We start from the raw sequence: 144179 nt of genomic DNA, 5'->3' as shown, positions 1-144179 counted from the left end.
ACCTGTCTGCTCAATGCTATTGTGAACAGTCTGAAGTAGATGGGAGGCAGGAGCACGGATGGGGTATATCCCATTTGCATGAGGAAGATAGCTCCTTTTTAAACACTGATACGGAATGGCAAGTCTAGCAATGACTTTTTCCCCCCCTAAACTCTCTCCCCTCTGACTTACACATCCTTGTAATATATACTGCTGTTTTGACTTGAGCTATGCACCCAAATAGACTATTTGTGGAGTATTTGTGATGCATAGATCTATTATGCACAGCTATCAGAGGTCAAACACAGACCAATTCTATACCTCTGATGTCAGCCTGAACAGAAGCATTGTTCTTGGCAGTGACAGGAAAAAGGCACCACATCCAAATTACTGAAAGCCTTCTCATGGCAGAAGAAAAAGCTGTCAGTTTAACAGCTGAACACAGAAGGTTCAACCAGTATATATCCTTCTCATTCAAGTAACATGAAACCCTGGAAAAAAAAAAAAAGAAAGAGAAGGGAAAAAAAAAAAAAGCTGGAACTGTGTCAGATTTTTTAAGTTGGAAAAGCTCTTGTCAATGCTGAACAAAGAAAACCAGCCATTTGTGTTGCCAAGACAGTGCTACTGAATTACAAAATAAAAGAGAAAGAAGGAGCCTCGATATAAATATATAATGTGCATGTCTGTACCGAAAGAGAAAATATTCTAAATTTACTATAGTTTCTTATTTACACTGCAAAGTAAGATGCAAACTGTGTGAATATCTGTTAACATGCACACTCATATATAGGTATATGATGATCTATAGTAAATCTATAAAATTTGTCCCCTATGTATATTTCCCTCTTCTGTGTTTCATTACTCAAAACAAAAATAGTTCCCTCTAATTACCAGCCTCATATCTTATTCATGCTTTGCGTATGTTCCTTGAATAGCATCCCCAAACTCCACAGCTGTACTTAAAGAGCGAGGAGACATCCTCCCTGCCTGGGGTGAATGACCCCTTCACGCATCTTTGACAAAACAGGCCTTAGCATGTCAACAGCTATCTAATAATGATACAAGAAAAGAATCTTACGACTCTGGTCTATATGAAATAAAGGTGTAGGCTGTGTCATACCCTGAGGCTACAATCCCCTCACCGTTCCCCTGGAACAAAGTATTGCTCAGTGTAAGGGAAAGGTGTTTGGAACTACAGCAATGATAAGTACCAAACCTTCACTTTTTTCTTTTCTCTCATAGTTTTAAAACATACACTGGGTGAACAGCAAGCATTTGTAAGAGCTAAGTATGTCATCCAGCTTACAGGCTATATTTCATTTTCTAATGCATAAGTAAGAGAGATTTAAAATGCCAGTAAATAGTTCTAATCCAGCTACATCACACAAGTGAAGCATTAGATGGGGAATTCGCGTGCATCTGTCATCTGATCTGCCACATGGTCCTTGAAGAAATATCAGCCCTGATAGGTGCTTTACTGGTTTTGTTTTCCACTACCACTGGATAAGCAGTTTAAAAAGTGATGCTAATTTTTAGCAGAAGAACCATGAGAAGTAATGTGAGGAGACAGTTGTACACAGTCACAGGATGAGTTCAGAATATTAAAACGTTACTCTCTGCCAACATTAAAGAAAGAATTGACTTTAATTTCATTCCTGTGGGTTGCTGTTGCTTTTTTGTCATTACAAAGCAAAAATAGATCATTTTTTGCTGATTAGAAGTTCCCATGCTCTTCTTATTTATCTCACACTTGAAGTCACAACACTCATGACAACATAATTGTCTCCATAGAAACTAATTGAGTTCTCACAAAATGGAGCATTTGCACAATATTTGGACCCTGTTTACTGAAAATCTACTAAATGCGTGTACTGCACAAACTGTCACCACTGGCAAATTTCATAGAAACCCACGAACCAGTTTAGTAAGAATTTATTAAAACAATATTGTTTTCCACCTCTAACCAGCCAAAAAATAAATCAATCATTACATTAGGGCCAAGTAAACTTCTCAGCTGTTCAGCATCAGGATACATCAGCCTCCGTGTTCTTTTATGCTCAGGTGTAGCTCTGTTCAACCTAAACTTTGCATTAGGACTCTGATTACTATGAATTGTCAACACCTGACACTGACTCACAAACCAAAGAAAACACTGTGAATACCATTTAAGTATAGAATGGATTCTGAGGTTAAGTTCCTATTACCTTTATTTATCATCTGCTTCTAATTTTAGGCCTTTTAATCATCACTGAGGATCTCTTTAGGCTCAACTTTCACATCAAACTAAATTCCAAAAACCTCCGCAAATACAGGATTTCTGTAAAAGCCTTTAGGAAATAGTGGACTTTTGAATTTTTCTTTTTTTGACTGCAATAAATGGTAAAATGAGGCTGTATTCCTTTGCTATATCAATGTCTGGAATTGCTTTTGTACATAACACTAAGTGGGAAATATCTTGCTGAATTTCATTCTTTAAGCTCCCTTTACAGCCTAAAGTAGGTTCTGGCAGATAATGACTCAATCCACATACTCAAAACAAGTATCAAAAAGAAAGGTGGTGTCTAGAAATGAAGTCAGTAATGAAATTCTAATTAGCTTCAAAACTGTAGCACATCCTCCTGCATGGTTGACCCACAAGGTCACCCTGACCATCCGGCTGTGCACCACATTCCAGGGTTGAAGAGGGGAGGGCTCTGCTCACCAGTGATTTAGAAAGGTAAATGCAAGGCAAACCTAGTGATACTCTTCCCAAAAACATTATCTAAATATTTCATTATCTCTAATGTCTGTTTGCTAAACCTCTCAATGTTTTTTGGGGGCAGGATGGATGTCTTTTTGTGTTGTTGTTGTTCAGACTACGCAAAAGAAGGAAAAACAGAATTCTTGAGCATCTGATGATCAGTAGAGCCTGAATACCTCAGGACCAGCCCACTTATATGTATGATACTACCATTTGATGCTGTCTTAGATACTTGCCAGAAAAGAAACAGGTGGTGCCAATAAAAGGCAAAAATGAACTTCATTCTTCCATAACAAGGCAATAAAACCCAGCATAATATTATTATTTTCCATAAGTCAGGTCTTAACACATAGGGGACAAAAGATGAAGAATTGGAAAAAAATAAACCTTTCCCTTTTGTTCCAAAGATTTGATGTCATCACTGTTGGTTTTTGGAAAAGAGCTTGCAAAACTTTAAAAATCCTTTTTAGCCTTTGGGTTGCTCTGGTTAAGAATTTAGAAAGGATGTCAATGTAGGGTTACAGACCAGATTACAATTCTCTTTGCTGCCAGGTGTCTGTGGGCTGGAGGGATAAATAAGATGCATGGAGATGAAGTTTGTAGTTATCTCTTTTCCCATATATTGCCAGAATACATTTCACTATGCACTGACTGAGGTTTTTTCTTTTTTCTTTCTCTCCCATAGCCAGGATCCCCTGGGTATGTGAATGTTTTTCTTTCTTGTTTCCCCATTCTGGCTTGCAAGTTTATCCCGCACACCTGCAAGAGCAGGAGCTTTCAGTCACAAAGAGCTGCCAGAGCTCTCATGTCAAGGAGGAGACATAATTTGGAGCATGTTTTTCAGCTTCATTAATAACAAAACACCTGTGAGCTAGGGAGTTTAAGAGATTGTGTCTTCATCATTTATGAATCTTCCTCCCTGCTGTGGCACTTAGCTCTTTGCCAGCTCAACCTGGCACAATTCCTCAGCATCCGAAATTAAAAAAAGAAAAAAAAATGCCCTTTTGTCTCCAATGAAAGCAGTGTGGATGGAGAAGGCAGAATGCTGGGAAAAAACAGGACCAGGAGCTGAAAGCCTAACCCTCCTAGAGCTGCTAAGAGTGACAAGCCTTGACATTGCTGCCTATTTAGTCTCAGTTTGACACTACTTTTTTGCTTGTTTTAAGAAAAATAATGGGCAAGGGAAACTATAATCCTAATGATTCAAGTATGATATTAAAGCTGCTCTTCTCCTCTGCAGTCCCACTCCAAATTTACCATAGTCCACTGAATTTTTATTTTTATTGATGAATAAAATAGCTGTGGCAAAGGCAGAGAACAGTTTCTAAGCCTATCTTTCCATAATAAGTTGTTAAAGGGAAGAACTGCCATTAACACATTCTTGCCATGAAAGGTTAAACCCTATCACAAAGATTTATTTTTTAAATCATTGTCTTTACTGGAAAGCTTCAAGGAACACTCTCACAAAATGTTCCATTCTGAAGCACTACCAAAGGAACAGCATTTGATTTGCAACCAAACTAACAGCAGCTATACAACACACTGTGGTTAATTTGACCTCTGAGGACACTGAAGCACTTTGCAACTATCCCAGACTCCCAGGCACTGAAATAGTCTTTTGATATCATCTGAGTTATTGCCATCCCCCATGAACCTTTTGAAATTCTCTCAATACAAGTGTTAGGACCTTGGAGTCCTTTGGTAGACAGTATAAATGCAAGCCAGAGATCATTGAATAAATCAATTATTACATCTCACAGTGTTGTTCAGTAGGATAAAATAACCTGGAGGACTGAAAGATATCCTTACCTAACTGTGGCAGACACAACAGTGACCACCATCGAAGAATTTTAACTGATGCTGTATTATTAGCATCAAAACTTGGATGAGAAACCACATCTTTAAATGTCAAACAGTCACTAAGGCACAGAATTGAATGACCAAATCTATCTTTTGTGTTTTTTAAAGAACAAACTATGTTTTCTACAATTGCTTCTGCTTTTACTTTGAGGAAGGAGTGGGGGTGCATCTCTGTCCACCATCTTTGTCCTGATGCTTAGTACTCCTGGGCTCTTGCCTTCTGTGGTACACACGAATAAAAATCTCAGATGCTTGTAATCTGAGAAATATGTTTATTTTAGGATACGCAGATTTTGCATGTAATATCTGTTTTATGTACTCCTTGCAGAAGAAATGTACTAAAAATAATGTTTTTAAATACAAAGTCTGAGCAAGAGCTGATGTACCACAGGTTTCCCCTCAGCTCTGCTAATGGACCTCCATGGAACTTACAGTCTTTCTTTCTTCTTTAGCAAGGCATTTCTGGCTGCCCTTGAGTTGGGCTACTCTGTGATATAATCACACGTTCTGCAAGCAGAAAATGAGAGCATCTGTTATTCATATTCTAGTGCTTCATCATATAAACAATGACTTGAACCTGCCCCATCAGGGCTGCCATCCTGGTTCATTAACAGATCGAGCAATGCATGTAACCCTAACGTGAGCAAGTGTCTCTATGGGATATGCCTGACTTCAAGTTCAAATTCAACCACAAAGAAATCCAGCTGAGACCTTTGTTCTTTTCTTGCATGGCAAACACCGAAAACCCCACTGGAAATTCAAAATGATAAGATGCTGTGGGTTTCTGCAGGGGGAAGCCTTAATGTTCAGTACCTGTGGTTTGTGGAAGACCAGGTTTCAATAACACCCTTCCCCCACCAGATTAGCTGGTAACTTTGGAAATGTGTATCCTAAAATCTCACCATAGAAAAAAACCCCAATATTTTTAGAAACATACTATTCAAAAATTCACACAGTTCTTATGTTCTTGAATATTCCCAAATTCAGTTTTATAGCATAACTAACTTCTGGACAGAAAACTTAAATTGTTTTAAATGGTATGACATTCCACTGCTGTACTGGTTGACAAGTATAATTCAGACAGCTCAGTGCTTGGTTCTGAGTCACTGTTTTAGTGTACTTTGTAAAGAAAACTGAAAAGTTTCTTATACATGTATTCTTTTGGGAAAAAAAAAAATCACTGTAGGATGGAAACTACAAGATCCCAGCCCAAAGGCTAAAATCAAGACATAATACTGAAGAAATAAAACAAACAAAAAACCCCAAAAAACCTGAAGAGATATCCACAGTGAAAAGAGGGTATAAGAAAACAACTGAGTAAAAAAAAGAGAACGTGAAGGAATTTTCTGCTTATTGTTGAGTCACTATTCTCTCATTCTAATTACCATACACTTTAGAAGATAATAAGACAAAATAAGCAGATGAGATCAACAAGAGCAATAAGCCTCACTCACAGATTAAAAGCAGGTGGCAGAAGGAGAGAATAACAGGAATGGGGGAGGACTTCTGATCTGACGGAGAAAGACAACGTGGACACAGCTCCCCCAGACCAGGCTCCCAGAGCAGCACTGCCCAGGGCATCCTTCTCACTCAAGTAACATGAAACCACAGAAAGAAAACTAGAACTCTCAGATGTTAAAAGTTACAAAAGCTTTTGTCAGTGCCAAACAAAGAACATGACTGAGGCAGTGCCATTGGATTAATAAATAAAAGGCAGAGTTTCAACATATATTAATCATCTAAGTGTACAGTCTGCTATGTATGCACTGCATATATCTCTCCTTACTGAAAGATACCATTGTACCTTCTAATATTTACTTAAAAATAATGTATTTAATGCATAAGTAAGCATTATATAGAAAATATATATTATAAGTAAAATATAAGTCATATATGTACAAATAATCACCCACTGAGAAGAGCATCTTTACATTACAATCTTCTCTGCTATCTTTCCTAAACACCCAGCAGATGAAGGTCTTCCTAAACCCAGTATCAGTTCTGACAGCCCTAGGGCAGGCTGACACTGGGTGCCTGTGCTCGGGCAACCCAATTGTACTGTTAACATTTAGAACCCCAATCAACCACACATATCAAGTATATTTGCATGTAATGGTGTTGAGTAGCTTCTAAATTTTAAAAACTGAGCATATTGCCCATTCAAATGGGATATTCCTTGTTAATTTGATCTTAAATGTGCTTTACAAGGCCAACAAGTTAACAGCACAACCAATAGCTAACAAATCTGTAACATATGGATGTGGCTCTGGAGATGACAAACATGCTCTGACTCACCTGCAGTTTATTTTCTAGTGTACATAGATGCCTGTACTCAGGCTTTATCTAAACTCTTTTCCAATACTCAATACAGATAAAAAAAATTGAGAGCAATTTCAGTCAAGACTTTCACAGACCAGCAATGTAAATAGTCTTACAAAACATGACAGGTCCACCTCTTTAAACATGTCATTAACTTATATAAACCTATGGTTGAAGGTGGTGGGGAAAAAAAGGAATAAGAAAAAGAAAAACCAAGTGCTACCTTGCTAATTAACCAGAATAGTGATTAAAACACAGAAGTTCCCAGCACCCTCAGCAAGGAACTGGCTGGGCAACAGATAAGACAGAAGCTTGACCAAAATACTGTCTTGAATAACCTGGAGGGTTGAAGGGAACATCTACTTACAGAAAAATCCATCAGATATCTGTCTTCTGTTGTTTATATTATTGACCTGATCACTTGGCAGGGGAGGTGAACAATGTGAAGTCAAATTCCCAAATGGTTTAATTCAGCACAGCTTAATTCAGCTTTAATTTAGCACAGTTTCATTGACTGCAGTCCAGCTGGGCTGATTTATTCCAGTTAAAGGGTTGGCCCCGTTCTAGTGTAACTGGTGAAAACTATTATCCACTGAAAGCATGATCATAAAGAAAAAGGTATTGAGAGGTATAGTATGAAATACAGGGTGTTGATATACTGAATGCTAACAGTGTTTATCGCAAAGACAGCTCACTCTCTCACTGCTGTGATTACAGTTGCCTTTTGTTACTACAGAGAGAAAGAAGAACATCTTTATTGCCTGGAAGTCCATGTGCTCCTCCTATTTATCTTGCACTTGAAATCTTTACCCTTAGTTTGTGACAACATAATTATCTCCATGGAAACTAGCTAAATTGTCATGAAACAGAGCGCTTACGTAGGCTCAGGACCCTGCTGCTCTCCCAGCGATCACGAGCACTGTACAGAACTGCCACCACGGGCACATCTCACATGGGGCCACTCTCACAGAAATGCCAAAACATACTGCTTTTCCTGTTCGTCCAGATTATACCACCTACTACACTAAGGCTGAATAAATACCTTAATTTTTCAATGCAGTGAAGACTTACTCTGGTTTGATTTTCATATATCTGTATGTCTTCCTAAGGTAGGCTTATGATGGTTTATAGAGCAGTACAACATATGGAAGGTGTCATGAAAAACAACAATGCTTTACAAAACTGAATTTCCAATTTCATAACCCGAATACACAAGTCTAGGAAGGAGAATATTTCCTAACATGAGTTAGAAGTTCATATCATGGAAGCTTAGCAACAATGAGAAGATTAAGTATGGGAGTTCTATTAAAGTGTTTTTTCCCTTAGTGCTTTTGAAAATCCCACTGCACACTATTAGTTGCAACTATGCTGGGCCAATCCTATTAGCTCTCTCCATTAAGTGTTCACAACTTCCCCTGGAAGATGTGATCTTCCATTTCAGCAGATATTTCATAAATTAATACAGGCTTTTCACAGAAAAGTTGCACTCATTTTATTTTAAATTCAGCATGCAATGATGCTTTGGATAACATTACAGAGAGACCATTGAATACTTCACCATATTTTATAAATAAATAAATGTGTACATACATACACAGATTTTTCTGCGGATAGAGGAAAGGGAACTGTGTGGTAACATACCATGCATTTGTAACATATTGCAGATATCTAAAGGCCAAATTATTTTTAGCCTGCTTTCCTGAAGAAATGAGTCTTTTGTGCTTGTGCCTCTCTCTGTTCCTTTGAATCTGCTGGCCAGTTCCCCTCGACAGACAGGCAGTATTATCAGAGAGATTGTTGCTAAAGATTTCACAAAAGCCAGAGTCAGATACTGTCCCCATTAAGGAGATACTCAGAGGACTTTGTCCCTGTACATTCTCACAGTCTTACTGCTGGCTGCTCATGCTGAGGACAGGCTTATCCCTGGACTATCAGGGATATGTAATGCCTTTTGCCCCTCTTTGCTTATTAGCTCTTGGGGAGAGATTACAAAACACTAAACTAAACAACTTCATCAGAAGACAAGGCTGGAACGTGGAAAAGACTCTGAGGTACTGCCATGGAGAAGACTTGAGGAGAAATAAAGTTGCTGAGATGGAACATGTTAAGAAATTGGACAGAAATCTGCAAGACTTCATTAGGAAAGGTTCATAGGGGAGTTGTTCCTGAAAAAACAAGTGCTCTCTTATTGTAAAGCAATTAACTGGAATCCACTGTCAAAGGTATTGCTATTTTGTAAATTATTTCAAGAGAACAGTCATCTAAATTTACTAATGCTTTTTGTTTCAGGTGAATATATAAGGCTTTCCTCCCCCAAGCTACTCATTTCTAAAGCTGTCCTGTGCTCCAACTACAGCAATTTCATCCCACATTGTATTTAGTAAATTGCACTGAAGCGCATGAAGCCTTCCCATAATCTCTGTAAACATGGCTGTATATCTAAAGGCAACTGTTACATATGGGTCATTATCTATTCTATTGCTGGATATCTCCTATTCATGACCATGTCATCTCAGTAAAAATGAAGTTGTTTTGCATTTAGATGCCAAGCAAGATGTTCTAAAATATATAAAATACCAATATTTCCACAAACATAATTTGATATTCATATAGTAGATTATATCATTTATATAATGCCTTTAAACCAAATAAAATATACATCTGGAGATTTAAAGAGCTCCACAAGTACTAGGTATTTAGTTTTGAATGCATTATTAGCTGTGTACACATTTTCTTCTCCTGGGCAACAGTAATGAGTGGATCTGAAACATTTAGAAGGTTTTGTCACCCATCTGAAGTTTAGTATAAATTGATTTAGGGAAATAAGAGGCCAGGCACAACAATTTTCCTGAAACTCAGGATGGTGAGTAACACAGCTAACACATATGGTGTGGCACCTGGTGCTTATTATGTACAAATCAAACAAGCTCATCATTCTTGTAAAGCATTTCTCCAATATGAGCCTGTTAAACTCCCTTCTCTTCTATTTCTCTCTAATTTTTAGACATCATGGTCAAAAGGTGAAAACCACTAACATGAACATACCAGTTTGCCACCAGGGAATAGACTGCAGCTGAGTTCCCTATTTCAAAAGACTTTCATTTTGTGGTCCTGCAAGATTAGGCCACATGACCCACCCACAACAGCTGAGAGCACTTAGCAGTACCCCCTCCCTTGTTTCATCCTATGAGTATGCATTTCAGATGCTCTAGACTAGACTGGAAAAACCCCACAGAACTCAGAAGTATCTAACAGGAGCAGCAGAAAGCCTGTAAAATCAATGCAAAATGCACATAAAATAGAATTGTTAACAACCCACATTTGAACCAACATGATAGAATTCTTACTGTAAGAGCGGGGTAGCCTTGGTGGTTACCCCAGTGAAATGTAAAAAATGCAGAATATTCTCCAACACTGTTTAATAAAAGTGCCCCCACAGTGTTTGCATAAGAGAGGATACATCCAGTGCAACTGCTAAAGGATTCTTAAGGTTCTCTGAGTTATCGCCTATAGTGCTTCCCATAGCCCCTTCCTTAGGTTTGCAAGATGCAGAACCCGTTTAATGACCTAATAATTAGCAGAGAAAGGCTTTAATTATATGATAATTTAATGGCTGGGTTAGAGAGGGCTTATGTTATGAAACTAGATGTCTTACAGGAGCACCTTAGGGAAGTGCACATCTCAAAATAGACCCGTTTTTATTTGCTTGTGCTTTTCGGTCCAGATTATCCACAGAGCGCTGCAAAAATGAGCAGCTGATGCTGTGGCAGCCCTGTGATTGTACCAACAGTGAAGGAAAAGGGACAGTCCTGCTTCTCTGAGCAGCTGTGTAAGCTGAGTAGCTTCATAGTACAGCATATCAATTACCCATTCCAGAATTACCCCTCATATTCCTGTTAGTTAAAAAAAAAAAAAAAAAAAAAACACCCAAAAAAAAACCCAAAAAACCAACCAACAAAAAAAAGTTTTAAAATTTTTCCATTTAGTTTCCGGACAGAAAAGGTGATGCTGGAGGAAGAGGACAGAAATAACATGGGTTATTTCTTTCTTTCTTGATAATAGAAGTCCAGATTCTGTAATATTAAGTTCTTGTATAAGAGTTTGGATTCACTGTTCTGGAACAGGTGAAAATAAAAGTTGTGGAGACAGGCAGAAAGTAGTAAAAAATTCAGAATAAAGACAATCAGAGATTATATATAAATCTCTATTAAAAAGTCAATGTCTAGCATTTTAATAAAAAACTTCATCGTGGTGCTATTTTGCGATATTTTTCCAAACTTAATTCTTTTCCTCAAAGAAGAAATTTAACATTTTTTTTGCCATAGAACACACCTCATTAAATTTAACTATGATGTGAGGGAAAGTAGTCATACATGAGTAATACATCATCAATAACAGAAAAAAAACTATTGGTAGGAAGTGGCTTTATTAAAAGATTTTGTGAGTAAGTGAACTTCTATTTAATTTCTGTTAACTTTTTCCCCTACAACTTAGAGTAGGAGTTTCTCTGTCTTTGCAACACTGAAGCATCATCTACCATAAGAGGAACAAAAGACTAAAGCACTATTCAGAGATGATAACATGAAAGGCTTTGGGAGCTTTTCGTGTTTTCAGTCACATAGTTCTGAATTTTCTCTTTCTCAATTATTTCTGTATATTACTATATAAAACCATGCATCTATCCAGTAGCAGATCTCATCTGGAGGTCAGGATTTAAAATAATACTCATACTAAACTACAAATTATTCATATGCTTTCTCAATTTCAAGCTCTTTTTTTCTAGTTTTCATAGCAGTTATACTAAACAGGTGAAAGTACCTGTCATAAACCAGTTTATCCTTAGTGTCAGAGTATTTAGGCCCAATGGCTATTTATATGTTAAATCTTTATAAGATAATACTTTTTTTCATGTCTTTAGTACTTTTTTTGGAGGACCTCAAAGCATTTCACAAACTATAATTAACAACATCCTAATCAGATTCATATTTTATTCTCATTGTACCAATACAGAAGGAGAAACAGGGGTAGTTTTTTGCAAGATTCTTTTAAAATCTTAAAATAAGCCTGTGGCAGAGTTAAGAGCAGAACTCATAATCACAGATGTCCAAATGCTTTGCACACAGAGGCATAAGTTCAGAATGTGTCTCATTCTCATTTAGAACTACCTTTTATGGTACTAATTTTGTAGACAAAATGCAGCAAAGCACTGAAGTCTTTCAGTGTTTTTTGTCTAGCCATAGGTACATGAAGTATTTATTCACATGTTGACATGAATTGTGCCTATGTAGCCTATGAGAATTCTTTCTTACTCTGTTTTCTTTCTACTACATCTTCAATTTTTCCACCTCTCATCAATCCTCCAGAAGTACAGCACATGCATTTTAATGGAGAATACATCAAAGGTCCACAATGATGCCTGGCTACTCAACAGAATGCCAAACTGGTGAATCACAGCTCACAGACAAAACAAAGACCAATCTACACACTCTACATGGGCTCAGTTTTAATCTCTGTATCCAGGAATATACTCAATGTATTTTCCTGGGCTCAACAGCATTCAGCTGTGCTTCTACCATTCTCACACAGTTTTTGCAGCCTTCTAGAAATATCAGCAAAATCTCTAACACCTAGATCTGTTAGAACCTTGTCTTTGCCAACCCTCCTGAAAATATATTTAAACACATTAAAATTCTACTTGGATAATTAAAGCAACAATTGAGGTGGAAGGATTTTTGCAGGATAGTGTTTGAGAGATTTAGATTCTTGTGCTTGAAAAAAAGAGAAGATAAGAGGGGAAAAAAAAGAGAATATAAAGAGAATTTATCAAGAGGAAATAAGCTATATCTTTGATGAAGTCAGCTCTGTAAAGCATTGTTTGTCTGCTGGAATTGGAAGCAGTGATGAATGAATGAGATGGCAAGTAAGACAGGTCCAGAATTTCATCCATATCCAATATGTTCCATCCATTCGGTAACAGCCCTGTTGTTGCATCGTGCCCCTCCCCTCTGTAGAATCATTTAATTTTTAATGGAATAAATACAGAAATTTAAAACCTGAAAGCTTGCCTGCAGCCATTAGTTGCCTATTGACATGTCCACGTATTTTCCAAAAGACACTTCCTTACATCCCTCTACACTGGCAAGTCAGAGGGCAGAGTAAAATGCTACCAAAAGTTGAAAACCAAATTTCTAATCCATGAAAATGTTGCGTTACCCCAATATTGTGTTGATTATTGTACCTTTTCACGTGATGACTACCAGCAGAGCCTCACAGTACTGAAGACAACAGCTAGCAGAAAATAAGACTCACATCTCTTGGGTGCACCAGCGTGACTCCATGGCCAGAGAACAGTTAGCACTGCAAAGCTTTTGTGATGGAGAGATGCCTCAAGTACAGAAATCCACCCTTATGGCTGATAAGAAATGCCAGAAATCTAATGAAAATGATCCATTCTGTAGCCATTTGACTTACAACCAGATGTGCTTGACCCAGGATTAATACATTAACACAACCACACCAACCCTGTGCCAACAGTGACCATAATCCTAACAGTTCTCTCCTAAGCACTGTTGGAGGTGTGGAGAAGGGACAGGTCTGTGCCCAGGACAGACAGTAGGAACAAGAATTCTCGTGGCTGAGGGACAAACTTTCTTCCTCGTGTCTCCTGAGTGGCACTTAATTCTCCCCATTGCTGACTGGGCCATCAGAGGAGGCTGCCATGATCTGATTCTGAACAAACAGGGTATCTTTTCTGGGCACCCCTTTAAGACATTGCTCAAGGATGCCAAGAGAACTCATAAGAGAAAATCTAATAAATCTTAACAGTCTAACGTCATAGCAGCTTTTGTTTTCTTTGTCCAGAGACCCAAACTTATCTACAAGTCTAGCAGAGTTCTGCAGGCTGCAGGAAGTTTGGCATCAGAGACTAAAAGATATTTCTTTATAAGGCATGTAGCTTGTTGGGAGCTGTTTGGAACTGGAGGAATGAGACTTCTACAGAAAAACTAGAACATGTTTTAAAGTGTATAAAGTCCAGACAGAGCCAGATCCACCCTCCCTTCTTGCAGAGAGCAAAGAGGGCTCACATTCATTCCCATTTTTACCCCAATACATACCTAAATTATCTGGGAAAGGAAAGGTGTAACCACAGCTGAGTAGAGGCTACAAAACCAAAGCTTTGGAGTAGGGAAGTTTGTAAGAACTTGTCCTCCTCAGAAGACATCTCTATGTATGATATTATCATGAAGACAGTGTCCAATCAAACCAGAAGTAAATAACATACTAGAAATAAGAGAGCAGGGGGAAAAAAGTTGGGGTTTTTTGTTCTATTTGTTGTGTTTTTTTTTTTTAAATTAAATACTCTTGCCTAGTTTTCCTTGGCTAATTAGCATCCCTTCTTAGCGGTTTAAGTAACTGCTCATTTAGATCAGTGAATGATTGCTCTGAGATTAGGGTGTGGGAAAAATCTTTCTGTTGGGAATAATCTACTTATGCTACTGTTTATTTGAAGCAGTGATAAACATAGAGATTTTCCTTCCATATGTGCCAAGTATAAGAGAAAGCAGAATGACTAATGAACCCTTGCATTTTACCAATAAATTACTAACTTCAGACACAAATTTATAGTTTTCATTAGTACAAGTTTCATTAGTTTCATTGCAAGCAATTCTTGTTTTTTTAAGAATGTTTATATTATTTCTGTTTGATCTGCTGGGAATGACATTTTGCGCACCATTATTTATAATCTACAAAAATTAATTATGCTTCTAATTAACAGCATGAAAATAAATTATTGCTCAAGGATTTATTTATTCAGTTGTAAAGCAGGAGCTTTAAGACTGTATATATACACACATTTCATTTGCGCTTCTAGGGGTTTTTTTCCTCTCCTTTTTACTTATTCATTTATTCCCGGATTTCTGAGGTCCATTAAAGTTTGGCCTTTGCAAAAGTTTTCAGAAGATTAAATATACTTCTTCTTCAATAAACAAGAACAAGATATACAATTCAATATACATTTCCCTTCTTATACAAAGGATAAGTCATCTAAGTAAATTAATAATGGGAAAGAAAAAGTGAAACTACATGGACTGGTTAATGTACTTCCTTCTCATGGCCATTTAATGAAATTAGCAGTTGTGGAATACGCTAAAGTTGGCTCCAGAGACTGACACCTCATTATCTAGGCAGCACATAAACAGGACAACCATGATGCAAACTACTTTCTTTTGCCCTACTATTTTATTCAGGTGCAATTAGAAGGAGTCACCTTGTGATGGAGGTAGGACACCCTGTCCCACTCCATTCTCACCTCCTTTTGTCAGGTGTCAGTTCTCACTGTAGGTTTGCAGTGGACCTTGGTGGCTTGTCCCTGACACCATCTAACTCCTCTCAGAGCCTCCAATAGCTGTTAGGTGACAGAAACTCTACCTTACAAAAGGAGCTTAGCAAGTGCAACCACACAATTACTCTGTTTGTGCCTGTTTTCCATACATTTACAAGTTAATGGTAGACACAGTCATAAAAAATATTTTGAACTGATATAGCAGAATAATAAGAGAAAATGCACCTTACATCATAAATATTCATTCACCCAAATTTAAAAAGTAACTATTGCACATAGGGTGTCAGAAAAATTGTCGGTGATGTTTTGTCCAGGCAGAAAACCTCCAGTTTTGAAATGTAAACAGCCAGAAAGTAATTTCAAAATATTTTATGAACTGCAGTGTGCTCACATAAATCCTTTCAAACAAGTGAACTCAGGCTGTCTGCTCATGGACACAGGGTAGAGAAAGAAGGCAGTTCTCAAACTCTTAATCATTAAGCCAGAGATAGCCTAAACATTTTATTTTTTTAAACTAAGATAGCAATTAACTACTGAACTAAGTTATCTAATGTTCAATGAATCCTCCATAGCCTTTAAAAAAAAAAATTAAGCCATCTAGGACAGTCTTCAGTAGTATTTCCACTGTCTATTTTAGGTCAGGGTGCACAAACACGTCTAAGAAATGAATGCTCCTTCACCATGGGCTGCCTGGATCTCTCTCCCTTTTCCCAAGCCTCTAACATCAGCTGAGGTACCTCAGCAAAGATGAACAAGCACTACCTCTGTTGTCCTGCAGACACAGTCACACCTATTTCTGCAGAGCTGCTTCATACTTTTCCAGTTCCTATCCCGCAACCAGAGGCACTACACGTCTGTCCATGACAGTTCCAGGGCTCTGTGCAGGGTCAGTAGAGCTGAAGTGACCAGCTCCATGTTCCTGGCAGCCAGGCTGCCTTAATCTTCCAGCTGTTTTCTGGAGACTTGCTCTGGCACAGTCCTCTTCAAAGGAAGCTGCAGAAGCAACTGGGGGTTTTTGGACACAGCCATGGACTAAATGAAGATGATTAAAATAAAACAGAAGGACTGGATGAGACCCTGTCCAACTGTTTTAACAGGGGGGTAACATATGGAATAGCTGAATATAAAGCACTACCAAGAATCAAATGCATACAAGAAGGGTCTTGTTGAAGCACTGAACACCATGGTACCAAGACCATATTGATCTGAAACTTTACATTAATTGTGCAGTAATTTTGCTTTAAATATACAGCACATATTGAATGGGAAACCCTCCTTTTCAATCCTGGTCCTTGATCATCCATTTTTTTTGATGCCATGTGGGTCATGTTGGAAATGTAATGAGACTATCAAAAGGTATGTTGGACAGTTTAATAGAGAAACCTAGTAAACAGATGTTACTAATGAACAGCTACCAGATAGATTAACATATCTTCTTTCTAATAAAATGTAATGTAAAGTAGATGGATTGTGATACTCAACAACCTCAGTAGTGGAGTTAAAATTGAATTATATGGAAGAAAAAACAGCTCTGTTCCAATTTCAAAGTTATGATGATCTCCTATTATGATCCATCACTAGCAGAGCAGTAGGTGAAACAATAATAAATCACTCTTATTTATAATGCAGCAAATTATAAGAAGTATCAAGCGGAGTTATAATTCATTTTCACTTCAGGTCATAATTAGACATCTACTGCATTGTATTTTTCTATAGGTATATCAGCAGCCTGGTAATTCATAATCCATCATACAGAATAAAAACAAATGGAAAATGAGCAAAAAACTGTTTCTCTCCCCAGTGTATTTAATATATGCATTAAGTAACTGGAATACGTACGGATATGCAGCATACACAAGTGACATGCAGTATATTTTTTCTATGATGCTAATATATTTCAATAATTTGTGCAAAATTCCCTAATGGCTTTTGAATTTGAGGACTTATTAAAAACAACTGCATGCTTCCAAGTATACATTTACCAGGTATTTGTCAAGCTTTTTGGATAATACAGGGGGTGATTTTCAGTCAGACAGTGGCTGCTGGTTTCCTCTTGGTTTCTGAGCATACAGTCATTCAAGGGAGATTAGTAGCAAACTGGTATGGATTTGCATTTGAGGGAGGAATTCAGTTATTTTACCTTCTCCTTTTTCTTTTTCTTCTCCCAGTGTGAGAAATTTTGCTTCATGGATCATGCAGGAAGTGCTGTGCCGCTAAAAAGCAGCAACTGTGATATACACCTGTTCAGATCAGCGGAGTTTATTATAACAAGGATTAGAGAGACTTAGTCATATTTACAAAGAATTTCTCTCCAAAGCAGAGTGAAGCTTGTGTAGCTTATTCTTCATAAATAAATACCCTTTTTTAAAAAAGCAGCACAAGACTAGTTTGGACATAGAGATATTGTATTTTTTTTTTTTTAGATATTGTGAGACCAGCCTTGCAGGAGGGAATGTGCTATGTTTCCTTGATGCCAGATCCAAGCCTGTAAAGTCCAGGACCACCATACTTGTTTTTTTACATATATCCAGGTTTGTACATGCACGGATCTCTGATGCACAGGAACTGTTCATTAAAGGTGAAAATAAGACACTGCTTTGTCCACCTCTCAGTGGCGCAGCCGAGGTGGCCCCAAGGCAAATGGATATCCTGCAAAACTCCACCAAATACAAGGCACAAGTTCAGAGACATCTGGAGAAAGTTATAGCAAGCTGCCTAAACTTCCTATGGGTTATGGTGTTACTAATGCCCTGTGTTACTCAGCTTGTCACATCTCCATCCTCTCCTGCTATGACCTTTCACTCAAGCTCTGCCCCTTCACTCAGACTCCTGACACTCTGACCTGTTCCCGGCAGGGACAAACAGCACATTTCAGTCCCAATTTACAGCTGGCCGAGGAGAGGCTTTAACCCCTTTAAGCATTATTCTACAACCCTGTTGATTATAGAGTTATTTCATGAGAACATCTGTCTTCCACTTAAAACATATCCTCACATTATTTTGTCGCTCCTAAGGCCACAGCTGGAGAAAGCAGCCACCTGATACCAAAACGAGGCAACTTTTGAAGAACGCTGTAGGAAACATGAAGGTAAGCTGTACATCAGAAGTGTTCCTTGTGCTTCACAAGCCTTTACTCAAGAGAAAGTTATTAGTCTCCTGTGGTGGACGAGGCATTCTTGGGCAGAACTCCTGCAGCCCTCGCAGCTCTCGGAGCCAGCAGGGTTAAACACGTCCCTCCCTGATGAAAATTAAGCACCAGTTCCCCGTGGCAGGGGGGGACCTGCCCCTCCGGATCTGTGTATGCCAGGTTTGGTAGAGACATCTGTCTGATAAATAGCTCATTTTGCAATCACTATCATATAATTTAGTATTTTGACAGGTGCATAAACTTAACATGAGCTTTATATAAATATTAAACAGTCTTTCTAAAAATGAAAGCTCTGAAATGAACACAGTTCCCTAGGCCTGCCTTAATAATTATTCTGAGCAAAGGTTTTGCTGAAGAATAAAGGGAAAGAGATTTCTCTTGTGAAAGAGCATCAGAGTAATTTGGTGATATTGTACCTGGGTTTGTGACTCCCAGTGCTATTGAACCAAACTTTCCTTTCCTCCCTTTGTTTTGGGATTCTTGTTTGTTTGTTTGTTTTCTGTGGTGTGGGTTTTTTTCTTTTTTTGGGGGGGGAGGGGGAGAGAGGTGTTTGCTTTTTAATTTTATTTTGTTTCTTTTACAGTTAAGGCTTCTCTCGTCTTTCACTATCCTGAAAACAGATGTTTACTATAAATTTGCAACAATATCACAGAATGGGATCAAGGATGAGTGAACATACAAGAAGATTTAAGACAGTAAACACAAGATAGAATTAATGAAGATGTCCCCTCCCGATGCTCTTCCTGTTGCCATACCCCCTTCACCCCGCGATAGACCTTCTATTGTCCACCTCCTTCCTCCTGGCCGCTGCTCCTGCCCTTGCTGGGCGCAGCTTTGTTCCTGGAGAGGCACTTAGAGGAAAAATCCCGAAGCCTTTGTGCTGCTTTTTTTGGTTTTTTATTTTTTCCCCCCTCAAAGACATTGATTTTACCGAGAATGTACTCTACTCTCAGCACTTACTGCAATCAACATGAAAATATTGTGGCACCACTTCTGAGGGTACCTTTCTTGTTTTGTCTCCTATTACAAAGGATCATTTAAAGTGAATGATACAGATGAAACCTGCTGTTTAACTCCTTGTAAAAATGTTCTCTTCTTTTTTGTCCTTAAATACTGTATTTAAAGTAACCTTTTATGAGGCCTTCCTCTTGTCACAATGAAACATCTAAAAAATAGTGGTCTAAATATACTACTGCTCTGCCCCAACCATACCAATTAAAAGTCACACAAAATACATACCTTATTTTAAAGAATTTTTTAAATGGTCATCAGATAAACAAGTTGTCCAACACAACTCAGAGAGCCACAATGGAAATCACACAGTTTCTGACATGTCCGCCTCCATTACTTTCTTGTACACCATTTTTTAAACCACCATCACATTTACCTGTTTATAACCTATTTGTTTATTCATTACATGTGTAAATTCTGTACATTCCTTGCCTCACTGGATTTTTTGATCATTTGTTATTTTTTTACTATAGGAAAACATTTTCAGAGCAAATTTAGCTCTGTGATGAGGAGTTTCTTTTTTTCCCCTATAACATCAGCTGTATTTCAGTCTTTTATGTCTCCATTGAAATCCCTTGCTGGCATGCATATACAAAGAGAAAAGAAATATTCTGGCATCACTTCTATTAAGGATTAACTTCTGCAGGGTATGACATTGAAGGTGAAGTTTTCAGAAGATAAACTTTCCCACAGGATTGAATGACATAATTCTAAAAATACTTTCATAAAATGGCAATGTATTAATAATGGCCTTATGCAAACACAATTGCTGTGGAGCTTATTTTTGTGGTGCATCAGAAGTAAAGCAAGAACATAAAATCTTTTAGTATTCAGACACTGAATATGTTGTACTGTTTTTTGTTTGTTTTTTTTTTATTTTAGACTCGTGAGTTTACCAGGTAAGTAGATTCATAATATTGGGCTATTGCAGTCATTTTTCTTTAATCCACAGGGCACTGCTTTGAGTATGGACTGGATATTTGACTCTGCAGCTCTGTGTCATCATAATGCTCACAAAGTAGAAAAGGAAAGTCAGCCTGAACTCTGCTTTCAGAGTCTAATAAAATAAACCTAGTATTTAATCAATTTAGTTTATTATTTAAAGGGAGGAGGTAGTAGCTGCTCATGTCACGTTTAGGTCTTGTGTGTGCTACTTTAATGCACAAAGAAATCTTGTCTGTGGAAAAGGGTGAATTAACTACAAATAAATTTCACTGTAATAAGTTAATATGCACATTCTAACAACAGAAAATCCAGACCAACTAAAATATAAATATAAGATACTTTGAATTAAAAATTAAGTTGATTAAATGCAAATTCCAAGAATATTTACCAGAAGTTTTCAGGAAAATCCAATTCTCGTGACTACTATATCAAATCAATTCTAATTCTTAGAAACCTCTATTTGACTATTTCTATGCCATGTTACCTTGCCTTCTTCATTACAGGAATAAAACCCCTGAAATCCCTCGTTGTTATTTTACCAGAATATCTCCAACTAAGTAGAGTATTTGCATGTGTTGAAGTGACTTTTAAGGAGAGATTTTTTCCAGTAAAATAATATGGACCTCAATTAAATAAGAGAGTTCCCAAAATATTTAGCAGTGGTTATTTTTAAGACCCATCTGAATTTCATGGACAGGTTTTATCATGTGTGATTTCCATTCCATTTTCTTCATCTCTGTTATAGCATAAAATTTCATCAAGTGTAAATGTCAGATCTTTTCTTTATTATTTGCTAATGTCATAAAAAGCTGAATTGTTTGCTTTGTTAAAGGGCTTACTGAGCATTGACTTTTCTTTATTTGTATTTTACTACCAAAAATGTTTTAAAAAATAAAATAATAATAAAAAAATCCCATCTGAAATGGGATTTAAATAACAGAGCAAGGTTTGCCATTATCATAAGTGTATAAAGTGCTTTGTGAGTAATAAAATGGATCATGGATTCTGGATAATTCAAACTGAAATGTTATGTTCAGTATCAAGATTAGATTACATTAATGTAGTTCATTTTAAATGGTTTAAAGGCCATCAGATGCATGTGAAAAGAATCTGTATCATAACTTAGAATAAATAGACTGAGACATTTGTTTATAATGTCAGTGCTAAACAAATCTATTACTACATTTCTGCATGTAACATTATGTTACCACTGTTATTAAACAGGTAGAGCATGAAGATAAATTATAGCTTTAATTATAAACATTACCTTTGCATATTTATTAATTTAAAATGAAACAATGTTCACCAACCTTGGATTATTTATATTTTCTAATATTTTAATTAACTTTGGTTTATTTATATAACTTCTTTGCTGCTGCTGGTCATAAATTGCCACTTAACTTTTGTAATCTAATTTATCATACTACATATTATCCAGGAAATCATACAATACTGTTATGGTTAGTTTTGCTATAAGATACATAGAAAATAACCAGAGTTAATGACTGATGGGAAACACCCTTTAAGCTTACTTTCGGATATAAACTCCAGCCTCGCTTTTTTCTTTTTTTTTTTTAAATGCACCCATCTAACCAGGGTGCCAACCATAATGCAAAGAAAACTCTGCTTACACTGAAACTATTCCATTTGACATTATGCCCTTGATTCAACATTGCTGGCATTCATTCTTAAAGTGATTTGGGGAGCAAAAAAAAAAAGTCCTTGAAGGACTCCATGTTTATTACAGCTCAATAATGAGCAGATAATGGGCTATATGGAGGAATTAAGGTCATAATGCAGCCTGAAAATTTTCTTTGCCTGGTTGAAGTATTTCAGAGCAAGAGAAACTGCTGAAGTTTCAAATCCCTGGATGAGTTTCAAATCCTTCTAACTTCCAGATAGAAAATAGGAAAACAAGCTTAGCAGTGAAATTCTTGCTGCTGCTTCACAATGAACATCTTTTAAACCTCCAGGTAGCCAAACTCAGCTAAAGTCAAAACAGGACTCAGCTGACTTCAACAGCAACTCTATGGGGCCCACCTGCAAATGCCCACCAGGAGTGAGGGGTGGTCAGTGTGGGCTCTGTCCAGCTCTGATCCCAATTCCCTGATACCAGCATTTGTCATAACATGGAGGTTTATGTGTGACTGGTGAAGTGACTAAGAGATGAAGACATTCTCATATAAATACTTTTAAATTTCATGTTGAACTCTGCTATTAAACACTGGCTTATGCTTATATGGGTTCTCTTTGTCCCACATTATCTGGGAGAAAATTTGTTTAATGATGACTCCAGTCTGAATATTTTTAAAAAATCATCAAAATTGATCATATTTGATATAATTAAAGTTTTATAACATAATTTTTGTCATGAAAATGAATTAGCTGTCTTTAAAATAAAAATAAATCTTTGAATAAGAAATAACAGAAATATTTTTATTGTATTCCTGCCTCCAAAGATAGAGTTGCCTTAGTAACCACAGGCCAGAGACACTAAAGGGAACCAGCTAAACAGGTCTTAGAGTGGAATGAAATACTAACACATTTTTAATACTAAATAGAAAGCTTAAAAAGGCTTTGCATTCTGTGATCCTTATATTTAGTATGGTAGAGCATCATATATTCTGAGAAACTGGGAAGCTCAATATACCCCGTTTTCTACATGTTACCCCATTTGGACCCAATTCTGCAAAATTTTACCTGCAAAAGCGTTGAAGATGACTTGAATCAGCATTAATTGTGTTGGGATTTAGCCAATATTCAAAGAGAAGCTGCAGGTGTCCGCCCCATCACAACCAGATGCACATTATTGGTAGAACAGGGGTTTTTAGGACTCTGGTCAAGAGCTATCACATCTGAAATGAAACAAAAAGAAGGAAGTCCAGATCAGTCCATCCTTTTTAATTTGGACCAGCAGAACCAAAGAGGAGTCAGGAGAGGTGAGGGAAGGGTGTATTGAAATATTTCTATGGGGCAAAAAAAAATTGGACTTTGTGGACAGTTCCCCAAATTTTCAGTTCTCCAGCCATAATATAGCTAACTGACCCTATGGCCAAGATTCTCCCATTGTTTCAAGAAATTATTTTTTTTTTTACTGTGACCCCCCCAAAAAGGCAGATTATGCTGTTTTAATTGGTGCCTTAATTACAAATGGGCCCAAATGTTGTAATTTTTCTACTTTCTGCGCCCAGAGCCAAAACTCTACTTCAGTCTTTATCCAAGACCATCTAAACTTCTCTGTCTTTTATAAATATATACCATACTGAGTTACAGTCCTAGCAATGACAAAAAATAACCTTGTTAATTATAAACCGCCCCTTTTCCAAAAGCTTATCACTAATCCAGTCTTAGAGCAGTTGAAACTCTTTAGTGAGATCACATGTTAATTTCTGATAATCATCACTAAAACTGTCTAATTATTCCAATTCATTATTCATTATGATGACTGAAACCTCCTTTATCAGCTCTTTTGACCTCTATAGTTTTATTATTCTTTAAATCATTTACAGCATGTCTCTGGACATAGCTGAAATTGTAATTAACCTTAGAGATATCATCAAACATTTTATCAAGTTCTTCATCCAAAAGTTTGGAAAAGGTTAAGAGCAGTAGGCAGAACTAAAAATAAAATGTCCTCAGTGGTGGACCTTGCTCATCCAAAACTTGTTGTGAAATAATGGTGTAAAATCAAGGTTATATATGAACGATGAAGAATCATTATTCATCATTTAGAAGAATATTGTCTTAGTTCCTGCATAGGACGACAGTATTTTTAATGATATCCAATTAAACTCAATAAACCAATTAGCATTAACTCTCAGGGTAATTACATCTCTGGGCTTGACAGAGATCATACTTCAACCAACATGTTAGCAGAGCTTGGAGACTGAATAAATGTGTGGTTTACCTCACAAGGTCATCTCCCTGATGTTATTATCCCTGACAAAGGAGTCGGCACTGCAAGAGCAGAGCAAGATGGCAAATGTGCACACTTGTCTGATTCGGCTTTTGCCCAATTTTCTTGATAGGCAAGAAACATCTCCTGGCAAAGCTTAGACAAAACTCTGCACCATTCCAGCCCTTCTTAACAAAAATGGAGGAGAAAAGCAATCTAGCCGTGCAGAAATTAAAATAGGAAGTGCCAAGATAATGCAATTTTACTTTGTATATGCTGGAAAGGCTGGCAGAGCAGAAACGAGAGCCATCCATGCGTGGTGTACCTGGGGAGAGGCTGCAACTGTGAGACTCTTGTATCTGTGTTAGGAATGGTGAGTTATGCAATTCTCTGGCTTTATTTCCCAGTAGTTCTATTCCTGGGCAAATCTCTTACAGAAGAGGAAAAAGACCAAATCAAATTTTTTTATGTTAATTCAAAAACAAATTCTGCCAAGTTTATGATACCATCTTAAAATACCTCAAAAATTGTTTAAAGATTGATTAACTATTGATTTTAACTGAGTTTAGTTCCAATTTCAAACATATGAGCTTTCTTTGGATTTCAGTTAGTTTAGATTTCACAGAATCAGTCTCCTACTAGGCAAATATGCAAAATGTTATTAGGAGAAGACAAGAAAAAAGAAAGATCGTATTTTGATTCTTTTTTTTGGGGTGGATGGAAACTGTGCAAGAAATTATTTACTACATAGCATTATAACACTTCCTGCTGTTAACAGATGTCTTAAACTGCAAAATTGAAAAAGGTGATAGACATTTATTACTGAGATGTATACAATAAATTTTCCGATTTGAAACTAAATTGATCACCAATTCACTTGCATTTTCTTAACTAGTTCACCTTTCCCTTCTCTTGATAACATCAAGAAACCTTAGGAAAAGCATTTGAGAAGAGCTAATACTAATTCTGCTGTGACATGTTTAATATTACACCAGATTTGACAGTTGGAAAAAAACCTGTTTCCAGCATGAATTTTTCCATTGACTCTTAACCACGGAATTTGATTTTAAAAGTTACATTTGAACTTCAGTGGTAAGCACTTCCTATTTGTGAAAACAGAGAAGGGATAAAGCAGTGCTCGTACTTCTGAACCCCAGAATATCCAGGGCTAAAACCTGCTCTGAAATGCATCAAGCACCAATTTCAAAGGCTGTTGCCTTTTCCCTGTCTCCAGTGGTCCCCAGGGGCACAACCTTCTGAAGAGGAAAGGGGGAATAACTGCACCTAAGTGCCTTCTCCACAGGTCTCCTGCTGTTTTCCTGTGGTGGCAGCTGATACAAATAAATACAAGAAGATGTTGATGGCCTTTGTAGGTAGGTGGGATGACTTGTAGAATTTGCTCAAACCAGACTGTCTGAAGCTTTGGGGGTTGTATCCAAAACACAGGAGGTACGTTTGTGTGGTTGAGATTCCAGAAGACTTCTTTTTCAATTTCACAGCACATGTCTGAGATGTTGTTCCACGATGTTGTGTATGTAATCTTACTAACACGCCAATTTAATCAGGTCTGTCACAGTACCTTAGCTATCATTTAATTGACTGTGATTTATATCTTACATATTTAATAGCTATGTGATTTACCCGCTTAACCAAAAAAAAAAGACAAATATTAACAAATGTTATACTGTGAACTCAAATTAGATATGATGGGTTTATTTCTCTGCATTTTATATTGTACTAAATAAAGCTCACAAGCTGAATCTATAGAGAAGAAAAAAATTGTTCCTAATTATACCTTTCTAGTTTCTTACTAGAAATCGAAGCATCATTGCTGATACAGCTAAAAAGATCTCATTATGTCCTGCTCATGCTTAGCACCAGATCTTTTTCTAGTAGCAGGTGATCCTTTATCTCCCCCTTTTTCCTCCAGGTTAACTGCATTCAGCATTGTCCAAAAGGCTGCAACATATCTCATGACATTTCATAAGCTTTATATATTCCATTTTTCCCTTTTACTTGTTTCCTCTGGTAGTTTTAAATCAGTTTATCTCTCCCACAGAGCAGAGGTCCTGACCTGACACGGACCTTTGACCGTCGCAGTGCTAACACAAGAGCTCACTTATCAGAGCTGAGTGCCTTGGAAACCCAAAGACAGCTGGCACTTACTGAGAATGGGAGCTTAGTAAAATTAATGATGTTGTACTGAGACGCACAAGGTAAATATTTTGATATGTTAGAAGAGCCTATATTCCCATAAACCTCATCCATATGGGCACCATACATGAGTGTGGGCTGAGCCGGAAAGGGAGAAGCAACATTCAGTGCCAAAAAGTGGTTGTTTCCTCTCCAAAACAAGTTTGATTTTTTATCTCCTACATCTCTATCTTCTGTAATTGAATTTTAAAATAAAAGGGAGGTGAGTCTGCTCATCCCTGGGCTTTGTAGAAAATTATTGAAAGTCAGAGATATGTGGAATGTACCACAGCCTCTTCTGTACACCACATGAAGGGGAAGCCAGGTGAAATTCTTAACTCAATTTGTTATCAAACTTATGACAAACACTTGAATTAATTAAATTATTTGTGGAATAATATCTAAAACTTTGATATCAAATGCTTAGCAGAGGCAGATATTATTTTAGCAAGACCCCACTGAGCTTTTGAGGACAAATTCAAAATATCAGTAAAAAAACCTCCACACTTGCCATAATGGGGCTTCCCACTGGGAACTGGAGCAGGTGACCACTTGAGGTTTTTCCAACATAAACTTAAACCATTCTTTATTTTAAATCTTGATATTCATTTTCTACGTATTGCATTAGAACTTGGGTCTGTGCTGGATTCATGAGCACCATAGTGTCAGCTCTGTTTCTAATACATGCCCATACCCACATTTTATCTTAAGATTTGCACTCGTCATACAGAGGCAGCATGTCTTAACCTAGGTTACTTTTAGCAAAAGTCCAATCTTCACTTTCATGAAGACTCCTAGTAACGTCAAAGGGATAAGGTATATGAGTAGGAATATGCAAACAGTTTCTTTGTTGTCAAATCTGTATTATTCTAGTGAAAACTAGCTTGGCACATAATAAAAGTTGTGCTACTAACATGTTAACTGGAATATTACTGGTGCAGTAATACTGGTATTACTCATTACTGGTATTACTGGTGCAGTTGTTAAGATTCCAAAGGTTTGAATTATGCTTTTAACAATGGATTTTTTTTTCCCACCAAAAGAATGCAATTCAACACAATCATCTGCCACTTACAAAAAAGTTGTGCATGTACTTTAGTGAGAAAAAAAGATAAGACCCTCATGTTAATAGGTAGCGCCCTGGCTTTATTAAATATAATGGCAGTCATGCCATAGGGTTCAGTAAAAAAAAAACAAAAACAAACAAACAACAAAAGAACCTAAAAACCCAAACCAATCAGGCTTTCAGTTCAGTGCTTATACGTCCATTCTGCTTTTCCTTCTTGCTAATAAGGCATGGTCTAGCTTGCTCAATAAAGTTCATATTCTTTTACCAAAAAAATCCCTCTTTGTCACTATTCTACAGAAATGGACAGTTTAGAACACAAATTATGTGTTCACTGTTTAGAACACAAATTATGGAAGCATAAATAAGAAAGCATCTCTTTTTCCCCTCCCCTCTTGTTCCATCTTCAAGTTTGACTTTGATTGGAGTGGGATTGCCTGTAGAGTTGGACAGTTTACAAGATGTCCCCAAAATCCTGAATGATGTGCTTCTTGCTGAGCCTATGCCCCACAGGATCCGCCAAGCAGACATCACACTAATCCAGCATTGAACTATTCAAGCATGTGGGAGTTCGAGCTGTCAAGAACTGTAAGAATCATACGCGAGAAACTCAGCTTTTCTCTCTTTTTCTTGCCCATTTCATATATGTAACCGCATTTATCAATATGTTATGTGTTCATCTCACCACTCACCTATTTTGATTTCTTGCTTTGAAGAAGCCACTATAATCAATCTAAACCAATCTAAACAGTCCAAGGAGTCTCATATGTTCACTTCAGAAAGAGCTTCTGTGAAGAAAAGGCTTTTACAATTCACGCACGAGATGAATGCACGGGTAGGCAGCTGAAATGGGACAACTCTCAAAGTGGTCACAGACTTTCACTGAACCCTGAACAACAACTGAGCCTCTTTTTCCCTGCATCTGCAAACATTCTTAATATGACATCAGAAAATAGTGGATAGTTTGGCAATGAAGAATTTATGCAAACCATTTAACACTTCGATTTCCCACTCTCCTCAAGTTTAAAGAGAGAAGGGAAGAAAGGTGCCCATCAAGGGCAGTAGGACTGCCCAGCTGCTCTTGCTCAGGCTCCCTCTGTGCTCAATTGTTTGCAAATGCAACAGCTTGATTTGGTTTAAATACAGGGTTTGGCATGGCTTTAAGAACACTAAATGAAATTCTGAGCGACTCCTCAGAAATGCCTTGACATAGATTTACTCCTGGGTTACACAGTCTAATTGACCCTGCACTTCTGAGAAAAGGCTTTTTTCTTCCTTCTTGAAGACCTAAGTTTTTGGCCATGCTCAGTGTGGAGATGCACTGTTGTGTACAATCAAAAAAAAAAAAAAATTAAGCAGAACAAGTAGGCAGACACTCCCTAGATGTGTTATATGACCCCATGAATGGAAAAAATCCCTGCTTGAGCTCTCTGTATCAAAGCAGGAAATCTCTATTTCAAGAAAATGTTTTTATCATTTATTATGTCATAAGCAAAAGAGTAAAATAAACTGTTTATTATCATGTATAAAATGCTTTTGACCAGCCAACTGAAAAACTAATTTCATTTTCTCATTACACTGCCTCAGGCATCCTTTAACGTCAATTTTTATTACAGACAAAGAAGGGAAATTAAAATGATCAGTTATAGTGGAAAAAAAAAAATATTTGTTTCAGATTTTTAAAAAGTAAGACTAATAAGCACTGAACCTGCTAATCACTCTTGGTAATTACCATTAATTTTGCAAGAAATGGAAGACAGATCCTAGGGATCTGTATTTTAATGCCCCAGAAGGAACTCTCCTGTGGGGAAGTATTAAGGTTTCTAAGAAAATTTGAAACAGTAAAACCAGGAGTCTCTGCAGAGACTGCTGGGTCTCACTGCACTGGAATAGGAAAGTTAGTTATATAGATGCTCCCTAAAGGAGAATTAGAGGCATTTTTCTTGCTTCTAGGTGGAATTTATTGTTCTCCTTTGGGTACGATTAAACTAGCTTCACCAGCAGAGTCACATGGCTTCACATCTTTTATACTTTCAAAGAGCATCAGATTGCAACACTTCTGTGGACTCACCAAACACAACAACCCCGTGTCCACACGGGAGGTCACTCAGAGCACATCTTCTGCCCCCACTCCAGGTGAGTCATTGCAGCCCTTTTCTTCCTCAAAGGGGTCGTGCTGGAACAATCCCAGGCTGAAAGCAGCACCCACAGGGATCCCTGAAAGAGGCACAGGAGGAAAAATAAAAAAATAAATCTGCAGATATCAGTGGCCCAGTAACTCATTTTGTGCTGTGGCTTTTCACCAGCTCTGAAGGCCTTTTGGAGATACGTGGTCAGGAAGCTGATAGGCAGCAAGACCAAACACTATTTACAATCAGTTGATATAGGTATTTACTTATATAAGTAGTATTTATTTTGTGATTTTTTTATTTTAATTAGTTTTTTTTTTCCCTTGAAAGATTCAAAGAGTGCTACAAGCTCATCACCCTGCAGTGTTTGTCAGAGCCTATTGCAAAACATTTAATCATCTGGTGCTTGCAAGACCTTCTATGTGCTGCAGCTACTGGGGGACTGGAAGCAGGGAGGACCTTCATGGGTGTAACATCCACTGTGCAATGATACCAAAAGTGCTTCTTACAAGGAGCTTTTGCCATAAATTCTAGTAAAGCAGCATGTTCCAACAAGACAATAACACAGTAAGGCATTTCACAAGAAAAGAGAATGTCACATCTTTTTGTGTAACAATTTCATAGGCATTTCCAATCCAACTCCCAAGCTACTCAGAGATGTAGAAATTCAGGTTATTCATTTGCCTGAGACATCTTTAGCAGCCATCCTGTTTCTTCTTCTTCCTTTTCCTTTTTTCCTTTTCCATAATTCCTTTTTGCTGAAATCCTGGTCTGCACTGGGAACGATGAGTTCCAAATGATGACAGAATATTACCTTAAATGATTATCACTGTCTTGCACAGAAAATACTCAAGGAAAGTATATTTATAAATATATTAAGTTTCAATTCACCTACACATTAAACAACCATCCTCAGACAGTGGAGCTGATGACAGATAGAGGAACAAAGGTAGAAGCATACAGTATGAATGTGGTCAGCTCAGTTGCTTTCTGAAGTCAAACTACAGATCCTTACCCGTCTTCAAAAATCAAACTGGCAACCCCTTAAACCCTACTAAAATGGTAATAGTTAGGGATTATTTACTTTTAAAGCATCCTCCAGGACAGTTCTTCCTGGGACCTGGGTGAGAAGAATCACTCTGGCCAGTTCAGGCCTGATCCTCAGCTTTTGGATCTTGGTGGAGTTACTCTAATTTATTCAGTAATTAGGCAGTTGATACTGGTTCAGAATTTAGTTTTTACACGCCTGTTTGCAATGAGATAAACAATGAGATAAAACAAATCATGAGACAAAAATGTCCTTGTTTAAATCTGAACCCCGGACAGCTGTTTTTCTCTTTTGTTTCATGAAATTTGTTTAAATATTTCAGGTCAGTGCTTGAACAATCACCAGTAAAAGCCAACTTACTGTCTATTTCCATTCCAAATGACACATTGATTTAGGACTGCATGGCACATCAGTTATAACATGACTAAGTCCACCTTAATTATTCTTTTATTTAAGTCTACACATTATCTGTAGGTGTTTCTCTGCCATGCTAACACTGAGGTTGTGGCAAGTACCCTTAACTTTAAAGTTCTTCTGGCTTTTACCAGGCAAAATTAATGTTATTATTAAGCTGTTGAATCCTAATGTAATTCATCTTAAAAACAGGCAGCTGCAAACAGTTAGTGCATAAGGAGGATGAGCAAAGCTTCCTCTTATTGCACTCGCAGGAACCTATCACTAGCTAACAGCACTGCAATATGGTTTGCTTGGGTCTGTAAAACAATCTAGTTTTTCTGGACATAAAAGTAATATAACATTGGATTAAAGGTATAAGAGGTACTAAAATAACATTTCCAGAAAGCAAGAAAGACAGTTAAAACAGAATGCACTCACTATACAGAAGTAAATACAGAATTTTGAGAATACCTTTTATTATCCCTGTGAATATTCTCAGGAGGATAAGGAGGCTTTATATCACAGATAATTAAATGCAGGCTCTTTACTATTATATCTGTTGTATTCCAGAGAGCAGTAGGTTATAGGGCAATAGACTGAAATTAGATTTTAGCAGAACATGTGTCCTGACCTTTCTTTAAAGCAGATCTATTTACTTTATAATGCAGTTCATCTTGTAGGAACTGATGTACTCATAGCCAGTGTAAAGGTTAAGACATATGCGACTCTTAAACCTTCTTGCTTCTAACTCTGACATAATTCTCTTTGCTTATATTGTGCAAAGAGATATTTTAAATAGCCGGTGTTGAAAATAATCTTTCTTTGTGGTGATGTTAATTTCAGCTCTGGTAACGTTTATACATGCAGTGGAGCAAATGCATTTCTAAATTGCAAATCTAATGGGCCTGATCTTCTCAGCATAAATCAGAGCAGCTCCACTGAGTCAAATACTGAAGCCAACGAAATTTCACTGATTTATATCTAGGTACCTAACTTGGAGCTTAAATGGATTAAAGTCAGATTTACATGATTGCAAGTGATAAGATCTTGGCCTCATGTACTTTGATACATTATGGGCCAGATTGTGAAACCCTTATGTCAGTGGCACAACTTGAATGAGTAAGTGCTCACCGACGTGGTTGTGGGCTGCACAATCTGGCTGTGTATTCCACAGATGTAAACAAGTAACCAGGAGAAAGTTATTAAGTGGCTTTGATGATCTCATAAATAAACACGTCATGACACTTAAGTAGCTTTAATAGTATCAGAACCACAAGAAATATGTACAGTCCTATGTTACAGATGCCCTGTGTTGTAGCCTCTAAACAAAATGGATGAGAGTTGAATCAACTATATCATGCCATGATTCTGGATACCATTTGATTTGCAGAGTAAAATCAGCATAAAATAGGAAAATGTTACACTATGCAGTGCAAACAGGTAGTTTTGCACATTCCTCTTACTATTCTTACTGCTGTTGCCTATTGATCACTCAAAATCTTTTTCCTTTCGCTTGTGATCTTGTTTTTATTTCTTGATCTTATCTGCCTTAACGTACTTTATTTTCCTAGCAAGACCTTCACATTTTGAGCACAACCTTTTTTTGCAGTAGGTAAATTTATCTATTAATACTTCTGTTAATTTAACACTAACACATATAACAGACATTACAATTGTGTGTGTATATTTCACTGACCTTAACACACATATACATATATTAACAAATTTTGATTCTATGTACATCATGCAGGCTAATTCACAAGAAACACAGTCAAATTTAAGTGGTGACAGCATCCAAAGTCTTCAGAGGTACACTGTGTAGTAACTACCTCAAAACACATGCCCACCCCGGAGACATTACTATGTCCCAGCAGAAACACACTTTGTGATGTGATGTTCTGCAGCCACTCAGGACCTGTGTAGTCACATTGGCATAATACATCACTTACTCAGCAGAAGGTGAGAGATCATTAATTAGCTCATTTAATATGTCTGTAGCTCTTAACCACTAAACAGTATGTAACACTACTACCCAAACACATGGGTCTTTCTCTACTGACAACTCTGTAAACAATAAATACAAAGGAAATGAAACAAAATAACATTTTTTTCTTTTAGATGAGTAGTGGTTCATTTTAGGCAAGTTTCCTTTGAACCCAGTCTGACCGTTTGGGGAACAATCAAAATTTGCAGCATGCAGGGACAATACTTGAACTTTCAATTGGTTGGGAGGGGGAATTGAAGAATGGTACCTCAGCAACTACTCAAACATTGCAGAAAGCAAAACAAAAGAAGACTTTCACAAAATAAGCATCTAGAAACAAAAGAGGAACTAAGAGATTTGATACCAGAGCCTCCTGGACTCATCCCACCCCACAGCTGTCTTGTCAGAGGTCAGGAATCTCTCAGTTCCCGCAGGGCAGCATTCAGCTCATGGCAGATTCACCAACACTGGCACCTCATGGGGCTGGAAATACACTTCCCAAGGAGCATTCTATCTATCTCAACAATTATTCTGAAAAATGTGTTTCCATTTAGGTCAATGGACATTTCAAAGAAAGCTAAAGTAAATGGAACAAACAAAATAGAAAGGTAGAAGTGTAACGTGTTGTGCACCAACGCAGCAACACAAAATTCTTCCTTAATATTTTTGAGAAATATAAAAAATTATGCACTAGAGAAATAATTAATTTGTTTAAAAATAATTGTCCTCATAGTTTTTATACCTAATATTGTCATTCCTCTCACTAATTGTATGGAATTCATATGAATTACAGATTCTAGTTTTATAAGCCATAGTAAAAAGCAATAAGCAGTAAAACTAGGAGGTTTCAAGGGGACAGTCTGGACCAATAGCTCTGTTCTGACATGATACGATAAATATCGATTTACCTGGCTGTTAGGCCTTTCTACTGGATTATCCCAAGTCACTTTTTATTACTGTGTGCAGAGACACACAGAGCAGTACCACAGGGCTCACCACAGTTAGCAAACAGTAGTAGCAATGTGGAGTCCGAGGCTTGCAGCAGCAACAGACCTGGGAGCCTCCTGCACAACCTGCCTCCTCTCAGCAAAGCTCAGCTTTGCTACAAAGGCTTAAGACAAGACCAGAAAATTTTCCTCCTAGAAAATGCAAGCCCAAATACATAGCACCTGAGATCATCTAATTTGTTGGCATCAAGTCACACATGTAGGTATACAAAGAGAAGGGCCAGGTACATTTGCTCACTGTATGTTTTTTTCTAACCAGGGGAAGTAAAAGATGATTTTAAAGGGTGTGAGCTGCATTATTGCCTGCTCAGCTCTATGGGCAACTGGGCTCTCAGCAGGAGCCCCAGTTCCTCTGGTACTCGTCCTTATTGTGTTTCTCTCTGTTTTATGACTACCCAAGTGAAGAAGTGTGCCTTGCTAATGGCACTCAGGAGAGAGGAAAAAAAATTCCAGGTTCCTATGTGAGAACCAGACTTCAGAGAAAACCCTTAAATATTTTGATGGAGAAGTACTTTTTATCAGCAAAAGTACCAGGAAAAAAGGTTATGATGGCTGAAAAATACAGCTGCAGCCCTACCACTATCACACCTGCTACAGAAAAGGGAATTTGGAGAGCTGCAACCGTCAATGTTTCTGTTGGTACCACGAAGAAGAGAAGAGGGGGGCCCTCACAGCAACATGGCAGCACATGGGTTTCCCTGCATCATCTTCTCTGGGTACCTAGAGACTCCAAGGCCTCTGGCATGACCTTAAACTCTGCCCCTGCTACAAGCAACGGGAGGCAAAACACCAGAAAAAACTCCCTCTCTTTTCCCTCAAAGCAGAGCTATACTGCAAAAGGGATGATTTGTCCTGGAGTGAAAAAACAGCTCTGAGAGGAGCCAGGCTGTGTGATGGTTGCTATAGGAGTCCACTTACAGGAGTGAGAAGTAGCTGAGAGGCTGTAACAGAACATATGGCAGAACGCGGTCTGTGCCTCCCCGCGCTGCTTCAGAGGCAGCCGTGAGATTTTCCCTGTGAGCACTAACAGGCACAGACTGGCTGTGGGGAAGTTCTTGCAGCCCCTGGCATGGGTGTCTCTCCCATCCTTTCTCCTTTTCTCTCATTTTTTGGCATTTCCCTTAAGTTTCTAAACTCTCACCCATTCTCCTTCCTCAGAGCAACTGCACGCAAGGGCTGCATTATGCACTGGGAGATAAGGGAAATGGGGAATCATGAAAAACAGTAATTAATGCTGAAATGCCATATGTGGTGTTTTTTTGAACCATTGCATAAGATTATTGTTTTCTTCAGATATTTTTTCCCAATAAAAGACTAGGCTTTCTCTTAAAGTTAAAATAAAAAGCTAACTTTGAAACAGCACCAAAATCATAAGCTTGGTAATCATCCTCAGCAATGCAAAATTTACTTATTCTGGCAAGCTCTAAATCTGTGGAGCAGTTACCACTGGTGTAAGGGATATCAAAAGTGATTTTAATGTGAACAAAATGGCTTCTGCAGTGTTCCTAGAGGAAAAGTAGATATATTATGGAAGAGGCCTTACATAATAACCTTTTTGTAAAGCTTGGATGGTAAGATGATTCTGTAAGACACTGAAGTCACATGTCATTAATCAGAAATGACAGTCTTTATTCATGTATATTTGACTGAAACTGCATAATTTTAGCCTCCAATAGCCCTGAATAAATGACCCTAAGTATAGCACTTTTTCAAATTGACAGTGATTGATGATGGACCAAAAAATTATGAACATTGAAAAAGTAAACATGAAAAATAGGCAAATCCTTTAGTATCTCACAGATTTCTTGTTTTCACTTTTCCAGCTCTTTCACTTATTTTTATCTCTATAACCTTGCTCATCATGCTTTAATCATTTTTATGCTGCTGCATTTGTTACATTTTGCCTGCAGTGCCCCCACGCTAAACCCTGAGCTTGCTGAAAGATTCATTCAGATAAATGGAATTGATTTCATATTTTCCCATTCATGAAAAGAGTCTTTAAAGTTAGAAAGTCTTTATGCAGTATGAAACTAAAGAAACTGATTACTTCTAGACAGCACTTATCTACATCTCTTGACAAAACTGCAGAGCACTTACTCAGGTGAGCAGCATTCCTTACAGAACGAGTGGTTAACCAGCCTCACCAGAGCTGCAGCAGCCTTGTAGCTTCCAAGCCCCTTTTATAAACATAAACCACCTGACTGACCACGGGATAAATAATGTAAATAATGTTCTCTAAGTAATTAAAACTCCACCCTATTGATCGTTTTACAAACCACTATGTGCTCATACTAATTGATGAAATAGTAAATAGAAACCAGAAGCTAATTAAATTCGTTGTGCATAAACTAGCCCTCGTCTGTAGCAGTATCCACTGCTGGAATTAATTACTGACCCCACCTCAGACCCAGCACTGTGCCTTGACACCAGCTGATCCTCTCTGCATGGAGAGGACATGAGACCGAGCCTGGAATTAGATAAAGTTTCTATACTGTCCTCAAAGGGTCTGTCTGCCTGTATGGGAGCCTGAGTTTACGGCACGACATCTGTACTGGGGACAAGCACACAGTGGCAGAGGGGCTCACTTATTTGCTGATAGGGCTGGTGCAATTCTCTGTGACCCACCAGGATGGGACCAGCTGGGAGATAGGAGAAGGGCAAGTGCCGCCCTGCACCTATTCCCTCTGCCCCTGCAATCAGTCACACAGCGAGACATGGTTTCTGATTTCAGATGGGCTTTAGATGGTTTAATCTACAAAACAGATTTCAAAACATGAGTAAAGAGACTGAGCAAGAGCTCCTTACAAAAAGCTTTAACATCTGAAGATTAAATTAGAAATAGGTAGTGGTCTTATTTTTTTCTCTTCATATCAGGTATTGGCCATCATGTGGACTTCGTTCACATGAGCATCATCCAGAAATCACCATGGCTCTACTATTTTATTCTGCCACTGAGGCTGGTGGTTGAGCTGATCCATCACACACCGTTTGATTTCCCTCACAGTCTGCAGAGCTGAGTGTGTGGCAGTGGTTAGTCGTCCTGGCAACTGAAACACAGTTTAGATGATGCTTTTATCTGGTATCGTACAACAACACAAATCCTTTCTGCCTGTCAGGCTCAAATGAAAAGTTTTTGGGGTTTTGTTTAGTTTTATGGCATTTTTTAAGCCAAAAAAGTCTCGTTTTTAGCAAGAGATGGCAGTTGTTATGAAGGTAAAATGAACTTTAAAACTTTCCATTGGTATTAATTCACTGTATTCCAAAGCTTCGAACTGATTCTGGGAGATTAAAATTCTGCACCATTTCATTAAGAGCATACAGATGCACATGCTGGTAGACTGTATAAAATGAAAGGCTTTTATTATCACTTTTCCCTATCATGAGAGTGACTTTCATATTGGATTAATAAGGCTAATATTGCCACTGCATTATCACTTTATGAAAATTTGCTAATGAGATTTGAAATTGCTTAATGAAAATATCCCAGTTCTTCCAAACACCTACCCTGCTGACCACCTGCTGAAAGCTGAACTGCACAGCCACTGCAGAAATGGGGAACGAGTACCTGATGTGGAAAACCTTGATTTTCTCACACACTGCATCATGTAATGTCATTCCACATCAAGGTCCCCTGAGTTACACCATGTCGGCCCAGCTTAGGGCTTCACGCAGTGTGACAGAAGGTGACATGGTGTAATCCAAAGCAATAAACTCTAGGGATACTGTTGCCTCATTAAAGCACTTGTGCAACAGGACTGGGTGCTGCCAGGATCAATATTCCCGGTCCGCCGAGCCCTGCACCCTACTTTGACCCCACACCTCTCTCCAAACTGAGATGGGCAGACCATGCTACGACCACCTGCCCCCAGCAGGTGTAGGCAGTGGGAGTACAGGGGGATATACCCTAGGACAGACCTACTGACAGTTCCCATATTTCAAAATAAAAATTAAAAAAAAAAAAAAGGCAAACCCAACAGCAGCAGGAGTTATTTCCTGCTGGCTACTTTGGGGTTGAAAATGAAGGGCACATTTTTTTCAGTTTTAAGCTCAGCTTGTCTCACTTTGCTATTCCTTGCCCAGAGGAGGCATAGCAATGGCTTGGACACTTACAGAAGTAGCTGTACTTGTGAATTTGCAAGAGGGAAGATCTTGGAGGCATTTACCATTGGGAGATGCCCAGGAGCACTTTGGGGCTAGAAAAACAATCGCAATAGATGTACAGACCAAGTCCACAGATTTGCAGCAGATTCATTAAAGAGGACCACTTCTTACTTGCTGAAGGCCATCTGACTCCTCTGGAAAGCAATAAATCTCCATTTCTTTCCTCACTTCCAGCTGTCACAATTTTCAACTGGGCCATAAGACAAAGAGAAGGATAGCTGGAAAAGTCTTGGTCATAATTCTGCATTCTCTGGCACATTGCTCAGCTGTGGAATTATGCAATAGAGGAATCTGTCCTCGGGTGTCTGCTTTTCTCCTACCATGTGTCATGGCTTGTATTGCTGCATTCAGTGCCCAGTGAAACAAAAAGAGCCCTCTCTGTGGCAGGCATTTGGGCCAACGTTAGCTGTGTGAAGGGCTCTGTACAGTGTTGTGCTCCAGGAACCACCAAATGCCAGCGTTTATCCAGCAGGAATCTGAAGCATCTGAATTTCTCTTTTGACTTTTTTTTTCCCTCTCTTTATTTTTTTGCTATCTTTTCATCCAAGTGAAAAGCTGATGTGGAAGAGCCACTATGCAGTTTAGAAACAGATTAGTGAACAGATGTCAATCTCATCCAAGCACCCACCATGAATTTTTGTTTATTATTAGATCATGTTTAGACAACAAGAAAGATGAAGCTGCTACTAGAGTGTGCATACACGTGTTGCACATCAGGACCATCCTACTCCAGGTTTTAATGCAGAAAACCCAAATTTGGAGGTACAGCCACAATAAAACTAACAGGTAGCCCTCGGATTAAGCTATTCTATTTTCACACTGGGCTCCTGGTGCCCCCCGGATTCGCTCCAGCTGGGATTCACCAAAAATCAGAGAAAGCTGAGGCCGTTAGGACTCGTTTCAAAGCTTATAGCCCAGACCATTTTAGATTTACTCTGGTTTCTTTTCACTTCTCCACAAGTTGGTATGATTTCACAGCACATCTGGGAAACACACACATCTTGATATGAGCACTGTGCCAAAGGCAGGTGGGTCAATCGGTTATGTCATTATTTAGTCAATCCCCAGCACAAAAGGCATAAACAAAGTTACATGAATCAATGTTAATAAAATATTAAGTCAAAGACTCCCAAACAGTCTACATGTATTGATCTGACAAGGAAAACCACAGAAATGAGCAAAACCCCAGCCCCTGAGCCAACCTCCAACATGGCAATTGAGGGACTCTGAGCTCTTCATTCTCATTCACACAAAGGTTACTGAGGCATCTCTGGCAACATAAAGATACCTCAAAGGGAATATAAATATTCAATCCTTAAGGTCCATTTATATTGCTAGAGGGGGGTAAAATGGCCTTAGGGTAAATGAGAATTTAGATAATAGATTTTAAGGCCAGAAGGGATCACTCTGATTACTTAGTCTGACCATAGAGTTTTACTCAATAATTCATTCGTTGAGTTGATGTCTTCTAGTAGCAGGAGTGCATCTCAGTACCACAGGTATGAGATCCTTATGTCCAGTGAGCCATAAGGATATTTTGCAATGAATATGCCAAGGCTGTACAGTGCAGTGAAGCACTCCTGTGGTATCCAGACATCCCATTTGTAAGAGCTGGGTGGGTACCTTCTGTTTGGGCTAGATCCCACCAGGCTGGGAGTGTCCAGGCGAACAGTACCACTTGAGCATTTTGGTTGGAGTACAGCAACAGAAGGAGCAGTCAGGACAGGCATCCAGGGAAAGTATATAAGAGGAACTCTTTCTTCAGTGGTTAAGGCAACTGACTTCACACATGTCCAGGTCACAGCCTGAAACCAGAGGTTGTATTTATATTAATCCCACTGTTCTGCTGCTGGTGGTCATGGTTATTGGTGCTGAGAAACACGGTACTGAGACACACAGCTCCAGCAAAAAGTGAGAAGGTGGGAAGACGTCTGCCCTGGCATGGATGCAATGGCTCCAGTCTGAAATGCAAGAGGATGCAGTCCCTGACACTGGGGCTCATCTCCCACACAAGTTCATATGCGCAGCCCTGGATCAAGCTCTTTGAGCTCTAGATGACCTACTTTTAAAAAAAATTGGGTTTAAAATGTAGGCCCTTGCAAAAAAAACAGATGTTGCGAGTGAGCTGAACAATCTTGGGTAATTAAACTGTAATAAAAAAAATGCTTCATTCATTAAGTACGGTAATTGACCAAAAAGCAATAGGACACCTGCTATTTTCATTATAACTGACCTAATATAATTCAGGGTGCAATCTCCATGTGGAACAGGTCATTTAAATTTAACATGGCTTCAGATTATTGTATTAAACAGCTCATAAATATCCCCACTTTTTATTTCCAATCACTGCTTTCAACAGAATTTGACCAAAGCTGAATCCTTAGCCTCGGATTTTTGAGAGTATTCTCATCTTCTTTTGCTCATTTCTCTACAACCTATCTAGCATGAAATGTAGTCTTTATAGACCTCTCAATGGCCAGTGACTGTTGCCTTCTATTTTGTTTATTTGTTATTTAAATGTGATAATGTACTGCCTTATTGTTATTTTTATTTATTATTTACAGTGTGCCAATAGATGGAAGTGTCTCCCCTGCAGAGTACTGTCTGACAAACAGATGTACTGGAGATGCAAAAAAGCACTTCTATTTTTCAGAGGGCTTTTTTTTACATCCTGCAGAAGAAGGATTTATTGTCTAACTGTATGGTTGTCAATGCTAAGCCAATTCTGCAGCCCAGTCAGACAGAGTTCTTACTGCAGTAATGTATTTACCCAAATAACAATCATTGTGGGAATTGGTTGTAAGGAACCCACCAAACACATTTCTCACAGTTTTAATTTAAGTACTAATGGAGTAGTAGTAAGTAAAAAGAGGAAAAAATAAGATTAATTCATATGAACCCACCTTTTCAGTGGGGTTTTTTTACTGTAAAAAAAATACTCCAAAGCTCCTAAGTCGTATCTTGAGAATTTTAGCTAAGCTGCTTCTTGGCTGTGTTTTGTAAGGGCTCTGCTTATTTTCAGTTTCAGCTGTACAACTTGTACAGCACATTGAATGATTTAACCAAGCAGATTTAAAGTTCAGTAGACAGTGTTCTTTGTTAGATTTTAGTCACATACCAAATTCAATAGACTCTGCTGCAGGCGTACGTCAAAGTGCCAGGAAGGCATGAGACATTGTTGAATATGTTGGAGTTTATTGTTTAGAAAAAATTAAACTTGGTCTCTCATTCAATCTTTTTAATTAAATAGTCATACTCTAAAGCTCAAGGGACAAAAGAAAAGAGAGAATAAAGACAGTTGTTCTGTAAAACACAAGAGATATTTCTTTATATCTGTATTGAACAAGTCAGTATATGTCATCTTCTCTAAAAATAAATACAAGTATTTTGGGTAAATGTGTTCCAAGCAATGAATTACCATCACTACTTCTAGCTATTACCTACATAAGATCATTAACAAACAGATCACTTTTCTGCATAAATAGAGCTGTGTTTGTTTCCTAATAAGAGCTGCCATCATATTCTCTGCTGGTGAGTTTTGGAAAACAAGACTGAGATCTCTCTGTAAAGACCTCACACAAAAACTGAACAGCCATGCATCATAGCTACCTAAAAATCAAGTAATTTTTCTGCTTGCTGTCTGCAAATTTGTCCTCAAATATGAACACTGAGCAGACTGTATGCCAGATCCTACTCACTGGGCACCAGCATTAAATTGCCTAAGCCCGGAGAACTGCCAGGAGTCTGCCGAGCCTCCCATTTCAAGGAATCCACTCAAAGGCCACTATTAATAGTCTGACCACAAACCAGACCCACTGGATTCAGAGTGGGAACACTTGAAAAGTGCTCAAAGCGCAGGCAACCACACCACAGAGAAACAGCACCCTTTAACTATGTGGCCCCTGCGATGCTGGAAGGATGTTCGCTCTCCAGGGGTCAGGGTGGGAAGCACGCTGCTTGCCAGCAGATTTATGGTTGAAGTTTGTTAAACCATGAAGGCAAGATTTTCATTTCAGGCCATCCATGGGACACAGTCCTTTCCACTCTGTGCCATGTCTGCCCAGACAGTAAAGCATGTCACCGGCCTACATTAAAAATAACAATGGTTTTGGCTGCTCTCTGGCATTGACTGTATGATCGTCAAAGTAAGTAACAACAGAAAGGATAAATCCCTTTTATCCTAGTAAATGCTAAATTGTGTGACAGAAGTGCTTAATTCCTGCAAATGTAATGAGAATGGGAAATGGTACAAATTTCTAAGACTGAATTACAATCTTTAAATTGTAATCCTGTTTTCTTCCATGCGGACCTAATTCACAGTAACTTGCAGCAAATCAATCAGTAACTCTTTAGATTGGCCTTCCTAGTATTCATATTCTTAATTATCTATTTAATGTGGGTAGAGACAGTTCATTCATTATTTCTCTTCACTCCAATATTTTTAAATGAAGTTTTACAAGGCTATGACCAAGATATGCATTATTTTCTCATACCAAACTGTGAAGTCAGTAAAGTCACCCAATGGTGATCAAATAGGAGCCATGGTCTTACAGGCAGAAGCCTCCATCTGTTCCCATTGCAACTGAGTTACTTGGCCAGTTGGGCAGAGCAGGGACAGGTCAATGCTGAGTGTACTCAACTTAGTAGTATTTGAACAATAAAATAAGGAAATACTGCTAATGTACCTACAGTTTGATAAAGAAAGAAAATCAGTAGTTACTGCTCAGTGCTTGGCAATTAAGCTTAAGGCTTGGAAGACATTAACTTAACTCGATGTAGTAAATTTTCCCACTTGGTCTCCCATTGTCATGGATTTTACCTATAGAGTGTGTTCATGAAACCCAGTTTTCCTTTCCCCATTCTGAAACTTCCCAAGGTCAGTGGTCTTAAAATTAGTCCTTTTAACACAAGAATTAAAATATAGAGGTTGCAAAGGTTTACCCAGCCCATTCTCCAGCTGCTCTGGTATGAAGGTAAGCACAAGACATCCACAACAAGCTGTTTTCCCAGATTGCCTTCCAGTCTCCCACAGATTTTACGAAGGGGGCTTCCCAAACCAGAAATGGTGTCTTTTTGTTGAAGAAACCTCAATGGATTTTCTTTGATGACTTTGACCAGTCCACCCTTTGAACCCTCATAAACTTTTAACATCCTGTCAGGAGGAGTCCAACAGGTTGAATATCTATTCTGCAGGAGCAATGGGATGGCTGGTACAGGTGCTGTACAGAAAAAGAGTGTGGGATTTAACCTTTTGCATGAATATGTCAAAGGAGGTATTTAGCTGCTTTGTAGAGTACAGTAGCTATGCGGCAGTTTTATTTATTTATTTAAAGCAGAAGTTAACTTTTTATTTAGTTGAACAGGATTGAACTAAATTCTACAAACTTTCATTTTCAAACCACAATAGCCAATAATCACTTACAATCCAGGTGCTGGGGAGGTGTGCAAGAACCTTTTAAAATGTAAAATAACATGATTCTGTGACAAATAGAAAGGAAATCATTTTCAATCTAAAAGCAGTTGGAAAATTCATGATGTGTACTCATTAAAAGTGCCTTCAAGATATCAAGACAGGCTTTCTCTGTAAACGCCAGATGAATAAGAATGGTAAGTAGCAGCTATGATGTACAAAACGCTTCACTGAACACAGTTGGTTTTGGTTTATGCTCCTGGGTTGGTTTTTTTAAAGCAAGTCTGTATTGCTTAAAAAAGCTTTATATATACCAAAAGTGGGACAGGAGTAGGGAAGAGAATCTAATCCTACTCTTATGTAAAGACAGAAATCCCAGCAATACTGATTTTGCTTTGCCACCAAATATTGGGATAGTGGAGGCAGCACTTTTTTTTGTAATTACTACCTGCTTAATTGCCTACAAGTGGAAAGCAAGACACTGTACTCACAAATACATGACTCAAATCATACTATAAGGGGAAACAGTATCAATTCTTTCAACATCAAATTTTTTCATTCCGAAATTTTTCCTAACCTCAGCATTGCTCACAATCAGTCCCATGGGGCTGCAAAGCCCAACAGGACTGTGTTGGGCTCTGAGTCAAATGGCCTTCACCTCTCTGCCAGCAAGCATATAAAGACAGCTCTGAGCTATAATAATTCTTTTACGTTATAAAAGTACCAAAGCTGCTCTGTCAATTTGGTCCAGTAGCACCACAGCTACTGGGAGCTTTACAGTGGATTTCAAGAGGTGGTGGCTAAAATCCCAGTGGCGCTACACTAAAAGTATAGGCTGGAAATTCTATATATGATACTGTAATAGGTTAATGAGTCTTTATTCAAGTGCTATTTAATTTACAGAGGAATCATCTGTCTACTCTGTTCCAAGGACTCAGTTTCTTACAGTACCTGACCAGCAAATCTCAGTAGCAGCAACATTTGCCTTGAGCTGCAGACGATCAGCCGCTCACCCTCTGCTTTTCCACACAGGAAACCCAGGAGGATGTTTTAAAGAAACAGGCACAGTTATCAGTATTTAAACAACCCAGACATTAATTAATCTCCAAGAAAAATTGTGACCTGGTTCAGCTTTTCATGAAGTCACCTATTAAATCTGCTGCTTCAGTTTTAACAAAAATCTCTGTAACAAACTTTTCTTCTCACTTCACTTTTATAGAGTGAAATCCTTAACAGAACCAAAAGCTAATATAAAACATCAATCATTTGGGAATTCTCATTATTTCTATTTTCAAGGTCTGGAGAAAGAAGAGATGGATTATGAGTAGTTACAGGCTCTTCTACTGTTCTTAAATCCTAATTACGTTTCATACTCAGGAACATACCTCATAAGGAGCTTAACTTTGAGCATGTGCTTAAGAGCCATTGAATCCAAGGGGAACAAGGTAAAGTGTCAGGATGCTGGTAATCAGAAATGGTCTCTTGGCAGGCCACAGGTACCATTAGCTTATCTCCAGGTTCAAGGGTTGACAGAGGCCATTGATACCTATGGGACACTTAGAATGGTTTGATTTGACCTGGGCTTTTACCGGTGTTTATAATTTTTTTGTAATTAAAATTTATGAAATTTAAGCAAATTTTTACATGTGCTGAATCAGTATCACCTGAATGTCAACAGGCCTGAAGACATGCTTTTGCAGTGCACAGTAAGAACTGAAATACAACCAGGCCAGCCCACAGGGGCTCGTGCTCACACCCAATCCCAATTCCAATCCCAGCCCCAACATCCATCACAAAATCAGCCAGTTGAACATCCATGTAGTAATGTTGCACTTCTCACCCACCAAACCACATGAACAGGGAGGATGGCAGTGAACCCCTGGAACTGCTGTCTTTTTGTAGGCATTTCCAACCCATTTCCCCAGCCCCACCTTTCTCCTTAGTGCCTTGTTCCCAATCATTTTTCAGTGGTGTACAGAGGCTGAGGCCTACGAGGTAGATCAGTGCCATGTTACAGTACCTACCAACTCAAGAACAGCAGGGATTTCATAACTCTATCCTTGACCCAAGATGCTGCAATTTAAACAGTTTTGCATCAGGAACAGAAAGACATCAAATAATCAAACATACAGGATTACATGGAAATTATTTCTCTCCCGTCCCTAGGCTTTTAATCTTACAGAGGACAAGTAACATTTTCTGCATGTGCATTAAAATAATTATTTCCATAAATTAGTATTGGCTGTAGCTCAGGATCCTCTAGTGAAGGTGTTTGAAGGCAAAAGAATCATAGAGTCATAGAATGCTTTTGGGTTGGAAGGGACCTTAAAAGATCACCCCATCTAGTTCCAACCCCCCTGCCATGGGCAGGGACATCTTCCACTAGATCACATTGGTCAAAGCCCCATCCAACCTGGCCTTGAAATGCTTCCAGGGATGAGGGATCCATAATTCTGATTTCCTCACATCTGACCCAGCCAACAGTCAAAATGCCCTTGACCCACAGCAGGGCCTCACGAGCCCACAGCCCCATTTCACAGCGAAGGTCCTCATGTCTCAGGGGTTTTCTATGATGATCCTGAAAGTCACTTTACCATCAACATTGCCTGGCTGGCACTGGCTTGCTGTTGAGAACAAGCATCAGAGACTAATGATGTAGCCTCGAGTCTGCATAAAAATGAGAGTACTGAACCACTGGTAACAAACTGAAAGTAACATTTGCCCTCAAGAACAAGGCTTGGATAGTGCCTGCACGTGTACTGTGCCCTGCAGGGACACTGCAAGCCTGTCATGTTATTCCCAGTTGAATATTAGGAGCAACAAATACAATTCTGGAGGAATTTTTGCTGCACATGAAAGCTCATACAGTTATAATTTTGAGAGTGTTCTTTGTCTCTGTTTTTTTGGGGTTGGGATTTTTTGTTTCACTGGGTTTGGTTTGGTTTTTTTTCCCAGTACTCTCAAATAACCTGAAAGTTAATTTATTTCTTCATTGTGTGGCTTCTTGACTTCACCAACTTTGATTTTCCTGTGTTCACTATTGAGACAGTACCCTGTGAAATGCTTTTGGTTTGCTGAACCAGATGATTCTGATACAAAGTGCTCGTGTACCCTTGCATTTCCTTGGCTCCCAGATGTTGACTGGAGATCTGCCTAATCAAAACCATGCTTCCCCATATGAATGCCTGTTTGAAGTCTGTTCTGAGTAGGGTAGCTCCCTGTTAGGGTTTCTTAAGGGTGCAAATTATCCTAGAATACATAGTATATGCAGTCTGTCACAATTTTATATAGGTGACCAATCATCTAGTCATTTCCTTTTCTTTAGTTCTGCTTCATGCCTTTAGCAGCAGGGATGAGGGCTTGTGCAGTGCCCACCTCCCACCTGGCAGCACCTGAAATTACCCTACATGGGAGCCATGGCCCCACCACAGACAGGCTCCCACAAGGATTGTGTAACTTTCCAAAGAGGTGACCTTTCTCTGCTGCTCAGGTTTCTGGTATCTCAGTCCACCTGTTTGTTTGGTCCTCTTGTGCTCCTGGCTCCCTTGGAATGGCCCTGGAGAACTGTGAGTTACTACCCGAGATAAAAAAGATAAGGCCAACAGTCTTGCCAATCCAGACGGAAAGGATTTGAAATCACATTTGTATGTTAACCAAAATTCCTGCTCAGTTAGAAACACTGCTAGTATTTTGCATTTTTTACAGATAAGGCACCTCATTCTGGCAGCAGCTTTTACAAGTATAATGGCACTGTAGTTCTATAAAATAAAATGTAATATAATACTTACACTTTCCAATTACACGATTGTAATTGTGAATAATTACACAAAATCTCCGGCCTTTTTTATGGCTATTTCTAACTCTGAGTTTGTGTACACTATATAAACACCATCTGTAGAGAATGTAAGACAGCTTCTGTTGGAGCACAGATATATAAAAAGTATATCATCAACTTTTCAGTGAGCATCCAGTGAGCATTGTCTGTACCTTCCTGTAAACTACATTAAGTCAGTAACTCACCCTTTTGGATTAACACTCTTGCTTTATTGCATCCAAGCTTACAGATCTCCTGTACTTTCTGTTTATTGCCAGAATATCTATGCATATGCCCCAAATCCCTGGCTCCACCTCCATCCCATCCTCCCTGGGCTCCATCCAGCACGTGTATCACCACATCCTGCCCCAGCCCCTCCGTGTCCGGGTGTGATTATGCACCAGGAGTTGACACAGAGCAGTGGTTTCCAAATTCTTGCTGTGAAAAGCTTTTGAGGTGTTTCAGCAGAAGGCTGCTAGTTGTGAATACCAAAGCAGGAGTTTTCCCCGCTGCAGAGGCCCCTTCTTAAGTATGAAGTACAAACAATGAAAATGAAAAGCAATAAAAAAAGAGAGATCTGGGCTTTGAATGCTTCTTAGGGTCAAGCATTAAACCCTCTTTTGACAGCTACACAACCCACACTTGTTCTCCTCAAGAGAATTTGACCTCAAGTAAGGAATTGAACAAAGTGCATATTTTGTCTACAGTGGACAAATACGTTGTTCTAAAGCAAGAAACTGCAGATAAAATATACAGATAATGATAGGGAAAAAACCCCACATTCCCCAAAATGAAACTCCACTATGATTTATGCACATTTAAAAAAAAAGAACAAAGTATTTCTGATTTCATTGACTTTGTGTTGGCAGAAGGTTAATCAAACTAAAGCATTATATTTCTCCTCTGTTATTGATTAACCAAAGTCAAATAACATTATCATTTTCCTTAATGCATTTAAATCACAAATATTTTCCCAGATGTTCTGCACAGGCACTTTGCAGATTTCAGTGGAAGTTGTTTACATTCTGAAACACTGAGCCTGGAGAGAAACACTTCACTGTGATAACAACACACACCCAACAGTTTTCATTTTCTCAATTCAGAAGGAAAACTGCTGTTCCTCCCTCTCCTTCGAATTCTCTTTCTGCAAGAAATATTCCTACGTCATTGGAAAAAAATTACAAGCTTGCTCATAATGGCTGCATTTTTTGTGTCCATTTTCAGCTAAGCCCTGGCCAGTCTCCTGAAATCACTAGGATTATTTCTACTGGCTTCATGGCCTCTTATTTAGCCTTGAGTATACTGCAAAGTTGGTTTTAACTTATAATAGGTCCAGTGGTGTGGCTTATGCAGACAATTTGGCCTACTGGCATAGGGATGATCTCCTGCCCCTCTAAGTGGCTGCAGTTACACAACCGCTGGCCAGAAGATGCAGTGATCCACAACGGGCTGATCAGCTCCCTTTGGAATGATCAGTTATATCTTGCAGTGACTTTTAACACTGAAGTGAGGTGAAATGACAAAAATATGGAACCTGTTCTGCAGCCACAAATACACGTCCTGCCGTGCCCTGCAGCACTGGGACTGGCACCGATTCCCAGTGGGGAGCTGCCTGCTGTGCAGCTGAACGGGCAGAGATGCAGAATCATGCATCAACTCTTTTTTTGCTGATCAGCAGCTTTGAAAATGGAAAGAAATAACCAGAACTCCGCCTTCAGTTTACAGCCAAGTATAGCTTTAGCAAACATCAACAGAAGTGAATGTGAGAATATTACATTTTTATTATAATTTTTGTTCAAAGATGTTTAATTTGTCCAAGTCTGCTAGCAAGCTCTGTCCATTTTCTGAAGTGAAGGATAAGGATTTCATTTGCATTCGGTTAAAGGAAAAATGGAAGGAAAAAAGAAAGACTGCTCAGTCCTTATAAAGACACAAGTATCTAAACTGACACTTGGAACTACACATATTTCACCACGAGTTCAAGATCTGCCATAATACGTTATCTGCTGTAAATGACCAAAACACTTACAGATTTGTCTGCCACAATGCTATAAGGTAGAAAGTCTGTTTACACAAGGATGAAAATTATTACTAGTTCCATCTATATTCTGTCAGTGCCAAGGCATGCTGAGCAGTAACCAAATCCTTTGGCACTCCATGCTGCAAAGGACCTAGGCATGTTAACACAAAAATCCTCAAATGGCTGCCTTAGACTTGAGTATATTTTAGACATTTGCCACATACATTAAGTGCACACATCTGGACATCTCTGTATTAAAACATATATGTGTTGTGTATGTGCACGATTTATTAATTTCCTTGTGATCCACAGGAACAGGAGGAACATGAAGGGGGTCTGAAAGAGGAGAAGCTCTTCAGGACAAGCTTTCCACAGGTGGAAAGGCAGGAGCAGGGTGCAAGAGTTGGCACGGGGCAAGTGAGCCCTGGTTGCTCCTGTGCTTAGCAAAGCAGAGAGAAACGTGGAAAGGGAGAACAGGAAAAGTGAGAAGGTGGGAGGAACAGGGAATATGATTTGATGGATAGCACAGTGCAGCTACACAGCTGTTTGGTCCCGTGCCACAAAGTCAACAGCAAAATGCTCAGCACCCTGTGCTATGGGCACACGAGGCATGGCACCTTCACATGAGGCTGGAATGCACACATGGACTGCTCACTGCTATCAGTTTAAACTCATACACACACACACACACACACTGGAGCAGAAGTGAGAATCCCCTGACCAACAGCTGATAGAGCAGAATTTTCCAAAGAGAGCTCTAATTTTCAGACACAATGTTGTGCACTTCCAAAATTAAAAAGGAAATAAGGTAAGAAATGGTACAGCTAGTTAGTGTTTTTTAAATATAACAGCCAATTCTCATGATTTGTGGAACACCGAAACCAATTCCAAAATTAACCGTCTGTAACCACCAGCGAGAAAATCATAACACAAGGGATTTATTTTTTATGTACTTCATACTAATGCAATGTTTGTTATCAGTACACTGTGGGATACAGCATTAAAATAAACTAGCCTGCAGTAAACTACACCCTTTAGGCTTCACAAATATTGCCAGCAGGTATCCTGGTGCTTTGTTTGCCTGCATTTACCTCTCTGTTTTGTAAATACAAATATTTGGTTAAGGCATCTGCTCAGTCAAGAGCTGTGACTGCTGATCCAGGTAGAGGTTTTCAGACCTGTGCACAGAAGCAGCCCATTTAAATGACTGCAAATACAATTCACCATCAGGTTTATTCTTTACACATTTATGATGATTCACAGCCATTGAACCAGCACTGTTAGATACCTGTACTTGAAAATGAAACCTGTGACCTGTTCAGAATAGAATTTAATAAAAGAAAGCGCCAAAAATGTAAGATAGACTGTATTACTTTTAGGTTCTGATTATTCTTATTATCAATACTTGGAACTGTTTGGTAAACAAATACAATATTTTGCAATTAGACCCCTGATCTATGAAAGTACTTGAGCAACTGTATAATGGAGCATATAAGTAGTCACTTTAATGAAATTACTACTTATATACATGAATTATCCACTCATTTAAAGTGATTTGCTGGATCAAAGCCTTTCTGTTACAATTAGAGCAGCAGAGCTAAAATAATAGTAACTCCAGTTTGGAGAAAATAATAGACCAAAGGAACTGCATCATAAAGATATTCCCAGAGAGGAAAGGGAATAAGGTATCTGTAGGAAGTGTCCATATAACTACACCACATCAAGTATAATTATCTGTTCAATTTCTTCTACCTAGAAGATTCAAATAAATTTAATTTCAAACCTTATAAGAAAATTCTCCACTAGTTTGGTTTGTATGTGGGCTGAAGATGTTAATGCTGCAGAAACTCGGACAAAACCCGCTATTTAAAATACCACTTCTGGCTTTTAACTGAGGTAAACAGAATGTATTATAAATCTCCAACATAGTCTATTGAAGTGTCAGAGCAGCTTGTTCAAAGCAATACATTCACTTTTGAAAGATTTTTGTATTATAATCGAAAATTCTCTCCCTCCGATGCACCTGAGAAGCATTAACTTCTTGGTGACTTTAAGAACCAAATCCTTTAATACAAACCTAGCTTTTCCCACAGGCACTTGAAAATATTTAGCATTTTTTCAGTTGGATGCAATTTTCATAATAAAGTAGCTCACTCGGCTACCTGACACCACAGACAAAGACGCTGAGTGAGCAGCTCCTGCCAACTTAGAGCATGAGCGCAACCCTCAGTTACATATTAAGTAGGCTTTGAGACATCCAACTGCTGTGACAACTCAAGTACTTTATGTATTATATATTATTGCCATATATTTTATTCATTATTCATAACATATGCATTTTATTCTGTAATGTCCAGGCACAACTCTTCTATAGTCCATGTCTTTCAGTCAACCTTAATGCAGCATACAACAGATCTTACATTTATGTAACATTTAAATTCTACCTTTCTGACAAGTTTTTGGATACCAAAGCAGCTCTTTGCTACTCTTCTGAACAGCACCAGCCCATCCCTATTTATGCTGCTCCCTATGTTCATTTTAATTTCACTGGCAAACTTTGCAGAAATGTATGGGAATTACATATATTTTGTTCTCTGCCAAAATACTCGGTCCAGTCCACCAAATCGGAAATGTTCAGAGTTAACTGCACCTCTGGCAGTTTCAAGGGCATAATTTTAAACCTACAGTATATTTTGTTAAATCAAACCCTACAATGATCCTGTTTTACTTCCATCCACTTAGCCTATTAATGCAGGCTAATACTGCATGTTCTTGTGGCAGCAAAACCTAAAGTGTACCAGGAGACTCTGGTGATAGATTACATGTACATGCTGTGTCATATCCAATTAACTCAAATTGACTGTGTACTGCATTATGCTGTTAGTGCATGGAAGATCAATAAATATGGAGAAAATCCAACGAGGCGCTCTCCATTCCCATCCAATTCTAGTAGGTCTGAGACAGATCATGCTCCTATGATGTGTGTGCTGCTGCTGAAGAGGGCAGGTGGTGCATAGACACCATTCAAACTTGGCCTATTCAATCTAAACTCCTCTAACTCGCCATTCATGCATAGCAAAACACCATCTGGTCCTATTTTGCCTCCAGCAATCACAGCTGACCAAAAACGATAATAACAGCTGTTGCAAAACAAAAGCCAAACAAAGGGGGGAGGGAAAGGTTAGAATGCAGTCCAGTGCTGCAAAATACTCCATGAAGTGAGAAATGGAAAAGGAGCCATTCAAATAGGAATCCCCATTGAAAAGAGTCAGTGCAAGACTTGTGGTTAAACTTGAGATATTTAATCCATCTGTCCTGCAAACCACAATGGTCAGGTGATAATATAAAATTGAGATTATGTTGCACAGAGGTATTTAAAGGCTTTTTTCTCCAAGTTAGAAACTAATGACCCTGTGTCAGCTAAAAATTAAACCTCCTTATGTTCTTTCATCATGTGTCAACCTGGGTTAATGTGAAAGTAGAATGTGGTTAACTGGGGTGATAAAGCATCTGAAACCTTGGGAAAAGAAGGGAACAGTTAAGTGCTTGTAAATGCTATGAAGGAAAACATTCTTTAAACCATGCACAACACTGAAATCATAAGGATTATTGCAGTTTTCCTGTATAAGTTGCATATCAAGCGATTTAAACTAACAGTTTTATTTATGACCTATGATAGCACAGTTATTCACTTAGACTTAGGGAACATGAACACAAACTTGAACAGTTTGAAACACAAGATGTTCTGCAATATGCTATTGTGGGTAATGTAAAATATAATTTTGTAGCAAGCAGGGGGATGTTCCAGTTTTTCAAGATTCGAATTTTGATATTTGGAATGTAAAGACCTTCTTGATTATTAATATTTTTTTTTTTTAGCTGCAGTAATTAAAACTATTTTTCCTGGAATTGAACATCAGTAGTTCAGCAGCTCTTAATCAAATGTGATAAAACCCAGGATTTATGAAACCATTTAATGAGTGTAATAACACCTGCTTCTCGCTGCAAATAGTTGAAAACAGACTTCAGTTGTAATTAACTCTTATCACTAGTGACATTTTTCCAACGATACTTCATAGGTCTTCAAAATGACAATTATAGAACTAATACACAATTACTGTCACATGCAGTTTAGCAATTATTTCTGAAGACATTTGTCTAAAGGTTTCAAAAATGACTATAAAATAGTTCCCTTTGTTATGTAACATTGGTTAAAACTGACACACACAAAATCTCTCCCAACCAGCCTCTGTTGTGCCATTTCTGATGCAGACAGGTTTCCTTGCTCTTGGAATAAACACCCTCCATCCCAGACATTATTACATATCATGCTAAGGCTATTAGGAGCATGGGTAGCTGTCAACTAACACCTATTATGAAAAGCTTCAATTTATACATGATTTTTTCTGCTCCAAGAAATCTATAAATTTATAATTAGAATCTCTTGCTGTTCAATATTTGTACATAATAAACAGAGTACCTGAGGATGATGAAATATTGAAAGATGAATTCTTTATGAGTAAACTCACATGGTATAGTACCTCTTCCCTCAAGTCTGGTTGCAACTTTTTGGGGATCTGTATTCCATTATTTTTGGGTTGTGGTCTGAGCATGGTAGCCATACCTCAAACAGGATTAGGATTCTGCTCAGGTTTGACACTTGCTGTTTTTAATTTTCATTTTATCATAAGCAGTTTAAGATTGTTGCCAATGGTAATTTGCAATTTTTATCAAGACCTCTTCATTATAGCTTCTGACAGGACAGATGCTGTAATTAATCATGCCAGACAACTGGGGATAGTGGTCAGACGGCACTCACAGCACAGATACTGCAGGCAAAGAAGGGAAAGAAGAAAACAAAGAATCTCTTTTCTGTCCAGAGCAAAAATATACGAACAGCACTAATAACACACTGGATGTGACTGTCTCCAAACCCTTCATACAAAACACCTGCCCCCTCTCCATCCCCACCTCCATCATGTTCTACTTCTATGAGAAAACAAAAGTCAGAGAACTCAGGACCAGCCTGAGTCAAGAGCTGGAGGTTTACAGAGGGAAGCCCACAGCAGTGGCTGCGTGCACATCTGAAACTCTCAGAGAAAACCACAGTTTGTGCTGATTTGCATCTCTGAACACAACTGCTGAGAGATAGGTCCACTGCCCTGCTCCTGCAGATCCACATAAGGAAGACACCATGACTGCTTTGTGACTCTACCACCTGCTTCCTCCTCCTGAAGTTGCAGATACCCCAGAGAAGGTGCCTGGGACTCCTCATCGGTGCATCCTGATGGATACAAGAGCCAATCGCTCGTTCTGCTCTGATCGGTACCTGTTTACTCAGCACATCTGATAAAAACCCAAAGCAGTTAAAAAAACGTCCAAGAAAATGTTTGCAGAAGGAAATATTTCTGGTTTTTCTATCAAAGACTTACGGTTCATCAGTTTTACTGAAATGTGTTTATTCTATAGCAAGATAAAAGCATTTATTTTAGATAAGCAAAATACAAACAACTTAATTGCTGCTATCATAACTCATAAAAAAGTATAAAACAGCATAAAAACACAATAAGCAATGTCGCAATTAATAAATCATGTTACCAGTGTTTACATTAAAGCCTCATTTATGAAAACTTTACAACACATGATATGAAAACTTACAACTTTTAAAGAAAATATTTACATTGATTATTCGGTTGTGGAGTTTCATTTAAATAGTCTACTGGGTTTACAGCGTATTAATAACTCTTGCATTTCTTGTCTTAGCTTTCTGAAATAACAGTTTTATTTAAGTGCATTTCCCTTTTAAAAATACAGTGTATTAAATCTGAAACTCATCACTTCAACACAGAATATAATATTCACATTTGTTCTGTAATTCAATTAACATAAGAGGGTAAATGTCAATATATATTTTCTTACAAACTATGGCAGGTTTATTTGGAAAAATGAAGTGAAAGGTTGGGTCAAACATTTAAGTCCACTTACTTGCATCTGTTTTTCTGAAGACATTTAGAAGAGAAAAAAATTAAGAGCTTTGGCAAAAATCTGTGATTTACTCTATTTTTTCATGACAAAAAATGCCATCAACTAACTCATGTCATACAAGTACGATTGTATGAAATCCAATCATCATTTTACAGGTAGTTACAACTGTGCTTTAAGGGCTTCATGAGTTCATACTGCCTTGAAGTGCATTATTCACTTTTAGAGAAACAAGGGTTATAGCATATAACTCTGAAAGGCCATTTTGCAGTCATAAGGTCCAGGTATTTTATTAGGCCAGTTGATTCACATATTGTAGGTAAAGCTTAAATAAATTAAAAAGGCATCACATGAAAAACAGCTTTTCTTTTTTAAACAAAATGATTTATAGTCAGCTAAAAGATGATACACAGCTACATTGTAGTTCTTTATTGCCTATCTAATAGACACTTTAGAGGATCATTTGATCTGTTATGCATCCCTGCATAACTACCATCAACAATTTACAGTTTTCAGCCAAATATGGTTTACCCCTACCCCCTCCATCAACACAAAGCCATGTTGCAAGACCATTTATCTTCAGAAAATACTGACCTGCGATAATACTTGAGTCTGTGTCTGAGATTGTATTTGTGACTGGTGCTGCTGAGGTGCTGGCTGAGGGCTCCCAATGGCCGGGATGGGAGAAGTGATCTGCGAGGCTCCGGGAGAGTGCTGCTGAGGAGAAGGCTGTGACTGGTGTTGCATATGCTGCATTTGCTGCTGCTGCATTTGCTGAAGCTGTATGTGCTGCAGCTGCTGTTGCATTTGCTGTTGATTAATCTGCTGCTGAAGATGCTGCTGCTGCTGCAAATGTTGCTGCATGTGGTGCTGAAAATGCTGCTGCTGCATTTGCTGTTGTATTTGCTGATGCATTTGATGCTGATGTAGTTGCTGCTGCTGCATGTGCTGCATCTGTTGCTGCTGGAGCTGCTGTAAATGTTGCTGCTGGCTTTGCATCGAGGGACTGACTTGAGATGAAGACGGCGTTGCCACCATGTTTGTTCCCATAGAGCTCATCAGGGGAGCTGCAATGTTTGTTGGCATGTTTGGTGCAACGGTAACAGAAGCTACAATCTGGTTCATTGGCAGTCTCATGGTCAAGGGTTTTGGAGCAATTGCTCGGGGAAGGGGCTGTTGAAGAGTTTGAGGAGACACCGATACCGTCGCGTGTTGAGAAAGAGAAGTATTCAGAATAAGGGAGGAAGACAAATTTGTGGATGCCAGCGTTTGCTGAACAGAACGAATTGTCTGGGCCTCAGCAGATTCTGCAGCAGCCTGTGTTTGGAAAAGAAAATAATTGTCTTTTCAACAGAAAAAAACATTGTTACTGTTTACATGGAAATAAAAGTGACAGCTTCTCTGGGAGACTTCATCATGTTTTGTTTTCTATCAGAAAAGATCAATATACAGTCTGAAAACGATCACTGATCCACCAATCCATTACATCACCTCTTTATCTGTCTCCATATATGGTACCTCCAGTTCTTGGACAAAAAACTAACTTGTGCCCTTTCAACACCAGGAAGTCACAGATGGCCCATACATTTTGTTGCTGAAAGGTAGAAATGGCACAACACTTTCTATATTTAGGTGTTTTAAAAAAAACCTCAAAACCTGTTCTTTGGGAGACAGCAGCATATCCCCCACACCAGTTATCATGGTAGTGTACAACTACCAAGAATTTAACTGACATGTTTTAGACATTTACCTTAGGATGTGACAAATTGTGCTGCATCCCTACTCTAAGCAATCATCTCGAATGAAAAAGCTACAGCAAGGATGTTTTAAGTTAGAGGAGATGAGATAAATACTGGACTTCAGGTGTATTTCCACCTGCAGTCTTCCCACAAGTTACTTGGCAGATCAGGTCCCAGGGTTTTGGGGAGCAAATATTTCTGATGGTTTTGAAAAGGGAACTTAGGACTGGTAAAATAAAATCCCTCAAAGATATTTAGAATTCCTATTGCCATTGAACTTAGTATTGTGATACCAAATGCTTTTAGAATATTATCTAAGTCCCAGAAGGAAGAGAAAAACACAGCTTCTTAACACAAGCAGAAGAAATCTTTCAGCTTTCAAAAACACACGTGTATCATTTCTGCTGTTGTATTTTTATTCATTAATTAAAATACACAGCAACTTTCTGTATGATATAATAATGCTCTGCAGTTGTACATTCAAAAAAACATTCTCAGGAGTTAGACATCATCAGCCTCTGTTGTTTTCTTGTGACTGAATATGTTTTGGTAATTGATGTTCATGAAATATTATTAGAGGAATAACCACCTTGATAATGTTTTACCCGTATTTTAGATGTCTATAAGCATATTTTCATTTACAATATTCAGACGCAACAGATCTACAACCCAGATAGTGCTGCCGGCCAGAAAGGTAAATTCTCAAATAAGACAGCAGAGCTTTGTTTTCTTCACAAGTTTTATTTTAACTCAGGATCCACTAAAATACTCCATGTGGCTCACTGTCAGTCTGTTTGTAAGCACTCTCCAAATTCAGAGCCACCACGCATTTTTTACCCCTCACCTGCATGAAATGTTTAAGCTTTGTCACACAACAACTGCTCTCCAGCTCCACGCAAAGTAAGCCTGTCTTTTGAGAAGCAGCACTTGAGGAAAAACAAACCTCTGCAAATAGCTTGCCAACGTTAATGTAAGGAGGTCAGTATATTTTTCATGACTGAATTTTACTTTTGTACTGAAGTGCACTACTTTGCCTCCGTAGCTCAAGGAGGATGTACATTTACAAAGGTCTTTTTTGGTAATTGTTAATATGTACGTAGAAAGATGAAATTATTTTTGGAGAGACTACGCAGGGTTCAAGCAGCAGCACAACATCTTGTAGAGCTGTATGACAGGAATCCTAGGATGCTACTTTCATTTTGCACAACATCTCCCCCCCTCACCACAAAATATTTAAACACCATTGCCAAAAGCTCACTTACATTACATGGAAGGCATTATTAGGCTTACCTTAGAAACAAGGCTTGCTCTATAGGCAGCAAGTGCCTTTAGGTATTCTTTTTTGGCAGCTTCAGTTTTTCTTTTATATACCTATTAAAAAGAGAACACAATTTCACCAGCTTCAACTATTAAGACGTTTTTGCCAGAACGCTCTCAAAATCACTTGTGAAGAAACAAAAAACACAGGCCAAAACCCCTGAAAACACTCTACTATTAGATGTGTTTTTTCTTCCTTGAAAGTTCTAAATATTCTTGCAGGTGGCTACAAGATTTCAGCTCTACTTCCGGGACTTGCACTACAATTTATGTCAATTATCATGAATAACAAAAAGCTGCTGTCTGATATCAGTCTGAGCAGTCGACTGTTTTAAAAGACTAGCTATGCACACTTAACCTCCCCAGAAAATGGTATTTTAATGACACTAAGTAACAGGGATATTAGAACACTGAGTATTTCAGATGCCAAAATGTATCAGCAGTAGTATACAATGCCTATGTGGTTTTTTCCCAAACAAATATCTGACCTACATGTAAAAACATCTGTATATGTTTAGAAAAGGGAGTTCAAAGAGCTTGGACTTGCCCCATGCCCAGTATGAGATAATCATACTGAGTTAAACAAGAACAGATAGGCAAAAACGAATAAATCTTTATTTTCAATCATCAATAAATTTAAAGTCCACCTTTAAATGATGTTCCTTATTATCTGCTACATCATACCAAAAGTTTCCAAATGTATTTCAGAAACAAGTACCGTTCATCTCTTGCCAAAAGGTATCCTACATGGGAAGCTACTCTTCCACTGAAGCTTTTATTAACTGTTACTGGGAGCTGAATGGAATATCAACAGGCAAACAAAGGATATCTTTTTTAACCTCCTTCAATCTGTATGCAGAAGTTACATGTGTATAAGAAGAAGAAAAATCCTCAAGGAAGTACAAAATTCATCACTCTGTACCAAGTTTGAGTTGGAGATAGCATTTCACACACAAACATTGTAATGAGACACAGAGGATTGCCTTCAAAGGTTGGAAATCAACACGCTTTGTAACAAATTCATAAGGCAGATCAAAGAAAAATGGTAAATATGCTGCACCTTCTTCTTTTCTAACTTATTAATAGCAAACAAGAGCTTTGAAATAGGAAGCATCAAAAGATGGTCTTAAGAGGAGTCTAGGACACTATCACCTGAGCTGTTTTACAAACTGCTCTCTAAAATTTAAAGACAAATACAGTCACTTAACACTACCTACTGGCTCTTACAGTGTAGCCCTACAGAGGCAGAAGTCTACATCAACAAATAGCATGGTCTACTCAGAAAAGAGGTTAAGGGGATTTTTTTACAAGGATTACAATATTCCTTCTTGTGAGACAACCCTGAATCTTTTTTTTTACCTGTTTTTGTTCTTCTCCTAAACTGTCCCACATCGATGCCACTATTTTTGAAACATCTCCAAATGTAGCATTCGGGTTCTGCCCTTTAATTGCAGCTTGTGTATCCCTGAAGAAAAGGGCATATGCTGACACTGGTTTTTGTGGCTCATTGGGGTCTTTCTTTTTCTTCTTCTTTGGAGTCTTGGGCTTTTTGCCAGAATCTGGGGCAGCTCTTTTTTCTCCAGTAGCCTAGAAACAGTAAGAACAATAACAGTCAATATATGCATTAAGTCACATTAATTACAAAAAAGTATTGACAGTCAGCCTTAATAATATATGGAGAAAGCTACTATGTATGTAATTTGCAAGAGTCCTGTTGTGCAAGCCATTCTCCTACTAAATAGTTCTTAGTCCCAGCTTGATCTCATTGGATCTACTGGAACTAAATGCATGAATATTTACTATCCATTTTAAGTATGGCTCAGAGAGTCAAATCCCATGAGCTTGGCCTGAAAAAGTACACCCCAATGCTAATTTGTATTAAAATATTACTGCTTAATTCATAGTAAATTTTGAATAGGTCATCTATGTTTTTCCATTAGGATGTAATTTCAGCAGCAGAGACTCCAAAGACAAGAGCTTGGAGGCATTTCCCAATTCCAAGACTTAGACTATCAACTTAGACATGGGTCAGGGATTAAAAAACCCACCTTTCAGGCAAAATGCAGCAGCAACTTGGCAGTTTCTATGCACCTGCAGTGAGCACTGGCTGTGTCCCCCCACACCCTGGTGCTGGAGGCTCCGTGCTATGGTCAGGCACTGGCACTGCACCAACAGCCCCCTATTCCCTCCGGGACAAGGAGCTCACCAGCAACACACTCAGGGTTACAGCAACTGCTATAAAAACATTTGTACTTCATTTGTTGATAAAATTTTCCTTTTGTAACAGATTTATTTAAAGCAAAGTGTAAGTTAACTAAACTTTCAGTTAGAAGAATGCTTTTTTTATTTCTGTCTAAAAGCATCTATGTTTTACATGACTCCAGAGAATACCAAAATGACAAAACTGTCCAAAGTTGATGAGTGAAGAGATTCACCAGATCTGAAAACCTGAAGCGAATTAGACCAAATATATATATATATATGTGTGTGTGTTTGTGTGTATATAAGTCTATTCTTAGGTTTATTATTATGAAGTATGAAAAATTATTAAGCAAAGAAGCTAACCAGTAAGTTAATCATATTCCACTACGCTGTAACATTTGTACTTTATATGAGTGCATTGCAGCTGAGCTGATACCACCACATCCATGAAACACAGCACACAAAAGTGTGAAGCTTGCTCACTACAGCACATGGAATAACTTACTCTATTTGATTCGTCTGCATCTTCTTCATTGATAGAGCTGGATGGGGAAGGAGTGGCTGATTTACTTGCAGGAGGGGAGGGAGAAGTGTGTGGCAAATTAGTGCCTCCTAAATTTAGCCCCAGCTGTGCACTGAGCTGAGACTGGTTAATGGTGGTGAGCTGAGACGGAGGCATAATTCCGGAATGAGCAGAATCAGTCATATGGACAATAGATCTCATAATCAGAGAGTGATCCTGGCGGTACTGGGAAACTTGCGTGTGACTCTGATCCTAAAAGAGATTGAAATGTTAGTCATTAGCAGTCCCCATACAGCAGTATTTTCATGGCCTTATAAACCAACATTGTCAACATGCAGTTTGCTTCCTTTATTTTTAATGAATTAAATGCAGCAACAGTTACGACAATTGCCCCAGAATTCCCTTTTCCCCCACTTTTGAGTGTTGAGGGTTTTATGGATTTTGTTTGTTTTTTTGTGGAACAAGAACTTCCCCATTTTTAAAACATTTCTTCTTTTGATGCAGTAAGAAGTACCCACATAGGCAACAGGGAAACAGGCTGACTGACAATTCAGGGAAAACATTGCAACTGAGGAGACACAAACTGCTGTCAAATGCAGAAACTAAATAAAACCAGGGCAGGGTGAGGGGATACATATAGAGAGAAAAGCATCTTTCTTTACTGACGTTCAATTATTCTTAGCTCTTACAAGTAGCAGTAGTAGCAGGTATAAAACAATCCTGTCTGAGTGGGATTTTAAAGCTGTTTTGAACACAGAACACTGCCCTGCCAGGTCTGGAGTGCAGACACTGCAGCACGCTGGAGAACCAGCCCAGTAACCCTAAACACTCCTAAAGATCCTTGTTTGCAAGTACCACAGGAAACCACACATTTTTACCTTTAATCAAACAATCAAACATGTGAGGAAGCAGCACGTTGATGTACAAACCAGCGATCTTATTTTTCTTGTACTCTGTGTGTCAGAAACACAAGTGCTTCCATGGTTTGGTTTCTTGAGGGCACAAACTGCGTGTCCTACATCTGTGCAGCATTTACCACATTTGTAAAGAAAAAGAAGCAAGACCCTGAAGGTAAAGTCAGCTGGAATCTTCCTATGAAAAACTCTTTTTTTTTTAACCACACACAGATCAATACACAATGAAGGAACATTTAAACAGAAAAGAAGATTTTTTTTTTTTCAAAGTTAATAAGAGAATAAATAGCTCACAAATTGATTCAGCAACCTGATTAATCCACAGTCATTGTTTGAACAGCCAGAAACATGAGAAATAAATTAGATTTTGAAAACTCTTTCATTATTAATAACCTACACTGCAATTAGTAGCAGGTGCAATGCTCCTTAATGAAATGACACAGAACAAAACAGCAATTGTGGGAGCCCGGAGTACAGCCCACCGGACTTCCACAACAGAGTCTGACCTTCCTGGTGCTCTCTTATTAAGTATGGATAAGCCCAAACCAGTTTTCAAAAATCTGTGTCAGCATGGAGGTAAGTTTAACTCCAGTGACTTTCCTCTTACTTTTTACAATTCTGCCCTCAACAGGGGCAGTGGTTCTGTGCTCCTGGAAGCCTTTCCTTGCCTGGGACAAGCATGGCAATACAAGGAAGCCATACACGTGTTAGAGAAGGTGCACACCCCGCCTCATCCATCTTTACATACAAGTGCTGCAGCACACTGCTTCCCTAGAGCAATAAATCATATTAATTCTGAATTTGACATTCATGTGTCTTTCTGCTGAAGCCCATACAGAAAAAAAAAAATCCTTCTTTAGCATAAAAGTACACATAGTGTTGCACCTGGATCCAATACAGATAAAGTTAACCTCACAAACTCATGATCCTGATCCTAAGCACTAGGGTTCACCCTCATTGTCCCCATGCTTTCCAAGCCATTGCCAGCTTGGCTTATAACCCATGCCATACCACACCACACTGCTTTCCCTACTTGAATTCTTTTAATATTTTCAGTGAAGGACTGTAGTTCCTTAGAGATGAGTGTGTGTGCCAAAAGTAGAGTACTTGATACAGAAAGATCAAAACATCAGACTTATTGGCTGAAATACACATTTGCTTCAGGGCACCTTTCTGTGAAAATTTACTACCGTTAACTACAGGGTCATTTTGACTGTGACTTGTATTGGCAGCGGCATCTGGAAGTTATTCAAAGTCTTTTGTAAAACGATATCACTCTCTGCCCATTACTCCGATCATTTTATTTTACAGACATGAGTTTATGGCAGTAATTCTGATGGTTTTTTCAGCAAAGCTGAACATCATCAGAATAACCTTCTCTCGTAATAATTAAGTTTCTTCATTATTGTGCAGACAGTACTTCCTTGGAGGTGTTCTACCCTAAAAGGGTGGCTTTTGTTCTCCTTCTAGTGCTACACAATATAGAGGCTTTCTGGCCTCTACACCGAGGTAACAAAATGTGATGACATGGGTTACAAACCATTTACTCCACGTCTTGTCATTGTGGTTGCATCTATGATTTTATTGAGACTAAATTCTCTTGACTTGCACTGACCCAGAATCTAATTTTATACACAAGCCCATGAATTCTTAACTGTCCCTTTTTCTGATACTATTTGATGCTTCTGTGGTTTTTTACATCCACTTATTTAATTTCAGGTTTTCTTTTCTGTATTTTTTCCTAATTTCTTGAGCCATTTTTTTTTTAATCTTAAAAACTTCAGTAAAAGCTAGAAGTGGCAACAACAATATTTTTAAATTCTATTTAGCACCAAACTGATAAGACATATTATATAAAAGAAAATGTTTCATAAAATTTCCAATCCCTTATAATTTACATTATATGTGTGTATGAAAACAACTAACATTGTATTTCCTGCACTTTAAAAAAAAAAAAAAGAAAAGAATGGGAATTTCATTTTACTTGGGAATACAGTGTTGTGGGCCTCAACAACCTATGGTACTATGAAAGAGCTTTCAGACAAGGAAGTATAAACCATTTTTTCTGTTTGTACAATGGTTTGGCAAGTAGCAAGAAGGCAGCAAGAAGCTAGTGGATAGCAACACTTATATTTTTATATAGCTCCTGAGCAAACAAAAATTTTCTAAAGAGGGACCTATAATCAAAACCCCAAAATTTCCATCAATTATCTTAACTCTTTTTTCCCTGATAGTACCAAACACCAATAACAAACCAAAAGGATCAGTGGCATTTCATCATGCTCAAAATGTTTATCAAAGAAACGTTTAACAACAAAAATCATCCTATATCAGAAGCATGCATGGAAATGCAAGTGCACTGAAGCATCCACATGACATCTTAATTATGTTACTATATGAAATTGAAAAACTCATGTCTCCAAAAATAATCCACTGAGAATCCTGGGAGAATTTTAGAGAATATCACAAGCTCTTTTACATAAACTTAACCAGAAGTAAAAGTGATATGCCAGTATTATGAGCATTCAGGATTTTTGGTAAAATTAAGCAAAAATGACAGATTAGTTCTGACAAAAATTCATGAACTTCTCAAGCAGACAGTATCTAGTTTTGATTAAGCCTGATCTGCTTTACAGTCTTAGATTGAAGTTACGCAAAACCTGGTGATCTTAACACAAGTCAGGCAAAGCTCAACCACTGGTTTACTCAGCATGACAATCAAACAAGGACATAAACAAAAACCAAAGAGAAATAACTTGTGTAATTCTCTGCAGACTGGAATGACTTTGACTCAGACCTTTCTGTTGTCATCCTATGAGTGCTACAAAAAAATTAAGGTATAGAGACATTTTATTGAGGGGAACTTCAGAACCAGTCACCTCTCTGGCCTCTTCAGCTACAGGGCAAGGGGTTAATGACTCCTAAATGAAAGTGAGTAGGGTTGGATTAGATATTAGGAAGAAATTATTTAATGTGAGGGCGGTGAGGCACTGGAACAGGTTGCCCAGAAGAGCTCAAGACCAGTCTGGATGGAGTCTGGTCTAGTGGATGGTTTCCTGCCCATGGCAGGGAGAGTTGGAATTAGATGAGCTTTAAGGTTCCTTCCAACCCTAATCATTTTACGATTCTATGATTCTAATTATATACATGGATTAGAAAAAAAGCAAAATATGGTCCAAAATGTTTTCCCTTCTCAAAACATCTTTACAGTAATTGTATCTAGGCTCACTCTCTTGCACAGCTCTTACCAGTCTGGCACACATTATAAAGACATTCAGCATTTGGTGCATAGAAGGCCTCATCAAAGGAACCTTAAGGATATCTGTACATCAAACTATCCTACTTTCAACTGTTCTAATCTATTTAGACCATCATGCCAGAGAAGTCATATTTAGTTGAGAGGACACATGTTTCATGGTATATGACAAATATATAGCTTGTTTTACTTTGATTTGTAAAATAATAACTCATTTAAAATTGATAAAATATCCATTCATCAACAGACACTGGAAAGCAAACAACAGAGCAAAGAGACTTAAGAAAAGCAATGTGTAAACTCCCACACTTTATACAGTATTATCAAAGGTGTTTTTCAACATACCCTTGAGTACCAAGGGAAAAAATTACGGTAATAAAAGATAAGTTCATTCTTCTGTTAGCAACTCATTAAGCATCCAGTACTTAGTAAACCTTGTAAACAGTTAGTATTTATTTTGACAGATAAATGCATCCAGCCATTACATTGAGATGCCCTAATTTCCACTTAACTACTCTGTATTTTAAGAATCATTTCCATACTATAGTTTTATCCTGAACTTCTACCCTGATATAATTTTAATCTCTGGGAACATTCAACAAGATAATTAAAATATAACTAGGAAATTACTTTTTAGAACATTTTGAGCAATACTGAAATCTTGACTAAAATCAATGTCTACAGCCTTCCATCATTTAAATAGGCAACGCCTCCAGGACGATTCTAGCTGTATCAGGACTGAGCCCATGGAAGTGCCTACAGGAGGAAGTAAGGCTGGGATCTGACCCTACACTGCACGAGCTAGTTTAAGGGAAGTGAGAAATCTGCCAACCAAAATAACTAAGCAAAACCTAACACTTATGGTTATGCTCACTGTGCCCCGGTTTCAGAAGATGACTTAAGCCATTATATATTCTATTGCCTGAGGAAATTCATCACTGTCAATATAACATAAGCTGATGTAATATTTTAAAGGATATATTTAAGTTGAAGTGAATGTACTGCAATGTAAAGAGTGAAATCCTCTGTTGTCCCTGACTGTAAATTACTCCCTTTACTTTTAGGCAAGTCAGCATATCTCTAGAAGAAATCCTCAATACTCTTTTTCTCCACAAGTAAAGTATAGATAAAAGAATCCATTAATCTAAATTTTTACAGGATTGGAATTCACTGCCAATCAAAACAAATCAAACTAACAGGATGCTTTTCTCTGTCAGAGATTAAATCCTTACTTAATACAAAACAGTTGCACTTGATACTGCCACCACTGAAGAATTGTCCTTCCTCTCCCCTCCACAGATATCGCCATCACTAACAGATCTGTCAAAATGTAGTTATCAGAAGATCCTACAAGCAGCAGCTTCTTTTCACTGGTAGTGAGAAAACTCCAATGTTCGATTTCATGTCTCAGCAGAAAAGTAAACCTTATCCCATTTGATTCCCAAATACAGTCTACAACAAACAGTACATGTTGATTCCTAAAAAAAAATAAATGTCTCCAGATCTAAGAGATGGGTTGGTGACAGGACGCTCACACACATTCTGCTGCCTGAAGAACATGAAGAATATGCAACTTCTTGGTCTCTGGGCTCCCCCAGTTGTACTACTCTCTTCTGTTCACACATAAGCCTCAGAAGGGATATGAAAAGGAAAAAAACCAAACCAAAAACCAAAACCAACAAACACAAGTGGCCATTGACTGGTTCCTCAAAACTGAGGAACTATCTTTTGTTCTGGCACCCTCAGGTGTCTCTAGATATTAATTTCCTTCTTATGTGATGGAATGCCCTCATACAGCTGCAAACTCCAGGTTAATTTAACGTGTTTTGTTGGAATCTTTCCGATTTACTGTCCCTTCCTTTTCTTTGTGGTCTGGTCTGCAACCAGGCTTGCAGGGCCTCCTTGAATGGCCAGTGTTCCTCATCCTCCCCCGTGCAGACAGTCCTCCCTTCCCAGCAGACAGCCTGATCCTTGTTCAGATTGCACTGATGTTAAATAAAGTCCTCTGCCCAAATTAAGGTGCAAATGAGACCAGATGCCAACTTTATTTTGCGAAATTAATTGTATAGGGTAAAGAGAGAGAGAAACAAGGAGAGAGACAGTGCAAGTAGAAGATAGTTACCACAGTCCAGTTGGTCCTTCAGGGTCCAGGGCATTTGGTGGTGGGTGCCACCCTCTTCACTCTCTGAGTCACTTTGTACAGTCCCTTATTTGCATGGGAAGCAAAGGTGGGAGTGACTTTCACTCCCTCGTTAGCATGGGAGAGGAGAATAGATGTGATTTTGCCATCATGTATGCTCAGGTCTTAATTTGGTGGTTGTTGGAGGTCTGTTCTGTGGGTTGTACGAGACAAGTACCCCCAAAATCAATCATCCTATTTGTGATCCCACTTCTTGCGCTTGCCCAGGCATTCACTTGTTCCATAATGGGCCACAACAGCGTTGCAGTGAAAAGTATCAGTTTTTTCCTGCCTGCCCAAGGCCAGAACTGAAATTTTGTCCCTTTGTGCTTTGTGTACAGGCACTGGTGATGTTTTCTGCAACAATTTTCAACACTGAGGGCTTGTTTAAGGCATATTTAATTAACCCTTTCCTTACACCACTTATGGGGGTAGTAGGTGTGATGGGAGACTAGCAAACCACAAGTGAAAACAGTTTCTTGTATGGAAGCACATTCAGGGATTAAGCAGCAGGAACACACTGTCACCAGGCAGTGCAACACCATCTCAGAGATGTGATTCCAAACTGGAAGGTGCCCAGGGACAGCGCCAACCAGTCCAGGCACCTGCTGGACCAATACAGCTCCGGGTCCCAGGCCTCACTACCTCTGCAACATGAGACTGCAGCCTCTGCTGGAACCAGCTCATTCACAGCATGTTAGCTGTGAATCTCTAATAAAACGCTGCATTACGTGGTGAAGAAATACTGAAAGCTCACAGCCAGGCCAAAATCACACAGCTGCCAAACTAACGGGCAAAGACTTTTCTCTGAAATGCTTACAGTTCTTACTGGAGATGCCCCACCACCCTGGCATGGAGTGTTTTCTCTTTGGGAACTCTGTTCCTACCCTGTTACTTTTCTGTGACCCCGTAGATTCCTCACTCAATCCCCAAAGCAGGCTGAAGAGGTGACACTTTTTGGCCGCCTCAGTTGCTACTGAGTCCTTCTGTTCTTGCAGACAACCACAGGACAGGCTGGTGATAAAGCCCTCCACCCATCCACAGTGGCTGCTGCCAACCTAATTGATAACTGCTTTATAGTTTAATCTTTGCACTATTTTATAGAAGCATTTAAGAACAGATTCTCCACTCTTTTCTTCCCAAACATCTACCATACTTTAAAGCATATTGAATCACACTCCTTTTGGACAAGGTACCCAGCAGCATGATCACAATACATGTGTGACTCAGATCACAGATCTGGGCTCTGATCTGATGAGTCTCTTGGCATGAGGAGCTTCTCTCCAAATTAGCAGTACAAGCTTAGGTCTGCTGTATGCAAACAGTGAAGACACATTGCAAACAAATCCTGGATAGTTGAAATTAAGCCCCAGAATGTCAGATAAACGCTGTTAGCAGTTTTGTTACAACCTCTGCAACTTCAGGTGCTTCAGCTCCCAAATCAAAGGCAGACTTCAAAGGTCCTTATTATGCAGTAACATGGGGAGAGACTGCAAAGGAGCATGACAACTAACAAAGATTATCAAAGGTAACAAGAATTGTGCAAGAATTGCAGGGGGACAGACTTGGGGGCTACATGGCATTTGTATGTTTAAAAATTGCTGCAAGTGTTGGTGGTTATGTTCAGGGGTACTTTGTGTTTTGGGGGATTTTTCTTTTCTATGTATTTTCTTTGCTTGTTGTTTGTTTCTAAAGCAAATCAGAAAAGTAGGTCTCATTATGTTTTTTATTACCAGACTCAGGTATGTTTTTCTTCCAGCTACCTGACAACAAAGAATAATTTAAAACTCTAAAGAGACTTCACATTTCTTCATCACTTGAGAACTTGAAGTGGAAGCTGAGTATTGGGTAAGCTGTCCAAGGGGAAACATGGGTGGTAACAGCAGAGAATGGCAGGAATTTCAAAGGAAGTTTTCAAATTTCACAAGAGCAGGAGTGGCTGGACCCAACAAAGCCTTTGGCCAGGTGTAACACATTCAGACCAGCTGCAGCATCTGCCTCATTTGTCTGGCTTAAGAAAGCAGCACCTGATTTGAGAGTTTAAACTCAGGAGGAATAGCTTAAAGCCATGGCCCTGGCTTAATGCACAGCTGGTGTCCACAGTCATATACATCCAAGGTCCTTGTGAGCTCAGCTCTCAGGAATATCAGACTCAGCTTCTGCTCCCATTCAGCTTTTCTCATTTTCTCCATATTCATATGGCACCTCACAATATTTTCTGGAGCTGATGGGTCTTGATTTAGGTACTTCTTAATATAAAATAGTTACAGTCTTTTCCCCCAGACTGTTCTGCCAATGTTACACTGCTTTTCTTCTTTCATGCAGAAGTCCCTCATGTATCTATATAGGCAATAACCTACCTGCTTCATTTTTTTATTATTATATTTTTAGTTGCAGCAGTGCCTGCTATTCAGACAGGTGTCTTAGGTAACTGCTGCCACCTTGCTATGGACAGGTCCTTTCTAGCAGTTACTATGAGTTGGCTACTTCTAAGAACAGCAGAACACATTTCCCTTTCCAACCACAGCAGCTCATTAACAGATGGCCGATTGTGTCTGTACCAATAAGCAAGGAGGGAAGAGCACATCTTTCAGAAAAGTAAATGTATTATCCACACTGAGTACTACAATGTCACTGAGGGTATGAAAATCTTCACACTGTTATTTAGTACATGATCAGGCTAACACCATCTTCATGTCAGGTCAAAGTCAGACAGCATAGAGCTCCTGTGCCAAAGCCACTGCTGCCTCCAGGGCTCTCAGCCATCGTCCACCTGCCCCCAAGGCCCCTTCAGCTGTGCACACACATGCTCTGAAAGGTAACTACAAAATACACAACTGCATCATCAGGTGTAAAATAAAACAGTTTTTTACACACCAAACCAAACCAAACCAAAGCAAAAAACCTCAAACTTACTCTGTAAAGACTTGGAAGTTCAAAAGCAAAGCTCCAACCTACGTCACAGCTCAGCTCAGTTGGAGCTCCCAACTGAGTCCTAAAAATCTCATTTTAGAGTGTCCAGCTTGTTCTGTATATGCCCAAATGTCACTGATCTGAGCCACCAGAGCATCCTTTAATTGAGTGTTACTTGAGATGCATTTTTCCCGGTACCACAAGTTATTAAAACCAGCAGTGATAACAGCTGCCATTTGTGCTGGAAAGGCCAATACAAACCAGACTAACATTGTTGATTTAAAGCCTGAGCTTAGCAATCCACCACAGCAATCAAAGAAAAAACAGAAATAAGAAAACACTAAGAGAACCTCTTTTTCTAGTAAGACTAGTTGCTCCTCTTATAAATTAATCACTATAAACTTCTGAAATTTGTTGTATATTTTTTATCAAAGATGAAAATAAACACGTTCATAACAATAACAAGGGTTTGTTTTAATAGACCATTCCAGGCGTTAAACACATTAATGACCCATGAAATAACCGGTTCATCTACAACACATTAAACAATGCTGTTATAACATTTTATTAATGGAAACCTACTCCATTCTCTCTAGATAGAAGATTACTGACTGGGTATTATAAGGGAGATGTAGAAATAAGTTTCTTTGTAAAGGAAAATAAAACATATAAATGAGAGACACCTAGTCAGGTGAGTAGTCAAATAACTATCTTTTGCCAATTTTAAAGCAACCCTTTTAGCTTTTAGTCTTGCAATCTCCTGTTATCTATTAAAGTTAATTAGTACATTGGGAATATAAACTACTAAAAATACTTAGAGCTGTAAGTAAAAGATACCACTTTTCTGAAACAATAATATTTATTTTGTATGCAGCCTTTAATAAGCTCAAATTTACAACTCATCTCTTTAAAGTCACATTGTTGAGATGTTTATTTAAAAAGTCTCTTAAAAAGTCTCTTCTTTAAATAAAAGCAATAGTCACCATCACGTCTTTGATTTGAGCACAGTGCCACTCCTAAGGAGTAATGTAATTAAAGATGAGTATATTCCAGTATGAATTAGCCTTATCTGTGCAGAATCCTGACTGCAACTGGCAGCACTGCAACAATTATAAAATATAAACAGGCTCAAATCTTCATCAAATAGGAAACACATTTTCTCTAGCAGCATAAGTAATGTAGGAAGCAATATATATAAAACTATCAGTCTGGTTTTGTAACATCTGTACGTTTTTGAATAAAAGAAAAAATCAGACTGAAAAGAGACAATTATTTTACTGTCTGTTTCTTAGATATCAGAAAGAGAATTTTGAAATTCATCAAAGCTAACCTTCTGTTATGTACAACAGGCTAAGCTGAAAAGAATGTTAACAAGTTCAATTTTCATTCAATCAGCACTACTGCTCTCTGAAATGTTTCATTGCAGGAAAGAAATAAAAATAATCTATATGGTAATTATGAGGATGAATCCCCCAGTAACTTTCAGCTACATGAAAGGTCAGTTCTATTCAAGATATTTTATCAGTCCCCTGCACATACTCCTGTCCTGTCATTTTAAATCTGAACAGCATTTTATTTTCCCATTTACAGCTACCTGCAGAATTAAGTACTTAAGCCAAATAAGAAAAAAAAAAAAAAAGAAATGTTGAATGCTGGCAAAGGCTATAATAGCATGGAGATAAATCGTTCAGCTGCTCTCCCTCAAGCCTCTGGGGCTGCAGATTTTTCTTCTCCTGGTGCACTGTGGGTATTCAAAACTTGTTCAACATGATTTCATTTCATTTCAGGCACTGCCTGAGAAAACTAAATTACAGAATCAATCATACAGAAGGTCAGAGTGAGACTTCATTACAAGTATTGCATGCTTGCATGAATATCTTTCATTTATGACTGACCCAATATGTCACAATAGCTGTCTAGTAAAAATAATCCACTTTCTGAAATTGATGTACTACTGATGTCAATGCTACTCAGCAGGCTGGGCAGATTAGAGAGAGGTGTTAAAAAAAGGAACCCTCAGGAGCACAACTTGTAGTTTTATAGAATTGCCACAGTTTCCAGATTAAAATAATTTTTCTATGGGCAGCTCAACAGAAAAGAGAGCATTAATATAAAATATTGGGGGTTGATTTTTAATGAGGATATAGCTGTTGATTTCTGCTTATTTATATTCAAGTATTTATAGGGATAATATTTGCATCATGTAAATCCATGCATTCTTTGAAGTCAAACGTACATCAACACTCCATTTTTCAGTGACTCCTTTTTGAACATTAGAATTTTATTTGCATATTATTAAAATATTAAAATTAATCAAAATGCCTCTGTTTTATCTCCTCTTTTTGTTGCTGTTGCCTGTTTCTAAACATTAAAAAATGCTGTAAAGATAATTGTATTGTGTTTGTTGCCAATAATAATGAAGTTAATCAGGATTATGACAAATTGTCATTCTTTCCATAATATGTATACCTTAATAGTAGAAACAATGGTTAACTCACCAATAAAATCTTTAGTAATTGCTAGGTCACATTTATGCTGAGAATAAATACCTTTCTTGCCCCATGAATGATATTTTCAATATAATAATACACAAAGAATATGTTAAAAAAAGAATGACTTTTTTTTTCTTTTCTTTTCCTTTTTTTGGTCTTCCTGTGGGAAATATGTGAGATACTTGCAGAGGCATTATGAGGTAGCTAGCCAACTCCATACCCTAAGGGAGACATAGGAAAACCTTGACATAACCTATTTTTAACCATGCCTCTGGCGATTCTGCATTCAAGTTTATAGGTGAACATGTCAGGTAGTACATAGAAAAAAGCCAAAGACACACAGTATTAATCATAATTCTGTCCAAGCCCATTTTATTTTTTCAACGTTTCTGATTTAAAATCTCATGACATTTCTTCAAGGTGAAATTCTCCTACCAGGCTTCGCAACAGGGTAAGACTACATTTACCTAAATTAAATATTGCTTACAGTAAAGCTCTCTAATGCTTCACAAGATATGCAATAAACTCAACGCAGTTACTATTAAAATAATTTAAGTTTGTATTCAGCTCAAGAAGCTTTAGTGATTAGCAATACACTATTAATACAGCGCTTAAATAAGACTATCCTGGTATCGCTGGATAAGAACATTGTTCTGTAAGTGTATACGAACATCATAATTATTTTACAACCCCATCTTTAGTTCTTTCAGATATAGTAAATTCAATTGACCATGAAATGAAATTTCATAGTCAAAATGCCTCCTTTACATTTTTTTATTGCTGCAATAAAGTTTTTATAGCTCCAAGGCAAGGTAATTCATGAAATGTCTAATTTAAAGATGAATTCTAATATTATTAATAAATATTTAGCATTTTAATAAACTGCATATTTTTCACATAACATATGATATCATGTTTTCGTTTTTTATTTTTTAAATACAGATTAATTGCTGGAAAATTTGAGTACTAACGAGAGCTATGTGAGTTCAGGGGAAACCTAGGCAAGGACCCTCTGTTAATATGTTTAAACTTCATGAAACTACCCAGCATTTATGAGCAGACTAGGAAAAGACTACTAACCAGAATACAATGGCAGGGGCCACTCCATCTCACAGTATGAAACAAATCAAGCAGTCGTGGGGAAGTGTCTGACACATAAACCTCCCTATGTGGCTCCTCCATATCAAATCACACAATTTCTCATCAATTCTCTGCAGCAAAACTGCACACACGCTCCCAATCCACAGCTTTGAACTGGCAATCACCCTAAAATATACCACTGGACTACTGTGGTAAGAAGGCAGAGCTCCTCAACCTATATGGGAACAAATCCTTACCAATGGAGTCAGTGTAAACTATGCCATTAATTTCTACATTGCACAGTTGAGGAAAAAGGCAAAGATGTAAAGCCTCCCATTCGGTGCAAGAAGAGGTGAGCAAGGAGATATCTAATCATGAGGCCTCCTCTGGCTGGAACTGTTAAGGTGACATCATTTACTCATGGAAGAATCACATTCAGTGAAAGGATGCAAAATTAACAGGGCAAAACTGGGTCAGGTTACAAACCACTTGGTAATATTGAGAGGATACTCGTACATGTAACACAACCTTGATCCAGCCCACAATATTTATTACACATTTCTGAGCAACTTTCATTGTCTTCAGGGTACACACAGTCCACTACTTTCATTTTCAGGCACAACATTCCTGACTCTCAGGTTTTGTTAACCCGATCGTTAGAAGTCACCCTACATGTCCAGTGCAAACAGAATCCCATGCAAAATGGGATCTAAAACAAGTACCATGTCCTTCACGGCCTGTTTTAGGGAGACCCTGTTTTGGATCCACGGAACGATGGAATTCTGTACCTTCTCAGGAGTGGGCAGTTTGTGGTTTACTCTGCATTAGTGCTAGCTACCCTGCATGACCTCCAAAGAAATATTAAAATTTGCCATGAAGTCATCAGCCTGTAGAATTACAGAGAAATATTTGCTGCGTGTTGGTTTGTAAATCTTTAACTAATTGTCACTTGCCAGAAAAATAAAAAAGAAGATTTACATGAAATCACAACATAACAACATGACCTTTATTACAGTCCAGCTGTAAATAATGTGTTTTCACTACACCAAGTTTAGCAAAAGGTCCTATATAAAATAGCTAATCAGAAAAAAATATGGTTGATGTAAAATATCTGTTCAAGCTAAACATTCACTCACTCTTCAAGATGCAATACAGAAGCTAATTCTAATTGTAACCACTCAGTCTAAAATGCTGAGTAGGATAAACTGGCTCACAGCTGTGTCTCATCACTGGGAGTGTGAATGTTACTGCACAAAGCCCTCAGAAACCCACGATGGGAGATCCCCCAAAGCTGAAAGGGAAACACAGCAAGAAAGTGGAAACTGCCCCGTGTACCCTCCCATGGAGATCATAGCCCTACAGTGTGTGTAGGTTCTGGAGGGAACTTCATACATTCCTGGTTTTGATTGCTCTGATTAACACTGGAATAAGCCTAACAGTCACTCAGCCCTTCACACCCAGATCATCCCTCCCCATTCTGGAGGGCCCAGAAACAGCCCAGGAACAAAATACCACCCTGCCCCAGCCTCTGTGGCCAACAACAGCACTGGACAGAACAGTCTTTTTATGGCCCTGTATTTCTGAGTATGATCAGGGTAATACATCCCTATCATTTCTGAGTTTAAAAAAAAATAAAAATCAATTTTCATTTATAAAGATTTAGTGGATAGAATATAGGGAAATACATGTTTTTTTCCTGCTGGCTGGATCTGTGTCCCAGTCTCGTTCTGAGCTACTCTCAATACTGCACTTTCAAGATTTAATTCTGGCCCTCAGATGTGGGTCCTACACTTCAAATACAGACAAGCAACTCATTCTACATGCTGTAGTTCACCCTAGCCAACCCAATGGCCTTTCAATTCTTGATGCCAGTGTCAACTGTATGGAACATTTTTGAATTTTAGGAGCACTTAGGATGCACATGGGGTGCCAATGGTGCCCAAAATGAAAATTCTGTGTTTATAAACCCTGATTGCTTCTTCACAGGAGATCTGTTCACTCAGAGTATAGTACTGTACTGCACATTAACAACTATGTTTATCTTGCTGAATCCACCAATATTAAACCCTTAACCATTTGCCAACTGCCTTAGGGAACTGAGTAATAGTATATCATTGTTTGCCGTGTACCACTGACAACACATGTCATTGTTCATACGCAACACGCCTGCACATGACACAGAGTGCTGGCAAGGGCTTGGTTAGGCTCCCCAGAAATCATATACATCTTCTGAGAGGTCAATGAAAACTGAGAGATGACACAAATCTACATTTGACAGACAATATTAGGCAACAGGAACACACAAAAAACCGCACCTACCATATGCAATCCATTGCTGTGGATGACACCGTCTTGCTCCACGAGATTTCGGGATATTGTAATAGAGGGAAGATCCAAGCTCTGGGGGGGGAACTGAGGTGTAAATTCATTTCCTTGTGCAGGCAGCTGGTCACCAAGGCCCTGGAAGGGCAGCAGTATATCTGCCATCCCCAGTGCAGGGTCTGACTCAGGTGGGGGGGTAATGGGTGGGATTTCAAACTCCTCGTCCCCAAGGCTCGGCGTATGGAACGTCTGCTAGAAAAGGACAGGACAAGGCAAACCACGTTAGGGCACACTGAGCTCAGCAATCATCTCCATACCCACAGTCCAAATCTTGGTTTGTTCTATAAGCAACAAAACTTCTAAGTTTAATATGCTGAAGGGGTTTGTGGATCATTCCAATTAAAGATTTAAGTCTCATTATCATATGGTTTTAATGCAGTATCAGTATTAACAGTTTTTTAATGTGTATTTAATTAGCAACATCTGTCTGTTGTTAGTCCGAATATCAGCTACACTGGATTTGGCTGTATAACAAACTACCACTTTATTGATATGTTAGTAAAATAGCACAAACAGCTTACATTACTCTCATGCTTCATAAAACACTGACGATTTTGTAGCACACACAGAATTCAGCACTGACCATTTCACATCTTTTGTCTCCCTTTACCCACTAACAAACATGAAATATTATCACCCTGGTCTTCATTTCTTTTCCATTCCCAAAATACAATGAAGCCTTTTAAACATGGGTTGTAATTTGGAGGAGAAACATATAAAAGCGTGAGGGTGATTACAGCAGTTTCCAGTGCTTTCTGAAGCAAGCCAGCTTTGTTTGAACAGTAGGTTTGTTATGAACTAAACACCTGTTAAGATGCCTTGAGCAAAAAACATTTACTGCCAGTTATCTTCAGGGTTTGTGCATGTTTGTACGTGTGCATGTGTCTGTCAAAGATAATCTTTATTCAAGTAGAGTCTGTATCTGGCTTCAACATTGCTGACTTTTATTTGGGAAACAAATGAGCTATGCTTATTCAAATTTTTTGAGAGTTAAATGAACTTTCATATATTATTTCAGGTCCACTGCTACTTAATAATAGAAATTCAGTGCTTGAAATTAGGCCATTTTAAATGTACCGAAATCAGGGCTGTCTTGATGAAATTGGGCAGTTGGCAATCCTAAAATAGGCACTCTTGTCTTGTTCTGGACATGCAAGGCTGCTCTGGGATTTGTTTGTTTGCATTAGTTCACAATTCAAGTTGGGGGGGGAAGAATTGTTTTATGTATTAATTACATTGTTTGAAAGAGTGACTTAATGCCAGTTAATTTAAAAATGATAAGTTCAGTGAAAGATCTCATTAACTGCTGCAAATTGTCATCCTTCAAACTGTTAATGATGATATAAATTAATAACCGCTTGAGAGAAGATGGAAACTGAAACACAAGAAAAACCTTTGCTTGCATATAGAACCTGTCAGCTGTCATTATTGGTCTCACACCAGAAATGATGAGGTCCCAGATTGCTGCAGTCTGCAGCACCATCAGAGTCTGCTGAGACTCTGCCCATTTCACTCCAACTGCAAGGCTGTAACTTAATTCTGGATGTGAAGGCTGGGCCTGGATTAGGGAGACGTTTGACTTCCCCACTGCTATATTACAAAAGGTGTGAATTTTTCTTCCCATGGACAAACACAAAGGATGGATTGGCCAGGAGAAGTGGTTGGCTAATGAACATAACCCTATGGCTGCATTTGCAGTTATTTTGGCACTAATGTGGTCTAGTAACAGATGCAACTGTAATTTGTGACTCATTTGCTACCCCATTACTGCTTAATGAAATCTAACATATCACATTAACAATACGGATAAACACTCATTCTTGATATGTGGCATTTGGCTGTTTTCATTACCACTGTAATTAACACTTGAAATATTATTTCAATAAATATTTAAGGTGCTTTAAAATGAGTCGTAGTAATCATGACATAGAAACAGAAAACACAAAGCAAATGTGTGGCTTCTAAGCCTGAATGTGCTCTAGGATTACACTTTTAAGGCATTATTTACAGGAATAAAATGGGCTTCCTAGCTCAGCAGTGCTCAGGTCCAAAATAATACTGAGAAAGCTACATTCATGTAATGTAAAACCACTATAATTAAATACATTGTAATGTGGTAATTGGAAAGTTAGGTTGATGCTTTAATATGAACAGTAACACTTAATCATATTTTTATTCCTTGTTCAAGCAAAAGGGTTCAGTGAAATCAGTATTATTACAGTACATTTGAACCTCTCTTTACTTGACATATCTATGAGATATTAGTAATTATAAGGACTGGATCTTTTTTTCCCATCTAACAGAATAACTCTAGGACAGCTGTATAAATACAGAACACAGCTAGATAATATTACAATATTTTACTTAGAAAAGTAGCATTCATCTTAGTACTTATAGCTTACTACAAATGGGAGAGTAAATTAATGAATACCTTAACATTTTTAAATGTGAATTTAATTTTAACTATATAACTTGTCCAAATATGTGTATATATATATATATATATATACATATTTTAAACATAAAATGGACCTAAGAGTGAGGATAAAATAGATGTAATCTAAGAAGAAAGCAAGCCTCTTAGCAAAACAGTCTTAAATCCAAATCACTGGGCTATTCAGTCTGTAAAAAGAGCCTGAACAGTGTGCAATTTGGGACTGCAGAAAGGTGCTGTTATGACCAGAAGATGGTATAACATTTGTGAGATTTATCTTACCAATGACATTTTTTGAAGTTATTAACTTTTCAAATATTTATATCTTACATATTTTTTAAAAAAAACCAAAACTGTTTGCATGGTTAAATGCCATCTGTACTGAAATGTTCAAAACATTTGTTCCTTTTGATAAAAATGCAAATCTGGAGAACTGTTGTATCAACATATAACAGCCAATGTCTGACACGGTGAATTATCACAGCTGGAATTAAATTGTCTCTGAACAGCTGCTGGCAGCAGAGCTTTCATCAATGTTTGATTCAAATGTAGGAAAGAAATTCTACAGAAAGAAACATCATGTTGTCATTACAGATGGGGTTTGTGTTCATTATCACAAATAACACTGGAGCTAGTGCCAAACAATATTCCCTTATCTAAGCAGTCTTGCTGGGTAAAAAGAGATGGTGACCATTGCATAAATGATTCATAAAATCCTACTCTTAATTCTAACCTTCATATTTATTGTTACACCTTTCTGCTCGTTTTCTCTGAGATCACTGTTTTAGAAGTGCACAGGAACATCTGCGACTGAATCCCGATTTACAACATGTAAAATCGGGGCTGCCCAGTTCTCTTACCTTTCCTTGTGTCGGGAGAATCATTTATGGCCTGCCCCCTACATCAGTAGTTCTTGTTCTCCGTATTGCCATGCACACAGTACACAGTGCATCCTCCACTTTTTGTCCTTCCCTTTGGAGTCAGAGCTGTTGGGTTTTGGCCATGAGCAAAAGCTGTTTTGGTCTGGAGCTGGGGTCAGCACTGGCGTGTTGATGGGCTAGTAACTGGCTATAAGCTGACCATAAGAAATACATGGAGCCTGTAGCTGCCATACCTTTCTCCTGCTTCCATTCTCAAAGGCAGTGATCAAATACATCCCCTCCACAACACAGCCAACCTCCACCAGCCCAGCCTCCAGGTTTGTTCTGGATCTTGGTCAGAAGTTTCCTTCGTGTAGCACATACACTTCAGGCAACAAAGCTGGCTTTGGTTTTCTAACTTGTATGAGTATTAAGAACCCAAATTAAAACATTTGTATCTATAGCAAAAATTAGAACATTAGCTAGTAATGACTATTACTAAGCTTGCTTTCCAAGTGTACACCTACTGTGCTTTTTATTTGTTTCCTTCTGTTCATAATTTTTTTCCATACATAAAGCAGATTTGTTTCTATTGACATGCTATGTAAGTAACAGCCTTATGGACAGCTAAATTGACTAGTAATGGAGAGCTGTCAGGTTATTTTCTTTCTCATTAAAGTCTTTATTTTGTGCTCCATAAAACACGCAGAAATTCGGCACTTCACTCTTCATCCATTCAAAGTCTGTTAAATTATCACAGCAAACAGCAGAATATGAGCATAGATAAAAAATAAAAACATCTACCTCATTTGCAGCAAGAAATGCATTATTTGCCTCAGCCATGTTCATGTAGTTGTTATTGTTTCCAAACTGAAAGAAAAATAAATATTTGGATTTAATGTATGCCACGATAAACTTTTCTTTACCCCATTACTGGCATATAAAGAGTTGGGAGAGAAAAAAACACAACAAAAACAAAACAGCAAACAGATAAGATGTAATTTTGCAGATGTTCTTTGAAGTCAGAACTAGATTGGATTCATCTTTATTCTTTTTACTATTATTATTACACACTCTGCATGCCCCAATCTGTACATAGAAAATACGTATCTCTTCAACTTTTTTTGACCATGCAGCAAAACCACCCCACAGACCTAGAGGTGACTTTGGAAATTACAAGTCCATTAGAAAAAGACTGTTCTCCAGAAAAGTCACTTCTACTCAACTACACCTTTCGTGACACACATCACAATATTGCTGTTGATGATCCTGATCTGGAGGATTGCTGCAGTCAGAAGTGGCTGGCATATTACTATTCCAAGTAGACCTGGTTTTAAAGAGCAGAAGGCCAGTAAGGGGAAGAATGAGAATCCACAATGTGGTTCCTAAAATTCCATTCTTTCCACAAAATTAAAAAGCCAAGCAACCCCCCTTTGTTTATCCTTCATTCCCGTTGAGCTCCTGTGCCCCCAGTGAACATTAACACCTGAAGATTTTGGAAATCAGAACAACTGAGACCCCGAGATCTACCCAGGGTGGAGTGGCCCAGTGCCCACTTGCTGTCACTGAGGTGCAAGTCTGCTCACATGCCAGTGATCGGAAGGGATTTTATCGGATGCCATGGAGTCATTTCTTCCAAATTCTCAAGTATGAACATTTGCTCAAGTACTTTTTCTTCTAAGCGCAGAAGAAAAGACTTTTTCAGACTAAGCACAGAAAAGAGAGAGATTATCAGCATAATACTGTGCCTTATGCCCTTCAACAGCACTTCCAAAGGCATGTAGGCTGGTAACTAATTCTGCACGTGTTCCCGGAGCCAGGCAGGTATCCAGAGTCTTTGCTTCAAGGAACAGACACCAGGCCTGCATTGCAGCTACCAGCATAAGAGACTTTCACATGTGCACATTGTTATTACCAGGCACAGAGCACACTGCAAGGTAAGAGGGCTGAGGGAAAAGCCCCTGTGCTGTCCCTACCACATCGCTGCTGCTAAAGCCACGCTAAGCAGCCTTCACTTAACTTCCATTTTTGAGTTTTATAAGGCAATTTTTTTCAGGAAGGCTTTGTTTTATCTTGCCAGATCTTGGTGGACCTGCCCCCTCCTCAACCCCACAACAGCAAACACTCCTAACAGCAGAATAAGCTCTGCAACCAGTGTATGAGGATGGGTAACCATGCACTTGCACAAATTGTTCTTTCCAAGCAAGAAACTCTGCTGTGCTTTCAGAGCAGCTGAACCTCTCCTGAAAGAAAAACCACTTTGCTTCAGCTCAATTTGCTACAACTGCACTTGGTTCTGATCGTTTTTAGTAGAGAAATGTTTCAGACCCTGACTCTTCAATTCCTCAATGGAGGGACCACTCACTGGAGTTTTCCCTAAAAACTCCAACAGCCATTTCTGAAAATAAGACAAAAAGTAAAAGGAGATAAAACAAACAAACAAAAAGATGGACACAAAGAATTGGAGCCTTGTGTACCTGCTGAATTGTCAGATCGACAACAGCTGACATCAACAAAATTAGAAGACAATCGCACACGGGGGGAAGCAATACAAGATGGGATCCCTCACTCTGAAGTAACAAATTCCATTTGTGTACTTATCATACTGAATCTTTCAACCTATAACACATGTTCAGCAACAGAGGCCTTAACACAATATGTAGGCTGCCTCATAGCTATTAAAACTCTGTTATCCCCAGCTATGCAGATACTCAAGTAATGTCATCCATTTTTAAAAGCCCAGATGTCACCCATGTTTGGAGATTAAAAAATTCAAGTAAAATTGCACATTCAAATGACTGTTTTGGCACATAGGGATGTGTGTGTGTGTGGATTTGTTGCACAAAGACACAGTACTTCAGCTCAACAGTGCGATCGACAGGAGAGAATTTTTCATGTCAGTTAGTGACAAACTAAGAAAGATTTACATAAAAAACTCAAGTGGCTCAAATAGAGCTGTTCTTTCTACAGGAATAAAAAAAAATAAAAAATCAAGTTTTCAAAGGACACCCAAGTGCAAAGGTGCACTAGGCAAGTACAACTCTAACATAAATAAGTGTGGAAAACCCCCATCCTGTTTATAATAGGGGCTCTTCAGGGCTCCAGGGCCTCACAACAGAAACGCAGCTGATATTTTACCTTGAAAAGTAAAATTCTACATTGTTTTGGTCTATGTGTATTGCTCACACCACAGCTACTGCTGTTCTGATTGCCACGTGGTTTTATTCCTTTCTGTTTTAATAAAGTAAAACAAAGAGAGAGTGACAACTTAATTTTCCATTTTATTAAGACTGGAAGCAAATTATGTAACAAGGAATGTCAAAGCTAAAAGTTACAGGTACATATCCTTCAAGTCATTCTGTTCTTGGGCTATAATATTTAAGACCCTATTGTGTATGACTTAGGCACTGATGTCAGAAACTGGAATATTTCAGCTTTTGTTAGTATGGATCACAACTAATATTCTTTACATTTATTTTTTGCCTCTGAATTGGAAATCCATTGAAGGCACACAACAATTATCAGTGAGTATTTCTAAGATTAAACTTCCTTATTATCTAATGGTACCTATAACAACAAAAGAAAATAAAATGGTTATTATCTTAAGGACTTAAACAATTCAAAAAACAAATTAAGCTTAGAGTGAAATAAGAACTGGGTTAGAAATCCTCTTCTGAACAGTTAGTCTGCGAATGTAATTACTGAAGAAACTACAGCTAATCAGCTGTGAATTGTATCCATTAATTAGTATTTGCCCTGGAGAAATGAGAAAAATCAGTAACAATGTTAACACTGCAATGCACTGATGAGTACTGAAACACAGGGCCCTCAGCATTTAGTCAAGCAGGTGGCTCCAATGGTCCAAGTAATTTAAAAAGCTCTCACCTGAAGTGCAGAGCTGGAATTACAAAGCACTTCTTGCATATCTTTGTATCTATATAAGGCTATAATTAATGGCTTTTAATTTAGAAACACTTTGTGATCAGCTGGGAACAGTTATAAATCATTCTAAATAGAACAAGGGGTTCTTGTCTATTTTAGTAAAATAATTTTTTGTGAAATGACTCTTGTTGTAGTCAACATTTTTCTCCACTTATTTTCAAAAGGATCCCCTGCTCAGAACCCTCATAAACATCTCAGAGCATTGGTATAATTGTCAGCAGGGATTCAAATTAAAGCAATTTGGCCTGCCCAGGTACACTTGTGAAGGCTCCCACCTCTTGGGTTTCCCTGGGATAGAAGAAAAGTAAGATGTAGCACTTAGTCCAGCTATCTTTTTGTTTTGTGCTGGTGTTGGGATGCTTTGTTAATTACTTAGCCAGGTTTAGTATAAACTTTTTCATCTAAAGATCTCAGAGCATGCTCACTCTGTGACTATGAAAGAATAAAATGCTTTCAGCTTGCTTTGGCAATACACACCATTGCATTACAAACTATGATTTGTTTCCTTTGATTTCAGGAGCTCAACCTCCATCTTCAGTGTTGATGAATACACTGAGTCCCTCAACTGGCTACCACCTCAAACCAATGGAAACCACGCAGATATGCCCATTTTGTGAAACAAGAACAAACAAATAAAACCTCTTCTGAACTTGTTGTGAATCACAACTTCCATTCTTCATGCAAATCATTGCACTAAAACTTTGACAGTTCAGGACTCTACTCCTGCATGTTGTAAGGACACTTGGATCTGGGCCCTGCTGGAATCTGTATGAACAGACATGGGGACTGTAATGAGAGAGACTGGATGCTGCTTTGTCATGCCTTGTATACAGCATTTTCAGAAATCTGATTCTTTCTAAAATACCTGGTTGAAGCTCTTCTCTCAGCTTTGACTACCAAACCTGAAGCCCAACACCCAGCCTTATTCAGCTTTTCTAGGAGGGGTGTATATTTGCAATGCTAAGGGAAAATTCATGCCCTCTATTCCTTCCCCAGCATATGCCCTAATGAAAACCCAATCAACTCCTACCCAGCACTGGGGATATAAAAACTGTATCACTGCTACAAACTGCATGTTTTCATTGACCAAACCTCTGGGGCCAGATGTTAGGATATCTGTTTGTAAATCAAGGGATAAGCCACTTGGAACCTGCACAGCACAACACTACTTGGGTTTTCAAGCTCCCCTTTGTACTCACCAGAGCTTAAAAACTGGTTGGTTATGAAAGCTGAGACTAATGAGCAGTTGTTTTAAGGCACAAGTCTGATACGATGAACGTCACAGAAAACCTTGGCAGTTTGGGATAAGAATCAGTGATTAGATGTCCACTGAGCCTGAATTCCTACTAAAAAGATCTTCCAAAAATCTCAAATGTTAAATTGTGGACACTCTCGTGGCTCTTCTTTGGCAACTGTGATTGACTCATCACAGCAAGAAACCAAAAAAAAAAAAAAATCAAAAGAGAAATTTACGCCAAAAAACTCCACAATAGTAAAAAAAAAAAAATCTTCAAATATAAGGCAAATAACTAATTTTGAAGGTATTACGGACACAATAACATTTTGAACTCAATAAAAGTTAATGGGAATTTTGCTACTGATTTTATTGGAGAAATGATTTTACTTAAAACATTCAGTCATTAGTATTTTTTATCAACTTTCTGCATTTCTGTTTTTAAATCAACTCAATTGTGGTTCAGCTCTAATCCGAAAAACATTAGAACTCACGCACAACTATTCATTTCCTCAAGAAGCAAAATACAGAAATACATAAGTAACTTAAAACCAGACATAAAGGAGCCCAGACTTCTATCTGAGTATCTCAGTGGAGCAAAAATGAATGTTTAAAATACTAGTATTTTTATGCTCAAAAAGAAAATTTAATTCAGCAGGCAAATTCATTAGGTATTCTAAATAATTCATTTTATAATATTGCTGTTTCATAGGGCAACCTCAAGGAAGAATAAGGGTTATTATTTCAGAACAGAATGCCAGCAAAACTATGGAATGTGAATAAATGTCACAAATGAGAAACTCAAACAAAATATATCCAGAACAGGAATGAAACACATTTTATCATCTTCTCATAACTAAGCCATCAACTTAAATTTTACTTAAAAGGAATTACTGCAATTCTATACTCAAAGACTACATATTATGTATCTGAGAATAAATAAAAAAATTAATGGTTATCACAGAATCCACTTCCTCCCCTGTTTTTTTAATTAATTTTTTTAATTAATTATCCCAACCCTTATTGAAAAACAGAATTCTGGCTTAATTATCATGACACTAACAGTTCTTTCTTAATTATTAGTTAATATTTAGTCAAAATATGCATTTAAAGTTTCTCAGAATAGTATTTCCAGTCAAAATTCTCATTGCTTGCAGAACAAGCTCTAGTCTGTCACAGCACTACATATCCACTTGTGTACGTATTTTAGACAGTTACACATCCAAATTCTATAATTTCTGATTCTAATTTACTGCTTATGGAAAATGGCACCCTCAACTGATCACACTTCCTGTATTTCTGCAGTAAAATTAGAAGCCATATTTTTTAAAGTATGGTCATTAATAAAATCATTCTTTTATGGTGTGAGCACCCTCATGGTTTTATAGAGAGCAATATCTACTTGCACAAACATATATGATGGCAAGGATCTCAGTTTTATCTTCATATTTGGCAGATTAATTCCTCTGAGGTTACACTATCCTTATGAGTAAAAAGGAAGATAACAATCCCAAAAGATGTAATTACAGACCAAAACTAAATTACTTTGCAGGTCTAAGTACTATATCTCAATAATTTCACCGGAGAACATCTTCACTGCATTTGGGCAGATTTGATTTTGCTGCCTGACCAATAATTACAGCTCTGGCAAATACAATGTCTGATAAGGACATCAATTAAGAATGAGCATTGTGTTATTTAAAAAAAAAAAAATTCATCATGTTCACAGCCTGTCTGATTGAATGAAATGCCAAATTAAATTAATGGAGATTGCTAAGTCTAGCTGGCTGGTGGGGAACCATGCAGAAAGTGGGACAGCATAGACAATAAACTGTCTGTAATTAAAAGATGAGAAGCTGGACTAATGCTACTTCAGCCTGATTATTCCAAACAAAACAATATACACTAAAATTATTCTGGCAACAGAAGTAGATGAAGTGGGAGGAGGGCTGGGACAGGGGAGTTTTTCTTTTTTTTTAAGTAGTATTAACTATCACCATCTATGAACAGCAGTGTCTTCACTAGATGCATTAAATTAAAAACTGGGGTTTTCTCATCAGGAAACACAATTTATTTTCTCAATGAACATTAAAAAAAAGGTCAAAAAAATCTGCAATCATTCCTGTTCTAGATGGATATCCAGCTAATCTGTGTAGAGGCTTTCTCTGTAAGCATGATGTGTTCATAGCAGGAGCAGAGTGTTCTTTTCTGGAAGAGCAAGTCCTTCATAGCAGTTTCAATAGTTCAGAAGGAGTAGGCAGTATCTATATTATTTTAAAAAATACAAGTATTCTGTTTTCATTCTGCTACTAGAAACCATGAGGCAGATTTTAGCTGCTGGTACACAGATGCAATACCACTAAAGCTGATAGGGATTTATGTCGTTGTAAGTCAATGAAGCATTTTTTTGAATGTTGTAAATGCACAATTTCATCTTGGAATGAACGTAAAATGGTAGCCTTGATTTTGACACTGTGTCGTGACCCGCAGAAATTTCAGTACTCCCCTGGCAGAATGCTAATGTTTTAGAAGAAACAGTATGTGTTGGCCAGCACAAGAAGTATTATTGACCACAGACACAGGCAGCTATAGGAGGTTATGGATTGAGTCACTGAGCATAAAGGAAATGGAGAGTCAGACCAGATGCAGGCAAAAGGCTGTCTGTCCATTTGGGTCAGCCTCTGACCACATGTCAGTAAGCTGATAATATATCCCAGTTACATCTAAGAGCAAACTGCTATGTGTGTGTGCACAAGGGTACAGATACATGCACAGAGACAACGCTTTTGTCAGCAAAAGATAACGTTTTGGAAGAACTTCATGAAGTAATGAACCGCTAGGTAACTTGTGCCACGTTTATAGTTGACCCTTTCCGTTCATATTCTTAGAAAAAATTTATGATTAGTGATTATTATAGAATAGTACAACAGCAATCAGCTTTCTGAGACAGATTACAGCGTTTTCTTATTTTCAGCAGTTCATATTTTCTGGAAGTGGGTTTATTTCCTGCTAAATTCTGCAAATTTTCTAGGACAGCTCTTCACGGACCTGTAAAAACCTCCTCGGAAAGTGTCACCCTTGGCAACTTCGGCCACCAAAACTTACTATGTGACAGTTACTTCTGTTTCTTCCCCATCAGGATTCTCTATCACACCACATCAGGATCCTGCAATAACCTGGAGGAAACGCAGGCCCTGCTGAAAACAAAAGGAGTTCCTATAGGGGATTTCATGCCAGAAAGCTGAATCTGCTTACGACCACTTTGCTGATGAGCAACAAGCCAATAGACAAGAGCACAAAACACTAAAATATAAAGTACCCAGCTTTGCAGTCACATCCTCAATGCTGAAATTTAGGCAAATGAATAATCTCATTAGTGGTTCATTAATTATTGAATCTGTACATAAGTGTCTGTACAATCATACATGTGACAGTCTTTTGATATTTAAAATCTTAAAGCCTTTAATTCAGGGGACCATTCAGATTCCGATTTTGAGTCTCAAACATCTGCTGCACTAATTGTTATCTATATCCTTATATAAGTGTGGCTATGTGTGTATATACACATGTACACACACATTCTGTAGCTCTTTGCTGAGAGCCAAAAAAAATTCGCAGTGGGATAAAACAGTTGAGCAAGATCCTAAAGAAAAATAGACATATTTTATTCATATAGCCTCAAATATCCATCAGACACACTGTTTGCAGATAGTACAGATTTAAAAGTTTTAGGAAAGCAATTAGAATGGAAACATTTGAAGTTACTTTAAAAGCTTTCAGCCAGCAAATAAAAACTTTGACAATAACAATAAAAAGCACTGACTTAATCTCTGTGATTCCAGCCAAACTCTTTAATATGAACTCCTTCAGTGAATTCCACAGCCAAAAGCTGTAACTGAATGATATTTTGCAAAGTACGATATTGAGCAAGTCTTAGGAACAGTAATGAAAGGAATATTTAATGGTCTCATGTTAGACATTTTCAGATCTCTTAAGAAGGACGCATTCTATAAATGTTTTTATATGCAAGAAGTAATTTTGTATGAATATGCACAGTATTATTATTCTGTTGACTGGCAGTCAAGGCAATTCAATATATGACAGATTTTTAATGCTACTTATTCCATACTTAAATGTATAAATACTAAAAGGTGGTCCAAAGGGTAGTCCTGGTCCTAATATTTGTACAAGATTAAGGTGTTATAAAATTAGTCTGAATCTTGAAAGTGCTCTCCAAGACAAACATACCAACAATTTTGCTATCAGATGTACAGAGAGTTTCAATTTACCATTCTGACTCTGTAGACAAGAATGTCTGTCCACAGTCTGTGGAGCTGGGCCTTCAAAGGTAGTAAAGTGGACACTCGGACACGGATTCTGTGTATAATCTCTGCATCCTCCTACATATACTAAAACTGCTTTTCCTCTGTACAAGGTTAATACAAATATCAAACTTAGCTCAACCCACTGAGATTCACATGAAAAAGACTCGAACAGATCTACAGATGTTACTTTACAGAGTCCCGAAGTACAGTCCCTATCATTACACCCTGTTGTTGCCTGAAGCTTAAAATATGGGAAGAGACCAAATGTTAAGACATTCAGTAACAAAGCCAAGAAGAGGCCACTGTAGTTTAAGTACTTGTTTGAAAATACATAAATATTTAAAGAACATATTTTCTTTCTTTGCTTTCTAACCTAGAGGAGTTTGTGATGAACTGTGAAGTTATTTTCACAATCACTCTCATGAGCACATACTTGTCGCTACAATAAACCAGATTAAACATAATTGTCATGGAAGGAAAATACTGCGAAAATGCAAAAAGAACTTACTGATATGGCTAAGTCTCTTGCTTATATGTATTTTTCTACAACTTTGTAGAAATTTGGATTCCACATGACAAAGGTCTTCTCAAACATTCAGTTTCACTTCACCCATTTGATGTGTGTATTTTATGAGTTACATTTCACTAAACAGCTGAAATTATACATAAAATTTCATTTCTGATGACATCTGAGGACAGATGGTGGTTAAATTATGCTTTTTTTCCCTCAACAGCTCTAAAGAACTGAAGCAAGGGTAAAGTACAATTGCTCCCTTTCCTAGGGAAGCACTGTGAGAAGGTGGAAATGCCTCTATTCTCCACGATATTTACAAAACAGAAGATCAACAGCCTCTCAGAATGTGCACATGTGGTACTGCAAAATAATTTTCAAGACCCAAACCAAATCTATGGGCCTGATTCTGGGCACCACATGCACTCCTGCCCCAATACAGCAGGGTCAGCATTAACAGCCCTTCTTCAACTCCCTCTCTACACCTCTGAGTATCCCTTTACCCCCAACAGTTTAACTGCTGCAAGGGATATTTTAATATGGTTGTTTGGGGGGGAGAGCAGGGGTTGTCATGCATAAATACTGAAGGGGTTTTGCCCTATGAACACTTGTACTTCACTTTCCTCTTCGAGGCATTAAATTCATACAATCAAGCTGTTAATCATGTCTACCCCCCCATTTATTTTATATAAACCATCTAAGCATTAAATATAAGCATTTCTTAACAAAATGACAGCATTTTATACTTAGAATCCCAAGAAATAGTTTTATATCACTATATTCTAGATTACTGTAACATTTTCGCACACGAATATAAAGTGATGTGATTATACTGCAATTGGGCTGTAAGTAGCTTTTCTTACAATCTTATATCAAATTTCACTCACTTCAGTGAAAATTGTAAATTCCATTCTGGACTGTGATTCAGCTCTACTACACTAGCAAATTATATCAAATTTTAAATATAAAATTGATAGAGAAAGGGTGAAGCAGATGTAGACATTTTATAATAATCATAATGGAGGATCAGTCAGGATACTTGCATGCTAAAATCAGTACATGCATAAAATCTTAAATATCTCAACTCTCAGTCATGTTGATACCATGGGTTCATGCTATTTTTTATGAAATTAAATACTTTGCACTTCAGAAGCACTAATCATAATCCAGTAGATAAACAGCATTTTTTTAAAGTCTCCATTAGCTCTACTTCATTTTATGTAATGCAGTGCAAAGGAAGCTATCTATTGCAAAGACAGCCTGTGGGATATAACCACCCTTATTACACATAAACAAGAAAATGAGAAAAGCCACCCAGAAATAGGCCAACCCCAGCACTAGTCAGTGATGGTTAGCCTTGACCAAAGCAATATAATACAGATCACAGATGTATTATGAACAGGCACTTAACACATCACTTCCTCCTCTTTCTTTATCTTACATCAACCTGAAACCTGGAGAATTCCTCCACTATTTTTAGCTGGGGCTGGATTACAAATCCCACAGCAGGGATGCCTCTGGAGAGTCATCAGCAACAACTGACTTTATTTAAACGTGCAAGATGGAATTGGATGCAATGCTCTGCAATAACAGTACAGGAGAATTAAATTTAAGAGTAGAATAATCCCTCATGCTAGCTTGTATTCCTAATTTATGCCACAGAGACTAATCAGGCTTAATTTATCTATCTTTAGCTTCCCACTGTTTTATTTCAACCTAAAGGCAACGTTTAGGGCAGCAGAAACTTTATTTTGTAGGTGAGTAACCTACTTTAATTGCATTTTCATGCGTTACTACAGTCTAGGATTTTCTTCACTTAATTGGGTCACTGTATTTCTTCTTGTAAGTGGGCACAGAAATTACTTCTGATATTGATTGCAGCCCCTGAGGTTCTGCCGAGAGTTGAGGACACACAAAGGGTACACGGCAAATTCCATTTACGACGAATGAAATTAATAAAGTTTCACTCAAACCTTCATATTAGAAAAAATCCTAATGTTAAAATATGGAGATCCGGTATTAAGTATCTCACACATGCAGGGTTGGAAATGCCTGGCACCATCATAAAGCCAGACCTCTCAAAAGTCCTCAGGTGACCGTCAGCATTGATGTTTCAAAATACTAATGACTAATTAGCGTTAGAATTAAGTGTATATTAAAAAGCACACCAGTAATTTCTTCCCATAATTTTCAGATGGCACAGAAAAAACAATATGTTTTTTAATATGACAAAAAATGGTAATAAAAGCTCACTTGAACACTCAAGTGGCACTCTTCATATCTCGATGTAAGCAAGCACGAGCTTTGATACATGCAAATTCTTGAGTTTCTTTTCTTGAAGTATGAGAGACAGCAGATCCTAGTGGCATTTCTGCTGCCAAGCTTTTCCACAGCTCACAACTCACACTCTGAATATATTCTCCTACTTTAGTGGACTGACATAATTCAGACTCTTGCTATTCATACCAAAGACATGCAAGAAGTTGAATACTTAGTTGAATTTATAATAATCAGATGTAGCTTTAGTTTGAATTCAAAGTGGAGGTATGAACTGTAATCATAATCAGTAGATGTATAAAAGCTGTAATCTCTTCATGAACTTTCTCTGTCCGAATATTTAGAAACTATGCAAGACATTCCTAGGAATACCTGGTAATTACAAGCCAGGTTCATAACTGAAGGTCAAATGGGAGTTTTCCTTATCAGCTGATAGCATGATAATGACCTGAGCTCTACAGAAATATTTCTTTGGGTGTCTCCGAGACAGTACTTTTGATACAGAAACTACTCTGATGGAACCAAATAATACTTTGTACCGTAACCACCTGTTTCTAGCAGGCAGATGCCTGTTACAACTAGCTGCAAACTACAGGGAGTTCTCTCATTTTTATATCTTGAACCTTACCATTTCATCCCACTTTTAGAATGGAAAATTTCCCAGAGATGAGAAATCTTTGGGCAGCAGAAGTAAGATGTGCAGTCAGTGCATTCTCACAAAATCCTGTATATTCAGGGGTTTGTTTCCTAAAACTGTTCCATCACTTTATTATATTTCAGATCACATAACAACTTTAGCCAAGTTTTATGACACACACATATTATGGTTTTGTGATATCAAAGTTGGGTAAAAGTTCAGAACTGCAAATCCTATGTCCACTTCTAGTGAGCAAGTGAAATGATGCAAAACCGTGCATCACATCAAAATTGCTTTGTCTGTTCACAGTAAGAACAAAACCACAGGAAACTCAAAAGGATGCTTGCTTCATCATTCTAAATTGTAAATTCTCTTTCTACAGTATTCACTCCTCCTACGTTTTCCTTCATAAACCTAAGTTTGGGGAAAGTCAGGCCCGTTTCCAGTCTCTTCATCCCCTCAGAAGCACGACACATGCTACAGGCTCAGTAATCTCTGTTTGCTTCAAAGATATGGAATGGTGTTCAGTTTGTGAATATCACAGCACTTCAACCTCATTAATGGATTTCTTTATTATCAGAATCTTAAAGTGGCAATTTCACACACTCCCCTCACACCAGAAGTTACTAGTTCATCTAAACAGAGTCATCAACAATTAGAATGATCAACAACAACAACAGAGATCTACAGCATCTCCTGCTTCCAGAAAAAAGTTATATGCCATGTAACCCATAAAATGGTTATATCAGCAGCAGTGGGACCAAACTAAAGGCAATTCCAGTGACTCAAAGTCATGATGTCAGCACAGCCACCTGCAGACATGACGCTAAGTGACCTCAACTTCCAGAGAAGACTTCAGTGTGCATCACGGTTCAAACCTCCACTCGCTTATTTAATTAATTGCTCTATAACTCAATATCCTTTCGCTTATACTGATACAACTTTTTTGAGGTCCCACTGCAAAAAAAGAAACAGAATTTGGGGACATAAACGCAATTAAAGTTTCTTTTTCACCTGGGGCAGGGATAACAGTAGATAAAGGAACTCCTTAAGCTAGGAGTAGTGACAAATCCGGCACACTGTGAAACCACACTTTATTTACCAACAGAAATGGTCAAACTTTCAGTATTCATCTTGATGCCTACAGGAGACTTTTTCAAAAGAGTCAGCTTTTACACAGAAGCTGAATCACTAGAAACAAGGTCTGAAAAAGACATGCTGGACATGTGCAAAACTAACTGAAGTACGTCATAGATTCTGTACACAATTCACCTCTGACTAACAAAAGAAAATGCACGTGACCTAACAGAAGCACTGATTATTAAGATTTACCTACCCTCTTGATCAATTATGCTTTGCTGTTGGGCACTACCAAGAAGCTTAAAGGACAGAAGCAGAATTAGTTCAGGACAAGGGAAATTATACATGTAAGAGTTAAAGCTTAAGAAAAGAGATCTGGCTTATATTAAGTTGATGTTTCAGATATGAGACTGCATTATAACAGGTTATAGTTGCAAAAATAATTTTGATTGGCATATCATTTATACTAACTACTGCCTGGAACACACCCAGAATATGCAGCATACTATAAACTGTTAGGAAATATATCTGTGTATTGTTCAATATTTACAATGTGCTTTATTTTGTAAATATAAGACCTGGCAGAAAAATGTAGAGTATTAAAAATAGTTCTGCTTAAAAAGAATGCCCCTTTTCCCTATAAAAAGTAGTATTTCACTAGCAGTAGTTTATAATTTTGTTCAAAAATGTTCACAGTGAAGCTAAATAAACTTTCAATGAAGAAAATTTGATTGCTTTGTTCAGCTGCTCAAACAGATTTCTATCTCTACTTATTTGCATATTTCTGAATATTCTCTTTCAGACCCACACCATTTTTGTTAGCAAAATCAATTTTCTGTTGGACAAAAAGTGAGATTTGCTCTAAAGATTTTAAGCTTTTAAATAAACATGAACCGAATGGTGTAAAGAGCTCTCCTTTTAAGAAAAGATTCTTGCTGTTTGGAAAGAAAAGAATCCTTTGCATTCACAGGTATCAATTGACAGCAACCGATTTTAACATGGAGACAGAAAAAAATATACAAGGGCAAAACAAAAAGAGCTGCACCCTGATTATGTAGCTACAACACAGACTGATGCTAAGTTTAATTTTTAAGGAACATTGTGTACACATGTCCATACACGAAACATAGAAAGCATTAAACTCTGACATAAAAGATTTATTATTAGCTTTATTATTGATTTTCCAAAGCTCAAAGAATACTCATGATAATGAAATTGTATCCTCTGCACACGAAGAGAAGGACTGTTCTAAAATCCAACAGTTCTGCAGAACCCTCAGCAAACACCAACCAAACACAATTTTTTCTAAGTCTGTTCAGCTCTGCTAATAGTTATTGTTTGCACAACTGTAACTAAGTACATTACCAACTAGTTGTTCAATCTATATAAATTTAAGAAACACACATTGCCAAGGAGTGACTCATATATCAGTCTATTATATGCTACAGAGCTGACTGTATTAAACAAATCACTTTCCCTACAGCTGAAGAATAGAAGCTATATACAGAGCAGAGGTTATTGTCTAATTTAAATCTTGGCTCCCTTCCCAGAGCTGTACAAGATTCCAATTTGTGGAAATGTTACTCTCTGCTACTGCCAGAAAGGCTACAGAAAATGGTATTGGGTGCCTTCCAGAAATATGTCTGCAAAATGCCAATCAACAAGTCACTAAAGATTAACAGTATGACTGTACCAAATTAATTTAAATTATAGAAACATATGGCTAGGATGTTTGCACTGCACTTAACACAACACCTGCTTCACAAACAGATAAGTTTCCTTCCACAGTATAAAATAATATACGTCAAACGCCTTGAACCTGATTCCTATTAATGGGGAAAAAAATCACTTAATAAACAGTAACCAGGGGGTACCACTACTAGCTACAAGCCACCATTTTGTAATGGTTCAATCCCTTATTTATTTTAAATTTTACACTAACTCAGATTAAATGGTCTTTGCCCATCATAGAGAAAGTAACCAGTGAGAACAGATATTAAGTAAAAGAAGGTGACAGAAATAAACATTTCTATATTCCATTTCAGAAATCCAATATTTTAAGTTGATTTTTTTAGAACTTATAACAGTCCTGCAAATACATCGTTATTGTGTCTCCTCTCTCTCTACATATACAAAGTTGACACTCTTAAGCAAAAGCCACTCTTGAAAGGCATTATAAGCTCATGAAAAATTAAAAAATTAAAAATCACACACCAAAAGTCAAATATTTTATATTTCCTCTTTGTGCTTTTCAATTATTTTTTATAAAACTCCTCGATACATATGATCATGTCATCAAATAAATAAAGAATTTTAAAAAATCAGTGACAGTCTTAGAAATATTTACACATTAGAGTATGCCATATTTCAGCTGAAGAGGAAGGGAGCTGTTTTATGTTTCTCTCCACTGCTTTTCTATTATTGCCTAGCTAATGGAAATACATCAAACAAATGTTCTACAAGAGCAATAAATATTAAAGTTGACCTATCCATCTGGAAGAAATGAGAACAATACTGCTCACTTTTAGCCCAAATATGACACTGATAAATGAAGCCGTGAGATTCCATCACACTTTCAGCAACCTGGGCTAAGCGCCCACCACGTGATTCTTGTACCAGCAATTTTCTCCATTCATCTTCATTAGGCAGTCACTTGACCTGCCTCCCAACATCCCTGTCAAATTTGAACCTTTTGGGGGCTGCTTGTACTTTCGTGCTCTAAAAGCTTTATTCCCTTTTTGGATGATCACAAAAGAATACAGGAGTTCTGGAGACGGAACCGTCAGATGCTCGTCACGATGAAAACAGGAGCTCGCAGCCCCGGATGTGTGACGGTAGGAACAGTAGTGTCCACACAGCCCAGAACTAACAGCACAGACTGGTAGAAAGCACAAGTGGGCAAAGCAATCCCCTTTTTGGCCATCAGAAGACAATTACACATTCAAACGAGGATGTACGGAACCTCCTGCCACAAACGGAACACCCTCCATTTCCTCTCCCAGTCGCTGTTTGAGGCTGGAATCAGCAGCCACAGCATTCCTAACCCAATGTAATAGGAGCACTTCATCACATTAGCAGTGTTACATAACATCCCCATTATTTTCTTTTTCAACAGTATAATAATGACAGCACTGATTTGATTATTCTGTAATGGTGAAAACGAATACCAATTCAATATGAATTTGCCACTGTAATAAAATGCCCCTAACAGGATTCCTAGAGACTTCCTAGAAAGACTTCATAACTTTACGATCACTTAGGGAAATCAGAAAAGGTAAAAGCACCAAAAAGCATTAAGATTTTGACATTAAAACTGTCTCAGACATTCATGTAATCGCAATACCTTTGTCAGAGCAGCTCTACAATGTTTATCTGACAAGCATCTGATGTATTGACTCTTCTTCTATTGCGCACAAGCCGCTTATCTTTCCTTTTTCAAAGAAGTCTTTAGAATTATAAATATTGTAGACTGTCATGGTAATGTAGCAATTAAAATACACCCACATAGATTTCTTTTAGGTAGTAAGTTCTTCAACCTTTTTTCATGTTGATCAGGTCTTACATGAGTGGTTCCATGCAGCTGCTAAGCACACCAGGCACTTACTCTTCCAGGAAAACATTGCTGAATGGAAGTAACGATGGCAGAATCAAACAAAAAATAGGTACACACAATACAGAGGTAAGATGGATTTCACTGTGATCACCAAAAATGAACAGAAATGACTTTTCCACAAATCAAATAGAGTCCTTTCATGGTTAAGTACTTCGGTCATGCTAAGCTGGATTTACAGCACTCAAACTTTTCTTTTTAAAAGCATTCAAAGTGTACCTGACTTCAAGCAAAAACCATAAAACATCTTATTCTCTGTTATAATTTTAAAGGGTTCTGCAAGTATCAGAAACTGCGCTGAAAATCTGAAAGCATTCCCAAAAGTGTGGACGAGAAAAATTATGAACAGATGTACAATTTAAAAAAACAGACCTTACACAGGGGTATTTATGGTAGGTACATTTAATTTCTTGACCACAGAATGCGTTACAGGTCATGGTCATGGTTAGGTTTCGGTAGTAACTAAGTAACTGCTGGTAAGGTAGTGGGCTTCCCTGCATAACATAAGGAATGCTTGTCTGTAAGCTGGAATGCTAACCTGAGCTTCTTTTTGATCATCATTACATGTTCTTACATCAGCGTTAGAGAAATTGCACAATAATCCCTGGTAACTTTTTCACCAGGTTTGTACAAGAGACCAGACAATCCACAAGAAAGCCTTTGGTGGCATTAGGTTTCACCTGAGCCACTATTACAATGTGTTGGTATTATCTGCATTATCATCTGTGGGTGCAAATAGCTTTATCAATATACACCGAGCTTCTCTTTGGAAGGAAAAAAATGGGATGGATTCTGTCTTATTTGCTTGTCTGAGATGCTGAAGATTTCAGGCACTCTGCTTTGATTCCAAGCTTGAAGTTTGTCACGTTTCCTTAACTGGCCTTGGCCACTTTCTTTGAATGACAGATCATTCTCAAGAATAAATGAATGTTTCTGTGAGGAGATCTTCACAAGGGGTTTTCACATGTGGGACAGTTTATGACTGCTGCACAGAGTTGATTCTCAACATAAAACAGTTTGGAAATGTGAGCTTGTAGATCCAATGGTTCTCAAAATCATCCACAAGTCCTTTATCTGCCAATTCTCTTTGTCTGAGGTGACTTCTTCCAAAAGATTAATATCAAGTTAATAATGAAACAAACTGCTCTAAATGGAGTCTCTGTTTACAGATGGCAATGACTTTTCAATATTTTACTGTAATCAGTTCCTGAATGAAGCCTAATGCTAACAAAATCAAAACAATCACTTTGCCAGAGTGGGGAGCTAGAAAAATCAAAACACTAAACAATGAAAAAGAGAGGCCTGAGGCAGTTTTCAAAGAACTTTTGACAAAAACAGAAGTGAGAGAGATCTCAACACAGCTCCAAAGGTGATCCCAGGTACAGCAGGAGATACAATGTTACATGAAAGTCTAAAGAGGTGTGTCAGAGAAACTATCCTTAGGTCTCTGAAGACCTGATCAAGGGAAAAAAGCAATCAATTAATCTGCTTCCAAGAAGCCATACATATATTTAGGGAGAACCCTGATACATTAAAGTTGGAAGGGAAAAAAAAACAGGCAAACAACAGATATAAGAAGTGAAGCAGATTTTCACCTCAGCAAGCTGATGTCTGCTGGGGAATGTTTCATCAAAACCGATGACGATGTGTTATGATAATGTCAGCTTTACCAACACCATCATCTGTCATGCCAGAATTATTCCCTGGCTCTTGGTGATGAAGTGGCTCTTCAATTCTTCAAGACTGAGTGACACTGAAGCAACATGTAAAAGTATTTGCTAAACATCTTCAGAAAAAAGTAAAAGTATTCTACATTGAGTTAGGCTGGGCATACATTAGCGCAATATCCTAGTTGGAATTAGTCTTTCTCTGAGAAGAAACTTCAGGAAGTAGTTGTGCCTTGACCACAGGCAACTCATCTTAAATTTCATTAACTTTTTTCTATGCTACTTTCTTAAGTTTATTCAGAATGCCCTTTCAAATGCAGTTCAGTCATGAACTCTATCATTCATAGTGCAGCATTGTTTGTGTTGAGTCTTTGCAGCAGGGTTATCACTACAGGTTAATGGATTTGTGTTCTGAGAAGCCATGATTAGAATAGGTGACCTGTGTTCTGCATTATACACTGAAAAACATATCTAGCAGCATGATTGTTATCAAGCATCAGAAGAGATACTGAGAGCTGTGTGTATAGACAGCACTAAACTCAGATGGTTTTATTATTCCCAGGTATTGTGCAGTGGTTAAATTTGACATGTACAAATTGCTGAAGTGAAGATTTGCAAAGTAACAGTATACATCAATGCTAATGGCTTAGTTAAGAAAATGATGTGCCGGATTTCAAGCACAGCATGAATATGCATTTAAAATATTTGTGACACTTTAATGGACATTTTCATTAGCAGAGGTTCTAACAATGGCAAAAATCTGAAATTTTATACAAGGAGTGAACTTACAATAGTTCCACAAAATTCAAAGAGAGAAATTCTTACTGTTGAAGAAGACATTAAAATTCAGGCCCTTGAAGTCCCCTCCCAACACAGCTATTCCAGTAGAAAAAAACAAGTAGAAAAAAAACCAAGTAGAAAAAAAGGAAGTTTTCTCGTCCCTTCTGTAAAATGTTTAAAGCACTGCTGAGTATGAAGAAGAAGAAAACTTAAGCAGTCATGGCTTTTCTCTTCCTCTTTATCATTACAATACATGAGTTGACATCAAGGAGAAAAAACACAGAAAACTCATTTATAGCTGAAGTGGACTGTAGAGCTGCTTGCTATGCTAGCAGGACATCAGAAATACTCATTAGGAAAGCATTTAATAGTAACTATAACATTAAAAAGAATAAGTAGCATATTCAAGGTAGAAGGCCAACTAATCACCTAGTGAATACTAACTTCTGCTGTTATGTATGCACAGCTACAGCCTTCCCTTCTTTAAAATAGGCCTTTTACACATTGATTCTTTTAACAAATACAGTGATACTGCATTGTGATACTGAACTCATTCAGTTATGAAATGTGCATCAATAAAAAAAGCTTGCAAGGAAAGACTTCAGTGGACACATTCAGAATTTAAGCACTTCATAGCATCATACCTAGAAAGTCATTGACTTTCACGAGAGCTATACCTAGCATGTTTCCAGTTCCTGCAAAGGAAAGAATTCTCTCCAAGTTATGTTTGGTATGCTTGGAACAACCTGGCCTATGAGGAAGAGCGAGTTCAGAGGGTCTTTGAACTCATTCACAGGTATGGCTTAGAGAAGCCCAAATTTTGACAATTGTTTGTCCACTATTTCAACTACTTGCAGGTAGGCATTGCTTGCGCTCCTTGAGAATAACAGTGATGATATATCCCTGCTGTGGTCTACACAGCTGAGTTCTAACTATGATACTTAAAAATTCAAGTTTCTTTTTTTTCCCTCGCCAACAATCAGCCCTGAATCACCAAACCAGTTAGTTACACCAACTGTTTATTACACTTAAACAAAATTAAAAAACCCCACACTGCTTCTCTTTAGAAGTAGTAATAGATTTGCATCTGACACATGTTGTCCTCAGGATACAATTTCATTGAGCGTCTCTTCCTCATTTATTGTAGTAGCTTAATCTGCCTTAGCTCTTGTTACAGCTTGTTTAAACTGCTCTCAGATAGATTTTTTCCTACCAAACACCTTCTATACTGGCTGTAACACTTCTGACATGACATGCTGTGCTACAAGTTGCTGATGATCATTTCCAGGACAGTGCCACTGACACGCTTGCAGCAATACTCGTAACAGCACTTCCCTTTAGAGGGAGCTGATCAAAAGCTGCTAGAAAAGGTCCTTTGTCCCTTGAATATTCTGTTAACGTGGAATTTGACTGGTATCTTCATGCAGCACATTCACCAGCTTTGAACCAAAACATCTGTTTACGACTTGCCAAGACAGTAACTCCTTGAAGCATCATCTTCCAAATCTTCTGATGTGAACCTCTGCTACAACGAAATAATGATCTCTGGGATAATGACTCCAAAACAATAACCTCTGTGAAATACTGAAAGACTGAGCTTTTAGGTAACTGCCCTAAATTCTGCTGTTACCACAGTTAAGTAAACTGCCCTAAAGGCTCTATTTTCAAGGCCTGAAATTTGTTACACCATCGGGCAATGTGTTAACCATCACTTGCTCAATGGGACAGGACAATTCAGCCCATTCCACTCAAATAAGCTCTTTCAGCATTCTATTTCAAAGATCATCAAATTCATTTCTGTAGAGAAGACAGTAAGGACTGTCTACAGAAGAGCATCTTCCTTACATGGAACCACACTGTTAAAAAAAAATCAACCATGAATAATGGAGAATTCTGGCATTTGGTGATCCGAAGAACCAAGCTTTTGTTACCCAGATATCCCCAGGCTGAAAAGGCCTGAGATGTCATTGACTATGAAACATGGATTCTTTATTTTAAAAAATTCAGATGCTACAAATAAGCTGCTTTGAAAAAAGCAGTATTTTGAATGCCAAGAGAATAATTTAATGCAATGTGAAGCAGAACACAGTTCAGTATTTTTTCAGGAAAACATTCATAAACATTACCTTTTTTACAGGGCTTAGTGAATTTTGAAGTCTACATAAGAAAAAAACGTAAGCAGAAATTTGATTTGCATAGGATAATATGTCTTTTACTGCTTCAGCAAGTAGTTGGTTGTTCAGCTATCTTTATTTTGGAGGAAATTAATTTGCACCTTACTGGATGCTAAGGTCTGTTCTAGAAAGCAGAAGAGAAAAAGAAAATTAAGAGTACTTAAACGATGTCCACTCTAATTAAATGCACTTCACTAAAAGTACAAATACCCTATGAAAAACCCTACGTAACTTCACTAATTTGAATCTGTATGTCTATGTATGCTCACTTTGAGCTTTTTCTTAAAAAAAGGTATGTGCCATTTAAGTTAAAATCATATATGACAGTTTCTCCATCCCTAAGCAATAACCAACAGGAACATATTCCTATGCATTTTTAATTTTGCTGGCACAAGAAGTATTCTCACATCTGTTAGGACTGATTTGGAATCACTACTCTTGGAAGACAAATTCTTTTATTTATTTCTTGAACATGATTCCCTTAAGAGTTAGAGAGGCCTCAGCGACACAAATGGGGTAACCCAGCAAAACCCAACCTGTGCCAAGGGCAGGGGAAATAGTTTTAATTCTACAGTGCAGTCTCCCAAGCCCAGGGAACTGTAACCAGCTGGGGACTTTTACTGATTACAATCCAAGGCAGCTTTTTAATTTCTTCCCTGGAAGCCACTGATACATGTTTTACTGTCTCAGCGGAGTTACCTATAGGTTTCTACATCTGGCTAAAAAACACTTACTAGGAAAGGAAGGATGGAATTACAGCTAAGGAAATATGTTTACAATTCCTAATTCTGCCACCTGAGTCTGCATGACCTTGATCAACTTACTGAACTTTTCTGTAACTCTTGGCCCGGAGCGTCTAACGAAAACAGTAAAATTTCTAACATCGCAGGGTATAGATTTGAGGTAACACTAAAATATAAGTAGTAAAACTTGAAGGACTGTTGTTCCAAAGGCCAAGCAAATAAGCCAAAAGCACTTAAATCTATAAGGATAAGGGTAAATTGGGCTCCAAAATTTAACTACCAGGTTGTACATTATCCAGTTGGTAAAGGCGGAAAAAAAAGAAGTGGTAATATTTCTACAGCCTCTATTTATAGCAAATTGTTGGTTATAAAATAATACTTCATATTTGCTTTGACTTCTGTTCTGTAAGGTTTGTTACACATCCAAAAACAGCAATAGAAAGACACATGCTTACAGGCTGAGTTGAGATGTGCCTGTCTTTGGAGATACACTGGCATTTGTTTGCTCCTTAAGTGTACCAGTGCCACATTTAAAACATGAAGTCCCCTTCTGCTGGCTTAGGGTTAGATCTGCAAAACACTGTCCTTTGATTCTTGCCTTTGACCTAGGTCTTATCACCTGTGGTCTTCCCTTTACCAGGCCTTCTGCAAAATGGTGGCATTGCTGGCTAACCGTAGAAACACAAGAATTTTTTCTAGATATAAAGACTTTTGAGAAAGATTACTGGTCCTTATGGACTTTGGGGAAAAGAACACTGAAGTAGAGAATTTTAAAGCCCATACTTTTGGATTTAGATGCTTTCTCTCTAGACCTCAGTCTGACATAGTAGGATATAAACTTCTCAACAATTCAGGTTTCTAAATTGCAGAAAAATTATTTGGTGAATTGGTTCTTGGCACTACAGAATCAGCACTCATAAGAAGTTACTGATGTATTTTATTCTGGTAACTGATCTGGCTGACTCAAATAAGACTTCTTTTTTTTCTTATTACAAGCATGACTGTACAATGCACAATATTAGGGATATGAAGCTATTTTAGCTGTACATGCAGTATTTGTGTGCAACTCAAATATATCTGCACAGAGCAGCAACTGATGCTGCTGCCTACAGTAGCACTGGAGAAAGCCAAGACTGAAGATTTATGTTCTTTAAATATTTGCTTAATTCTCCTGCACAGAGACTTTTTCCATTATTCACCTTGATGATTTAAAATATAAGTGATACTACTCTGCACTTTCAGTCAGTGAATAAGTGGTTTATAGAGCCTAAGAATGGTTGCTCCCTTCGAGCCAACAAAGAACGAACGCTAACACTGGTGTGAGATCACAATGTCCAGAGCCATTACTTCATGCAGGTAAGAATTCAGAACCCACTTCACTACCACTTAATCCAGTTTTATTCTGGTGTGAATTTGCTGGTTTGGTTTTAATCCAGGAAGAACATAAAGGTCTATCTCCACTGCATAGCCCTGCATGGAGAACAATACAAAGTCATGCATGTTCAGCGTGAGATAACCTTTGTATCTTAAGCCACGACACTTGCATTACACACAATATCTATTTACACTACTCATGGCACAAATGGCAGACCAATCTCATGGTGCCTGGAGCCAGTGCTGACATGCAGCCTTCCTGCAGATGAAAGCAAATGCTCTCCAGAGCCAGAAGCTTTTGCTTCACTCCTGTGAGCTGGATAAGGTGACACTGAAACTTCCAAAAGGTTGCTGAGGACAGAGGAAGGAACGGTAGGAACCGCTGTGCTGGAAAATTGCTCTGCAACAGAATAAATCATAGGACAGCCACAGGAGTTGTATTTTTCTCCTTCTGTTTTTTTGCTAAGAAAACAAGACAGAGGTTGGCCCAGGGACAGACTCCAGATCACCACATAAACTGTAGGCACTGATATTTAACACTTTTATATCAATTACCTTGCATACACTGTGCATCATTCCTCCACCTAAATATGAAGCATCTAACAGGTAGAAACAACTCCCTTTTTAAGATGTGAGAGCTTTGTGTTTTGTTTCTCTTCAAAACCAACTTTATTTATTTGGAGACAATCTTCGCAACTGCATTTGGAACTAATACTCAACACAGAACTATTTATACTGCTCTAAATCCTTGGCTTACAATGCCTGTTTCCTTTTTGAACTACCTTCACTGCAAAAAGGAACATTGCATAAATAATTCTTCCCAAAGAAAAGCAAATCAGAAAGCACAAATGCTACCTTTGCAAAAAACACAGCACTCAAAATACTAGATTATAATTAGGTTTCTATTCCAAGTATTTCAATGTACAGTTAACCTTAGACAACTGTGCATGAACCTTCTAATTAGCATGTTATCTTTGGAGCAATTAGTATCTTGTACCTCATATGTTATCTTCAAATTAAAACTTTCCCTATCTCAGCATTATTAATTAATCATTTTGAATCTGAGATGAAATAGATGTCACTCAAGAGAAAGTCAGTGTTTTTAGAATGTCACAGCCACTGACATTTCAGAACAATTATTTAGCTGTCTTCAAATAGTACAAGGCTATTGCCTTTAGCTTACACTGTCTTCATAGAATGTGCACAAAACACTCAATGTAATTATTACATAAATTGTTTTACATCTGCAAACAAATTTTATTGTTGCATTATACAAAACATCCAATTATCGCAGTCAAGAGGAATTTTAGTTAAAAATACAAAAAAGTTCATTTTTAAAAATTCTTAATAATCCCCTCAGTACAATTAAGAATCCTCCTTTCTCTCAGGGCCTGTAGTATAGCTATAGCCAGTAGCAACAATTCAAAGTAAGATGCAATATGATTGTTTGACCCTGAAGATACTAATACAGATGATGATCTTTTATATGTCACTCTGCCAACCTGATTTACTGTGATGAATGAATAACTTCATAGCCTAATATCTCATCACAATATCTTTGATCTGAGACACTAAAAGAGGAAATCATTTCAAAAGATGATTGCCCTTCTAAAATACTTTAAAAACCTGGAATATTTAATTTTTTTATAATATATCAGATTAAATAAAAGTAAATACAAACCAGCATAATTTGGCTACTCTCCATCAACAAATAAAGTTACCTTTTATATCAATAAATTTCCTGTGCTTAAGCTAGAAACTACCTTACGTCTGTTTATAAGTAAAGGGTTCCTTCATCTATACTGCACCAAAGGAAATTAGTATATTTCAAAAAAAACACAACAGGAATAAGTTGCAAAACATTGTGTTTTCTCTAATTGGCTTAGAAAATGAAAAGCTTGACCTATAAATATTTAACAGACAAGATGAACGTTTTCTTACAGCTGCAGCACATTTGATTCCCAGTTTTGTCCCACAATTACTTGACTCCATACAGACTTAAATGTGAAATTTTAAGACAATTGGGCAGTTCTCCACCATACAGAATTGCTATCTGCATAAAATTCTAAGCAGGCTGCTATTCTAGTCTTTATTTTACAATTTGACTTTACAATTCCTCTTTTTAACATAATCAGTTTTATTAACCCCATATAAACTAAAATCCATGTGTATATTGTTACAGTACACCTACTTTTTAAAAAAAAAAACCCTGACACCACAGAAATAAAAATTCTGAGTCAAAACACCTGTGGATTTACGATACAGAATCCGCTCCTACTTTTTACCCCTTTATTCTCCTATAATCACAACTGGAAACAAAAATTTCAGTAGTGTCAAAAGATGGCTCATTGTGAAGTATAATTCTACGGGATGGTAGTCAAAGCTGCTGATATACATTATATATACACATGTATCTCATATATAACAACATATGCTAGACACAGTCATAATATGCATGAAAGTGCAGAAATGCCTGCAGCAGGGCCTGGGCAGGTCTCTAGTGCCCAACACAACAACCATGACTTGAGCTCCAGAGCACTACCAGGAGGTCCCTACTTACTATCATCTCTACTTTCATGGATCAAGTCAGGGAGGGACAGGCACAACAAACGGCTTGCCCAAGGTCACACAGCCCTGTAACAACGTAAATGCAATTGGAACTCAAATGCCCTGACTTTTATTTTAACAAATACACAATGTTTCTTCTCTTATAATAAAGGATAGAAAGAGAACATATGTTATTTTATGAGAATACACTTGCTTGCTTGAAGTAATCAGGTTTCATCAGTTTTTTTAGGAAAATCTTGAGCTATGCTTGGAATCATAGGAGGAAAGAAGAACAGGACAAAGGACTAATAAAAGAACCACCATGAGTTTGATCAGGAGTGAACTAGATTTCCATCACATGTACATCAGTGTGAATCAGCAATTTTTTTAAAAAAGGATACAATTGTTCAAGCATAAAGACTTAAAAAAACTTTTACCAAAATTAATATCTTTTAAATTTCTTACAAAGAAACTACACAGCTTTCTCTAGATGTTCATAATAAAATGCAGAGGAATTCTGATGGTAGTAGTTTTAAATCAAATATAATCTCTATCTAAATGCATTTTCTTTAGAAAAGTCACTGTCTTAACACAATAAGCCCAGAGAAATACATTTCCTGCTGAAATTACTCCATTCCTTTCATGCCACAGGGAGAAACGGAAGCAGAACAGTCTAAATGAAGTTCTACTTGATTAAACCATCTCTAGCTAAGTCCAGAGTCAAAGGTTGCTTTAGTGCTGCATCACACCCACATACAGAATTATTTGGATACTGCTAATTTTGAACACCCCTAAACTGTAAAAATCATGATAATGGTTTATTACAAATTACTCCAGCACAAAAACTACAGATTTTCAACTACTGCTTTATAACCAAATCTATTTTAGATTGAATTCATCAGTAGAGAAGTCTGATGGAAAACAAGGTAGCAAACTCCATATGTAACTGAAGGAACCTGGGTGGTATCTAAAGAAACCTCTTTTGTGGCCCTCCCAAGAAAATTTGCTTAGAAGATCCAAAGCACAGAAGACTCTGAACCCCCTGTCTCTGCTGTGTTTCCAAAAGCACTGGACAACCTCCCCATGACTCACAAACTTGAATGCATTCTACCAGATTCTCCTGTCTTAATCTGTAACCAGGAATCTTTCTGCTAGGAGCACTGAAGGCATGGATATATATTGTTCCCCTCACACCTACCCACCGATGGTTGGCTTGTCTTTTTTCCATGTTTAGTGAAAAAAAAAAAAAAATCACCATTTTTACAGGTCTCAAGCTTTGAAATTCCAAAGCATTGTATCACAAAATAACAGAAGCTTCATCAAAACCAAGGTTATGCCAGAAGTTACTGCTTTTCCTGACCCACCTATCAATTTTTCAGTTCTTAGGCTAGTGAAATTATCACATACAATAACTTAAATCTAAGCTGAAACAGACCAGTGCTGAACTTTGGATGAATGATAGACATGATATATTTTTAACATTAATATTTATTTTTTTTTGTTAAATCTACAACCATTATTCTGGACTTTTCTTTCCAAGGACACAATGATTCTGATTAAGAAAATAAATTCACAGAACTTTGTAACAAACAGTTTTCAATTACATCTAATAAATCTTGGTATAAATGTGAATAGCTGCTTATGCAGATGAAGAACACTAAATAATGAATTTAATGCTACTGAGCAAATGTCATTAACATTTTTTGAAGATTGGATGAACATTAGCTTTGTTGGTAAATGACATTTTAAATATTTAGGGTTTTATAAGGGTGGCTCATTTCTTTATACAGCAACAAATCTTCAGACAGTACTTCTGTCTGGTTCTAGAAAACTACAATTGATATCTTTTCCATATATACTTAACCTCCTACAGATTTATTTGATTCTCAATAATTACTATTCTCTGGTAAGAGGCATATGTTATTACAGCACACTGCACTCCCACAAGCTGTCCACTCAGTGTATTTTAATAAATCTCTGCCAAAGCTGTATAAATTTGATCCTGTTTAAATTTAATAAGGATCAGAATATATCAAAGCACAGATTCCCATGAGAGAAATAGATACTTTGCATAGTTATTGAGTGCCCTATTCATAAATACAATGTCTAAGACCTAGACCATCAACCTTGAATTAAAAAGAAAAAGAGATTAATGCGTGCAAAGCCAGCTACTTCTTAAATAACTAGTGAAATTAGTGTTTAATAAAACATTTTCCCCATACTACTGTTAAAGACAGCAGCACTGCCACAGTCTTACTATTATGATTCTAATACATAACTACTGAATATCTGCAGTATAGAAACACCTTCTCCCAAGCACCTTTCACAATTCTTCCATTAAAGATTTACCAACATAAGGACACAGATTCCTAAACATGTCACCATGTGTTCCTCGTTGGGTTGTGACTCATCCTTTTCCATTCCTTGGGACTGCTGCCTTAAGCAGGAAGCAGATCAGCCACCAAGAGCCACGGGTATGGCAGAACCTGAACTAGTTTAGGACAATGAAGAGAATAAACATATATTTGACATCCATTTCCTTCTCTTCTCTGGAATGATGTCTAGAAGAGGAAGAAATTCTCAATGCTCTATTAATTCTAGGTAAAATTCAGTGATTTTATATAATACCCTACAACATTTTAGATTCTTTTCAGTAGTTCGTGTTTCAGTGCTTGCTGCGGCAAAATACCAGGAGACATAACTATACAATTAGATGCTGATCTGGCATCTTACGAAGAATTTTGAAGATCACTATCATAAACACAAATGCTGCATGTATTCCAAATATAAATATGTTTATATAATTAGTTCTTCAGATTCCAGTGTTTCCTTTGTTGTTGTTTTGGAGATGTTTGCACGTAAACGGAAAAAACCCAAACACCTAAACAAGGTTTCCAACAACACATGTAGAGACCACACCTGACAGCTGCTAGTCACAGAAAGAATTTGCTAGTCTTCCACAGGAAAGCTGCCTTCCTTAGCAGTTTCAATTAGCAACTGTGTATATAACTATAAATGCAACCTGCCACTTTCAAAATAGCTCCACTCTTTTTCGCCATCTTTGATGCTTACGGGACCATAGGTATAGGGGAAAAATCAGACTGTATTTATCCTGAATTAAAATTCATATTTTCAAAGTAAGAGCATGAAAGTCAAAAGACAAATCATTTTACATGGAGCAGAGATCTTTCCCAAGGGGAAAAAAAATGTACTAAATCAATTTGCCATTGTTTTATAAGTCAGCTACTGAGAATGAAATTACAGACGGCTGAAATTAATGTGAGTTTTGCCATTGACTTCAATGAGCCAAAGATGTCATCCTCAGTGTTTTACTATACACAGAAGCCTGATGTCAGAATTGGTACAGCTTTATGAAGTACAGTACAACATAATTCAATCCATCAAAGTGAAGACAATCGTATCATCACTCAATCATTGGTCCCACTTGCATCTGTGGTAACATTCATTCTTGTTTTCTTTTCCCTTTACCGTCATAAAGGTGTTGGAGCCGGGAACAACCATGGCCACATTTGTCAGCAATATCCCTGCATCCACTGTCAATATTATGGCATTGTGGTGAAAGTACAGGTATAAAAATTAAATTGAAAATTCAAACTACGCCGATGGAAATGCGTGGAAACCACAACACAGGCAACAGAGCTTTGCCAGAATAGTGCCATCAAAATCATAGCACTTAAAACACAAGTACTTTGAATTAAGATCAAACAAAATCACTGTATAACTATTCATCCTGGGTAAACATGTCTAGGCCTTTTATGTACCACCTGTAGCACAGGGTTACAATCTGTCTTTGTTTTCAAGAATTTTAGAAAATACTGCACTTCAGTGGTAAAAATCTTGGATCCATCTATTTAAAGATTCAGTGCTTAAGCTGAGTTGAGAGTACGGTGACTTGATTTTCTTGCTTTTACAGGTTTGTGTCTTTCAACCTTAATGTTATTTCAACAAAGTGCCTTCTGTTTATTATGGAGATATTCTGTTGTATTTCAGTTCATGAAATTTTCAATATAACAAGAAAAAACACAGTTTAAATTCTTATTTTGAAAACCATATTGCCAATTTTATTCAGCCTGTATTTTAATATAGCATCAATATTTAACTACTTCATTAAATGAAGTGTGACTTTTATAGTGAAAATGTCAGTCTTTGCAGTTCATTAAATTCATTTAAAGTATAGCTGCTTGATTTTTTTCCTGAAGGAATAAAGGACTATTAACTGAAAGCATAAACTTAGCACTACCATGTACTTTTTTCTTTAAATTAACATTCAAGATCTGCAACAGTCTTTACAAATTTAAGGGATTGTTTGTATCCTTTTGCGTTATCTTTGTTTTTATAACAGATGTCACTTTTATAGCATATACAACTGTTTATCACAGTTGGATATGACCAGTAGGATGTTGCAGAGGACATTAACACGTCACGTGCTATTATGAATCTGCAGAATCCTACAAGTAGTATTAAAAATACATTATTTTGAACTTGGCATCTGGAAAAATAAACTGTATATGATGTAAAATGTAATAACTCTTGGAATCCAACAGGGTTTATGAGTTCTGTTTTTCTGTTTCATAAAACATTCTTTGATGAGTATCCTTTTCCTTTCAAGGAGAGTTTCTATTAACTAATACAAAAGAACACAGGGAAAGCTCCATTTCCATAAAGGCAGCACCATGTTTTTCCCATATGTAAGGACTCCTGGTCCATATTTTCTAGGATATGTGACTTCTGTGACTAATGTCTCTAAAGCTGGAAAAGCTCATTACTTCTGATTAATAAATTACTGTGATTATAAAATACTTTAATAAGAATAAAAAAGCTTCTTTGAAAGGTACTAAGATATAAAGGTGGTGATACTTTACTTTCAATCTACTACTCCTTTCAATGTTTGGAGCAGATCTCAATGACAGCAAAATCCTGGGTTTTGGAAGATAATCATGAGTCCTTTTCAAATTCAGTGTTTAGGTCCTGTCCTCTCCTGCCCAACAAAGAAATTTGATTAGGCTGCTCTCTTGTAGTAATGATCTGAATCACTATCATGATGATTCTCATACTTTCCTATTCTCAGATTGCACTAAACAGTCAATGCTTAATTTATTCCAGTACAGATGGTGATTGAGGGAAGGGTTTGGGCATGGGCATGAGACATTAAAGCAGTTCATTTTCATAACTATAATATCCATCCCTTGAAAAATCAGGAACTTTTCTAGTATCTTAAATGTAGAACCCAAAACATCCTACTACACACAAACATTTTGGGTACCACTACGTACCACAAAGATTTAGGCTGGAACTAGGATTTCGAAAAATATCAAATTATTCACTCCGTGATTTGAAAATTCGCCACATTCCCCATTCCTCTCACACACGGGCACTTTAGCCTCCACGTAACCAGCAACTGGCATCAAACTAGAGAGGAGGAAGAAATGTAGAATGCAGCAATTAGAGTCTACTAAAGTTAGAAGCATCCCTCAAAAACCTTCTTCCACGAATGCTGTGCAAAATAAAGTTTTATTTTCTGGGAAAACTACTTCATATCTCCAAATTTATGCTACACTACTGGGATCTGTTTTTCTAGGTGTCAAAAGTAACAGGGTTTCTAGGAAATTATGATGTATGAACTACCTTCCTCTGGATTAACTTCTTTAAAAAGCAGCATAGAGAAAAAAACCTGAACTATCGTGTGACTGTAATTCTGAAGAAGGAAAGAAGAAACTTTAAAACTTAATTATAAAAGCAACAGCCCAGTCACTTATTTGCAAAGTTAACAGGTACCAGTGACACATTTTCCAAATTGGAGTTTGAAAGAAACAGTCTTTACACACTTACCTTCTACACTGTTACAACTGCCAAACCAAACTGATGGGCTCTATCTAGCAGTCCCTTAAAATAAGATTACATGGAACTAAACAAAAATTGTTTCTTTCAGGATGTCATAAGTTCATATACAACTACAAAGGAAGAGGGACCCAGCTGGCTGCATTAAAATGATATGGTCTTGCCAGGTCAAAGTGACCAGCTCACTCACACTGGAAAACAAACTCTTCCTCAGCAGAGTCAAGATGGGTATCCTGAAAGTGAAACAAAGGCTTGACTCTCCCACTGCAGGGACTTGCCAGGCAAAGGCTGAAGCAATGCCACTCTTCTAGAACTATGTTTTTCTAAAACAGCGCAGGAAGGATCAAATTAATCTTCGCTACCTATTCACATTGTGCAACCATAGCATCATTCAGGTTGGAAGGGACACCAGGAGATCCCTAATCCAAACTCTGCTCAAAGCACAGGCCACACCAAACTGAGGAACTAGTTGCCTGGGGCTTTTCTTCAGTCAGGCCTTACAAGCCATCAAGGGCAGAGACAACCCTTTGAGGCAACCTGTACCAAGACTCCCTTATCCTCAAAGTCATTTTTTTTTCCTCTTTACTTCCAGTTTGAAACTCTCATTCCAGTTTGTGCCTCTTACCTTCAATCCCACCACAAACCCTTGTGAAGAGCCTGGCTCCATCTCCTTGCAGGGACCGGGGCTGCTCTCAAGTGCCCTGAAGTTTTCCCTTCTCCAGGCTGGCCAAGTCCTGCTCCCCGAGCCCCTGATCACAGGGCAAGTGTGCCAGGTACTGACCATCTTGCTGGCCCTTTTTATGTTTCAATCCATCAGGACCTGCTGGTCCTTTCCAACAGATGTGCTTCCCTGCCAGTTAGACCCCAGCCCATATCTCTCCAACCAGTATGCCATAAAAAGTATTTGATGCATTAGGCCAAGGATAAACGCATTGTCATCGAGCTTCAGGGGTCTGTGATGCTAAAAAAGGCTAACACATTTCTCAGTCCCTTTTTTAAAGTCCACTTGACATGAAAAATAGTACTTTTTTCACTTTCTTTTTTTCCATCCAGATAAAATACTTCATTGCCCATTTTGATGCACAAGCATCAACAAATAAAATCCCACCGTTAGTATTCAGCAGCCGAAGTAGGACCAATCATTACTTTGGAAAATTAAGGCTTTGAAGAAAACTTTCACATCAGCTACAGTCACCTGCTTCAAAGTTTAACTTTCAACTTCAAAAAAAGACCAAGCTAGAATTTTCTTGAAAAAAATTGCATACTGGTTTTTAATCACATTTTAATGACACAAAATTAGCATATCTGTCCCAAGACATATTAAGAAATAGCAGCAATGAAATTTGACAATAAGATTTTTGCACTTAAACTGCCTTATAACCAAGCAGCAAATCTTCACAGTACGTTTCAGAGCTCAGTAATTCTGAGAAAATCACGTAGCAAAGGTAAATAATCAGATTAAAAATTAGGTTACAAGTGTTCAGAAACAACCATCCAATTCTTAAAACTAGTTGATATTTGCCACTTTTTAATTATTTTTTTCTGGACCTTCTGAGATTAATCTAAAGATTTCTTGAATCTGAAACTCAAAACCAGTTCAACTGAATGACTGCTGGAATATTTACAACAGTACTGGCAGATGGAACTTCTTACCCACACAAGATTACATACTCTGTCTTCATGGATTAAAGGCAAAATAGTTATCCACTATCATAATTTCCAATTTCTTATGACCTTTAGAGAAGAGAAACAGACTTGCATTGCTGAAGAACACATACAGGTGCTAAGATGGGCTATAAACATTTGCAAGCATTTCGTGTATCTCTCTGAAGGCCTGCTTAGCTCCACACTCCAAGCACTTTTTGAAAATGAAGCTTTTATTGAGATCAGCAAGAACAGGATATTTTTAGAAACTTGGGAATAGAGGTAGATACCAGTTAGCACAGCATGGAGGTGATGAAGCAGATGATTACCTGATGTGCACTCACAAAACACCCACATCAAGACAAACCATCCAACAATTCTCTCTTCTAGAGACTGTTAAAGTTCCAGATGTGGATTGCTTCATCACCTCTTTCAAACACTTAAAGGCCTTTCCCTCCCTCTCCACCACCAAGGAAACGCACAACACTTGTGAAGGAAAAACTAAGTAATCGCTTCACATTCACTACAAGATTCTAGATAACTATCCACCATCTATAAATCTCATTTCTAATTGTTTTCCAACACAAAATTAGACTTCACACATAAATTTTCTTTGCTAGCTGTTATGCAAAACTTCAAAATTGTTATTGAGCCTGTAAGTAACTATCACACCTGCGGTTGCTTTGTCCAGAGTCTCACAGAGACTCACTCTGGAAGACTCCCAGAATACAAAACACAACTTCAATATCACATGTTTAGGAATGTAAAGATGAAGCCTAAAAGAACAACATTAAACAAGATTAAAAGTATAAGCAGCCCCACGACCCCTGTTTCATTCCACCCACAGTATATGACATTTGGTATCAACTGTGAGCCTTAAAAGTGACGACTGCTCCTTTGTCCCCACCACTATGGGAAAGCTGCCTCAGCACCTCAGTCCCCTGGAAGAGAAAGCCTTTCCTCTCATTCCCATTCTAAGCTCATAGCCAGTGTTTGTACAGCCACATTTGGAACAACACTGTTTTCTTTCTCCACCTGCTGTTTCCAGTATTGCCATTAGGGCCTAAATACTTTAAGTCTCTTATGTCTTCTTTTCTTAAGAAAAATAAATTCTCTAACTCCAAGGTACTTATAAAAAAAAAAAAATGAAAAAACCCCCACAACCAAAAAAGCAATCCTTTGCTGACAGACCTGTAATTTTATGTGTCAGTTCTTTCACACTTCAGAGATGAAGATTATCTACACCTTCTCAGCTGAATGTAGCATTTTCCTTCATTTTTGTTTGGTATCTAAGCCGGAGAAAACATAATAATCATTCATTTATTTAGTATAAGTGCAGACAAAACCAATTGTAGACTGTGTTTATGATTTCCAGTGAGGCAAATGTGTTGCTTCTGGTAATGATAAGAGGCCCAACAGATCTGGTGCTTTCCAGCAGACAGCGTTAACCCTTACCAACGTTACAGCCTGGCCCCAGGTAAGGGCATCATCAGTAGCACCTATTCCTTTTTGTTTTGTCAGCAGGTGGTTTTATCCTTTTAGGAAATGAGTGGTTCAGTACCCAAGAAACTACTATTTCAAAATAAATCCTCTGAGCTGAATTTTCTCAGCAAGTTTACGAAGCTCAATTCAAAAGCAGACACAACTCTCTTCTTCAAAGAGCATATACACCTACATGCAAGAGCAGGATTGCACCCTTTCCTTTTGAATCCACAGAAGATTTTCACAAAGTAAGGATGAGAAAGAAAAAGTTGGAGTATGTTTTAAATCAGTTCTTACATGAAGTTCAGTTTGTTTCTCTCATTGACTCGGTTTTTTTAAGATAAACATAAATCAGCTTCACAGCGAAAACTTCAGTAGTTGGGATCAATAAGCAACTAGCCTTGCTCTAGCATACATAGTGAGATTGATCATCTAAAACCCTGTTACTTCTTATTCAAAGATCTCTGACAACTAGAGTTTCAGAAAACAAAAGGGCTGTAGGTAGGAGCTCCTTTGCTTGGTGCCATAAGCCAACAAAACGAGGAAGCTAAGGCAAACCTCTCTCTTTCTTTTGATCAAATGAGAGTCAAAGATCAGTTCTTCAAAATGTACAGGAAATTTTAAAATGTAAATAACATGTATTTTCACCGTCTTCTCCCCCTGCTGACCCATTCAACCAAAAAAACCCCAAGACACAATAAAAGGCAAACACCACCCAGAACTACAAGAAGTTTAGGAACGCAGACGGACTGAAAATACTTGATCCTCAAACTGTAAATGTTTAGCAGTGTTCCCTAGCCACCATTCCCTCTTTCTCCTCAAGGTGAGGAGAGCCCTTTCTCTGTTCTTCTTTTAAATCAACAAATGGCCATTTCCTTTGGCAGCAGAGAGCACAATGACTGTTTCCTACCACAGAAGTGTGGATGATGAAGTAAGACTTTTAAGACTCAACAAAATAAGAAGAAATAGAAAAAACCTGTAAAAAAAAAAGAAAGTAAACAAGTAAAAAGGAAGTAGGAGATTAAAGATTTTTCACTGTCAACATTCTGTGCCAGATTTGCAGTGTATTGCTTGTACTCACTGTAGCTGCAAAGTTTCAGTCTGAGTTCATGAATACAATTTTCCTCCAAAGGAATTGTTCCTTTTTTAATTTTCACACTTATTTTAAAAGGAAAAATGTTACATCTGAGGGGCAGAAAGCAAGATGTATCCTTGATATCAGGTCTCACCCATGAAGAGAATAAATGAAACTCAGAAGATCTAAATGTTTTATTTAGGCATAAATAATATGGATAGATATTTATAGTCTTATGATTTCCAGACTTTATCCTTTCATATGCATTTAAAATACTCTATTGATGTCACGGTATTTTAATGGAGTCCTTTTTGAGTCACTGAGAATGAGGCATAACAACAATGTTCACCTGCAGTTAGTCATAATATGAATCAAGCTCTTTCTCATCACTGTCTCTCACTTATGCCTTGTGATGGAATAACTTTAAAAACTTTTATTTAGGAATAACTCTGCATAAACACAGAAATAACATGGAATATGATGCAGGTGCACTATAGTGGAACTCAGTTAATCAGCAATCCAAAAGTTACAAGCAATGGCAAGTAGCCCCATGATCTCCAAAGAAGATGTATGTATCCTAACGTTTGCATTCTGTGCAGGAGCAAAGTGCCTCTCCCCACGTTTTCCAAGCAGTGGAAGCTTGTTAGAACTGGTGCAGACCAATACACGTTGTTTGTCCTTTAAAAATGTGTGACTGTCCAAGAGTCACGTTTTCTATTTCACATTTATTAGTTACACATATTACAAGTGATAGATGCCAATTTTCTTTACAAAAACCAACACAAAGCTCAAAAAAACCCTCCTTTAATATGCTATCAACTGAAGAATCAGGATTCTTTTCTGGTATGTAAACTCTCCACCAGACTATTAACAGAAGGGCAAGTTCTGAGACCTTCCTTGAAAAATTGCTATTTGCTAGAGACAAGAATACAGGGAGATAGGCAGCACACTCGTATGATATGTTATCGCCAGCAATATATTTGTGCTGATAGAAGTCAAAGCCAATCTTCACCATCCCTACTCAAACACATTCTAGCACAGAACAGAAAAAGGCTGCTATCCTATCACAAGTTGTTTTCCAACTAAATTTAGAAAAAACCAGTTTGCTACTTAAGCCTATAGTTGCAGATTGAGGCAAAATAAACACAGAAGTTTACACTACCATTCTACAGCTGTTTTTTTAGAGAAGAATTACAGGTAGAAGAGCAAGATTGATCTCTAAGCTGTACACTGAACATACCACACATCTGTGCATGCACAACACAGAAGTGCTGTTTGTTTGCCTACTTGAGTAGGTGTTTAATGAACAGAACTATGTTTTCCTTTCATGTGATCTTTGATTAATCGCTCTGAGTCATATTTAGCCCTAGATTACACTGCCTGTCTTTCACCTCATTCACTCAGAACTGCACAGACCACGAAATTCTGTTCCAGTTGTGGGTGGCTCCAAGAATGTCAGGTTTTTGGTATGTGCTATCAGCCAGCGAGGCCAAGCCAGAGCAGGCAGCAGAGTCAAGGGGAGAGGAGAAAATCACCCAAGGAACGTGCTGACGCAGAGCATGGTCCGAGGGTCCTCTCATAGCAAAGGCACCCACAAAGCTGATTCCACAAAGGAAAAATTTCAGAAGCAAGTCATCATCTCCCTAAGGCATGGTGGCTGGGAGAGCATGAGGCACTGAACCACTGCACTGAAGCCACTGATGTACAGTGATGGCTGATTCAAAGAGCACTTGAAAAAGACCACGGTAAGACAACCATCAAAACTGAGAATGCACACATGGATGGCTTGTCAAATCCTTGAAACAACAGTTGCAAGAAGCCATACAACATCCAGTGCACCTTACAAGCATCATCCAAGACCCCAGCACAGTACTATTATGTTAAAAAAGGCTTAGATGAAGGTATGAGAACGAAACACAGGCAGCTTTCCTTACCAGCACTTCTGCTATGTCATAACAACAGGTAGATCTCTATCATGGAAGCAGTGATGCAAGCCACTGTTTAGGAAGCCAGGATGCCTTGTGTGACATAATATCTGATTTACCACTCCACATGCACTCCTTGGGTCTCAGCTGCACCACCACAGGAGCATAAAGATAGCTTTAAGAAGGTTTTAAAAATGTCGGAAGGACAGGACAGGAGAAGCATCTGTTAAATTCTTTCATTTAATAATATCTTGAACTTGCTAATTATTTGGCAGAGTAAAATAAATTGATACAAATTACTTCATTTTATCATTAGAAATACAGTTACTGGACACCCTCATAAAACAGAAACAGGAAGTCGCATAGGCATAAACATATTATTTACTCTAGTGATTGCTTTGTAGTGCAAATCTATTCTAAGCTCTTGTGTTTGCACCTGACAATGTGTTTACACCTCTGGTATGTCCAGTGTACAGTCTTGAAATCAGTCTTGTTTTTACTTATAATTCTGCTGTGTAAAAAGAGCAAAGAACACATTGTAAAATTCTGTTTACTTTGCCACATGTATAGAGTAGGTTTTTTTTAAATCTAAGGTTAATGTATTTCAAACTGTATCAAGCAAAACAACTGGAGAATCATGTTGGGCTGTGGTAGGAGATCATAACTACCAAGTTTTTTCCTACAACAGATAAATAGCATGATATCCCCATATTTACATGACTGCCTAGTATCATCATCATTTCATCCATACGCTTACCAAGAACCCACAAAAGTAACAGCATTAACCTACTAGAGCAAACAAGATGATTATTTTTCCAGGCCTAATAAAATTGTTCTTTATTTAAAGAAAGTAAATAGAGGACTGCTAATCCCCTATCAGGTAAACAGTATACTGATAAAAGTACAGTTTAACAAAAGCATTTTTATTAATAAGAAAGTAATACTGAACTACAGTATCCTAAACCATTCAAAAGTCAACTATTTGTATAAGCCATACAACTATAAAGAGAGTAGTATAAAAAGAACAGCAAATGAATATGATCTGCTCTGGAAATAAGCTACTTCAACATTCAGCAATTGATTCCTGCGTGGTTTTAACACTATTTTTCATATCAAAATTAGACAGTTAATCAATATTGAGGTGCTTGAATATGTCCTGAACCTACAAACCTTTATATAATTCAGAGACTTTGAATACAGAAGTTGTCCCATTGGGAATAGAAAGGATGATTCATAAAGCTCAGGTTGTTTCCATGCATGGATTCCTTGCAAAAAAACAAAACAAAACAAAACAAAAACCAACCAACAAACAGCAATAAAACCACACCACAAAACAAACCAAAAAAACCCTACCTTATTACTTTGGATGTATAAAGCTATTTAGATTTTAGGTCTCTATCTAGATAATTTTTCTCATATTAACTGCTTACAGAATTACAGGATAAACTAAATCCACTTGAAGTGCCAAACACAGCAGAGTTTCTCTTGAAAAAATTTCATAAGGAAAGCAAAAGGAGAGATGAAGACACCTTGCCTCAAGTGACCAAAACCATATGCATATAGACTACATTTTCCACAAAACCTACCCTACTAGTAATGTTATGTCTTTTCAGCCTTTTGTTAGGTTGCCCAACTGATCAGAATTCTTCAGAATATTCAATGTAAAGAAAGAAAATCCAAACGTAAATGTGTCTGTCCAAGAAATATTCTGTGTTAACATAATTTTACAGAACCATCAATATGTACTTGGTAAAGGAGACGAGGAAAGCCAGGAGATACCCATGCTGTGCCTCTGCAGCTCTCACCTCAGCCAGCAGCTAAGACCTCTGGTCCCTTATTTCAGAGGTTCTCAGCCCAAATCCTGGCATTTCATCTCAACATACACTTCATTTTTAACTTCACTAAGTCACCATCCACTGTCTTTCATATTAGTTTTAGCCCTCACAAGTCTTTGGCCAGGAATGACAATACATGGCTGCAGTGACCCAGACAGTAAGAAGGGCTATGGTAGCAAAAATAAAACATGGCATTGATAACAATTTCTGCCATGAAATGCCAAGGGCAGGCCTGATGTAATGCCCATGGAAGTAAGTGAAAGATGCCCACACTGAATGAGTCTCCTATGAGCATAAACAAGGCTGAAATACAAGAGTTAAGGAAAAAAAATAAAAAAGAAAAAACAGTATATGTCTATTGATTTTTTTTCTAAATCAAGCTTAAAGGGACATTAAAGGATACTTTCAACTTGCAATTTTTGAGAATGGACTGCTTTTCTTTTCCCTCTTGCTTTTCAACAAAACATGAGCTGCTGGGCAAACCGGTCATGCAGGAGTAAACAGCGAACACTGACATCAAGAGCTGGCAAATGAACTATACAAACTGAAAACTAGATGAACTCCTTAAAACTTTTTTCATTTTCAATTATAAATTAATATTGTCTAATTTTAGTAGCACACCTTTCTCCAACAGAGTTCAGTCTGTAGCACTGGTCAATCATACTTCCAAGCACTCGGATCGTAAGACTCAGTTATTTTTAATGTGATGAAAACAGTATTTTCAGCTAATCTGCCCATTACTGTGAAGTGTCTGAAGAAGTTCATGAAAACATCTGTTCAGCTATTCAAGGTACCTGAGCAGAAACAGCTGTGTAATAGTCTCCCTTTTTAGTTTTGGTAGTTAAGCAACCCTGTAATGCCTGTGTTTTTCAATATATTGTTTCAGGTATAAACAGAATTTGGACTGTTTTGACATGTGCTAACATGCAGTGGAAAAATATGAAATAGAAATCTTGTTACAAAAATAAATAATGAATACCTGGCAGCAAGCATGATCTCATCAAAGTCTTCATCTGAACAGAGCACAGAGGCAAAGACCAGAAAGCTCTTGTGTGACATTGTTATCTAAAGTCCTGATTAGATTTTCACCTCAGAGTTCTCAATTTTGGTAGCAATCATTGCAAAGATACTATGGTGACTGGCACTCTATAAATACATCACAGACAGGTACCAGTACAGAAGATGACGATCAGATAAGAGTTTGAAGCATTTGAAAATTCAACCCTGCCATTAGGTCTGTATAACAGTCCTCAATTTTACGGCAGTGGAAACGTGATTACAGATAAAAAGGTAGGATTAGTGCTGTACGAATTCTTCTCCTCTTAAATTAGATTATCATCATTCAAAAGCATTACTTAGGTTTTTAGGGAGTGTCAGAATTCAACAAATACATAGGCATGTATTAACTGTAAATTTAATAAAAGCTGCAGCGCAAACCACAGGTCACAGATTGACTGGCCTTGCTTTGTCAGACACTGCACAAAACTGCAACAAATGAGTCACACAACTGACAGCTGATGCAAGCCACCCTCATCTCGAGTATCTGCCAAAGAACAGAAGCTGTTATTTCCCGTATTTCTATTTCAGATTTTATTAGAAAATCCTGATAATTCCTTATCAGGTTTGGCTGGACTCGATACCTCTGCATGAAACACAACATTTGATGCAGGTGATACTACGGGAATGAGGCTCTTGACAACCCAGTGGATTTGGTCAATATTTCCTCACTCCAGAGCCAGACAGTGAGTGGGTATCCATGTCCATGACATGCACACATCAGAGTTGTAATTGCTAAAAAATATCATTATTTTAAAAAACACACATACTAGTCATTTCCACACATACCTTAAGTACTCCAAATATCTCTAAGCATTAAATTTAAACTCTTTGTATATTACTGTACATTATTACAATCATCTTACTAAAACCCATTGTAGAGAAAACATCTAAAAATATTTTAAACATCCACTTCTACTAAGTATATTCCATATACAAGCAACTCTCTATGTCTTGATAACAAATGGTACATTCTGTAGAGGAGCTGCAGAAAATTTTACACTGCACAATCCAATCAGTATCATCACAGGTGCTCATTCGGAGCAGCACAGGTTCTTGCACAGTTGCTGCCTTTGGCATGCAGGGGTTTTCTTTCACAGCCTGCTCTTCAGCTACATCATAAAACCTCTGGGGTGACTGCTCCTGAAAAACAGTCTAATGCAAGGTAGGGTGATGATACAAACTATTATTTGCATTCTGGTGGACATACTCATATGATCATTGCACTTCCTCTTCCAAGGACTAGGAATCATATATCCAACACTTTTAGTTCTGGATTAGACAGACAAATATTTTGGGATCTATTTTGCTCCCTAGCAGTAGCTGCCTGCATAGTCCTGAGGTTTTGAGATACTTAAGGCAGGGGGCAGCTGCTCTGGGAAAGAAGCAGTTCAGCACACTACTGTGCCAGAAGATCAGTAGAAAATACTGAAGATAAAATGCCATTTACTGAGCTGATACTGCAACAGGAATTTCCAAATCCCTCACCTAAACTGTCTCCAGCAAGACCTATACTTGTGTCTCTGCTATTCACCTCTACTTTAGGGGAGCTCCTTGGTGCTTTCTACACTCTCCCATCACCTGAGGCCACCTTTGTCAGGGTCAGGCTGTAGGTACATGTATGACCACAGCACACAACAGCCTCCAGTCACCAGAGATCACCCCATCTGCACCAGAGCAGAGCCCAGATGTAAATGAGCATATTTGCAGGGCAGATGATGAGTGAGCATGGAGCTTTCTATCTTAACAGCATACATGCACCCATTGTCTCTCACCATCTGCTATAGGAGAGGAAAACCTATGCATATATAGCCACACTAAATTTGCAAGAGTGAGTTTCAATCGTTTGCATAACTGTAATCCATTTTTTCCTAACAACACACACTAATAGGAATGACTTAGAGCCCCAGTTTAGTATACCACTAAACTACTGCTGTCTTTGCTTTACCTCTGGAAGAATAAGATAAACTTCCCAAGCTTCCTTTGTAAAATGAAAAATATTTCAGCAAAAAACATCAAGCTCTGACATTCTCATACGTATGCAAGTGCCTGAATTAAGGTATGTATGTTTGAAATTTGTATCCTTCAAGGACAATCTGTGCAGGAGAGATAAACATTATAAAATGTAGACAGCTAAATAATGAAGTAAGGATTCTGGAATTTAATATAATGATAACTCAAGCACTGAGCTGTATGTGTTTAGGTTTTGGAGTTTTCTTTTTCCCTTTTTTTGAACTGCATTATAAGAATTACAGTTCCTTTAACAAAAAAAAAATGTATGTGCTAGGATGAATAGTAGTTCCCTAAATATTTTTAGTACAAGACATGTAATTTACTCAATAAGTGAAAAAGTTTGTTTAGAAAAAGCTACTCAACTGTAGTGAATGTCCAAAATCATTCTCCATCTGCAGAACCATAAAAGGGCTCAAAACAGAAGCAGAATGTTTTACAACAGCTGGTCTCTTTCAACTTTCTGAAATTTTTATAGCTGTTTTTGGTGAATTTTTTTTAGCATACCGCAGCAGGATTCTTCTAGAAGCAGGCAGCCCATGATTTCACTTGTGCAATTCCACGAAGCAGAGGTGGATCACTGTTATCCCGAACCACCACCGGTCAGACACATGCAGGGTCAAGTTGTGTACTCTCACACCAGGACTGAAAACTTATCAAATATGGCCCTGATCCAGCAAAGCACTTAAGCACATGCTTTACTTTAAACATGTAAGTAATCCTATTAGAGTAAATGAGATTCAGCATAAACCACTGGACTGAATCTCAGAATACCTTGGTTGTGGCCCTGATTATGTCAGTGACCGACTGTGTAACCTTGGACAAATCACTGCACTTCTGTGTCTTTATTTCCTCTTTTGCCCTCTACATGTGTACACCATATTGCAAACCATCTCAACAAAAATAATGCCAATGAATCTTCTAGAAACTGCTGTAGTACAAACGATAGCAGGGATACTTATGTACATCATCCTGTTTTCAATTGTTTGTCATATACTCAAAAGTAATGCTCCTCCCAAAAAACCACAGTGAGATCCCTTATCCTTAGGTCTACTTATCCAGTACTGACAACTGATTTCAAAAGCACAACATTGCTCTTAAGCAACAGTGGGGATGGAATACAACTGAAGGGTACCTGCAGGTCGGGGCCAGGACAGTTCCTGGGCCTGTTCCAAGCCCAGGACTCAGGCTGCAGTTCCTCTCCCACCACTGACCCTTGCTTACTGGGCACCCTGAGATCCCAAGTCCTGCCTGGGGATTCACAGGTCAGTCTGCCACATTCCTGCTGGTGCTGTACCTACTGAAGGAAAAAAAACCGTACAGTCCTGGTAAATTCTGTTTAAAGCATGCAGGTGGAAGGCAGCATTGTCTCATAATCCATTTGCACTAAAAGGCTTTATGTTTGATATTTTTAGACACCGTGATACAAGATAAAATCTTCCACACGTAAGCCATATGCCATCGACTCCATGTCTTAATGATCCTGAGAATATTTTCACATAAATAATTCTGCTTTTGCACCTATATACAAGCACACAGTGTTTACTCTTGCCATCACACTGCTTCCCGGCAGTTGTCACTGGCAATGTCACTGTCACAAGGAGAATATGGATTCAGCTCCTAACAATGAAGCAGGCACGGATGAGTGGGCAGGATACTCAAATGAGTTTCAGAAAGACTTGAGGTGAAATACTGTCCCTAGTGAAATCAATAACAGTTCTCCCATTTACTTCAGCAGAGTAAATATTTCAGCTCTTTTTTTTCTGTGCCTTCTGGTCATCTCAGTGCCTAACACAGTAATCATTTATTTTCCTTAGGAACACAGGGAAAAGGACAGAATACAAGAAAAGCAAGATAGGGAGGCAAGATTTCAAAATAAATGTACTCTTTTTATCACGGTAATTAAAAAACCCCAAAACTTACAATGATTCCTTTGGTTACAGATTATAAACAAGGTAGAAAATCAGACTGGATTAACAGAGTTAAGACCATCCTTTCTAGGAACTCATTCACGAACTCCTTCTCTGTCCTTGGAACACCTGTGTACCATGTTGCTGTTTTCCCAGCTGAGCCAATGAAGAGCTCACAGCAACAGCAACACAATTTCGTGTGCTGTCAGTCTGCTCTGGATTAGGCCTTTTGCATACAAAGATATCTATTATAAGACGCAAGCATCATGAGCTGCCCTCTGTTAATTAAAATATTTTCTGCTGCAGACTGGAAGCCTAGCCTGCAAGATACTTGCCAAAATTATGTTCAGGAGTACAGCAACTGAAAAGTGTTTCTGTGCAGGTCAAAAGTTAGTTACTCTTGACTTTTCCTGAATGCATGCTCTGTCCTCATCGTGCGACGAAGGGGAATACAGTCAAAAGGTTATAAATAACTATGCACTTGCAGCAAGTTAAAGGCCACAATAATGTACTAGTTTTCAGAATATATTAAAAATTTTGGACGTAAAAAATACATTAAAAAGAAAGCATACAGTAGCCTGTACCTGAAAAAAATGCAAAACAGGAAAGTCACTGAACAAGTGAAATTTACAGTAAAACACGCTGCTTGTCGGTAAGTGCTGCAAGTTTCCAAAATCAGCCGGCGTATCAGACAACAGCGGGCATTTACAATGCATTTGAGACCTCTCGGAGTCCTTAGCAGCGCTCAGAGTTGGCGCTGACATTTCATCTTTGATTCACGCTCCCGTGTCTTCCCCGATCCCGGACTAACAAAGCCGCGCTCCCGGAGCCCCGCGCAGGGCGCATGCGCGAGGCCGGGCCGTGCATCGCCACTCACGGCGGGGACGGACAAGGGGCGGCCACCGAACCCCTGCCAAAACTTCAGCACCCACCGGCCAGGATGGACACGAGCGACACAACAGTCCGCCCACGACACCTATTTCACAAGCCATCTCTCTAGGAGAAAGTTTTCTCCAGCTACTATTTGAACCCACATTACTTCTCTCTCTGAAAGTGATCTTTGTATTTCGGCAAACTTTATTCGTTTGGAAAGGATTCTCTAAAAAAACCCCAGGGTTTAACAGCAGCTTAGACTTCGCGCAGCACCCTTCTTTTCCCCAGCATCTCATGCAGTGCCTCACAAAAGGCCCCAGAGGTTGGACAAACACAGCACCAGGAAAAACACAGTGTGAAAGGGATCTTTATGTGCATGTGTGAGGGCCCAGTGCTAATAGCTCAATGTGCTATTGACACATCACAGTGCAAACAGCTAAGTCTTTTTCAAAATAGCATGAGTCACAGTGTCATTCTTAACTTTGCCTTTCGCAGATTGGAGTAATTTGTGAAACAAATCATCCCCGTATTATTAAAACATATTTCTGTAAACGAACGTAGACACTGGGAAATGACTATTGCTTCTGACTGTAACGTTTACTCCAAACGCTGCACATGCCGCAGAGAAGGTGCGAATAGACAGAAGGGGTACTGCAACTTCTCTGACAACCCTCGCCAAACCAGAGCGTTAGTTACCTTCCCGTGCCAGCAGCTGATGTACTTTTAGATAATACTCCCGTTTGTATAATCCTCTAGTTAGAAACTGGCCGTAACGGAGCCGGAATGAGCCGAAAGAACAGAGCAGATGAAGGCTCCTTTCCCTGCTCGCAGGGCCGCCCGAGCCCCATCGGGCTGTGCCCGACGCGCCGGGGAAAGTTCGGCAAGTCCCAACCCCACCGCGAACGCTGCGCGCTCCGGACCCTTTGTTCCCGGGCCATGGGGAGCAGGATCGGCTCCCCGAGCTCCTCCCGGCTCTGCCTGCGGTCCGCACCCATCGGAACTGCCCGAGCACCGACCCGAGGGCGGGTCCCGGGGGGCGAGCCCCGCCGGGGCCGCGGCAGGAGGAGGCGCTCGGCCCCGAGCTTCGGTCCCGCCGACCACAACTTTCCATGCCCGGGTGTCCCCCGGGCCCGCGGAGAGCGGTACCCAGCCCGGGCTCCGGGCATCCCCCAGCCCCGAGCCTCCCCGCCCCGACGGAGCACGAACTCCGGCTCCCGGGGAATCGGCCCGGGCAGCAGTACGAGGAATTAACGCCCGCGGGAATAATCACCTTGTTGTAGTTGTAGTAACCCAAACACTGGGCAAAGTCCAGGTTGGAGGGGTCTCCGGGGAGCGCGCTGCCCGCCGTAGCCGGGTAAAATCTTACATCCATGCTGGAGATTTGGTCCAAGAAGTGCACTTGGAGAGACCGCCGGGAGGTTTAATAGATCCACCTTCAAGTGCCTTCCCCGGGGCAGGGGCACTGGCAAACCGCCGAGGGAGCGGAGCTGCGGGGCGCCGAGCCCGCCCGAGAGCGGGGACGAGCGAGGGCCGGGGGGCGGCGGGGACAGCGGGGGAAAGAGGCGGCGGAAAAGTGCAGGTAAACAAGGAGGAGAAGAGAGAAGGATGAGAGGAGAGGTGGGCGGCGGACCCCAGGTGGGTGCCCGTCCACCTCGGAGGGAGGAGGGGAGGGGAGGGAAGGAGGGAGGGCAGGGGAGCGGGAAGGAGGGAGGGAGGGAGGGCTGTTGTTTTTTAAAAGCTCAGTGCCAAGCCACGGGCTTTGCCTCCGCATTCAGGAGCAGCTGCTGTACACAAAGGAGCCACGCGCCCGGCGCGGACGGACGGACGGACGGACGGACGGACCGGCCGCCGCTGCCCGCCCGACAAAGGCGGGGGGGGACCGTCCCCGCCGCGGGGCCGGGGGAGCGGGACACGGCGGGGCCACCCCGGGCTGCCGGGGAGGGGGGCGGCTACCCCGGACTTGGTGCAACACGGGCTGCGCTGGCCGGGCCGGGCTGCGGGGCGAAGTGCCGAGCGACCGGCGCCGCGCTGGCAGCGCTCCCCGGGAGGAGCGGCCGGGCCCGCGCCCCTCCCCGCCCCGCCGCGCCCCTCCCGCCGCCCGCCCGCCGCCCCCCCCGCCCGGTGCGGGGCCGGAGCGGGGACGGGAGCGGCAGCTGCGCTTCCCATGGCTGTCCTCGCTCCTCGAAGGTTCCAGGTGAGTAACTTTCACCGCTTCCACCAGTTTTCTGCCTTTTTTTTTTTTTTTTTTGGTAATGCACTTTATCGATTGACACCGCTGCCTTGCTGCGTCAGGTTGGTGGCAGAAGAAAGGAGATTTTTCTAGCGTACTGTCAAGAGAAGGACTTTAAACCATAGTAGCCTGCCTCACAGAAACCTCCCCGAACTCGCAAAGTCTCTGGGTGGTGAGTCAAAGCAATCTGCTAATAACCCAAATTTGTTTAGCCAGTCATAGGCACTGCCCTCCCCTATCTGCTCCTTTGCATGGATTTTTCCTGACCTGAAATCCCGCTCCAGAACTTTTGGAGGAAACACTAAAGCAGTACAAAGGCCACTTAACCTCATTACTTGTGCCCTGCAGACACGGTGCGAGGAAGAAGGATGAAAATACGTCCTTCACTCAAGGCTTCTGTGACGGGGAGAACATCACCTTTTGAGTCTAGAACAGATTCCTGGGCAGTTATAATGCAACTAAAAGTGCACCCCAGACTGAATTTACTCCATCTGGTTGCAAAATAGCAATGACAGCACAAGTATACAAGGTTTAACTCTACAACAGCAGCAAGACCTTCTCGGAAGGTCTCTGCATCTCTGCGTGGCTGCCAAGGACAGACATCCTGGTCCGATGCTCAGTCCCACTTCTGACTGACACCTGTCTCAAGAGCTTAGTGCCCCACACTTCCTCTCTAGGCGTGATTCTGCACAGTCTAGACACCTTGGAGCAAACTGTAAAACAGTCAATAGCTACAACATGTAAAAAGGGAACATCTTCCCATCTCCATTCCTAGAAATCTTATGTTCAATATTTATGGTTGCACAAGTAGTTCCTGGTAGCACAGGACATACCAAATCACCTTTATTCCGGATATTGATTCTGATGTATCACACTTTGAAGTGAAGATCTCTAGTATGTACTGAGAGCAGAATTAAACACACACATTTGTACTTACATGGAATATTCCGAATTTAACTCTCTAGAAAACTGGGCAGAAAATGGGCAAATTCCTCGATAGCAAAGATAATAGGCATATTCTGTTAAATAGCTAATCCAATTTCATATTCATTGTGTCAACCATTTTTAACCAAAGGGGGAAAAAACCCTGCAAGATGTACTCTGTTGCTAGAAGGAAAATGGTTAAGGAATGTACAGCGCAGAGTGTTCGCACAAGCACACCCCATACCTGTGGCAAAAATTATTTATGCTCCTGAGAGAAGCAAATTGTTCAGAAAAAGACACTGAAGCTGTTTCAGAATGCAACATAGCATTAGAGCATTTCTTTGACACAGCGACAGAAAAGTGGTAGCGTACAGGCACAGAAAACACTTTTCAACTGAGGTTAATAAAGTAATACCTACTTTGTTTTATTCTTTGGGTGACAAACATTTCCATAGACCCAAACGTACATGTTGGAATAAGCAGATTCTCAGGTAGAGAAACAGATCATTGGCATCAAGTTTTGGGGTGCTCTGCTATATGAATACAGCTATTTCCAGACTGCTTATCTCTAGGTCTCTACACTTTTAATAAAAACCGAAAGCACATTCCCACTGAATCCAGAGGGAAACTACTTCAGTAAGGAACGAACAGCAAATGGTTCCGAGTTTAGGATTTGGGTCCATTGCCATACTGAGCAGCCACTGAAAGGCTGCTACAGACCTGTGTGATATATGGGCAGCACATGGCCTGCTTTGGCTGCTGCACAGCTCCTTCCTGGCAAGGCAGCCCCAGCTGACCAGCCCAACTCATCTGTTCTGTCCCTCTGCTGGAGCAGTGGCCTCTGCTCTGGGGCCAGAAAAGGGAGCCTGTGGAGCAGAGGTGGCCGGTGGGAGGCACACCAGGTGCTCCATGGGCAGGTGGCTGCTGCCGCTGGGTTAGGAGGGTTAAGTTCAGGAGTGATGTAAACAATGATAAGTTTAAAAATTCTCATGGGATATACAGTTTCCAACACAGTTGCTTCTGAAAATAAGAGTAATACCTCAAAATATTCCATTTTGACATCACTGGCTCAGAAAGTTAATGTAAAATTGAAATGGAAAAAGTAAGAGTTGAAAAAAGTAATTTTGCTCAAGTTCAGCAAAACACTTATCCCCAAAATAGAAGTTAATGAAAAGTCTTGAAATACTGTTTATACATTTTTGAAACTAAAACATTGAAATTTTATATTTCCAACAACAACAATAAAAATCCAATCCCTGATCATAATCTTGCTTTGTTACCTCTGCCTAGTACCCAAAGTAAGTCTTTTGCAGTCTTTTAGGAAGACCGCAGTGAAATTAATAAGTGATCTAAATGATCTAAAGAAAAACTGAAGAGAAACTGGGATATATATGCTAATTTATTTTTCTTTTTAAATAAAATGTGATTTTATGTGATATGATACTAGAGAAAATTTTACAAACTAAAGAATTAGGCAAGTGTGTGTTTTCCTTTTTCAGCGCCTCTCTAATATAGTAACCTCTGCTAGACTTTTAATCCATATACATGACGTCATACCTGTTTGTTAGTCACAATATATTTGTCTCAGGAGTACATTAGAGATGGAATACGAGCCAAAGCATTTATAACTTTCTGTACATAATGCTTGAAAGGGGTCCAAACAAACTCAGGCTATTCTCTTTAAGTTCCTTCAGTAAAACTCTGGCTTTGGAATTCTACTTTTAATTTTTTTTTTCTTTCAGAGTAGTTGGAAGTATGAAGTAAATATTCCTAAATATTTTGAGTAAATATTCCCTTCTCTTCTGCTGGTTTAATGAAAGCAAGTGGAAACCTACAGGAAGTGGAGTACTCCAGTAATTTCCCTGGTCCTGGGTAGCCTTGATTTCGAAGAAACTTTTTGAAAAACCTTGTTCCATAAAGGTTTGAATGTATACCTACTGGTGCCAGCAATTATGATTCAGTCAGCAACACACAAACAGTGACTCTGTTCCATCTTCAGCTATACTTTCTTCTGACTCATCATCACAATTCAATTTTAAAAGCCATTAAGAACACTCAAACTGCTTTTCTGATGTAAGAACAGAAATTGTATTGAGTGAATCAGTCATATACAAACTTGAAAGTGTGCCTGCACAAATTCTCACTGCTGCCCAGAAACCTTTCACAGGTAAATAGAAATGTTCCAGTCCTGACTGATTCCCACAAAAGCCTGGTGAGTCTTTTTCTTTTTGTACCAGGACAAACTGGTACCTTTTACAGCCTCTGCAAACTACTTTGCAAACCTTATGTCAGTCTGCCAATCTGTAACATGGAAATAGTTATCAGAGGCTCAGTAACTTTTTTTTTTTGTTGTCACCATACAGAAGTCAAAGGCACTGGAAGATTTACTCCCACAAATCACAGGGTCAGGAAGGAACCTTAGAGATAAGAGCAAACACAGCAGGTCCCTAACACCCAAATGCTAAGATAGCCAGCCAAGTCCTCCACCAGCCCTGCCCCTCAGCAAGCCCCTGTCCCTGACCACACAGTTCCCTCCCAGTGGCAGACAGCAAGCATGGAAGGGGGCAGGAAAATGAGGAAGAAGGGGTGGAACAAGCCAAAGCTGGACTGGAATTCTTTGTTCCAGTTTTACAGTGCAAAGTCAGCATTAAGAAGACCTGAAATTCATATCCACAGTGCAGGGTCCATATGTATTTCCCCAGCCCATTCAGCAGGTTTAGGGGAAGGTGGTTGGATTTACACTGGGCAGTGAGTGGGAGTAACAACCAAATTCTTAGGAGGTTCAATACCAACTTTTACTTGCAATTCTCAGAACATTCAAGTAGAATAAGGTACTTGGCAAATTTGAAAACATTCAGACAAAATAAGTAAGGCACTTTGCAGACCTTAACTCAGCAAACTTTAACTTATCTATACACAACAAGGCACTTGGTAGAATTCTTTGGTCTGCCTTACAAGATATTTTGCAAAGAAGAAGGTAGGAGAAGAAAGAGAAAGAAAAGGGGAGAAAGAGAAGTAGAAAGTCATCACCTTAGGATCCAGTGTGCTCTCAGCTGCTTCCCAATCCCAGGCAGGGAGCTCAGCCTCGGCGTCCCTGTCACTGTCCTTGGATCTGCTCTGGTCCTCTGGGGCCTTCCCCAGATGTACCTGTGCATCCATATTTCCCGTGGGGCTCTCCTGTCTCCTACAGCATGTCTGTTGGCTTCTGTAAGAACTGGGAGGAACAAGAGGAGATGGAGAAACAGCATCCCTGATGTCACCTGTTAAGGAAAAGTGTCTTAGCCCTTCACCCCAGAGGACATGTGCAGGATGGAAGGGCACAAAACAAAAGGAGTGGAATACAGGAGAAAATAAAGACAGCACCAACCAGGCCTGGTTTAGAAAAGAATCTAAAGGCTCCTCAAATCAATAGAGAGTCCCTTTAATTGATTGCAATGGGCTTTGAATTAGACCTATATTCTACTTATCAAGTGCAGCTGCTGGGAATCAATGATATTTTGACTTACCCTTCAAAGCAACAACTACACTGGTAACTTTTGGCTAAGAAAAAGTACAATTAGTAGCATATTAATTCATTAGAGTTTGTCTCACTGAAGTCCACTTCTCATCAGATTGTAGAGTCAGCTGGCATTTATAAGTGATCAGGCGGGCATGAATACCCTATATAAATGAGGCCATAAGGAAAAAACTTTTGTTCTTAACATTAAATCAGATCAAATATTCATTGATATCTACATTTCTCAGCAAGTATCTCAAGCAGAGATCAATAAACACTTATTAGTCACTGACTATGTTTCCTGCAGTAAAGGAAGACTTTTCAGCCAGCAGATTGGAGAAGCTGAATAATCAGAGGAGCTGGAGTTTAGTGCTTGTCTGCCAGATGATCATTTACCTTCTCTTTGTCTCAGTTGCTACAGCTAGAGAACTACAGATCAAAGGATTTTTTTAAAACTATTTTTATAGCCATTCCTTATAAATACAAATCACTATTTCAAAATGCAAGTATGTATTGTTGCAGGGGAAAAAAACCATCACAACTGCAAGGTTTTAGTTTGTGAAAATTCTATTTCTTTCAGGCCCAAGTCAGGAAATGCATTTTGTGAAACTGGGAAAAAAGTAAAATTGTTAAACTTTTTAGACATTTACATGGGCCTGCTTTGATGTTCCTGTGGAGTGCTGAAGTCTCTTACCTTACTTGAAGTATTTTACCACCTCAAATCACATAAAATATTTCTCACAATATTCTAGCAGAAAAACAGGTGTTTGAGTTGTTTAGAGAACAGAGACAACCTCTAATACTGTTGAACTATGTTATAGCAAAAAGGTTTCTGCTGCTTTAAAGAAAGTATTCCACAATCTTCCAAAATAACCCGTGTGTAATGGACAATATAGGATTACTTTTTGGCAGAGTGAATATCCTGTTGCTATTGACTGCAGTGTTATAGTATCCTCACATACTAGTACACAGTTATTGTGAGATAAAGACCATGTTGAAAAACAAACTGACTGCAGTACTGAAAACAGAAAAGGAACTGTCCAGTAATATAAGAATTGACTTTAGGAGAACAATGACTGGAACAGTGTCGTTTCCAGATTAGCATTAAAGAATAAAATTAACTGAAACTAAGAAATTGTTGCAGTGTGCTCCTTTCTTCCACGGATGCCATTTTAAAGCAAAACAGGAAAACCTGGTTAGAGGTGGCACTGTATATGTGCATGTGTGGGGGTATATATATACATATATATATATATACACACACATATAAAATTTATATCATCTGTAAATATAGGGCTGTGTGGTATGTTTCTGTTTTTCTTCTCCTCTCTCTCCACATTCATATATCATATATTTGTTGAATTTAAACTGCTGGAATTATTATAAGAGGGGCAGAAAAAAGCTACTTGCACCAAGTTTTTAAAGGGAAATTAGAAGGACAATGTCTACAGAAAGAAAAATATGCTCACCACAAGCAATCCCAATTCTTTTAACTTCTGTGTTTAGAGGAATTTGTCCAGCAGAAACTTGCATTTTACAGTAGAACCAAGTCTAATTACTGAACAAATTATTTTAATTAAACATATCTGAAAAGTCTTAGTGAGATATGGTGAAAATTTTTTCCAGGTGAGAAAGGTTACATTTAACCCTTGTGTCTGCAACAGACTCACTCATACGTGTTTTTCTGTTTTAGTTTCCTCCAATATTCTATTAGGTAATGAAAGATACACATACAGCTCTATGACCTCTGATGTATTTGAGGTGCACACATTGCACTGTAAAGCACAGACTCACCCTTGAGAGCTCTGTGGTACCCTGGGGAGAAGGAGAGCAGTGCCCTGGTTGTCCCTGGGAGCTGGGAAGGGAGTTGTGTACACTCTCAGTGACCACAATGCACATCCTTTGTTGGTGGCTGTGGAAGGAATGGACTCTTCGTCATCTCTTGGAAGCCAATGATGAGACACTGCCAAGATATAAGGTAAAAAGCTATAGTTTAACAGTCATGCCTTAAAACCAGAAGTCATTATTTAAAAATGCTGCTATCATCATGTCCCTTTCAAATGTTACAGTGAGTTACCATGATATTAATGTCACACCTTCTACTAGCACTTGTTATTACATAAAATAGTGATCAGTTCTAGAGAATACAAAGATATAAACAAAATTTGATAAGACTGTAGACATGGAGCTTTATTTGGATAGATCAGATCCATACAATAACTGGGAATAATCTTCCAAAGGACCCATTAGTTATCCTTTAGGTCTCCTAATTAATGATGTAGTCTTCTGAGAGCATATTAATAACACTGGTATTAATAGCAGCATAATTCTAGCTGAGGATTAAAAAAATTGAAGCACTATTTTATAAGGAGTTGTACAATCGAGTTTGGGACTTAGTAATAGACACATACATAAACTCATCAGATTAAAAATTAACAAACAGATTTCTGAAGGCGTAATTAGGACTGCAATAACTTCTCCAAACAAACTGTTATACTTTCATTCAGGACTTATGTTGTTATGAGCTTTTTTTTTCTTCTGATGCCTCAATGGGCCACATTTTCAACATTGAAAAGCTGAAGACAGATTCCAGTTCTCTAGACAATTTCCTCAAGCTCATGAACAGTATGTGCCAAGCTGTTCTTAAGGAATCAGTCCTCATTTCCATGAATGGCTAATATTTAATAAAACATCTGATCACAAAACCAAATCCGAAAAAAAAAAAAATCAGTAGTAAAATAACACTCTGACTTGCTACTAAATGCAATGTTCTTTGATATAAGTCTATTTCAACTTCATTTATTCCAGGGTTCTACAGCAGTCAAAATAATCAATGCAGAATTTTCCATATGATTTACACATTGCTTTTTAAAATGAATTGTCTGAAACAAAAAATGTTTTTTTCTGCTGCCTGGCTTGTTTTCTAAAACATATTCTCTTTCTTTTAAAGTGAGAGAATGACCTCTGCTTCAGGAACAATTTTCTGAGACAGTGTGTTTATCAAATGGCTTCTCTGCTTTCATGAAAACAATTTATTTTCACTGAACTCCTCAAGATAAGCATTGAAGTCAGGAAGAATGTACAATGACATTTATAATTACATTCAAGAAACAAATATTTTGCTAAAGAAAGGGTTTGGATTTTTATCATTTTTAGAAATATAAAATATTTTCTTTCCTCCAACATACCATTTAAAGATATTTTCTCCCTGAAATTACAAAGTGTATTTTCATATGCATGGAAAGAGAAGCCCAGGACAGTAATCGTCTCATAGAAAGGCTACAGTATGCATCCTAAACAATGAAAGCTGTAGCATAATCCTTACAATCAAATTGCCTCTCCTGCCCCACTCTTAGGAAATAATCTGCAGAAAACAACAATTTAAGCAGGAGGATACTTGCCCCTTGCAGAGCCTCCTCCAAACAACCCCTCGATGCCCAATCTTAGAAAACGGACAAAACAATTGTCCCCTGGAATGGCATGTTCATCTCTCCAGCTTTCCTCCCACATTTCCCCCTTGCTCAAAGGCAGGTTTTTAAGCTCCAAAGCTCATGCAGAGCCCATGGACACAGGGTGTGGTATCTCCCATTCTCTGGGGAAGTAGGAGACCTTGCTAAAAAAGCTCCCTCTGTTTCGCTGATGGATTCAGCCCTGGACCCATTCTCAACCAACAAGAGGAGCTCAGTCATGCCAGACAATTACTGCTTCCTACTATATTCTGAACTACCCCTGAAATCAAGGTAGCCCACAGTGTATCTCATCGTTCAGGACAAAGCAGCCACAGATTTAGCCATACAGGGCCTGTATTTTGAAATGCAAATTCAATAACTAACTATGCAAAAGCTGCCCATGAATATATTTAGGAGTTCTGTTTGGGCTGCCTGGAAACATGGGTCTTACAGGATTAAAAAGACATACTGCTATCCCTCTAATAAATGCCCTTTAATTTGTGGGAATTCGTTTCTGAATAAAAAATTTAAGATCTGGTTTATTCCTTGTCAGTCAAACATCCTAGCTTTTCATTATCCTTTTTTTTTTTCCCAGTGCATGGAGGTAGTTCTCATCATAAAGATTCCCTGATAAAGTTCTCCTCCAGAGACATACTCTTTTTGTAGGCTCAGCTAGTGAAGAAATATCATTCATTGGTAATACTCAAAGAGAAGTCAAAAAAAAAAATCAAAAGCAGCTGAAAAGAGATGGTATTTCACTAATATACACCAAGGGTTTATTTAAAATATACAATGTTAAATTTGATCAAATATCAACCCACCATTCAGAGTGAAATAATCTCTTTTAATTTGCATGTATCTGTGTGTGCCAAAGAGAAGTGTGTTTGCTTTCAAGCAGGTGCACATCCTGCTATGACTAAGTCTCTAACTCATCAAATTGCTTTACCAGTGTGGGACATGCCCTTTTTCTGGAACAGCTTCAAGCATTTTCCCCAGCATTTCAGCCACCTGTTTACCGAGTTCATACTCCAAAGGAGATGCATGCAATTAGAAACAAGGAAATGAAAATAAATGACCTTGTTTGTTATAAATAACAAAGAGACTCAGCAAAATTAATGCAGTGAAGCCTGACCTTCTGACCTGAAAGAAAGAATCACCTCATTCCTTTGTAGCAGGCTCACAATGCTCCAGCACCAGGCATTGTTATGCAGCTTTGCCTCTTTTGATGGATCTTAAAGGAGTATATTCTAAATACTAAATGTTTTACAAGTTAGATTAGGAAATTTGCATTAAAAAGAATGTTGAAACAAAGTCAAGAGAGCAGTGATAAAGATTATCACTATTTTATTTAAAGAGTCCAGGTAAGGTGTGTGTATGGCAGTTCACTATAATACAGTTTTTCAACTGAAAAATAAATATGGCATTCCAGGTACTAAAAAGCCATGGGATGTCTCTTTCGATGTTCATTGAATTGATGAGGGAGAAAGTTTTTAATTAGCCAACTCCAGGAAAAGGAAACATTTTTCTTTTATTAATTGTTTGTGCTATGATTATCTGACTTCTGAGAAAAAAGCAATGTACTTCCACAACTATTACCAAAAATATACAGTTTTTTTCACTATCCTTTAATTAGACAAGTAGAAATGCCTTCTTTTGTATGAAGCTGGCTGAATAATGTTTCTATGGGTTACATTTTCACTTTTAATTGATTCATGTCATTCTGGAACAGCATCCAGCTGTAACATAGGGCAAGGTGTTAGAAATTTGTTTCCTTGCTTGCCTTTGGAGAAAATGAGAACACACCGTTGTTTTCATGGCAGTCTTCACAAAAAGAGCAGTGTGTAATTACAGTACTGGTTCCCATCTTGTCACTCTCCCAAACAAGTCTGTTATTAATGAAGCAGCTCAGAACCGTTGCAGAAATGAAAGGATAATGCATTTGCATCTCACTGAAAGCAGTTCCCACAACAGGTATTGTTTGGCAAGGATTTTTCCAAAACTTGTTTTTGTGGGCTTTTTTTTCTCTCACTTTTAATAAGGTCCATCCAGCTGCTGAGGTACTGCAACACCCTTGCTTCACAGCAATCACAGCCTCAGCTCTGCAAGTTTCTCTCCCACCAAGAGCACACTGAGTGGGGACAGGGGATGGGGCAGCTCTACCTGCAGGGCCCATGGGGCAACACCACAAGGTCTGGGATCCATCCCTGCGGTGTGTTGGGGATCAGGATCATGATGGTGCAGCAGCTCTTCTCCCCACCCTCTCACCCTTTTTCTACATTCTGTATGCAATGAAGCAACTCCACCCCCCTTAGGTTTGACTCACTCCTGCTTCCATACTTTTACAGTAAAAGGGTGACCTGAATTAATAATTTCCAGCAGAAAAAAAGGGCTGACCAACACAACCTCTCCTTTTGCTCATGAAGTCTCATGAACGGCTTGTGTTTTTGTCCAAATGCATGCGTCATTAAAAACTAAATACTCCACATGGCTGAAGGTAGGGATATGCTGAAGTGCTTGTTTGAATCAGAGGCCTTCAGGGTATTGTCTTCTCAATCAATCTGCATTTGTCCACATGGATTGAAACCAGAGCACTCACATGTCTAAACACTGATCTGTGAGGCCCTGTATGACAAGCCACATCTGAGAAAACCTGCATGACAAACAGGTTCTGAGAGCTGAGTCTAACCAAAAGAAATTCTGCATTTGTGGAGCATGAAGTCACAATCTCTGTCCTGCTCTGGGGCTCCACGTGTCAGCCACTAAATATCCAGGCTGCAGAGGGGCTGTGGACCTGTGCTGAGGCACCACTGCATGATGTGCAAGGGCTGGAACTAGGAGAACAAAGCTGAGGATCCATTAGCATGTCCCATGCTCTGAGTATGAAACTTACTTTTCTATAAATTGTGAGTATTTATGTGAATATCTACTGTGAAATGCCTATACTGGGTTTCTTTTGTCAGCTCTTACTGACTTCAGTGTGTGTGGTTCATCTTCTTTGTGAGGGATAAGTGGAAATAATTGATCATCTTCTGCAAAATCTCATTTTCATCCATTCAGAATAAATTCAAGATGAATATTCTTCAACAAGAAACTTAAAATTCACATTTAATATTTGTCCTAAAACTCACTCATTGAAGGATTTGTGGTAATTCAGCTTAAAAAGCCTATCCTGTTAGGCAAAGCAAATTCAGGACTCTCAGGAAAAGTCTGCTTGCTCCCCCACATTTGCTTTATTACAACCTCAGTATATGATATCTTAAATGAGGAAAATAGTATTGCAAATATTCTATTGTTATGTATTTATTCAAGACAAAGCTCTCAGACACCTGTGAGCTGCCTGAAGAATCAGTGAGTGGAAATATTAGAAAAATTGGAATAGACAATTTTACTTGTTTTTCTTATTATTTGTATTTAAATAATTACCAAAAAACGACAGTGAAGGAAAGCACTCTGGGACTCCAGCAGCTCCAAGGCAGTTACTGTAGGTAGCTAGTGACTTCCATAAACCCTTTCCTGTCCCTTGAGGAATCTTCCTCAGGTCTTCCCAGCTTTTTTGCGTTTTGCCACCAAATTCCAGCCATTTCTACCCACGATGCCATGGCACCTTTGTGTCCTGCCAGTTACACACTGACAGTGCCTGCACGGTGTATCAAGCGTGTGACAAAACCCAAGTCATAATCTCATCAAGGCACCAGCCCATGCTGAGAGCTGCACACTGAGAGAAACTGCAGGGCATTCTGGAATGAAACTCTGCCTGCAGCCACCTCCATCAGAAACCCAGCGTTTCCCTACCTGCAGCATGCTGTTGCTATAAAGCCAAAGTGCCCAAACAGGGATACACTGCTCATGGGGTTCTGCCCCATTTGCCACAGAGCTAAAGTGAGGATGTGCAGTGCAGAGAGGAGCCACACTGCCTGCAACATCCAAGGCTGTGCATCTGCTCGGCAAGCTTTGCTAGGCTTTGTTTAACCACACTGTGGTTCGGGTTCCCAGAGTATTATAAAAACTATACTCTCTGCTGCAGACTAAGGAGAGCGATTTGAGTGTCCCTGATGACAGCAGCACAGGGCAAAAGCCATTTCCCTTGTTTTCAGGCCATATGTTTCTCAAAGGTTAAAAGCTGTATTTCAACACCACCTTGGTATTATTTGCAAATAGAAGATGAGTAATGCTAGTCCAACTAATTTCTAGATTTCTACCACTAATGGAAAACTTACATGGGCTATTTAGAGGCAGCAGAACACAGAAAAATAATCTATGCAACATGAGCAGTGTGATCTTCTGGCTCAGCAGTTTTAATCCCTTTTTGACTTGTCTCTGCTTCAGCATGTGGTTTAAAACCAAGCTTCACCTAAGACAACTGAATACATGCATTTTTTCTCCTTCTTCTCCAAGCTTCCCAAACTTACATTGCCTTCTTCAGCTGATCACCTTTATTTTAGAGCAATGACTTCCACCTTACACTTCCAGTCAAGTTTACTGCAAATTGTGCAAGCACCAAAACCATGCTGAAGTGCAGGTCAAACATGCAAGCTGGTTGTGAAAGCACAGCCATTTGCTCTGCATCACAAACCTCCCTGCTGGGAAGAGTGGCCTTACTTTTCCATAATGACAACCTAAACTGAATACTAAGAAAGGCAAAGAACACAGCAGCATTACATTCAAGAATCAGTGCTAGAGATATGTGAATTAAAACAGTATTTCAAAAGGCTTGATATGAGTAACATCCACAATGAATGATATTATAAACTGGGTTTAAAACCAACAATTTTGAGGAGCATTAGTTTACATGAAGTACATGCATAACTGGCTCTGAAATTCAGCTGCAGTCAAATCTCCCTGGAAAGCAAATGGTGTACTTTTCCTCCTTGGCTGTTTCCACTATTCAGGAAGGGTAGCTACCCACACTGAAGCTCAAGAGTACGTATTTGTTTCACAAGAATACAGGAGGCACACACCAACCAAGAAAATAGTTGTGAAGAATAGAGTTCCTACACGCAAACCAGGGCTCAACCAACTGCAGCCCTGGCAATTCACAATTAGAGGCGCCACATGGTCAAAGTTATTGTCACTGGTATTGGGGAAAGCCTAAGAATTAACAAAAGTTTCCTTCTTTCTTCCTCTGGTACCCATCTGAGGAGAGAGTAAGCAATACTACAAACAGTTTGAGGGGACAAAGAGAGTGCCAGGGCCAGTGTCCCTGTCTCAGCACGACAGCTCTTACTGACCATGGCTCTGTGAGCTACTGCTGAGCACATAATGATTTTGCATTGAAAAGCTAAACCAGCCATTGCTCTGGACTGAACAACCACAACTCTAACTCATTCCTTCACTAAATGCTTTACCATTCCTTGAGAATGAGAGGGTCTATAGAAAAATCACATTGTCCTGTATTCCATCGGTAAACAATATCTCAGATATATTGAACTGGTTTATAGTAGTCATCTGTTCTTTCCAAGCTGTGACAGGACTTTGAATTATTTGCTCCATCAGCAACTGCTGTAGTAAATTCCCCAGTTATGCCGTGCATGGCAGGCTTGCGGAAACACCCGTGACAATGAAGTGAGCAGAGAACTCATACATGACGGAATCCACTCAGCAGACTGGTTTTTGGGGACAGTTGAGCCTCAACAAACAATCCTTTCTTCTCGGTCTATAGAGGAGCTGCACTGGGGCCTACTTTGGCCATTAGTCTAAGGAAAGCCTTTGTTGAACATATAGCTGCTTCTCACATTGAAAGAATAAATCACATTCTTATTCTGGGTATGTCTGCACTGCATTCACTGATGTGAATGTTGTTCCATGGCTGAAAAACTGGGTAAACAGCGTGCCCTGTGCGGCTCTGCTGCTGCGGCTACATCACTGCCTGAGCAACCTAATTTAAAGCCAGCGTGGATGTGCCTGTAAGAGCGGCAGCCCTGGCACAGATCTCTACTTCAGACAGCATACCCCCTCTTTTCAGGAATATTTCATTCTTCAGGCTAGATTACCAGGATTTGAACCAATTTGGAGCCCAGTTTGCCTGAGAACAGGAAAGGAAAATCCTATCTTTTCTATGAGCTTAATGAAGCAAAACAAAATCTAGACAAGTTTTGGGAATGATTCTGAGTCTATAAGTGTTTTTTAGAGTTATGCACATATATTTAAATTTCTCAAGCACACATCCTAAATGTCCTGAATAGTAGATATTCCCCCACTAATATTTAAAATCCACAGTAATCAATGTTCCTGCTTCAATGTACAGCAATTCAATATTCAATCATCTCCACAATCATACACCACTCTCCACTCTTCAGTGTGCTTCATCATTTACTATTAACTTACATTTATGTCCATCTTCATATCCTTGAAATAAAATGGAAGATCCAGGTTTCAGCAAACCATAGGGACCTCTGCTGACAGTTTCTATAGAGGCGGTCATCTCTGGATGAATAGAAGTGGTCTTGCATCATACCTGAGCTTCAGCTATTGGAAATTAGATTTTCTCTCTCACAGAGCGAATCTGAAGATCCATCACCACCCTGGCAGAGAGGTTCTCGTTTCCAGGCGGGATGCTACAGCCTCATTTGAGCTTTTGAGTGACTCCTAAGTATAACAAGAAACACAGCATGTGTTAGTCTGTGCACAGACAGAATTCTCCCTTCTGCCATTTGAACAGGAGTTTATTTGTCTCTGGCAAAAAAATTCTCACATCCCTTCTACCCCACATTTCAGTTAACACTTTTCCATTAAGTGCTGTGTCACAGAGGAGAACCATGGCTGAGGCATAAGGGGAGCTTGGTTAAACAGGGAGGTTCTTGGGAAGCACCCATCCCTGAAGTGCTCCAAAATTTTTCTTTAGATGTACAGCAGGCAAATTTATGGGTTATGATACCATTTATATATATATTTATGTATGTGTGTGGTGTGCATTTGTGTACTCCTCTACACATATGTAAACTTAAATTAATTTAAAAAAACCCAAAACACAAAAATCAAATAACTCCTCTGATGACACAATCACTTCTGCCATACATGATTTCAAACAGGGGAAATAGTAGACACAAAAATGTATTTAATGAAGTAATTTTTACTTCCTCTTTCCACACACTACTTACTTGTGCTGCTGGAGAATCACCGCAGGAAAATTCCCAATAACCAGAGTTATAACCACCTCAAAATTAGAATTTCTGTTTCAAAGTTTTTCTGCCCACTTTTATTCCAATAGAGCTGCCTTGCAAAAAGATTATGTATAATTATTTGCAAAGAAAACAACTCACTGCAAATGCTAATGTTAAATGTCTACACTTTTAAAACCTTAGATACACTAACCCTTTAAATTATTGTTTCAATTATTTTTTCATCTTGCTGTCCTTAGTGAAATATCTTATATATGCAATTGCTCCCGATTTGTGTAAGAAATTCCAAATAAATATAGCTGCCATTGATTTCTCTTAGTTCATGCTCCTTTGTTCTTGCATCTCAGAAGAGTTCAACTAACCTGGTAGCATTTATCCTGCCTATTCCCTTCGGAATTATCTCTGACTCAATGAGATGACCTCTTAATCTCTTCTCTTCTACAAACCTGCTTTCTCTAACTTGAACAAATAACTAAGGTCTCTCTGCCCTTGTACTGTACTAGCATCAGTTTTGAACCTTTTCTGATTGTACAATAACTTTAAAAAAACCCAACAACTAAAACCAGAGACTGGTCTTTTGAGCATTACCATGATGCTGTCATCTCTTACCAATATCAGACTACATGAAGCCTCTATATGTGCATTTCACA

General features: G+C 38.5%; 1 protein-coding gene across 7 annotated transcripts; it reads right to left on the bottom strand.

The window, feature by feature from the left end:
• Positions 1-54911: 54911 nt before the first annotated feature.
• On the bottom strand, positions 54912-132633 carry TOX3 (TOX high mobility group box family member 3). 7 transcript variants are annotated; one of them, XM_027647029.1, is made up of 7 exons: positions 132497-132633; positions 80547-80612; positions 76386-76640; positions 61215-61484; positions 59867-60094; positions 58481-58561; positions 54912-56768 (listed from the first exon to the last, which is right to left on the bottom strand). In XM_027647029.1, the coding sequence occupies exons 1-7, from the start codon at positions 132623-132625 to the stop codon at positions 56031-56033; spliced, it is 1767 nt and encodes a 588-aa protein (XP_027502830.1). In that variant the 5' UTR covers positions 132626-132633; the 3' UTR covers positions 54912-56030. The 7 variants fall into 7 exon arrangements, with proteins under 7 accessions (XP_027502830.1, XP_027502831.1, XP_027502832.1 ...); XM_027647030.1 differs by having other exon boundaries at positions 76386-76637; XM_027647031.1 differs by lacking the exon at positions 132497-132633 and adding an exon at positions 127583-128260.
• Between the last annotated feature and the right edge of the window lie 11546 nt (positions 132634-144179).

Source organism: Corapipo altera, unplaced genomic scaffold, assembly GCF_003945725.1.
Source record: "Corapipo altera isolate COAL_440 unplaced genomic scaffold, ASM394572v1 62, whole genome shotgun sequence".
NCBI classification, from domain to species: domain Eukaryota; kingdom Metazoa; phylum Chordata; class Aves; order Passeriformes; family Pipridae; genus Corapipo; species Corapipo altera.
This window is presented reverse-complemented; position numbering and strand designations above follow the sequence as displayed.

What these genes read in the sequence shown, in the direction of transcription:
- TOX3 (XM_027647029.1), bottom strand. Translation starts at nt 132,625, where the DNA reads ATGGATGCACAGGTACATCTGGGGAAGGCCCCAGAGGACCAGAGCAGA. An exon ending in CATTTCTTGCTGCAAATGAG is followed by an intron (nt 76,641 to 80,546) that starts GTAGATGTTTTT and finishes GTCCTTTTCTAG; the next exon opens with CAGACGTTCCATACGCCGAG. An exon ending in ATGCAGACGAATCAAATAGA is followed by an intron (nt 60,095 to 61,214) that starts GTAAGTTATTCC and finishes TACTGTTTCTAG; the next exon opens with GCTACTGGAGAAAAAAGAGC.